Genomic DNA, 127,017 nt, shown 5'->3' on the forward strand with positions numbered 1-127,017 from the left:
CAGATTACAACACATACCACCCTGTTCATGGTAAATAGGTAAAACAAACTCCTTATACCACTGCCAATGTTTTACCCCCCAATATAAACACCCATATAATGACCTCCTCATACCACTGCCAATGTTATATGACGATTATATCAGATACGATATAATGACCTCCTCATACCATTACCAACGCTGTATCACAATTTACATGAACCACAACATAAATCAAAAGCAAATCCAACCACTCAAACACATCCACACACCTACCACAGTATACACAATCAAACAGTATCCACAACAAACCAATGTTTCCAACCAAGAAAAAATCACAGCCCAAACAGTATTTAAAATTACAATAATTCATCATCCCACAGTACTTGTAACCATTTAATTTTCAAAGGTATTTTCATGCCACACAATTTTTTCCAATATATTATATATTCAAAAACAATAGTTTCAATACCTACACGGCTCAGAAAATTATATCTAAATATGTAGAATTTATACCCAAAATTAGCCGATTTAAAAGTAATAAATGTTGTCATAAAATATTTCCCCTTAACTGCTCCTCGGGATTCCTACCTAAATCGAACAAAACGAGACCTTGTATTCCGAAAATCCCAACATTCTCAAATCTCAGAAAAATACCCATTTAATACTTCTTAGATTCCATATATCTCAAAATAATAATAAAACCTTAAATTATCTCACTTACCCTGATTTTGGGATGTTTCCCAAACTTCTCGAATTGAAATTATGCTCCACCTATGTTGCAGAGAATTTTCTCAGGAGTCTTGTCGTAGCATCCGATCATTGAACCGAGGAGAAACGGGGCTAGAAACCTAGAGAGAAGGTGAGATGGCCGTTTTTCTAGAGAGAGAGAGAGAGAGAGAGAGAGAGAGAGGATACATGTAGAAAATCCTCGCTAAAAATGAAAGGATTCTCTATTTATAGGAAGGGATTCGTCGACAAGACTCGTGGACTCATCGAGGAGTCTAAGCACAACGTTCGTCGACAAAAAAAGGAAACTCGTCGACAAATTTTAGTAATATGAAAACCTCTCTCGGTAACTCCTTGTCGATGAGACATGTGCCCTCGTTGACGAGCCAAGGCAGAACGCTCATCGACGAGACCAGTTGGTTCGTCGACGATTTCTTACTAACACCCTTTAAAATATTTCCTTCTCTTCCTTTTTCTCTTTTTTTATTATTTTTATTAATTAGTTTTTTCGAGTCGTTACTCTCTCTCTCTCTCTCTCTCTCTCTCTCTCTCTCTCTCTCCTTCCCTCCTTATTTTTTATTTGAATCTTAAACAATTGCTGGATCTATTTCCATTATTAAAAAGTTAGTTTGATTTTCTTGTTATTTAAATATTGTTAGTTAGTTTTAAATTAAATATTTCTCTCTCTTCTACTCTCTTTCTTTAGTTTATTTTTTTATTAAAAAGTTGTGGTTGAATTTTACTTTGGTTTGAATTATTCAGTTTAGATTGTTCTTTTTAGAGTCTTGCGTTAAATCTTTAATATTTGTTTGGGTCATTATTCAATTTATTTTTCTTATTTGGAGTCTTTGTTTGCATTTAAATATTTTCTTTAGGTATTTTTATTATTAAAGTTAGTGGTTTTATTTAGTTAGAGTTTATTTTTGTTTGGGTTTATGTTTAAAGTTAGAATTTTTATTTAGTTGAAAAATTGCAAGGTTATTTCTTTCGTTATTCTGGACTTGAATATGGTTTTTATTCAGTTATTTTATGCGTGTTAAATTTTTAGTTAGAGTTTAATTTCGTCACAAAAATCTCAAAAATCCAAGAAACCGAATCTGAACCATGTTCAGTAAATTTTTCTTTTCTTAATTTCTTTTGAGATTATACAAAATTTGGAAATTAAACTGCATTCTTTGAAGAGACGATCTGGCCCTTGGGCTAATTATTACACGACCAAACTCTCATACTTTCGATAGCTTCTGAGCTGCTTATTTTTAAAGGGAGTCACCATTCACAAGACAAAAGGTATTCTTGACTATGTACATTCAAATGTTTGGGGCCTAGTTAAAGTTGCATCAAAGGGTGGGCATGTGTATTATGTGAGTTTCATTGATAATTACTCATGGGAGGTATGGGTTTACTTCATGCGTCACAAATCAACTACGTTTGCTAGGTTTAAGATTTGGAAGGCTAAAGTGGAGAACCATACAGAAAGAAGAATCAAATGTTTAAGGTTGGATAATGAGACTGAGTATGCTGATTCTTGGTTTATGAAGTTTTGTGTGGAGCAGGGCATCAAGAGACATTTTACTGTTCGCCGGACACCTAAAAAAAATGGTGTGGTAGAATAGATGAATCGGACTCTTGCTGATAGGGCTCGGTGTCTTAGATTGAATGCAGGGCTACCAAAGAACTTCTGGGCTGAGGCAGTTAGTATGACTTGTTTTTTGGTAAACAGATCACCAAGAGCATCACTAGAGGGTAAAGTGGCGAAAGAGGTATGGACAAGAAATGCAGTAGACTATTCTGAATTGAAAGTATTTTGGTGTCTAACTTATGTCCACATGTCTAGTGACGAGAGCTCTAAGCTTGACCCTAAGTCTCGTCGTTGCATCTTTTTGGGGTATCCAATAGGTGTAAAGGGGTACAAGCTATGGGACCCAGTGCCAAACAAGGTGGTGATCAGTAAGGATGTAGTCTTTGATGAGAAGACTATGGTGAAGCATACTTAAGAATGTGATGAACAGAAACAGGAGCCAGAAAGCTGGGGTAGTGATGAACATATCGTGCAGGTGGAGTTGGAAGCTTAGGGCAATGGAAATGATCATGGTCTCATGTTTGTAGGGAGCTCTAACTTGGAAAGCCAACAAGTCGACGATATTCTGTTAAGAAGATCCAGATGCACTATTCGACCTCCGCCAAGGTATGGGATTGAAGAGTTAGTATCTTATGCTTTTCTTACTAGCTGCAACGATCCAACCACATTTCAAGAGGCAATGCACGACCAGGAGAAACATAGATGGATGGGAGTAATGATTGAGGAAATGGAATTACTACGTAAAAATAAAACTTGGGAGTTGGTGGAGCTTCTAGATGGGAAAAGACCGATTGAGTGCATATGGGTGTACATGAATAAGGAGGCAATATCAGAAAAGGAAGATAAGAAGTTTAAGGCATGGTTGGTGGGAAAAGGATACTCATAGAAGAAGGGAGATAGATTATGATGAGATCTTTTCTCCTATGGTCCAACATACTTCTATCAGAGTTGTATTGGGGTTAGTAGCTCATTATGATCTTCATTTGGAAAAAATGGATGTGAAGATGACGTTTCTTCATGGTGACTTGGAGGAACAAATCTATATGGCACAGTTGGAGGGATTTATTGAACCGGGAAAAGAAAATTTAGTTTTTAGGTTGAAGAAATCTCTTTATGGGCTGAAATAGTCTCCAAGGCAATGGTATAAACTGTTCGATTCGTACATGGTCAAAATTGGCTACAAAAGGTGTGAGTATGATTGTTGCATATATGTGAACAAACTTGATGATGACTCACTTATTTTCTTGCTATTGTATGTCTGTAACAACCCAAATAAAAATGGTCTTTAAACAATAAAAGAAAGGGAAATGGAAGCTGGAGACAGAAGGAAGCAGTCAACTTTGTCGACGAATACAGGGGATCAGCAGGGCTTCGTCGATGAATACAGGGGATTTGTCAACGAAGGCTTAAGAAAATTCGTCGACGAAGACTGAATTTCGTCAATGAAGAAATACCGAGAGGGGGGTATGAGCCGATTGAATTTCGTCGACGAAGGACTGAATTTTGTCGACGAAATTAATAAAGAATTCGTTGACGAAGGACGGACTCGTCGACGAAATCCCCTGTCTATATATATATATACAAAAATCCGGATTTTAAGCTTCTTTAGGCCTGGTATAGTTAGAGTTAGGCTTGGGTTGATTTGGGTGCAAGTTGACATGGGTCAAGGGAAGGGTAGGTTTGACTTGGATTTGAGTCAAGTTGACCTGTGTCCTTGGGTTGGATTGAATCGGGCCTAGATCAAGTTGACCCGGGAAATTGGAACGGAGATCTTGGGTCTTCAGACCCGGTTCATGGGTAGTTTGACCAAAGTATTCATGCCATGTTGACTCGGGTATCTGGGTCATTTTAGGGTATTCGAGTCAAGTTGACCCAACTTTCTGGGTATTTCCTTTGGGTCTGTTTGGGGATTTGCTGAGTTTCTAGAGGTGTTTTGGAACTGAACCTAGGTTATGCCTGGGGTACTGAGTATCAGTACATATTTGGGGTACTTTGGGATGATTTTTGGGTTACAAATGTAACTCTAGGTAGTATCTAAAATATTTGTGAATTAGCAAAGATTGACCACTCTATTAGATTCCAACCCTGATTTTTCAAACAAAAACTTTCACTTTAACTTCCTACACATTGATCAAGCATTTTTCAACATAATCATTCAGTAATTCAAATGAAATAGATATAGGGGACAAGATACCTACTTCCCAATTCCTTTTCTTTCTTACTTCTTCTTCACTGCCTTGGCCCGATTCCTCTCTTCTTGACCCTTGCTCTATTTCCTTCTTCTGCTTCTTCTCTGAATTTTTCAATATTTGATCTTCTGCTACTCCATTAGATTATGCTTCCTCTATCTAAATTCTCTACCTCACTACTCTGTTTCTTTCTCTTGCTTCTTTAAGTGGCTCTCTAGGGTGTTCCATTTCCAGCCTCTTCCCACTTGAGCCTCCTCCTCATTCTCACTCACTCTTCCAATTCATAGACTAGAGGGGGAGGGGGGGGGGGGGGAGGGCCTTAATTGGCTCCCTATTTTTCTAGGAGCAAGTAGGGGCAATATAGGGGAAAGGAGGCTTTGGGAATCTTGCTTAATTTTTTAGCTATGAAAGGGAGGTGGGGGGAAAGAGAGGTCTACTTGCAAGAGGGATTCCATATGGGCTAGGCTAACCTGGGCGATGAGGATGAGTGAATTGACACGAGAGACCACACTTAGGCAAAGACCTTAAATGATACTAAAATTAAATTAAAATAAGAAATATATTTTAACAAAAAACTAAGGTTTTTCTATACAATGGTCAAACAAAAATGGGGTCTCTATTGTCATTTTAAATTAACTTTGGAATGTGCTGTCCTTTTGAGGTCTTAAGACCCTGTTAGCACTTCTAATATGAGGCATCAGTTATTGATTTATTTGTGGCTAGTCATCTGTTAGATATGATCATTATTTAATAAACCATACGTATGAGAAATCAACTTAACAAGATTTTAAAATACTTAATTGAATGAGCTAGATTTTATACTTGTCCTCAAAACTATATTTCGTTGAATCAATAACAAAATTTTTTGCATATTATTCTCTCACTTGGGATCAATTTGTTACGTATGTAGTGGCAAAGACATGTATATATCATCACACAAATTAAATTATACATGTACATGACACTAATTAAATCTTTAAATTTGACCACACTTAAAATGAAAGGGCTAGAACACATGTTCAAGCAGTAGAAACTTTACAATATTTTATAACTTTTAAAACATAAAAAATAGAAGATTCAAATCACAACCCTTGCATTTTCTTTTTTTTTTCAGAGGTCTCATGTTCAAATATTCAAAAAGAGTAAGAGAAATTTGGAAAAGAGATTAGGTATTATATCTTTTGTAGTCTCGACCCAATAAACCTCTCATTAGTGGACAAACAATAATAATTGCATCCTCAAACCTTATACTCCTATAGTTTTGTTTGATAAAAAATCAAACATCTTTAGAAGTTATAATGTGACTGGTTAGATTGACAATTATTAATCATTTGCATTGTATGATAAGTGGATAACCTCCAAACGAATGAGCTATATTTGATGCAATTCCTTGGATGGTTTGGTGATGAATGTTTCGCCTCGCATTGATGACTGTGATATGTTCAAGTACACTTGTCATACATATATGCAACCCTTAGATGACGTATTATTTTAGTTCTTATAGTGATATCAAGGTTAGTGGGTCGCTTTTATTTGCCACGTGCGTAAGTGATTGGCATAATCAGACGACAACGATCATATTTCAAGAAGTGCATAAAGATGATACAAAGAAGGTCTTTGACTTTGATCATGTATCTATCTCTCTAACATTAGAATCTTCTAAGATATATATATAGCCCCTCAGAAAAAAAAAAAATTGCATCCCTTACTAATAATATGATTAAATTGATGTTAAAAATTATAGTAGTGCATAATAACAAAAATTTTTAAAATCTTAATATTATTAAAAAAAAATTAAAGCAAAAGTGATTGCCTCTACGGAAATATAAAAGATTACAAATTATATATAAATGGGGTAATTAAATTATAATGTGATCCTCCTTTGTATTACTTGCGGGGAGCAAAGGTACTATTCACAAAACAATTGGTGATTAAATAAATGATCCTTAAGTTCTTAACAGTGATTAGTTAATTAATAGCATGATTTTTTGTTACTTACGAATATATTAACGTACCAGATGGCTGTTGATCATATTTAGTGACCCTTGGGTAATAATATTATAATAAATATATAAGATGACAAAACGGTGGGACTAAGAAAACAAATATAAAAAATTTGCCCTATAGGGAAAGCAGGCAATAATTAATTGGTTAAGTAGGGGGAGTGGACTTTCCCCTTCCAGTCCAGGATCCTCCTGAGTGGGATGAGGACATTGCTTACATCCTTCTGCATGTTGATTCTCAGCCAACACACAGAGAGGGATGAGCATATATATATTTCTAGAGCACCGAAGGTCCTTGCCTGCCATTAGAGCTACTGGAAAATGGGCCTGCAGTAAGATGCTTATCATGATTGATTGGTAATCTTTGACCCAGTTGGCATATTAACCCCCTTCTCTTTATTTTATATATATGCAGATAGAATAATATGTAGTTCTCTCTCTCTCTCTCTGGCATGTTCTCATGCATCCTGATCTCATCTTCTCTCTCTCTCTCTCTCTCTCTCTCTCTCTCTCTCATCTTATATCTAATTCCTAAACGCTTTCGGCCCAAGGAGGGATAAAATAAAAGATGAGGGGTACGGGTGCATGCATGTGGTGGAGAGACAATTGACGGACGTGGGAGTTCTCTGGACTTCCAATTGGCGTCGTGGTAGCCATTTGGTGGTCGTAAGAGCCAGCCCACTCCCCATTACGTACAAATTACTTGGTTGCTTTTCTTCTTCACACTACTTCGCATGCAATTCCACGCCACTGGCTCCCTTCTATACATGTCCATCACACTGACAATGGTATCCATTACTTGCCACGCGCATGTGGCCCAATTGTGCCATGTGGCCCTCCAACCACACTTTTATTCTTTTATATATTCAAATCATATTGGGAAGATATATTTATTAAAAAAAATTTATAGGCAGAAAAAAAAAAGGTGTACATATCTCAATCTTCAAGAAAATTAGAAATAGTGAAATTCAAGCCTGGATCATTTAATTAATATAAAGTTTGTTTATCGTAAAACACGATCACTTTTCTCACCCACCAATATGATGAACGTTGAAAGGTCAATTAAACTAACTATTTTATCTTAATTAATATAATAAATACTTTTAATTAATTACAAAAGATTTAATTTAATTGAGTAATTAACAAGACTTCCAACTTATTAGTGGCATGCAATTCATCAAAGCATATTCTTAGTCCTTGAAACAAAAGATTTCTCCTTCAAAAAAGGATAAAAAATCAAGTTAATTTATCAAAAAAAATTCTTATTTTTGTTGCAGTATTTTGGAAGACATTTTCCTTTCTTTTATTTTTTTTCCCCCTTTTATGAACAATCTTAGGAAAGAGGCTCAAAACATTTCAATTAATATTGAAAAATAATAAAAAGTACTTGATCAATAAAAATTTTAATGGGACTTAAAAAACAATTAGAGCGTCAAGATTATAATTTTTTTGCTAGTTAGCTCAAAGTTGACTTTCAAAAAAAATAAGAAAACAAACAAAAACTTTTTGAAAGTCTATAAATTTAATAACGACAATTAAAGAAAAAAAAAATCAATAGCTGAAATGACAATTATGACATCCTTGAAAGTGTAAAATGTATGCATTTTTCAAGTTCCGATTAAAAATGATTAAAAGACATGAATAAGAAAACATAATCAATAAAATAATGCTTTTAAAATGGAATAGCACCATTAAGATATCATTAATTATTGATAAATTATGGGAAGTTATATAAAAGCTCGGGCTATAAATTTGAAGGGAGACGTGCACAACCTTCATCATCATCAAATTGTGAGTTAGTAAGACGCTTTGTGTAATATCCACCATGAAGGTTTCATCTCCTGTCATTGTGATCGTACTAATTCTCCTCTTCTCTTTTTCGGGTAACCAACTCTCTCGTCTCCATTTTCCTTTCCTTTTATTTTTTTCCATTATCTTTTTCATTGATTTATCATATATATTTTTATTTTCTTTGCCTATTTTTCATATTTAAAAACAGGCAAACTGATGGCCACACAAAAGTATTGTAATGGCACACCGTACCAAATGCCATGCAGTGAAGCAGAATGCAAAAAGCTCTGCACTGCCTATTCCTATTGTGGAAATTCCTTTTGTCTCGCTAAATTTACCTGTTGTTGCAATTAATTATGGTATTGTACTACTAGCTTGTTCCTTGAATAAAAGACAAGCATGAGAAATAAAATTACTTAGTTTCTTTAAAAATTCCTTGGTATTAATACCAGGGTACTTGGAGAAGCTAATTGACACGTTGAAATGAAACCTTTGATATATTCTTTATTTGAAAAAATATAGTGGAAATGGAATTGGAAAGCCCTTTACTAGTGACAAAACCTAGACAACATATTATTTTTTTTTTCTCCTTGTAGGTTGTGTCTTCTCTTGGAGTAGTATAGTAACTCATTTGTAATTTGGTCAGAATTGTTATTATTTCTTCCCATACTCTAACTACCTAATAGGGCTTTGTAGCCTTTGTACATTTCTTCCTCTAGTAAAGTTCTTCGCTTTACATTTTTAATATATATATATTATTCGAAAATCTAACTAAAGTAAAAGAAAATATTCTACTTTTAAAAAAAAAGATTATGTAGCCTACTCTGATGGAGACAGGTTACATTTTCCATTAAAAAAGTAGAAGGAAAAAAACTCATTTCGAAAGGAAAATTTCTCATCTTTTTTCCTCGTCTACTATAAAGATTAACCATATAGAGAAAGAAAAAGAAGGGCGCATTTCTTAAGTAAAGACTACATCTTCTAAAACAAAAAAATAATGAATATGCTAATACTAGGTTGAAAATTTTCTTGACGTATGTTATATACCGCAATTAAAGCAAACTTTTACTCCCTCATCCCACATAAGCTTTTTAGGGAAATCTGGATAAAAGAGGAAAATGAAGTCTTCAATGAAAAGCAGCTTCAAAACAACTAAATCTCTAATAGATTCTTCATCATTTCATCATCTTTCCAAATCCTAAAGTGTTCAGAGAGATAGTATCATTTTAACTATCATGAATTCTAATGATTCTTAATTATTATTATTAGACTCATGTTTAGGCCATCGAATTTGGCCATTATATACCTTTGCACATTCTTCCTTTCTCGCCTATGCATTTTTCTTCTATCTCTTTCAAAAGAATAGTATATATTCCACAACTTAGCAATGCATTTTGATGCAATTATTAATAGACTTTAATTTTCTTCAAATTTGGCCCTTAGGTTTAAAAGAAGTTACCTTTCAGCTTCTATTAAAGTTATTAAATAGTTAAAAGTTTAGACTTTTGGGTTGAGAGGCATTTTGTCATTGTAGGATCAAATGTTGGCTTAGATAGCTCAACTATCATTGTATTAAAATAAAAGGCCTCAAGCTCACACCATACCTAACGGTTCAAGTATTGAAACTAAAAATCCTAAGAAATGAGAAGTTTGGATATAATAATACAACTATAAATTTTACATATTTAGTATCCAACAACTTAATCAGATTTTAAATTAGTTTTACTTTGCCAACAGTTATCTCATGATCAATTTTTTTTTTTAAAAAAATCTATTTCAATCTATACATTAAAACATATTAAGGCAAAAGTAAATTTAAAAATATTAATATATAAAGTGCTCTTATGACTTACCTCTTGTTGCGAAAAAATATGAATGATTCCCACAAATAAATCAATGGTGTAATGCAAATAAATAAATAAATTGAGATAGAAGAAATTTAACGTAGTTCCCTCAAGTGTTGAGGTACGTCCATGGGACACGACGATCCAAATCCACTATCACCAAAGTTCGTACAAAAAGGCACAAGCCTTATAAATACACAAAAGTGTATAACAAATGTAACAAGATGAAAGACCTCACCAAATGTTGAGAACAAAGCTCTAAGATCCAACCAAAATAGAGCACAAATGTAAACACAAACCAAAAGCCCAATATGCTAAAAAAAAATCCCTTTTTCTTGTTGGAACAAGACTAAAAAACTAGGATACTTGCACTGGAACGACAGCTCGCCGGAGAAGCAGCATCGTGAAGCTACCAAAGTCAGAAAAGTGAGGGCAGCACGTAGGAGAAGGGTTGTAGCTGTCTGTAGGCATAAGGAGTTGGTGCAAAAATGGTGAAGGAAGTGGAGGGGTCACGGCTATTGCACGTGAGGCTTTTTAGAATACAAAAACATGCTCTAGACCTGCTTCCTAGAGAAGCCAACAAAGCAATAGAAAAATGGAACAACTTTTCAAGTCTTGGGCCCCACAGTGAGGGACACCCAACAAATCTCCCCCTCTCGACTTAAGGGGACGACTCCATCAATCCGACCAAAACTCGACACTTCACATGCTTGTCTTTAGACAATGCTTTTGTCATCATATCTGAACCATTATCATCAGTGTGAATTTTGTCAAATTGTAATAATTTCTTATCTAACACATCTTAAATCCAATGACATCTAACATCAATATGTTTTGACTTTGAATGAAAAATAGAATTCTTACTCAAATGAATTGCACTTTGACTATCACAGTAAAGATCATACTTTTCTTGTTCCATACCCAACTCTTTCAAGAATCTCTTCAACCAAAGCAATTCTTTGCAATTTTCGGTAATGACAATAAACTCAACTTCCGTAATAGATAGAACAACATATTTTTGTAATTTTGATTGTCATGCCACAGCTCCCCCCATGCAAAAGTCATCAGATAACCCAAAGTAGATTTTCTAGAATCAACATCACCAGCCATGTTCCATGGAACATAAATTTACCATTTACAAAGCACAAACACACCTTTGAAGTGCCTCTAAGGTACCGGAGAATCCATTTTACCGCTCACCAATGCTCCTTTCATAAGTTAAAGAGAAACCGACTAACAACTCCAAACGACATGAGCTAAATCTGGTCTTGTGCAAACTATTACATACACTAAAGAACCAACGGCTGAAGCATAAGGAACTTTCTTCATCTCTTTCTTTTCTTTCTCACTTCTAGGACTTTGTTTTGTACTAAGCAAGAAGTGACTAGCAAGTGGGCAACCAACGGGTTTTACTTTATCCATATTGAACCTCTCAAGCACTTTTTCCATGTACCTTTCTTAAGATAACCAAATTTGCCCATTTTCAGGATCACGAATAATTCTCATGCCAAGAATTTGCTTTGCCAGTATCAAGTCTTTCATAACAAAAGACTTGCTCAACTCCAACTTCAACTTGTCAATCTTGGAGACGTCTTGTCCTACAATGAGTATATCATCAACATACAGTAAGAGAATAATATAAGTATCATATGAAAATTTTTTCACAAACACACAATCATCCGAAGAGGTTTTTGAGTAACCATGATCAATCATGATAGAATCAAATTTCTTGTACCATCTCTGTGGTGCTTGCTTCAACCCATACAAACTTTTCTTTAATTTGCATACTAAATTCTCTTTCCCTTTTTGTTTAAAGCCTTTGTTATTCCATATAAATTTCCTTTTCCAAGTCACCATGTAAGAAATCGGTTTTAACATCTAGTTGCTCAACTTCTAAATTCAAGTTTGCTATCAGGCCAAGAACAACCTGAATAGATAACATCTTCACAATCATTGAAAATATTTCATCAAAGTCAACTTCCTTTGTCTGACTAAAGCCTTTTACCACATGCCTAGCCTTGTATCGAAGATTCTTTCCATCATTTTTCAACCTAAACGCCCATTTGTTTTTCAAAACTTTCTTTTCATGAGAAAATTTAACCAAATCATAAGTATGATTGTCAACTATAGACTTCATTTCCTCTTACATAGCCTCCATCCATTCAACTTTATTTTCATGTTTCATGGCTTCTTGATAGATTTCGGGCTCCCCTTGATCCATTAGAGTAACATAATCACTTGATGGATATTTAGTTGAAGGTCTTGGCTCTCTTGAAGACCTTCTCAATGGAGCTTGCTCTTGAACTTGCTCCCCCCCCCCCCCCTCCCCTCATTTTCATCTTCAACATCACTAGGAATTTCATCATTTCCAACATCTTCAAGATGTGGATGAACATCTGCCATATTTTCATCATGTACCAAAGGTGGAGAAGGGGATTCTAAGTCAACAAAATCATTCCCATTAGATTGTGGTTGCTCAATCGTGCCAAAATTTTCAAATGTTTGACCTTCAAAAAATGCAACATCCCAGCTTCTAACAACTTTCTTATCAACTAGATCCCACAATCTATATCCAAATTCATCATGCTTATAGCCAAGAAAAATACATTGCCTTGTCTTGTCATCAAGTTTGGATATTTCATCTTTTGGAATGTGAACAAATGCCTAACAACCAAATACTTTCAAGTGACCATAAGTGACATCCTTACCTTTTCAAAATTTTTTGAGTACTTCACCAAGTAAAGGAGTTGAAGGAAACAAATTAATCAAGTCCACTGCCGTCCTCATTGCTTCACCCCAAAATGATCTTGGCAACTTCACATGAGAGAGCATACATCTCATTCTCTCCACTATGGTGCGGTTCATCCTTTCAAAAAATTCATTTTCTTGATGGGTTTTCTTGACAGTCTTTTGATGTCTAATGCCTTTACTATAACAATATGCATCAAATGGGCCAATGTACTCTCTACCATTATCCGAGCGCACACATTTCACCTTCTTTTCGGTATCCCTTTCAAATTTGACCTGAAAATGCTTAAACACATCTAAAACTTGATCTTTAGTTTTTAAAGTGTAAGCCCAAATTTTTCTTGAACAATCATCAATAAAAGTAACAAAATAAAATGCACTACCATGAGCCTTAACTTTCAAAGGGCTATATACCTCAGAATGTATCAAATCTAGAACATTAGATTTTCTTAGTAACAAACTTTGTACGAAAATGTGCTCTATGTTGCTTACCGGCCAAACAATGAACACAAGTTTTAAAAGGGGTACCTTTCATTCCGAGTAGAAGTTTCTTTTTGAACAAAAGTTGCATTCATTTTTCATTCATGTGCCCAAGCCGCTTATGCCACAAATAGGTGGAAGAGTGAGTCTCAATTGCATTCATAATATCATTACCAATTTTACCTTGCATCATGTAAAGTGTACTAGCTCTTCTTGCCTTTAGCCACCACCAAATTACCCTTGGTGTGCTTCCATTTTTCATCACTGTTGGCCTCACAAGGTTTAGAATCTTGTTTTGATGATAACAAAGTAAAAGAACTTAACATATTTGGTTAAGTGAAGTTTTAGGACTCCAGAGTGTTGATAAAAGACCAAGGTCAAATGCTTGAAAAGTCCATTACTTAAAGCTAGAAGAACTTGATGAAGTATGCATTTAAGTCAATGAGCAATGAAGAAAGTCAAAGAAAATATATGAAGATACTTAGAGCAAAGCAAATAAATGAAGACATAGCATTTAGAAAGTTATAGTCTTTTAAGAAGTCTCATATAAATACTTTAAATTATTTCAATATGGATACATGAAACTCTTACGTTAATTACTAGGACTTAGATACCTTTTAAAAAACTTGGAAAATATTTTTATAAGGTAAAAAGTTATTTCAAAAAGGTTTAAATTATTTTTCGAATGAAAAGCACCAAAACAGGATTCTCCAAATTCCCTTTTTTTTTTTCTACATCTGCATTAATGAGCATTTTTCTCTATCAAAAACTCTTTATCTTAAAAAGTATTCAACATGAAAATTGTGAGATTTTCTCTTAGCTTTCTGTTGATACTAATAACATCCAATTTGGAATTGTATAGAAAACTTTATGACAAAAATACTGAAAGGTGGTCAAAGCTGATAGCTCGGGCGATTAACTGAGTATTCTCAGGCAACTGACTGAACACAATCAGGCGACTGACACAACACTGACTTTTGAAATACGCTGTATTTTTAAGTGACCGACGCCTGCCACTTTTTGACAGGCTACTGACCTTTTTAAAATTCAAATTTTAACAGTTAGGAAACTTTCCAAAAGTGTTTACTTGGCCCCAAAACTTTGTAAAAAACTTGGGGAATACTCAAAGAAACTTAGGCAACATGAAAAATACTTTTTAAACTCTATAAATACATGCTAAAATCAAGGATTACAAACACCAACAAAGATAAAAAAAAATAGCTATTGATCAAATTCTTTCACATTCAAAGAGTTCTTTCTGAATATTTTCTGAGAAGCTATTTGTTGAGTATTTGCTAAATTAAAGCTTGAGGTTCTTGTGCTCTAACTGAGATTTCTTCAAATGTAAAGAACTTCGATGATAAATTCTTGAACTTCATATTTCTATATTGAATTTTGATTGAAGTATATTGTACTAATCAATTGTACTAATCTGCTCTTATTGATAGTCATTCTTGTACACAAGGCTCTTATTTTTGTTATTGTTTTTGACGGTCCAGGTTGTTGAATCGTTGTACCGAGCATGGGGTATCACTTGAAGATGAGAGTTGCATCCTACTTGAAGAAGTGTGTAAAAGGTTTGTTCTACTCGATTAAGGGAGCGATATAGTAAAATCCTTAGGTAGTGTACCTAAGGCGAGGACGTAGGTGAGTATAGCCGAATCTCGTAAAAATCTCAGTGTTACTCTCTTCCCTATTCTCTTTAATTTTTTGCATATATTAACTGCATGGTTGTGCACTTAATTTGTTGAAAATTAATTTGCTTTTGGGAATTACGGAAACCGTAAGGGAGTACATTGATTGACCAATATTATATTGTGGAAACCGTAAGAGAGTACGTTGATTGATTAATACCAAAGCTCATTAATATATTGGTTGGTTACATACTTAAATTCAAGATACTTATTTGATATCAATATTTGAATTTTGGAAGCTTGGTTGAATTTTCTATTTTTATTTCATATTACGATATCAAGCTTACCTCATTAATTGGATTGATATTGAAAAGCTGGAATTTGAATATTGAAGTTTTGATCATCATCATCATTCATCAATAAATACTAAATCTTAGATTGAGTGTTGGTTATTACAAATCAATTGTACTTGTGAAGTTGTTGTGTTGTAGAGTGTGATTGCAAATTAACTAAAATTGAAAAAGGAGTTAATACTTAACTAAAAGAATTTGTAAAACAAGAATTTACAAAGAAAATTTTAAAAACCCAATTCACCCCCTCCCCCTTCTCTTGGGGGTACACTTTACTTTTTAATCACCAAAATGGCTGTCAAACCCTTCATCATGAAGCTTTTCGGTAGATATCAAATTTAGCCGAATGTCAGGTACATGTCTCACATCTTTGAGTACCAACTTGCATCCAAGATTTGTTTCCAAGCTAACATTTCTCATGCCAATAATTTTTTATAAACCTTCATTTCCCATTCGAACAACTCCATAACTTCCTTTGGAATAGGAAGAGAAAAAATTTTCCTAAGAAGTGAAATGGGATGACGCATTGAAATCAATAACCTAATTAGTCTCTTGACTTGTCAAATTAATGTAACTTTCATCACAAACAACTGTAAGATCACCATCAGATGCAACTGAAGCTGTGTCTTCATGTTTTTTCTCAAAATTTTTCTCTTTGTTTTGCTCCTTGAATTTTAATTTTCTACACTCCCTCTTCATATGCCCTTTCTTATGACAATAGTGACACTCAATATCCTTTTTTGAAACTGAACTAGACCAACCTCTTGATTTATCATTGCAGTGAGAAGATCTACTCTTGCTTCTACCTCTTCCCCAATTTTCTGTCACAAGTGCTTCTAAATGAAAAGAGTCAACTGATTTTCTTCTAATTTCTTCATTCAAAGAGCTGTTAGTTACTTGATTCATACTGAAATTAGGAATAGCTTCCCAAGAGGGGGGAGGGGGTGAATTGGCTTTTAAAATTTCTTTTAATTTTTTAGAATTCTCAAACTTATTTTATTTCTTTTAATCAATTCGTGACTGATTTGTTTAATTTGTTAAGCACTCAAGAATTTAGTTTCTTTACTTAATTTTTAACCATACAAACATCAAATCATTCAACCAAACCAATCAACTAAAATTATAAAGTAAACAAACAAGCCAATACATAATACTTATGCAATATAACAACTCAAGATGGTTGTTTGTTTATATTTGCCAAATTTGAACCAAACCCTGTAGTGAATGAGAATTTATGTTTGCTGATGTAAAGCCCTGTATAGATGAATCAAATCACTCTTTCCAAATATTTAGAACTCAAATAAACTCTTGGTAAATTTATCTTTGGGATGTTAACCAAGTAACGTACTCCCGTAAGGTTTCCGCAAGATATAGTGTAACCATCGTACTCCCTTTGAGTTTCCGCAACCCAAATCAAAATTAAACCTTAAGTTTGTTTAATTTCCAAATATTACGTAGTATATATGATTATCAAAAAAACCATCCACGCAATTTAAATATGTTGAAAATAAAGAGTAAGGGAAAGAGAGAAGGAGACGGAGATTTTTACAAGATTCGGCTTATACCCAGCCTACGTCCTCGCCCTTAGCAAACCACCAAAGGATTCACTAAACCTGTCCCGTCGATGGGTGGAACAAACCTTTACAACCTCCTTGGTTAAGGCTAGAGTCCGCCTTCTCCAAACGATATTCCCTCGTTCGGTCACTCCTTCAGGCTAGAGCCCGCCTCTCTAAGCAATATCCCCTTGCTTAGCCAACGATCCAAACAATTCTTGGAACGTCAAAGAACTACAAGAAATACAAGATAAGATCTGCGTACAAGTATACTCTCTTAAAGAGTAAGTTAGTACAATTTCAGCACTATATACTTGAATGTAAAATATCAATATGAAATACAATGAAGCTCAAGTTTAGAATTCACCAATATCCTTCTTAGATGAGGATTAGCAGTAGAAATTCAGAGGAGGAAGGATTAGCACTTCAGAATATCTTAGAAAAATAGTTTTGCAATGAGTGAACAAGAGAGCTTTGGAAGAACAAGAGTACTTTCAGCTTTACAAGCAGATTTTTCAATTCTTGGATGAATTTTGATTTGCAAAATCATGTATTTATAGGCTTTCAAACTTGTTTCCATGTTACAAAAGTTTTCTTATAGAATTTCAAAATTTTTTAGAAAGTTTGGAACTTAAACGGTTATATTTTAAAATATTAGAATTTAAAAAATTTGTCCGTTGAACAGTGTTCAGACATCTGACAGCAGTGACCCCGCTTCAGTGTGTTAGCCATAACTTTTTCTGTATAACTCCAAATTAGATGTTCTTGGTGTCAAAAGAAAGTTAAGAGAAAATCATACAACTTTCATGTTGACTACTTTCTAAAATAATGAGTTTTTGATAGAGAAAAATTCACCTCAATGCGGCTGTATAAAAACTGACAGCATTTGGGAAAACTCTTTTTGGTGCTTTTTATTCCAAAAATGATTCTAACCCTTTTTAAAATAATTTTTGACCTTATAAAAATATTTTTCAAGTATTTTAAAAGGTATCTAGGTCTAAGAAATTAACCTAAGAGTTTCAAAATATTTGAAACGATATTTTAAACATTAAAGTACTTACATGAGACTTTTAAGATATAAACATTCTAAGTTCTTGAGTTTTCATGCTTTATCCTTGGATTGAGTCCATCTTTTCTTCAAGCTTCCATATTCTTTGAGCTTTCTCACTTTACCTTTCTTTGGCTCTTTTGACTTTAATATGCCTTGACTTTCAACAACTTATTCATGTCTTCATATTCTTTAAGGTTTCATATATCATCTTTAAATCCATGCTTTGACTCTTTTAAGCTTCATTTGATCCTTGTGAGCACTTTAACCTTGCTTTCTCATATATGAGCACTGAAATATCATTACTCATACAAATATATTAAATTTCACTTGTTTGTTAGCATCAAAACAAGATAACAAGATTTTAAACCTTATAAGGCCAACACATACTAACAATTCCATAGGGAGCCAAATTATTAACTGTCATAACCAAAGTCTCCCAACTTTCTAGAAAAGAGTTAAGAAACATTAGGGTCTGCAACTCATCATCGAAAACTATTTTCATAGTAGCAAGTTGATTGATAATATTTTTCATCTCATTTAAATACTCAGTAATAAGACCACCATCTCTATATTTCAAGTTCACCAACTTTCGGAAAAGAAAAGCTTTACTTATAGCCGACTTTCTATCATAAAGACCCTCCAATCTTTTCTAAAATTCATATGCCAAAGTTTCGGTAGAAATAAGATGAAAAACACAATCATCAATCCATTGACGGATGACACTAACGACTTTTCTATTAAGCATATTCCACTCATTATTACTCATGTTTTGAGGCTTTCGGCTATCACCCTCAATAAGTCCATCCAAATCTTTGAAAAATAAAGATCTTGCATTTTTGTTTTCCAAGTTACTCAATTGTTTCCATTGAAGCTAATCATATGGCCAACATTACCATCTATGATTTACAAAATACTAATGAGTCCAAATAACACAGCTTTGATACCACATTTTTTTTTTTTTTTTTACTAAAAGAGGGCGGCACCTCCTTTCTTTATTAGAAAACCCCTCACTTATGGCGAAGGCAAATCGTGATTCCAGCAAAATAAGCTACAAACAGATAAAAACGAAACGAAATGAAACAAAGATAAAACAACACATTAGACTTTTAAATTAGGAATACTAATTTTTTCAAGTCGTATGATGCCTGTAACTAGATGCAGTAAAGAATCAAACTCCAGATATCTCATAGTGGTGCCTTCCTCTCCCTGATGTGCCAAGAAGTCCAAAACCTTATTTCCTTCTCTGAATTGGTGAGCAATGGTGAAATTAATTATGGAAAGAGCCTCAAGCAACTCTTCCCAAAAATCCCACAAATACCATACCATGCAATTTTGAGAAAGAACCCAATCGACCACTACATTAGAGTCACATTCAATCGCCAAATTTATATAATGAATATCTTTACACATCCCCACTCCCTCCATTAGGGCCCTAAGTTTGGCTTTATTATTAGTGTCATAGCCAAAGAAGCAAGAAAAAGCAGCCAGGAAAACCCCGCTGCAACCTCGAATCACACCACCCCCTCTATATGTCCCTGGATTCCCACGGCAACTACCATCTATGTTCAATTTTACAAACCCAACTCGAGGTTTCCTCCATCTAACCACACAAGGAGCCCATGCCTTCAGAGTGATAATTGGAATCTCAAGAGCACTTAGTGCTTTGTTATCCCAAGTAGAAAGGGATTCGTTTGATCTCATATTCTATGAAATCCTCCTAAGCCAAACCTTGATTGTCAACCCAACTCCTTCAGCCAATTCCTTAGCACATTTCATTCGGGCTCTACAATGATGCACCCAATGTCTCCAAGTTATTAAACTCGGCAAGATACCAATGATTACACCCCTCTGAGTCGATTTCTTAGCATAAGTAAACCATTGTTGAACAAAACAAATCTATGAAGTTGCAGTTGTACAAGAAACCCCCTAGGCTATAGCGGCAAAATCCCAAACCTTCACAGCAATCTTGCTCAAACAAAGCACATGATTCAAGGTTTCTGTTTGCCTCAACTCGCAACAGTTACACCGAGAAGCAAGAGCAATTTCCAAGGATTGAACTTTCTCATCCAACGGTAAGCTGTCAAAATGAGCTTTCCAAAAACATACGCTAACCTTCTTTGGCAAGAGATTGTGCCACAACCAATCCATATCCCTTACATGTGGCCCTTTGACTCGAATTAAATTTCATGCACTTGATGACGTGAAGCTTCCTTTATCATTGAGTTTCCAAATTAGAATATCCTCCCCTAGTCTCCCACAAGCAATATTCTGTATGACTTCTTCGGCTTTGTCATTTTGTGATTACCCACCAACTCCACTAAGTGCTGCCTATCCCAGGCACCATCTACCCACACATCTTTAATATTAAGCAAAGGGTTTTGAATATTGTTAAATTGCAAACAAAGCAGGCCACTAGCCAACCAATTGTCAAACCAAAATGAACCTTTGCCATTCTTTACCTTCAACTGCACGTGTAATGAACCTAAAAATTTTAACTAATTAAAATATTAAGAAAGATAATAAAAGGAAAAGGGGAAATAAAAGAATGGGAAAAGAAATTTTAAGAGGGTAATAAGCAGGCGTTCGTCGACGAACTTGATTTTCTCATCGATGAGTGATCTTCTGAGCCTCATCGCCAAGTATGCATGTCTCGTCGACGAGGATTTACCGAGAGAGATTCTTATATTTTTGAATTTCGTCGACAAGCTTCCGGTTTCTTCCACGAACGGTGTACTTGGACTCATCAATGAGTCCACATGTCCTGTCGACGAGGCCCTGCCTATAAATAGAGTTTGCTTTCATTTTTAGCGAGAAAACTTGGGGTTTTTCACTTTCTCTCTCTAGAAAACAGTCCCTCTGTCTTCTCTCTTCGATTTCAGGCTGGATTTGACCTAATTTGATGATCCGGAATCACCACGAGGTTCGTAGGATCGTTCTCTGCAAAGTTGCGGAGCTGGTTGTTAATTTTGGGTTTTGGGACATCATCCCAAAATAAGAGTAAGTGAGATATTTTAGAGTTTTCTTGTTAAATATAATTATATGGATCCTAGAAAGTATTAAATGAGTGTTTTTTTTATATTTGAGTAAGTTGGGATTTTTGGAATACAGGATCTCGTTTTTTTTCGATTTTAGGCAGAATCCTGAGGAGCACGTAAGGGGAAATACTTTATAACAACTTTTTATTAATTTTAAACCAGTTAAATTTGGGTATAAAATTCTATATATATATATATATATATATATATATTGGTATAATTTTCTGAATGGTGCAGGTATTGAAAATACTGTTTTAATTATATATTATATTGAGAAAAATCGTGTGGCATGAAAACAACTTTGATAATTAAATTGCTGCGAGTACTGCGGAATTATGATTTATTGTGTGATTGTGAATACTATTTGGGTTGTGAATTCTACTTGGTTGAAAATATCGATTGGTTGTGGATACTGTTTTATTGTGTAAACTATGGTAGATGCGTGGATGTGCTTGAGTGGTTGGTTTTGTTATTGATTTGTGTTGTGATTCATGTTAATTGCGATATAGCGTTGGCAATGGTATGAGGAGGTCATTATATGGACGTTTATATTTGGGAGTAAAACATTGGTAGTGGTATGAGGAGTTTGTTTTACCTATTTATCATGAACAGCGTGGTATGTGTTGTAATCTATGTGATGATTAGTTCTATGTGGACCTTGTAATCTGTGTGGTTGATAGTCCTGTGTGGACCAGTACTGTGTGGACACGTATTTTATATGGATTAGAGTCCTATGTAGACATTATATTCTATGTGGATATGAACCCTGTGTGGGTGTGAATGAAAACTATACGAATTATCCTATGTGGATTGGTTGTGGTATGCATATTTGTGTGGAATTCTGTGAAATGACGGCATTGGATATGTGTAACTTTAATTACATAAGTGTTTATAGTAAAGTTAAATTCTCCACCCGAGGGCTTGCTGAGGAAGGCAAGTGCTCTGGTAATTATTTGTGGATACTAGAGTAGAGGGAAGCCACTTGTATGGGCGGGTGACCTTCCCTATTCTCAAAGACTTTACCTGGATATATAACCCGATGGCTTATTGAGAAAGGTGAGTGTAACGACTCAAAGAATAATGGTATTTAAACAACAAAGAGAGAGGAAAATGGGAATCATAACATAAGGGTTCTTCAGGATCTCGTCGACGAGGTTCCGTCTTGTCGACGAGAAGATACCGAGAAGGATTTTTAGAAGTCTAAAATTCATTGACGAGGGTGCAGGTTCATCGACGAACTTTTTATAGGACTCGTCAACGAGGTGACGTGACTCATCGACGAATCCTGTAGTATAAATAGTTTAGTTTTACGCAGAAATTTCAGTGAAGACTCTCTCTCTCCTCTCTTTACGGTCCCTCTCTCATTTTTCTTCAATTTCGGCCCTGTGAGCCACTGGATCGATGATCTGAGGCCACCACGATGCTCCTGGGGAAGTTCTCTCCAAGTTTGCTGAAGCAGATCGTCGATGGGACGAAGTTGGAATTCATCCCAGATTTAGGGTAAGGTCTTTTATTCAAAATTAGGTTTTTCGGCAGTTCTAGGAAATGACGTAGACGTAGAAATAGTAATATTTTGTTCTGGGATTTATGATTTTCAAGGTGTTGAGTGGAGAACCCTGCGGGTGTAGGACCCGTTACATTAGGGAGATTTTAGCAGAAATCAGGTAATGAAAATATACTATGCTAGATAATTTTAGAATGATTTTCAGTATAAAATGTATATTTTTCCAGATTATGACTCACAGCATAAATTTATACAGTTAATCAATTATGTATTATATGTTTTAAATCATTGTGTGGCTTGAGAATATAGATATAGTATAGAGACATACTTTACAATATTTTTCAGAGTTATGTTTTACAGAATATATAGACAGTGAATATATTTTTCAGAAATTACAGAATACCATGATTATACAGTTTATAGTACCATGACATACAATTTTACAGTTCATTTCTGAAATACAGTTGATAAAAATACAGTTTATCACAGCGTCATGGTTTATACAGTTATTACAAAATCATGGTAAAACAAATAATTGTATATAAAAATATATTATATAGTATCAGACCCTAATGGACCATTACAGATTACAGAGCACAGTACCATTGCTACATACAGTATATAGAGTGCAACCACCTATTCAGATAATACAAGGTATAACAGTCGATCGTATAGAGCCTATGAGTGGACAGGCTTTCCATCAGATATGGGTTGAGGAGGTCTGATCAAACTAATGAAGTATAGTGGTTTATCCTGGTCGGCCAGTCAGGGTAGATCCCGCCTACGGGTCGCACAACCCTGTCATAAGAGGTTAAATCATGACATACAGTTATCCACAAGGAAGTTTTCAGTTATTACAATGTTTATACAAATTTACAGAGACAATATATATATATATAAGAAGTATTTTGAGTAGAAACCTAAAGTACAGATATGTTAAGCAACAGGGAAAAGGTGATGGTTTATATTGTTGGTATTGTATTTACATATTCAGTGATACATGATTATATAGTAATAGATTTTCACAGTATTGTAACTCAATTGCCACACACTAGCAATAGCATATTTCGTCTTACTGAGCGTTGGCTCATCCCATTACTTTAACAATTTTCAGGTGATCCAGGTAGGCGAGCAAATCAGGCTCGCAGATAGAGGGGTCTCAGTAATGCCCTGACAGTAGAGTGAGTATTTTTGGGAGTATTTTTGTATAGTCCTAGCCAATTGAGGATATTTTGGGAAACAGTCATATATATTTTGGGAAACATGTTGGCACTCTGGTATTGTATATAATTATATATGGTTATTTTTATTTGATTTCCGCTTCTCGCTGCTTAGGTTGATGGTTGGGTTTAATTCAGTTTGGTATCAGAACATTATAAATGTTATAATATTAAAAAAAAAAACTGTAGTTAAATACCAGGTCGTTACAGTGAGTGCCCTGGTATTAGCACTAGAGTAGAGAGATTCTACTTATATGGGCGGGTAGACTTCCCTATTCTCGAAAATTATCAGTAAAAATAATTATGTATATGTGAATGTGATTGGGTGACAGAAAAGTCGACAATGATGCGATTTTGAATGCATTTTCACAACTATTATTGATAGTGAAATACAATTATATGTATATTTTGTAGTTATATATTAAACACTTCAGCCATACACTGTTGTAACTTATTTCTTCCTTACTGAGAAGTGTCTCACCCTGACGAATATTTATTCTTTTCAGGTCCTCCAGGTGATTGAGCTTAGAAAGCTCTAGGGCGGGGTAGTTTTGTGAGTAAATAAAAGAAAGATATGTGTATAGACTGTGTTTAATATTTTGTTCTGGTTATGTAATATGGAACATGGATGTACCTTTTATGGGTTTTGCATGTGTAAATATTGTACTCTGATATTTTGTTTGAGGTTGTTTAATTTAGTTCTGTTGCGTGAATGGTATCAAAGACATATGGATGGTCTTGTTGGGAATTAAGAACAAATTCCCGAAACCTGTGAGAAATAAAATAGAGAAAGAATACACGCCAAATAAAAATCAATCACACGCACATGACAGTATTTATGTGGTTCAGCAATTTTACCTACGTCCACAGAGTTGCAGGGATTTTACTATTATCAGGAAGAAAATACAGAGAGTGCGGCGGTATAATGCTCTCCCTCTCACTCTCTCGCAAGTGCGACCACTTAACCCTAATCACCCGAAAATAATGATTTTATATGCTGCAAACAGGGTTCCAAATGGGCTACAAAACGGGCCCAAAAAATCTTTTATTAAAGAAAGGTCGGGTCAGCATCCAGATTTAACGTAACTAGGCTCCAAAAAAGCCCAACAAATCTCCCACTTGGAGATTTGTTCAATTACCAATATCGACTGCAATCCTTCAAATGAACAATCTCTTATCCCTGCAACTTATCCTCTTGTCCTCAAGCTAGAAGACCAACTGAAGCTGCACACAGCTTCAGCTTCTCAATAGTAACACCCTTAGTCAACATGTCTGCCGGGTTCTTAGAGCCACAGATCTTCTCAAGTATTACCAGCTTATCTTCAACAAGGTAACGAATAAAGTGGTATTTTTTCTGTATATGTTTCGACTTTGAATGAAAAGCCGAATTTTTGGCAAGAAAAATTACACTCTGACTGTCATTGTGTAGAATGCCCATCTTCTGCTTCTTACCCAATTCGTCTAAGAAACTATGTAGTCAAATCATCTTCTTTCCAACTTCAGTTGCTGCAACATACTTAGCTTCTATAGTAAACAAAGTAACAATCTTTTGTAAATTTGAAGCCCAAGACATAGTTGTACCACCCAGAGTAAATATAAGCCCAGTTGTACTCTTTCTACTATCATTATCACCAGCAAAATCAGCGTCTACATAAACCTACAGTTTCAAACTTGCACCTGTGAAGCAAAGACATGTACCTGATGAACCCCCTCAGATATCTCAGAATCCACTTGACTGCCTCCCAATGCTGCTTTCCTAGCTTACTTATGAATCTACTCACAACTCCCACTGCATGTGCAATGTTTGGCCTTGTACACACCATAGCATACATCAAGCTGCCAATAGCTTAAGCATAGGGCACCTTGCTCATATGGTCCCTTTCTTCTTCTATCTTCGGTGACTGTTCCTTGCTCAATTTGAAATGACTACCCAAGGGTGTGCTCATTGGTTTAGCTTCATTCATGTTGAACCTGCTGAGAATTTTCTTCACATACTCTGACTGTGAAAGCTTCAATGTACCATTAGCCCTGTCTCTAATGATTCCCATTCCAAGGATTTGTTTTACAGCTCCCAAATCCTTCATTGTAAACTATTTTGACAATTGCTCCTTCAGATTATTAATCTCATCAATGTTAGACCCTGCAATCAGCATATCATCTACATATAATAGTAAAATGATATAAGAATTGTCAAAGAACTTAACATAACAACAGTGATCAGCTTCACATCTCTTGAACCCAATTTTATGCATAAAACTATCAAATTTATTATACCACTGTCTAGGAACTTATTTTAGACCATACAAGTTTTTTCTTAGTTTGCAGACTAAATTCTCTTGTCCCTAGACAATGAACCCTTCTGGCTGAATCATGTAGATGTCTTCTTCCAAGTCACCATGAAGAATGTCGTCTTCAAATCTAACTGCTCAAGATGTAGATTTTCTGTAGCCACCATTTCTAGTACCAGTCTAATTGTCAACATCTTCACAACAGGAGAAAATATTTCTGTGAAGTCAATGCCCTCCTTTTGCTGAAACCCTTTGACAACTAATCTGGCTCTGTAGCGCTTGCTACCATCATATTCGTTCTTTATTCTATATACCCACTTGTTGTGCAAAGTCTTCTTCCCCACTAGCAATTCGGTTAGCTCCTATATATGATTCCCCAACAAGGAATCCATCTCATCCTTCATGGCTAGCTACCACTTGCTTGAACTTTCATCCTACAAAGCTTCATCATAACACTCTGGATCATCACCATCAGTTAGCAGGAAATAATTTAGAGCAGGTGAATAACGCTATGGAGGTCTAGTGGTCCTGGAAGATCTACAGACCGCAGCTACAGGTGTATTCTGATTTTCCAGTGATTCTACATTCTTTATATCATCTTCACCCCTTTCCTAGATAGTACTTTCAGTCAACTTATCTAAGTTAACAAACTCAGATTTTTTCTGATCTATTGCTGTGACATCTGACACTATAGTTGACCTGTCCTTGTACATGACCTGTTCGTTAAATATCACATTTCTACTTCTGATGATCTTCCTATTTTGTTCATCCCAAAATTGATACCCAAATTTCTCATCACCATAGCCAATGAACTAGCATATTTTGGACTTTGCATCAAGTTTACTACGAGCATCAGAATCAATATGAACATAAGAAACACAACCAAAAACTTTTAAGTGAGAAAACTTTACCTCTTTATCGCTTCAAACCTCTTCAAGAAGTCTGAACTCCATGGGAACTGAAGGTCCTCGGTTTATCAGATAAGCTGCAGTACTAACAGCATCAGCACAAAAAGTTTTTGGTAGTCCAGCATGCAACCTTATACTCCTAGCACACTCATTGAGAGTTCTGTTCATGCGCTCAACCACACCATTCTGCTGTGGTGTCCCAGGAATGGTATTTTCCATTCTGATTCCATGTGCAGCACAATACTCTCTGAAACCTCCATCTATGTACTCTCCTCCATTGTACGACCTCAAACATTTTACTTTCAAACCTGTCTCTGTCTCAACCATAGCCTTCCACTTCTTTAAAGTTTCAAATACATCATATTTATTTTTCAGAAAATAAATTCATACCTTTTTGATTGAGTCATCAATGAAAGTAACGTAATACCTTGAACCTCTAAAGGATGCAACGGGAGAAGGCTCCCACAAATCTGTGTGCACTAACTCCAATTTTTCAGCCGGTGTTCTGCCATTTTTCAAGAAGCTCACCATTTTTTGCTTTCCTAAGATGCAACTTTCACACAAGTCAAAATCAACGGACTTCAATTTCGGTAGTTTTCCTTTTGACAGAAGCATCTTCATCCCTTTCTCACTCATGTGACCAAGCCTACGATGCCATAAACTTGTATCAGTACTTGCTTCAGCAATTGCAATCGTGTCTCTTGGACTTGAGGTCATGTATAGAGTACCACATTTCTTTTCACGAGCCGATACTCTGGCTCCCTTTGTAACCTTCCAAGTACCACCAGCAAACAATATTGCACGCCCTTCATCATCAAGCAGTCCGACAGAAATCAAATTCTTTCTCAGGTCAGGAATGTGTCATACCTTCTCCAGTAACCAAACAGACCCATTGAGCAACGACATTCGGACGTTTCCCATACCCACAACATCCAAGGCTGTACCATCAGCCAAATACACCTTACCAAAATCTCCTGCTACATAGTTTTGTATGATTTCATGGTGTGAAGTGGTATGAAACGAAGCTCCTGAGTCTAAAACCCAATCATCAAGTGGACTGTCTATTGCAAGAAGTAGTGCATCCTGTACCTCTTCTATTACAACATTAGCAGAGTCATCCTCATTCTTCTTCTTAAGGCTTTTGCATTGTCTCCTAAAGTGACTCGTTTTCCTGCAGTTCCAGCATTGTCCCTTTTGGCCAGATACTTTTGTTTCGATTATAGTTTCTGGATTTTGATCTACCCAAATCTGAATTTCGGTCATTACCTCTGCCTCTATGTCTCAAGGTTTAGGGCAGAACCAGATCCTGAGATTTCACCCGCATCTCTTTTGCGAATCTCCTTAGCGAGAATTAAATCTCGTATATCATTATACTTCAATTTTTCTTTTCCAGTAGAGTTGCTTATTGCCATCCTCATTGCCTCCCAATTGTTTGGCAACGAAGCCAAAACGATCAATGCACGAATCTCATCATCAAAATCAATTTCTACAGACGATAATTGATTTGTGATAATATTAAACTCATTTAGATGTTGTGCTACTAATGCATTCTCTGTTATCTTCAAATTAAACAATTTCTTCATCAGATGTACATTGTTATTTGCTGACGATTTTTCATACATACCGGACAAAGTCTTCATCAGATCTATTGTAGTCTTCTCCTTCACAACGTTGTGCGCAACAAACCTAGATAGAGTTAATCTTATAACTCCTAGTACCTGTCTGTCAAGGAGAGTCCATTCCTCGTCCTTCATAGTAGCAGGTTTTTCTCTTAGAAGCGGCAAATGTAACTTCTTCCCATAGAGATAATCCTTGATCTGCATCCTCCAGAATCCAAAGTTTGTGCCATCAAACTTTTCTATTCTAGACGCCTTTCCTGCTTCCTCTGTCATTACTCCAACTCGAACCAAACCCTAGGCTCTGATACCAATTGTTGGGAATTAAGAATAAATTCCCGAAACCTGTGAGAAACAAAATAGAGAAAGAATACACATCAAAGAAAAATCAATCACACGCACAAGACAGTATTTATGTGGTTCTGTAATTTTGCCTACGTCCACGAAGTTGTAGGGATTTCACTATTATCAAGAAGAAAATACAGAGAGTGCGGCGGTACAATACTCTCTCTCTCGCTCTTTCCAAGTGCGACCACTTATCCCTAATCACCCGAAAATAATGATTTTATATGCTGTAGACAGGGTTCCGAACGGGCTACAAAACGGGAAAGGTCGGGCCAGCATCCAGATTTAACGTAACTAGGTTCCACAAAGGCCCAACAAGTCTCATAACACCCCGGGCCCCACATGGCGAGTCCGAGGCGTTACAACATGTTCTCCATCACCTGAGGTAAAACCCGCATAACTGACTTCCAAAACTGAGAACTCGAGTCTTTAGGAACCACCATAGAGATATGTCCTTGTTTCACCTATTTAGCACGAAACAATTTTGTCCAAAGATTATCTAAAGTCATGAGCCTCCATACAAATTTCATATGTAGAGATTTTTGAACTTCACCAAAATCACGAACACCTAAACCACCCTCACTAGTGGGCTTGCATAGCTTAGACCATAAGCACCACTTCATTTTCGGCTTTCCATTTATCTCACCCCAAAAGAACGTTGAGAGGATATAATTCATCTTCTTGTGGATTGCCTTCGAAATGTCTAGTACCGCCAACAAATGAGTCACCATACAAGTGAGAACATGTTTTAAAAGAATTAGAGAGAGATTCTCACAAATAAATCAATGGTGTAATGCAAGTAAATAAATAAATTGAGACACAAAATATTTAACGTGATTCCCTCAAGTATTGAGATACTTTCACGAGACACGACGATCCAAATCCACTATCACTAAGGTTCGAACAAAGTGGGTACAAAAAGGCACAAGCCTTACAAATACACAAAAGTGTATAACAAATGTAAGATGAAAGATCTCACCAAATGTTGAGAACAAAACTCCAAGATCCAACCAAAATAGAGCACAAATGTAAGCACAAACCGAAAGCCCAATATGCTGAACAAATAATCCCTTTTGCTTGCTGGAACAAGACTACAAAACCAAGATACTTGCACTGAAATGGCAGCTCGCTGGAGAAGCAGCACCATGAAGCTACCGGAGTCACAAGAGGGAGGGCAGCACACTGGAGAAGGGTCGTAACTAGCTGCAAGCGTGAGGAGCTGGTGCAAAAATGGTGAAGGAAGTGGAGGGCTCACAGCTGCTGCTCGTGAGGCTTTTTGGAATACAAAAACATGCTACAGACCTGCTCCCTAGAGAAGCCAACAAAGCAATAAAAGAATAGAACAATTTGATGCCAAAAATGACAAGTGTTTGGATGCTAGAAATTCAGTTTAGTAGTAATAATCGAAACACAAGATTTTCATTTTACTCGTTTGGATTGCAAAAATTATATCTCGAATTTAATTTCACGCTGGAATAAGATTATATCTCAAATTCAATTTTATGCAGGAATGAGATTCTCGCAATCCTTTTCTCTATTCAAACCAAACTAGTTGAAATTGAAAAAGTAATTTATGCAGAACTTGATATCTCTATTATGTTTTCTCATTTAACAGAGCCAATTTTAGTAGTTGGTATTTTATATGGACCATATTAAATTAAGTTATTTTCTATATTAATAAGATCCATGTCATGGATTTTAATGTCACTTTACCACAGGTCTTATTTTTAGTTTTTATGATGAAACAATGATGTTTTGCACTTTACAGAAATTTGATTTTGGACTCCTATTGTATTTCAAATGACCCTTTTCCTTCTTATTGATTGAGTCACTATTTTATTAGATAGTTCTTCACAGTCAGCAGAAGAAGCTCAATGCTTAAAAAAAAAAAAAAAAAAAGACATAATCACTCTTGTAAAAATCCTACATACTTTGCTTAATATTTGATTTTTAAAATAGTTATGCCCTTCAAAGGTTTTTTTTTTTTTTTTTTTTACAAAATATAAAATGAGATTTGTGTATTTTTAGCATATCTCAAGAAAGGTCTATAATTTTTTTAAAATTTAAGGAAAAATAATTTTTTTCTACACAAATCTAAGAAAGATCAGCGCCTTTTACCCTACATCTTCTCCTAAAAATTTAAATATGGATTCTAAAATGACAAACAGAACTTGAATAACAATGAACATCCACCTATCCTTTTCACCATCTCTAAAAGAAAATTAGTGTCTTAATTATTTATGCCATATTTTAGCATCAATATCAACAATTAGTTTACATTTTAGTCATCCATCATCATCATCATCATCATCATCATCACATATAAATATATAGCAGAAGATGCATGTGAGGACTGAAATATAGTTAAGTAGGAAAAGAGAGGCAGTTTACTGGAGGGCGCGCTGTGGGGGTAAGGGCCACAGACTGCATCCTCACATGCAAGCACGTGTTTATCCAAAAGTAGAGCCACGTGCTTCATCACGTGCTCCTCTGAGTTGGCACAATGTGATTGGCTTTCGGCGGAGGCGCACCCTCCTTCCCCACACCCTGATGATCCGCCGCTGAGACCCAGGCACCCCACCTCCCAAGACTGGGAAGGATAAATGATAAATGGTTCCCCCTCCTGCCTGCTGGAAACCAACACAAACATATGTATACAAATAATAAATAGATATATAGATATCTTCTACCAAATTCAAAATTTCAAACCCTAATTCATAGTTTTACATGGGCTCCATGGTGACAACAATGTCAACACGCATTGGTGACTGTTATGTTCAGAGTTTCATCAAATTTATGTTGCTTCAAGTTCCTCTTTTGGGGACTATTCAAAAATAAAATTGAAAGTTTAGATATGAAATTGTCGTTTCAAGAAGTGAGCTGCTATTTCATTAAGATTGTATTCAGAGAATATGAATTCAGAGTTTAAATTTGAATGAAACTTGAATCATATTTGGAGAGAGATTAAATTTGAATTTGTATTAAATTTAGATAAGATATAGTATAAAATTGTAATAAAATTTATCTAAATCTACTTAAATTTAAATTCAAAATTCAAAATTCATGCTCCCAAACACTACGTTAGTATAACTTTTAATTATATTTTATTGAGATTTATACAAATCCAAATGTAAAATTTAAATTTTAAGTTTTCAAACATCAGATTTGTGTAATTTACCTGATAAGATTGTACTTATGAATATGAATTCAGAGTTACGGCATGCTTAGAAAGATCTTAAATTTGAATTTTTATTGAATTTGGGTAAGACGTAGTATAAATTTGTATTAAAATTTATCCAAATCCACCCAAACTCAAATCCGAGATATGAAATCCATGCTCCCAAACACCACCTTTGTATAACTTCTAATTATATTTTATTAAAATTTATACAAATCTAAATGTAAGATTTAAATTTGAAGTTTACAAAACATCAGATTAGTGTAATTTACCTGCATATTGGTATTTCCCTCAGCAAGTTGAACTCCACCTTCCAAGGAGTGACATTTGAAGAAAGCCTGTAATTAATATTGTCATATTAATAACTTCAAAAAAATTGCCTAATAAAAAACTTCAAAAACATCTCTAATTTACCACCGAGCTGGAAGACCAGTTAACAGATAGGGATGACTGTAAATAATCATTTGTACTGTAACAGTTTAATTAGCTAAGTATGTTTTATAGGATGTTTAGTTCAAAAAATTACACTCACGAAGTCAAATATCAGGAAATAAGATGCATTTCAATGAGAATATGAGCTACTTACATGAAAATATTTGGTAGACATAATTTCTTTTTAAGAGAATCACATATACGCTTCAGATTCTCAAAATAAAAATGAACTAAAGCTTGAATTTCAGATTTTAAATTTACATTTTAGCAAATTTAGACAAAATTCAACAATTCATGCTCTCAAATGCAACTTAAAGATAATCATCAGAATTACTAATGTACATTCCCAAAATTCTCAAAATTTTCTGTTTGACTAGTTTAACGGTTTAAGGAAAAAAAAAACCAGAAAAAAGAAAGAAAGTGAAATGACATGAAAGTAAACTCAAATAGTAGGAAGATTGCTAAAGCCTAAAATATTAGAGTTGATTAACTTTATCAATTGGCGGCACTGCCCTTTAAGACGACCACAGTTCTAAATTGAGGTTTTTTCCCGCCAAAACAACTAAACATAAATAAAAGAAATTTCGAAAGAATCATGCTATACTTAATATAAAAACTGCACTTGCAAAGACTATCAAAAATTGTCATTTTGACTAAAGAGGGTCCTTACAAATTCAAGGGTATATCCCGTGCCCACGAAATTTGCAGCCTGGGGTATCCTCAACACAAAAAAGACGTTTCCCAGAATAACATCATGTGTTTCCAAACTGAAACACACCAAAAGGAAAAAAATAAATAAAATTTCTTTTTAATATATAATTTTTTTTTTAAATCAACATAATGAGCTCATCGCACTTTAGATGAATCCTGAACACACTTGCTTTTTTTACAATCTCAAATCGTGGCAGAGAAGACACCAACCTGGATCCTCCTGGGAAGTCATTAGGAAACACCCATAGATCTGGAAGCAGTTACCAATTAGTAGTTGTAACATGCACTTCAGAGTTCAGACTAGTGATACTTTCGGGAAAAGCTATAGACTACCAACCACAATATCAACGCGCAGAGTGTGAGTTAACACTGATTTCATTTAAGTGCAAGTTTTGATTCAAATGTAAACAAAACTGTCACTAGCAAAATCATTGCCATAAACAAAACATAGAATAGCTTAAACCTACTAATCTCAATACATCAATTTATACACCAAAGTTGCATAGCTGTTATTATTGTTTAGCACTTCACTGCAACAACACATGACAAGAACATAAACAATTAACAACTTTTCATCCTAGAAGAACATTCAATGAGATTAAATGCATTAAGACAAAGAATGCAGCATCTTCACTGTTAACTACAAACCATACCGCAGAAACTATGTCAAATAATTCAATGACTAGAAATAAACCTCCTCCCTGAATAAAAGAAAACAGGGCGAAAAGAGAAACCTAGTGGCTAAAAACTACCACAATCTAAAGAATGCAGTATCTTCACTGTTAACTACAAACCATTCCACAGAAACTATATCAGATAACTCAAAAGACTAGAAATAAACCTCCTCCCTGAATAATAGAAAACAGGGCGAAAAGAGAAACCTAGTGGCTAAAAACTACTACAATCTTCATAAGCATGCTTATCTTTGCATTTGTAAATAACTAAGTGTAGAGAAATCTAGATCTAGGCAAAGCTAACTCAATTCATATTTAAAATCTAATATAACGAACAACCCGAATGGCTCCAACAGCATTACCAATTTTAGCTTCCTATATTATTATTCTCACAATAGCTGTAGCTGTAACTATCTGAATTACAAACAGTGGCATCTTGATACCACCAAGAATGGGAAAAAAAAATCCAAGGAATTCTAAAAATTATGAAATTGGATCTATATCCAATAGATTACACTAACCAAGAAAAAATATTTTTTGGTTCGACCTATAGTCACATAGGAAGAAGTCACATATGAAGAAAAAATGGCAGACAGTATAAATTTAGCAACACTTTTTCCCATAGGATTTGTTGCAAGGAGGGGATAATGTGCAACTTCTCCCAAGCCATTTTGGAAGAAGATCATGAGTAAAAATCTCAGCATGATTGAATTATAATCCATGAGGAACATTGGCATAACCTCAGGTTCACTAACACCATGCCCTCACTGAGCTAGGATCAAGACATGGATCAACCCCCTTCAAGGAGCAAGCCCTTAATGGAGGGTACATGGTGCAAAATCTTGTCCATCTATCCCTTTGTAAGAGGATCCTGCAATCATTCCTACACAAGGTTGTCATGATCTAGGTCAAACCTGCCTCCCCCAAAAATAACTTCTGCAGCACAAAACCATGACCTTGCTGTCCTTACTACAATAACAAAATCACTAAACAATCATCATAGGACCTATCATAAGCATTTTATTGATCTGCTGTTATCATTAGTGTTATAAACATACCGTCAGAGTCATCACCTTGACCATCTGTGCTACTGCTACAACATGGCATCACTACAGCCAATGCAGCAGCCACACCACTGCATACTCCCAACCTAACCATGCACCACGATACTCTCTTCTTCTTCTTCTTCTTCTTCTTCAGCAGCAGCACAGACACAGAACTCTTGCTCATTACTAGAGTAATACAATTGCATATATACACCAATGCCTGAAAATAATAACAATTAACTAAAAATGCATTGGCATAAACATCACTCCATGGACACATTATTCCTAGCAATTTGCAAATTATACTCAACCAATATCTTCAAAATGTGCAAAATTGCATGGTAACAACATCCCAGCTAACCAAATGATACCACCCTCCCATCATCCATTCCCGACCATGAAAGATCCCTCATCAAATGCTTGATTTTCTCCACTACAGCTACAAGAATCTTAAACAAAGACATAAAATAAAAAGAAAAACTAGAAATACAAGGAAATAAGAGTAATCCTACCTCTTAAAGAAATAAAAGTGTGCCTCTAGAGGAAGATCTAGGTAAGCTAAAGGCCACTCCAACACTCAAAAACCAGCTAACTTCCTAAAACCACAAAATGCACAACTCCCAATTAATCCCAGCAACTGCCCACTCTTAGCTATATTGATCTTAAGCCCTCAAACCAATAACAAAGCCTCCAAACTTAGTACTAGTAGCATCTAACTCCCAAGAAAAAAAATTGTATCATCAACAAACACTAGAAAAGAAATTTCTACCCGCTCTGTTCCCACATTAAGGCCCTAAATAATCCTCATCTCCTAAGCATGCATCAGTGTTATGTTAAGCACATCAACAACCAAAGGGGATAGAAAAGAAGAAAGAGGATCACATTGCTGAAGCCCTCTACACAATAATGCATAGAAATACCCTCTATTCCATTTCCCCACTTGTCATCAAAGCCTATCCTTTCCAAAACAAAATCTAAAAAACCCCAGCTCCCTATATCTTAAGCTTTCTCAAAATCCAACTTAAAAACAATATCACAACAACTTCTTCTTACCATTATCAACCACCTCATTCACAGCTGAAGAAGGACCTAGATTTTTTTTTTTTTGGATGAAAAAGTAGCATCTAGAATCAATCTATCCTTCTTGGGAATAAGGGTTGTATAAGCAGAATTGACATCTATTCTGATGCAAGAGCAAAAGTCTGAATTTTCTTTTCAGCTACCACGTGACAAAGTAATAGGTACTGCAGCACAACACTACACACAGGATCGTTTACGTTCCTGTAGCAGAGTTATTTTTAGCAACTTTTATGTTTTTTTATTCAGTTATTTTCTTCAAGTTCATCAAAGACGGTTGAGAGTACACCTGTTTTAAGGGCTAGGGCTCATCTTTTACTGGGGTTTTATGCTGTATATGGTGTTCTAATTGATGTAATGAGGCAATCCAGATTTTTTCTTTTAATAAAAAATTCCAGAAAATTACATTCTTTCTGGTCTTCCTAGAGTTAGGCTGCATACAACCACTCTTTTACAACAAATCCTAGGTGTGATTTATTTTCCTGCTTCAATTAATGTAGGAGTAGAAGTATGAATTTTTATTAAAATTACTGAATGACACTGTAGTAGATACTGTAGAGCAATAATGTTCATATACTGTACCAGAGTTCTGTTGCAGAGTTATTTAGGGCTTTTACATCTCTCTTAGTTATTTTCTTAAAGTTATCCTTGCCTAATTTAAAGGCTACCAATTACCATTGGTGTCCTTTGATATCATGGAACCTTTTTCCACCCATGACCTTAATGCCACCTTTGTAATTTTAGAAATTGGACCAATCAACTCTCTTTGTGGAAAGCCCACCCAATTTTTGTCAAACTTCCCTTCTTCCGGACAAAGATCTCCTTGACTAAATACCCCTCCAATTACAGGAATAGCACAGAACTTATCCTTTAAGTGGAAGAATCAACCACAACCAAACTAGGTTGGTGGGGAGGTTCATCAAAAGCTTGGCGAGCATCAAGTTTCTCTACTAGTTATTTGAGTTGGCTGAAATAATAACTTTATCTCACCTACATATCTATGTTTAGAATGGACATCATACGTTGGTGGCTTGTTGGAAGATCCCAATATTCAAGAGCTTCATCAAAGTAAACATCATAGATTAGTGGGACTTCCACTATATGCAGCTGTTTTCTTCAAGCTGTTCATTCCCAAAGACTACCTTCTGGTATGTCTGAACTCTGAAGGGTCACCATTGCCTTTAGGTACCTCCATTGGGCTTCAAGAAGATCTCTACACAAGGTTCACATCATTGCATGAGTTGCTCCATCATTCTCTATTGGGCCAGAAGATATTACACACTGCAAATGGAAAATGCACAAGATAAAATGTCAAGAAATAAAAGAACATTAAACAGCCACAACACAAGAAATTTACGTGGTTCTACATACATAAGAGTTTAGTTACTATCAACACGTAAAGAAATACAACGAGACTAGAGAGTTTAACATTTGTGCATGTTGAATTTTAAAGTCACTTCCAGCATTGGTGGAATATCAACCAAAATGGGCATTCAAAGTCCAACATGGGTTGCACTATTCATATGACGGCTACACTATTCATATAGTGGTTACACTATTCATATGATGGCTGCACTATTCATATGACAGCTACCTACCATGATAAAAATTCAAAGGTTGGTGAGCTACCCAACCTACTTGTTGAAAAAGGAGGCTTACAAACCCCTATAAATAGGGAAGTGGTGGAGAAGGAAAAGATCATCCCAAGCATCTCCAACTCCAGCTTCAAAGAGAGAGAAATCAAGTACTCTCCCGCAAAGTGTCCCTCTTGTAGCCTGTTTTTCTAGTTTCTCCTATTTTTTAGAGTTTTGTATACTCCTAATTCAAGAGAGAGTTATCATTGTTCTCTTCTTGTAATTAGAGAGAAGTCGTAACATCCTTTTACATAGTGGATTCCTTCTACTTTTGCCCATGGTTTTTTTCTCGATTTATTTGGGGGTTTTACACGTAAATCTTGATGTCAATTCCTATTTTCTCATTTCTTATTTTAGTTGTGCGATACTGTTCCTACCCATTCAATTTCCTAACAATGGTATCAGAGCCTTGGGTTACAGCTTTTAGGTTGGGGGTTATTAGTCAGACGTGTCACCAAATGCTTTTATAGTATTGTGAACGTATACGAGATTTGTTCAAGAATACAATTCCATTCATTTACGATACTGTTCACGTGTACGATATTGTTCATAGTGAAAAAGTGAGAGTCGGTTTAGTGAAGGAATAGATTTTATCTACTACAATGGCAGCAAAGTTCAAAATTAAGAAGTTCAATGGGGGTAATTTCTCCCTTTGGAATTTGAAGATGAAGTCCATCGTGAGGAAGGACAATTGCTTAGCAACAATTGGAGTCAAGCCAACAAGGATAACAGACGAAAAATGGATCGAGATGGATAACAATGTTGTGGCCAATCTTTATCTAGCATTGGCAGATTCAGTGTTATCAAGCATTGCAGAGAAGAAGTCAGCAAAAGAAATTTGGAATGCGCTGACAAAACTCTATGAGATTAACTCACTTCACAATAAGATCTTCTTAAAGAGGCAACTCTACACTCTTCGAATGAGTGAATCCACATCGGTGACGGATCACATCAACAACCTTAGTATGTTGTTTTCCAAAAACAGCGTTAGGCCATAAGATTGAGTCAACCGAACGAGCGAAGGTTCTACTCCAAAGTCTACCTGATTCGTATGATCAATTCATCATCAACTTAACAAATAATATTCATTCAAATAATCTAGTCTTCAATGATGTTGCAGCAGCTGTTCTGGAAAAGGAATCCAAACGTAAAACAAGGAAGAAAGATCATCAAATTCTTAACAAGTTGAGGCACTACCGATAACGAGAGCAAGATCAACAGAATGTGGCTCTAGTGGGAGTCACAAGCATGGTAGATCAAAGTCAAGGAGTAAGAAAAATTTTAAATGCTACGACTGTGGCAAAAAGGGGCACATCTCGAAGGATTGTTGGCAAAAGAAGAAGAATGCAGGCAAAGCTCTTGAGGAGAAAACTTCTCAAGGCTGCACTATGAGTACCTCTAGTGATGGTGAAATCTTGTACAGCAAAGCTGAAACTATCTCTAAAGGTAATAAGAAACTCACTGATGTTTGGATCATGGATTCAGGAGCAACCTGGCACATGACCTCTCGACGAGACTGGTTCCATTCATATGTACTTGTTCCAAGCGGATCTGTGTTCATGGGTAATGATCATACCTTAGATATCACTAGTATCGGTACTATCAAATTAAAGATGTATGACGGTACAATCCGCATTATTTAAGGAGTACGGCATATGAAAGGCTTGAAGAAAAATTTACTGTCTCTTGGACAGTTTGATGACCTCAGCTACAAGACTCTTATTGAAAATGGGATCCTAAAGGTTGTCAAAGGTGCGCTTGTAGTGATGAAGGTAGAAAAGATCGTGGCAAATCTATACATGCTGTTGGGAAATACGATACAATAGGGAGATGCATCAGTTGCGTCAACTAGGAAAAATCAACAATAATGTGGCATCGCAAACTTGGCCACATGTCTGAACGTGGTTTGAAGATTCTTTCAAAACGTAATCTCCTTCTCGGGCTCAAATCAATAAGTCTACCTTCCTATGAGCATTGTGTTACAAGTAAGCAACATAGATTAAAATTTGAAAGATCTACTGCCAGAAGCAAACAAATTCTAGACTTGATTCATTCTTATGTGTGGGAATCACCAGTTCCATTCCAAGGAGGAGCACATTATTTTGTATCATTTATTGATGACTACTCCAGGAGATTATGGGTGTATCCAATCAAGAAGAAGTCAGATGTGTTTCTAGTGTTCAAAGAATTCAAAGCGCAGGTGGAACTTGAATTTGGAAAAAGGATCAAGTGTTTAAGGACAAATAATGGAGGAGAATATATAGACAGTAATTTTATTTCATTTTACAAACAAGAGGGTATTCAAAGGCAATTCACTATTGCACATACACCTCAGTAAAATGGCATAATAGAGCGGATGAACAGAACCCTATTGGAGAGAACCAGAGTCATGTTGAAGACTGCAGATCTAGCCAAGTCATTCTGGGCTGAAGCAGTCAAAACCGCTTATTATGTGATAAATCGGTCACCGTAAACAGCAATTGGTTTGAAGACACCGATGGAGATGTGGACCGGTAAGCCAACCCAGTATTCTTCTCTTCACATATTTGGATGTCCTGCATATGTGATGTATACCTAGGAAAGAACTAAACAGGACCCAAAGACCAAGAAATGCATATTCATGGGTTATGCTAATATAGTCAAGGGGTATAGCCTGTGGGATCCCACCATCGTCAAGGTCGTAGTAGTTAGCAGGGATGTGATATTTGCAGAAAATGAATTGCAAAATGAAGAAAACAACAGCACTTCAGAAAAACTACTACTGTTCAGATAGAAGAAAAAAAAAGATTTTTCTAAGCTACACCAAAGCATGAGGAACAAGAACCAAATGAGGCCAATGATACAGAAGTTGGACGTTCAGTACATGAGACGAAGAAACCATCATAGCACTCAGATTATGTCATGGCAAGCAATACTACATATTGTCATCTAACAGAAGATGGAGAGCCATCAACTTTCCATGAGGCTATTAGTAGCCTTGATGTTTCTCCATGGATAACAGCAATGTAGGAAGAAATTGAAGCATTGTACATAAATAAGACATGGGATCTTGTTCCATTACCACACGGACGTAAAGCCATTGGAAATAAATGGGTCTATAAGATCAAGTGAGATGGCAACGATCAGGTGGAGCGATATCGTGCAAGACTGGTGGTGAAAGGATATGCTCAGAAAGAAGGCATTGACTTTAATGAGATATTTTCTCCAATTGTTAGACTTACTACTATTAGAATTGTATTGACTATGTGTGTTGTGTTTGATTTATATCTAGAGCAGTTAGATGTGAAAACTGTTTTTCTTCATGGAGAACTTGAAGAAGAGATTTACATGATCCAATCAGAAGGTTTTGAAGAAAAAGGAAAAGAAAACTTGGTTTGCTAGTTAACCAAATCTCTGTACGGCTTAAAGCAGGCACCAAGATGTTGGTAAAAGAGATTTGATTCCTTCATAATTAGCTTTAGATACAACAGACTCAGTTCAGACCATTGTACGTACTACAAGAATGATGATTTCATTATTTTGCTATTGTATGTGGATGATATGTTGGTTGTGGGCCCCAACAAAGAAAGAGTCCAAGAATTGAAGGCACAATTGGCTAGGCAGTTTGATATGAAGGATTTGGGACTAGCAAACAAGATTTTAGGGATGCAAATTAACTGAAAATATTGCGACGCTTCAACATGCACGATTGTAAGCCAATTTCTACCTCACTTCCTGCCAATTATAAGTTATCCTCAAGTATGTATCCTAGCAATGAAGCAGAGAGGATGGAAATGTCTCGAGTACCGTATGCATCAGCAGTGGGAAGCCTAATGTACACTATGATTTGTACGAGACCAGGTATTGCTCAAGCAATCGGTACAGTCAGTCGGTTCATGGCTAATTCTGGTAGAAAGCATTGGAATGTTGTGAAGAGGGTCCCAAGTTTACTAAAGTGTTTCATGCTCCCCAGCTTTTCACGAATCTTATTTATGTTGGTAAATTAGTTGATAAAAATTGTACTGTTAATTTTTCTAGTAATGGTTGTGTTATGCAAGCCAGGTAACAGGGGAGCTGATTGCAAAAGGGCATAAAAAGGGGCGCTTGTTTCCACTATTTTTGCCTGTTCCAGCACGTTCTCCAGTTTCTTCTATTAAGTCTTTTGCTTGTAATAATGTTTCAGATCTTAGTATGGTGTGGCATCGTCATTTAGGTCATCCTAATACTCAGATCATATCTCATGTATTGAACTCTAGTTTACTTGGTAATAAAGAACGTTCTTCTTTATCTCTTGAGTGTGCCTCTTGCAAACATGGTAAAAGCAAAACTCTTCCCTTCCCTTTGCATGCTAGTAGAGCTTCTCAGTGTTTTGAGCTCATCCATAGTGATGTTTGGGGACCTTCCCTGGTTAGTTCACATGAAAAATTTAAATACTATGTGACTTTCATCGATGATCATAGCAGATTTACTTGGGTCTACTTTCTTTGCTCTAAATATGAGGTTTTTCGTACTTTCACTAAGTTTTTAGCGCATGTTGACAATCGATTTTTTGTTTCTATTAAGACATTACACACATAATCTAGTGGTGAATATGTGTCTACTGAGTTTCGGGCATTTTTAGCTTCTAAAGGAATTATTCATCAACGTTCATGTCCTGCTACTCCCTAATAGAATGGAGAAGCCAAACGGAAAAATCGTCTTCTCCTAGACGTGGTTCGCACTCTCTTGCTGGAATCCTCTATTCCATCCTTTGTTCTGGGTTGAGGCTCTGAAAACTGCTACTAACTTGATTAATCGTTTACTTTCTCAAGTCCTACTCATGGAGTCTCCCTATTTCCATGTATTTTCTAAGAACCTAGTTACGATAACCTCTGTACATTTGGTTGTGTATGTTTTGTTCATTTACCTCCTCGTGAGCGACATAAATTATCTGCTCAATCTATTCAATGTGCACTCTTGGGATACAATGTGTGTCAAAAGGGATTTGTATGCTATGATCCTATATTACATCGTACACGCATCTCTAGGAATGTTATTTTCTTTGAAAAACAACATTTCTTTCCTATGTCCTCTGTGCCCTCCTCTCCTACTATGATTCTCCCTTCCTTTGAGGAGTAGTTCTTGAATCCTCATCCAGTCAATTCTCATTTTAAACTAGGTATTGTGCATACATGGTGCAGCCGCCCAAAGTCTCTTTTGGTAGCTCTCATCCGATATCTAATCCTTCCACGCTCCAGATTCAACCAGTTGCAGCACCTCCAGAGCCTTTGGTACGTCGCTCTTCTCGAGTGTCTTACCACTAGACAGGTATAGGTTTCCCTCTTCAAGTTCTAGTAACTATGTTTCAGCTCTTACCGCTACATTGTCCAATTTAGATATTCCCACTTCCTACTCACACGCTGCCAAGCATGATTATTGGCGACTAGCTATGCAGGAAGAAATTGTCGCTCTAAAGGCCAATCACACCTGGGACATTGACCCTTGTCCTCCCACCATTGTTCCTCTGGGTTGTAAATGGGTTTACTCAATCAAGGTGCAATCTGATGGAAGTTTGGATCGTTACAAAGCTCACCTTGTTGCACTTGGGAATAATCAGGAATATGGTGTCAATTATGAAGAGACCTTTGCTCCTGTGGCTAAGATGACTACTGTTTGTATGATTCTGGCTATTGCTGCTTCCAGTGAGTGGCCACTACATCAGATGGATGTCAAGAATGCTTTTCTTCATGGGGATCTTAAAGAGTGTATTTATATGAAGCCACCCTCGGGCTTGTTTCCCTCTCCGACTTCACATGTGTGTAAGTTTCGTAGTTCTCTTTAAGGTCTCAAACAAGCCACGAGGGCCCGGTTTGATAAATTCCCCACCACTTTATTACAATTTCTATTCAAGCAAAGCAAGTATGACACTTCAATGTTTCTTCGGAAATCAAACATGGGTATTATTGTTCTTTTGGTTTATGCTGATGATATTGTGATTACTGGTTCTGATTCTGCTTTACTTGCTCAGCTCAAGACTCATCTCTCAAAGTCCTTTCATATGAAAAATCTTGGGTCTCTCACATATTTTCTTGGTCTTGAGGTGAATCGTAGTCCCTCAAGTATTTAACTCATTCAACATAAATAGGCTAGTGACTTGGTGGCAACAGCAGGCCTTTAGAAGGGTTTGATAGTCTCATGGAATTAAATGTCAAGCTTCGCAAAGAGGAGGGTGATTTACTTGCTGATCCCAGTTTATACCAGAAGCTAGTGGGTAGTCTTGTCTATCTCACGATTACTAGACCAGACATTTCTTTTGCTGTACAACAAGTCAGCCAGTTTCTTCAGACTCCTCGTCATCTTCATTTGGCTGCTGTCTGTAGGATCGTACGCTATGTTCAGCGCACTTCTACCCGTGGTTTATTCTTCCCTGCAGGCAATTCTACTCATCCTGCTGCTTATAGTGATGCTGATTGGGCTGGTTGTGCGGATACACGTCGCTCCATCACTGGTTGGTGTGTGTTCTTAGGTGATGTATTGATCTCTTGGAAGAATAAGAAGCAAGAAAGAGTTTCTAAGTAATCGACGAAATCTGAATACCGGGTGATGTCTCTTGCTTGTTCTAAAATTATTTGGGTTCGAGGTTTTCTTGCTGAGCTAGATTTTTCTTAGACCGATCCTACACCTCTACATGCTGATAATACAAGTGTTATCCAAATCACGGCCAATCCTGTTTATCATGAGCACACGAAGCATATTGAAGTCGATTGTCACTCTATCCGTGAAGCATTTGAAGCTCGTGTTATCACTCTTCCACACATTTCCACTGAATTACAAATTGCAAATATCTTCACCAAGACTCTCACTCGTCATCGACATTGCTTCATAAGTAGCAAATTGATGCTTGTTGATCAACCCGCATCAATTTGAAAAGAAGGGGGGGGGGGGGGGCTGTCAACGGAACAACCAACCGCAAAGCAAAAGATTTCTTTCCTTACTTCAGCCCACATTTATTTCCTTATAATTCAATTCATTATTTTGTACAGTTAGCATATATTTAGTCTACATGTATAGGGCTAGACAGATTATAGTTTACTTGTATAGGGCTAGAATCATGCTAGACCTTATTTACTTTCCATGTATAGCATTCTTGTAAAGTCTATATATAATATACAGAACTCAAGGCCAATTCCTTCGGCCATTCACAAAATATTTGACAATCCCATGCTTCAAAACTAGGATCGCCTGGTTTCAGGCCCATACCCATGAGCTGGCTGATTTTTCGCTTTCCCTTCAGCATGGCGCAGACAAGTTGAGACCATTTGAGGTAGTTTTTTTCTTTCAGCCCATATGCTTCCTGGATATTTTGCAATTCCCCGGGTTGTTGGGATAGAAAAATCTCCTCCGGTTGTGCTGTAGCGGTCGTCTCTGCAACCACCGACATTCTTCACGAACAATGATCTCTTGGCAATTAAGGCCAATCACTCGAAACGGAAACCACCAGCAATGAAGGCTGGCAAAGGTAGAAATAAGAATGGAAACTGCTCTAAGAAATTTCAGCAATGAAGGGTGAACAAAAAAAATGCAAAAATACTCTGTTTTTGAACTAAAAAACAGGGTAAAACAGGGTGCAAAGAAGCAGCAGTATGGTCTCAGCACTGAAGGCCTGTGTGAAGAGGTTTTTAATCCAAGAAAAGAGCTTTAGGCTCTGACACCATGACAAAAACTGAGAAACACTTCATGGAAGAATTTTATTTTTTATTTCAAATAATACACAAAACGTTAGCTATATACATCAACCCTAGCAACAGAAAAGGAAAATTAACTAGGTTATATTAGATCCCATGATTTATGGGATATTCTAACAAAATAGGAAACTAACCAAATCAGCCTAATCCTAGGAATACAGGCTGTTACAAAATTTCCTAAAATAACTAACTATACACGTATAGAATACAAGTCATTAAACACGCTTTCCCACAACCACTAAAATCTAAGAGTTTTAGTTTAGTTCCTTTACTGAAATGATTATTTTAGCCATCACACAACTCAAAAGTATGAGAGACTGCAGCTAATCCACCAGCTTTTTCAATAGGAAAATCCATGCGCCTTTTACCTAAGGCTAAAACTTTGGTTGTTAGCCTATTCAAAGCAATAGTAATATTCTCCAAGGTGTTTTCCATGTTTCATACCCTACCAGATAACAATTCAACTTTGTGAGCAATACAACATTGGTCACAATGATGCAATTATAAATCACCGAGAATTATTAAACAATTTGCTAACAATACTCAATTATTCAAGCAAACCACAAAATTCACTCTCAATTTCTTAAGAACAATCTTCAAGTAACAAACCCTCAAAACCACTTACATATGGAAGCAGTTGGTCTGATTCTTGAAGTTGGCAAACAAATTTCAAGCCTTTCAAATCAGATAATCATGCTCGCAAAATATCTTGTCCACAATTGAAGTATCTAGTTGCAAGTTAAAATATCGTGGAGAAAACCCAAAATATTGTGTCTAGAGCAATTTCTCACGTATCTGGAAGGAGGAGTAGAGTTTGGCAGATTCTCAATTGCAGTCACCAGAGCGTGGGGCGCATTTGCGGCCAGTGAGGGTCCTCCAGTGATGAAAGTTGGGGTGAAGGGAGATCAAGGGATGGGAATTGCATTGGTGTCGGTGCTATGATCAGGAAAGGGCAGGAATCTAGGGATTTTTGAGGGGCTGATGGCTGGAGATGTTTGGCCGGTTCGTGGGGGTCCTCCAGTGATCAAGCATTGAAGAAATTTTAGGGCCTCGGGTTTCGGCAGGGTTTTGTTTTTGATGGTGTGGGTGGTGATCTAAAATCTTGGGTAAAAATTAGGGTTTCGAAAGACAGGGGCATGTCTGGAATTTTCAAAGTTGTTCAGAGATAGAATGGAGGAAGAGAAGCAGAAAGAGAAGAAGTGGGAAAAGATAGAACAGAAAATAAGCAGAGTAAGGAAGGAGAGAAAAGTTACAGAACAGAGGAGAGAAGGAAGAAGAGAAGAGGGGAAGAAGGAGAGTGAAAAGGGAAGATGGGGGAATTGAAATGGAAGAATGGAGATTGTGGTCGGGCTCTAATACCAAATGATGCAGGGGCAGCATCAATGGTCGGCAGCCATGGGAGAAATAAGAAGAAATTCAAGAGGAAGAAAGGGGAAGAGAGGAGATATGAGGGGGAAAACTCACAATAAATTCCAATTCAATTCAAAAACAAACAACAAAGCATCTAAACACATGAAATTACAGATATATCCATAAAACAACATGAATTACATACCCCCAGAATACACAAATACTACAAACAAGCCCCCAACATACATAATCCTAATCCAAGTAAACTAAACACACATAATTAAACAAACTAACTAAGCACATTTGGGTTTAGGACCCAATAAACCATTGACCCAATTCTTCAACATAGCCATCCGAATTGGGTCAAAATGATCCATCCAATACCCGCTTCTTGTCCTACACCACCTATGCTAGAAAAACATTTAGACACAGCAATGAATTTAACAACAGTATGCTAAAAGTTTTAAGGGGTTTTTGAATGATTTCCCTCCAATTTGTGCACTGATTTGAGGTGCTAAATAATGAAGAAAATAGACACATATGTTGTACACAAGCCTCAGATTCCAGAAACATAAATGAGCAAGTTGCTGGAAATAATTTAAATTTTATTGCATTTAAGCACAAGGAAACCTCATGGACTTAACAAAAAATTTAAGAATACTTGGAAAGATAAAATATTACAAAGAATAAATTACAGTAAGGAGATTGCAGGCTGAGGCATAGAAACTCCATTGTCCATCGCTGCCTCCAACAGTGCAATAGATACTCAACATCCGCTCTCCAAGATTTGGCAACCTATGCTACTGGTAAGCTACACACTAAACCAGAAACTCACAAACTGAACCTAATCTAGGCATAAGCTAATACATTATCCAGAGAAAAGAAAGAATGAGAGAAGAGGACGACAATCTTGGGAGGAATGTTGGAGGATGAGGTCATTGAGGTGTATGTCAAAAAGCTTAGAACAACACCTTTTATAGGCACTGCAGAAGGGTGTTAAGAGGTGGATTAAATTCATTGTCTTAAATACCAAAAAACTAAAAATTAAACCCTGTAAATAATTTAGTCAAAAACCAGCTATTGCTGCAAATAAAAATATGAACAGCTAGCTATTGCTTTAAAACAAAACCAGAAACTATCAGCCATTTACTGCAATTCAAAACCAAAAAATCAATTAACCAAGAAACAACCCTCAAAATTTAAGCATGAAAACACAGCTAAAGCTAGAACTTTAAGACCATAAAACTGATGAATTATTGCTGGAAAAACTAGAACAATATCTTCAAAACTTACACTCCAAATTTATTTTTCAAATTAGAACTTAAACATTGATGTTTAGTATAACACCCTTTCATGTTAGCTCAAAAAGAAAAAGACTAGGGAAAATAAACTCCGTAGTGAAATAGGAGTTAAGAGCCATGAGGGCAAGGCGAGGCGGGGCAGCACGCGTGTGTTATAGGAAAGCCCAAAGACCTTATCTATATCCGTTATCCGTCACAATGAGGTGCTCGCAGAGGATATTGTCTTCAGATACAAAGCCAATGCTCTACTTCATTGTGTTGGAGAAGAGCTCGTGATTGTAGGTGTCACGGACCGAATATTTCACACCTTTGTGAATGGACCGTACGGCGCTACCTAAAGCCTTCTTGTTTAACTAGCCAACCAATCGTTTATCACAATTCACCCACAAAACACTTTCATTGTCATTCAAGGAAATATAAGCGGAAGCAGTAAGCAATTGATGAAAGCAGTGGAACTTAAGTAATAAACATTGAAGCAACATAATTCATTAACACCTCTGTTAACATTGTGTGTCTAGCGAGGGAGGCAAGTAGGCTAAACACATTGACAATAGCTAATGAGTTTTGCAAGTTGATGAACACTCACCCTCCCCTAAAGAGCTGTCTATGCTATTCTCACTCTGGCACTAGGAAACATCAAAGTAACCGAGGAGTCATACTGCATTTTTTTAGCATAGAGGAAAACTATTTATGAAAAATATTCCTACACTAGTATTTACATGATGGAAACCCATCCCAAACGCATGAGACAAGTGGCCACAAACAAGCATAATGCCCAACAAGCTCGGCTTGTGACGCTCCCTCACTTATGCGGTCAACGTCCTCGCAGACTTTGACACTAGGTACACTTCAACTTTGTCCACAAGCGATTGTATATCTTCCATAGAAACCTAGCTTATTTCTTCATCGCCAAGGCCTTTCCACTTCACTAAGAACCCCCGCCACTTCTTCCTTGAGGATGTGAACTCTCCATCTACAAGGATGTCTTCAACTTCACGTCTGTCAGGTTGCACTGTCTTCAATTTTGCTCTGGTTGACTCAATTCTGCTTGGATCTTCGGTGTCGGCATTGAACGGCTTGAGGTAGCTGACGTGAAACACAAGATGCTCTTTCATCCAAGCCAGAGGGTTGATTCCGTAAGAGGCCTTCCCGATTTTGGCCAAGACGGGGACTGGTCCATTATATTTACAAACTAGTCTCCTATCTCATCCTCGTAGTGACTTGATATGTTCAGGATTGAGCTTAACAACCACCAAGTCACCTACGTTGAAGTGTTGTGGTCTTCTCCCTTGATCTACCCACTACTTCATCCGCTTAGAAGCTTTCTCCAAGTAGGCTTGAGCAATATCTGCATTCTGTCTCCATTCTCTGGTGAAGATGTACGCCCTGGGACTGTTTCCTCTGTACGTATTAACCACTGTGTGAGGTAACAGTGGTTGCTAGCCTATAACAAGCTCAAAAGGGCACTTGTTAGTTGTTGAGCTCCTTTGGGCATTGAAATAGAACTGAGCCACATCAAGTAGTTGCACTCAATTCTTCTGGTTGTCGTTGATGAAATGGCGCAAGTACTCTTCTAGTAGCCCATTGAATCTCTTTGTCTGTCCATCTGTTTATGGATGGTAGCTTGAAGAGATGTCAAGATGTGAACCGAGGATTCTGAAAAGTTCTATCCAGAAGTTGTCGGTGAATCTTGAGTCTCGATCACTAACAATGTCTTGGAGAACACCCCAATACTTCACAATATTCTTAAAGAATAGTCGTGTCGTCTCCTCTATTGAACAGTACTTTGGTGTAGGTATAAACGTACCATACTTCGAAAACCTATCTATAACCACAAGTATAGACCCTGCGTCTCCCACTCTAGGCAGGTTGGTAATGAAGTCCACTGAGACACTTTCCCACAACATGGATGGTACTGGTAGGGACTCTAGCAGCCGTGCAATCTTCTTCCGTTCCACCTTGTCTTGTTGGCAGGTGAGACAAGTTCGGGAATAATCAACCACATCATCACACATCTGCTACCAATAATACCTCTACTTCAGTAAGGCTAAAGTGCAGTGCCATCCTGGATGTCCGGCCCACATGGTATCATGACACTCTCTCAACAATGTCATCCTCAGATCTCCAGCTCGTGGCAGAAAGAGCCCGCTACCATGGGTCATCCGCAATCCGTCTTCTATCCAGAACTGACGTGCTTTCCCCTCTTTGGTCAGCTTCATGAGGTTCTACGCAACTGGATCTTTGGCAAAATTCTCTTTTATGTGCTCCCGCATTGTTGTGGTAACAGTACTCACAATCAAGTGTGTTACCATCTGCAAGGCCGCCATCTTGGCCTTCCTACTCGGTGCATCAACAACTTGGTTCAGGCGCCCCTCCTTGTGCTCAAATGAGAAATCAAATTCTGGCAAGAATTCCTACCAGTGACCTTGCTTGGGTGTTAACTTCGGCTATGTGAAGAAGTGGCTAAAACTCGAGTTATCTGTTTTCACCACAAACCTTGACCCAAGTAAGTAAGTAATGTCGCCACACACAGAGACAATGTATCACCACTAGCATCTCCTTCTCTTGAGCTATGTACCTCCATTCCACTTCACTAAGCTTATGGCTCTCATACGCAACAGGATGTCCCTTTTGTAACAAGACTCCTCCAAGGGTGAAGTTTGATTCATCCGTTTGTACCTCGAAGGGTTTCATGACATCCGGAAGAAGAAGTACTGGATCTCTCATCATAGAATCCTTCAAGTCATCAAAGGCTCCCTGACACTTCTCTGTCCAATTCCACCCCTGACCCTTCTTCAATAGTTCTGTCATAGAAGTAGTTCTCCGCGAGTACCCCTCTACAAACTTCTTGTAATAGTTGGCAAGACCAAGAAAGGAACGCAACTCCTTCACTATCATTGGGATCTTCCATTCTTGAATGATTCTTACCTTCTCCATATCCATCCTGATATGACCTTGCTCAATCACATAACCAAGGAATTTGATACTCCGCTGGGCGAAAGAGCACTTCTCTTTCTTCACATACAGATTGTTCCCTTTCAGCCTGTTGAACACCTTCCGCAGATGCTCTTTATGTTCCTCCAAAGTGGAACTGTAGACAACAATATCATTCAGGTACACCACGACAAACTTGTCAAGGTACTCACAAAATACTTGGTTCATTAAGGTACATAATGTCGTAGGCGCATTCGTCAACTCGACTGGGATCACCAAGAATTCATATGCCCTATAACGTGTCACACAAGTTGTCTTCGACCCATCCCCATCGGCAATTCTCACCTGATGGTAGCCTGACCTCAAGTCAAGTTTAGTGAAGTACTTGTCATGACTCAGCTGATCCAACAGATCGGCAATCAATGGAATAAGATACTTGTTGCGCACTGCCACCTTGTTGAGCGCGCGGTAGTCTAGTCTACACACATCTGCATGCTCCTATTATGTTTCCTTTGAAACAACACTAGTGCTTCGAACGATGCATTGGAAGGGCAAACATATCCCGCTTCCAACAAATCATTAAGTTGTTTTCTCAACTCTACTAGCTCTAGAGGCGCCATCCGATATGGCCCCTTAGAAGGTGTTTCACTCCTGGCAACAACTCAATCTAATGCTCCACACCCCGTCGTGGAGGCAAGTTATAAGGCAGCTTATCTGGCATCACCTCCTGGTACTCATCCAACATAGCTTGGATGGTCGTAGGCACCAGCTCTTGGCCTACTTCTTCATTTACCACCACCATGGCTAAATATGTTTGCTTACCCCTTCTCAACCCCTTCTTGAGTTGCATGGCTAAAAGGAACTTCTCATCATCTCCTTTCTTTGCAACGGCTTGCACCATGCAAGGGTGATCTCCTATCAAACACAAGGAACCAGCAAAAGGCATCGGCACTGCCTTAGTCTCCCTCAAGAATTCCATTCCCAAAATGACTTGGAAGTCATCCAACGATGCTTGTGGTAAAATTCACATGACCTGCCCATTGTCCAAGCTTCACAGTCATTTTCTTGGCTACTCCCAGAGTAGGCTGGGCTATAGAATTTACCTCTTTCATGCGTCCTGAATCCTTCTCCAAGGATAAGTTGAGTTTCCTTGCTTCTGCCCATGAAACAAAATTATGGGTAGCCCTGGTATCCACCATAGCACGAGTACTCTTCCCATTGATCCTCAAGTCCACAAACATCAGTCCTTACGCTTGTGTAGCTTTCGCTGCTTTCACCTTCTTTACCAATGCGTTCACCAGCCGCATTGCACCCATCCTTGGGGTATCCTCCTCTTCCCCATCACTTTCCACCACCCGCTCCGCAGTGGAAGCTTGTAAGGCATTAAGTGCTACCTTATGAGGGCACTCAACAACTCTATAAGGGCCTCAACACAAGTGGCATGAAATTCTACTCTTTTTTAGTGGGTGTGTTGAACCCTCGAGATGATGAAGCTTCTTTTGAAGTTGATGACTTATAGTCGGCTCCCCCACTTTTGGGTTTGCCCCTTTTGAAATACTTTCTGTTGTTTCCCCCTACGCCAAACTCTTTGGACGAAGCGATATTATCACCAACGTAGTCAATCAAGCACTCCACGACAACTTGTGCGGTAGACAAGTCTTGAACTCTTTGCTTATGAAGTTCTATTCTTGCCCATGATTTCAACCCCTTAAGAAAGTAGAAGAGCTTAACCTTTTCGGACATGTCCCTGACATCCAACATCAAAGCAAAAAATTGTTTCACGTATTCCCTAATTGACCCAGTATGCTCGAGGTCTCTCAGCTTCTTCTTAGCATTGTACTCTAACATTCTCAGGAAAGAATTGGGCCTTGAGCTCTCCTCAAATCTGCCTAACAATCCATTACACAACATCCATCTTCAATTTCATTGTACTTAGTACACCATCATAGTTTGGCGTCACCAAGTACATAGTCGTAGTATCCACTTTCACATGTTCTGAGTCCATCCTCAGAGCACGAAAGTACTACTCCATATCAAACAATAAGTTCTCCAACTCCTTAGCATCACGGGCACCCCCATACGTCCTGAGTTCTGGTACCTTGGTCTTACTAAACCCCAGAGTGTTAGAGTTTTCCATAGCAAGAACCATCACATTCACCTTTGCAATCAAATCAGCTATTTGAGCTTGCAAGGTTTCCACAGTGTGGTGAAAGTCCTCTGACATTTCCACCATCGAACTTTGTTGATGCTTTTGTATCCCTCCAATTCATCAACACATTCCGTCAGTCGGGCCATCTGTATGGCCACATTGTTGGCTGTCGTCTCAGTCTGTGCTTCCAGCACACTAATTCTCTCAGCATTGGTTGGCATGGTCATTTACCAAAGCTTTACCAATCCCACAAAGAAGGCAACTAAATTCACATAGCAACTAACCGAGCTCTGATACCAAGTGCCATGGGCTGAATATTTCACACTTTTGTGAATGGACTGCGTGGCGCTAGCTAAAGTCCTCTTGTTTAACTAGTCAGCCTATTGTTTACCACAATTCACCCACAAAACACTTTCATTGTCATTCAAGTAAATATAAGCTGAAGCAGTAAGCAATTGATGAAAGTAGTGGCACTAAAGCAATAAACATTGAAGCAACGTAATTCATTAACAACACCTCTGTTAACATTGCGTGTCTGGCGAGAGAGGCAAGTAGGCTAAACAAATTGACAATGGCTAGTGAGTTTTACAAGTTGATGAACACTCACCTTCCCCTAAAGAGCTTTCTATGCTATTCTCACTCTGGCACTAGGAAACATCAAAGTGACCGAGGAGTCATACTACCTTTTTTTAGCATAGGGGAAAACTATTTATGAAATATAACCCTACATGCTACATTAATATTTACATGATGGAAACTCATCCCAAACGCACGAGACAAGCGGTCATAGGCAAGCATAATGCCCTGAACAAGCTCAGCTCGTGACGTTAGGTTATGCTTCCAGAAAATACAACTGCTGAGACGACCGACCAATGCCGTGAGGAAGGTGGTTTTGCCACTGCCGGAGGTGCCCAGCATGGCCAGCATTTCGCCAAGCTGGGTAATTCCAGTGACTCCCTTAAGGATGAACTCCTCCTTGGCATTTGAGTCCTTCCTAGGCAGGACAGGTACTCCTCCTGCCCGAGTTTTGATTTTGTAAACCACATCCTCGAACTGCATTTGTTCATTTCATCATAAATTAATGTTATTGAATATCAAACTTCTTTAGTAGAATAGTGCAGCAATTATACATTTTATAATTAATAAAAGTCCATAGAAAAATAAAAAGCGATCATGAGGCTAAGAGACAACTTGAATATCAAATGACAAATCTCTTTTTTTAGGGGGGGGGGGGGGAGCCTTTGTTGGGCACAAAACCTAGATTGTACGAGAATGTTCTTTTGTATGCAATTTTTTTAATAAAAGATTAATCAGACAAATAAAAAAATCAAAATAAAGAATAAAAAGCAAATTGGATGGAGCACGAGGCGATCAAACACCCAAAACAATCTTCAAGTAAAAACCCTAGGTAGACAAACCTCATTACGTGCTGTAGGTGTACAGGCAGTGAAAACATCTCCCTTTGGCTGCAAATGTGTTTGGTGGCTCTAGTGTCTACACCCACTCTTTTTCTCCTAAAACCATGTTGATATCAGAGATGACAGTCGCTATGACTTCTTTAGTTTCTGTTAAGTTAGCTCATGGCTTGACCAAGTTCTAGGTCTTTTAGAACCTACACTCACTAGCATGATGCCCAAGTTTACCACAAATGAAGCAATTTCCCTTTTTCTTTTTGAACTCTTAGCTGCTTGGTCCCTTGAAATAGTTTCCTCCCTTTATATTTTGGGATCATTTCCTATCTGAGGAATTTTGTTCCTTTGCCTTGAACTTGACCAAATTTTATTTGAAAGTCTCTTCCTTAGTCTTCTCAACTTGGTCTCACAAACGGTTGGTTTCTTCAATCCAGGTGTGTACGATTAAGTCTTACAAAGTCATGTCTTTGCGCTTGTTCTCTACAGCCATTTTGTAGTCCTTCCAAGATGAGGCAACTTTTAAATTAACGCCCTAGCTTGAAAACTTTTATTTGTGTTGAGCCCCTCTTTTAGGACATCATTCACTAACTTTTGGTATTCCATGATCTGTTGTGATACAAACTTGTCTTCTACCATGTTGTAGTCCAAAAAATTATTGATTGTGAACTTTTTGGACCTAGCATCCTCAATTACACATTTGTTTAATAAAGGATCTCAAATGTTTTTGGTGGTGTTGAAGGTGCAATAGATGTCAAAGAATTCATTTGTCGTGCCATTGAGGATGTAGTTCTTGCATAAGTGATTAGCTTTGTCCCACCATTGGACTAAAGCTGTATTGGTTGAATTAGCAGCAGTCATAGGCCTAAATTTTTCTAAGTACAAAATCTACTTTCATAGTTTCTAAAATAAAAAGGAGTTTAGAATTCCACCTCGTATAGTTGGTACCATCAAAGTACTCCAACTTAGTAATATCAGGGACCAAAGTAACAATTTCTCCTGAGTTCATTGTGTTTTAGACAATAATTAAGTTTTAAATTGTTGGAAATTATTTTATATAGAGCACAATGAGTACAAATTATAATTATAAATAAAAAGGAATCACAAAATAATTGAACAGAAGTTCTAGTCCCGCATTAGGTGTCAAAGGGAGTTTCCTACTACTTATATTAGATACCGAAGTATAATAGGTATCTTCTAGAGGTGGGCTAAAGCATAGGGTCATTGGGCTTTCTTATAACACATGCACTGCCCCATGCCGCCCCATCTCACCTTGCGTGCATGGGTCTTGACTCATATTCTAGTACAGAGCTTATATTCCTTAAAGTTTATTTCTTTTTGAGCTAACATGAAAAGATTTTTATGCTGAACAGCAGTGTTTATTTTCTAATCTGAAAAATAAATTTGAGTGTAAATTGTGGAGCTATTGCTTCAAATTTTCCAGCAATAATTCATCAATTTTATAGTCTGAAAGTTCCAATCTTAGCTATATTTTCAAACTTAAATTTTAAGAGTTGTTTCTTGGTTTTTACAGCAATAATTAATTTATTTTTTGGTCTTGAATTGCAGTAAATGGCTGGCACTTTCTGGTTTAATTTTAAAGCAATAGGTAGCTATTACTGATTTTAATTTGCAGCAATAGCTGGTTTTTGACTAAATTATTTACAATATTTAATTTTCAGTTTTATGGTGTTTAATACAATTAACTTAATCCACCGTGAACATCGTCCTGCACTGCCTATAGAAAGGAGGTGTTCACAACTTTTTGACATACACATCATCTTCCAACACTCCTCCTAACGTTGCTGTATCCACTTCTCTCTTTCTTTATTTTTCTCCAAATAAATTATTAGCTTATGCCTAGATCGGGTTTAGTTTGTGAGCTTCTGGTTAAGCGTGCAGCTTACCAGTAGCATAGGTTGTTGAATCCTGGAGACCAGACGATGAGTACCTACTACACTGTCGGAGGCAATGAGTTTGGTTTTAGGACAACAGAGTTTATGTGCTTCAGCATGCAATCGACTTACTATAATTTATTCTTTGTAACATTTTATCTTCCAAGCATTCTTAAACTTTTATGTTTAGCCCCAGAGGTTTTTATGTGTTAAATACAATAAAATTTAAATCATTCCAACACAAGCAACAAAACAATACAAATAAGAAACAAAAGTTAGAAAGATTAGATAAATTAACCAACTAAAATGCCAAACATATCATACATTTCTTAAATAAAATGCAACAATATAAATAAAAAATTTTGCATAATAACTAGAAAATGTTTCACTAAGACACAAAAATACTAAATAAAATTTCCTATCATCTAAAAGAAGAAAAAAAAAATATTACAATGAGCATAAATGCCTCTCAAAAAGTTCCCCTTCAACCCCATTTCATCAAAAACACCCATTAACTTCATCAAATGTGGTAAATGAAACCCCTCCATTAGAGAGCTTTTGCTCAAGAATCACATCACATACTTAAATGAATAATAAATAAATAAGTAAATCATGCATTTAAAAAAAACCTAATAAACCGTAACATCAAATAAATGGCAGTGAAAAACCAACTCACTATTCATTCAATTTGCTGCTGTACCGGCTAGAATCAAATTGTAAACCCTTGGAGCGAATCCAGCCATGACTACGACAACTACAAGAAAATTTGGGGGAAAGATGAGAAAGAGAGGACAAACTGGAATGATAGAAACATGAATCCGAATTTTGACGAGATTGAGCGATGCAAACCAATATTATTCCTGAAAAAACACTCAAATATTATTAATCCTCGAGACAACAAATAGCCGCAAGGCCATTTGTTTAGACAAGAAATCCCATTTTCGAATAAGTGGAAAATAATTTATGCGAGGAAGAGTGCTCAAATTATAAATTAGTGTTCGAAAATATGAATTTTAGGAATTGAAAGTTTAAATTTAAATAAAATAAATATAATTTTATATTTTAAAATTCAAGCTTTTAATCTTTTAAGTCTCAGTTCATTTTTAAAAATAATATTATGATTTTTTACATAATTGATATGTTATAATATGAGTAACAAAATAATATATAGTCATTAAGTTTTGTTAATGTTATAATTGAGTTTTGTTAATATTAAATTATCAATATATAATTATTGTTATTCATATCGTATAAAATTCAGCTTATTGTGCATGCTTACGCTTAAAATTATTTAAATGAGTAACATATGTTAAAAAATAAATTTATGCTAAAAATATAATTTAATATTTGCAAAAATATTTAAGCTGTTATATAATATATTTAAATTTTTATAGAACATTACCAACATTACTTATGATTATTACTTTTGACTAGGTTGAATTTTTAATCAAGTAGACTTGATTTAACATAGCAACGTCTGTGTGAAGATTTTTTTTTTATATATTTTTAAATAAGAAAAAATTAAATAAAACAAAATCGATTTGATTTGTTTGCTTGAGATTTTTTATTTCCATTTATTAGTTTTTAAAACTCTACACATGTGTATTTTATTCATTTAAGGTCATGTTCGATTAGACAAAAATTAGGAAAAGTTATTTACCTGGTGAATGCTATTTATTTTTTTAACTTTATGTAACAAAAACTAAAATTTTATTTTGGAGAAAAAAATGTTCAAAAGTAAGTAAAATCATGGGATTTTCATGTTTTTATCGTTAAATCTAGGTTATTTTTTTTTAAATATTGTAATTTGTTGGGAATGTTTTCAAACTAGTTTCATTAAAGGCTTATTTCTCATAATATTATATTTTTGGTATATTAAATAAATTATTATATTTGCCATAACATTGTAATAAAAAAAAAATTCATTGTTTCAATAATGTTTTCTTTAAATAAATTACTAGTTGCAATGCTTGTTATCCGCAGCTTTTCAGTAACAATTATAATAAAAATTAATTATTTAAAAAATAGATATATTTTAAATAATATTATTCTAGAAAAGTTATGGGTGATTAGGATTATTTTTTGAAATATTTATGGGTAATTACGGGAATATGTATAGGGACTTTTTAAAAATTTGTATGGACAATTATAGGACAATTTAATTTAAAGGTAAATCATTTTCTCAAGAATGTTTTCTTCAAAACATCCAAACAGACACTTAGAAATACGAAATATATAAGCCACTGCTCTCCGACACACCTTGATGTCAAAACCCAAAAGCGATCGATGTGCGGGAAAAACTGCGGCTTTGGCATTCGGTGAGAACAGGCGAGCATGCAGTAAAGAAGAGGAAGCTTCAATCTGTTTGCTATCAAAAGCTTGAACAGTGGAGATTATTATTATTATTATAATCCCAAACAATCGAGCATGCCGAATGGGTTGGATGTTCCTCAATCCGATGGTGCCGACCCCATCAACGCTTCCGAGCAAAAATCAGCAGAGGCAGGTCTTATTATCAGCTTAAAATCCCAGCTTGAGTTTCTTCGTCACAGAGTCGAGGTTTGTGATCTGTGGTAATTATATACTGAATCCCAAATCCCACTAGAATCTCTAGCAATTTTTCCCTTAAATTGTTACTCTACATGGGTTTCCTTTGCATTTCAAAAACAGGAATTGGAGGTTGAGAATGCGAAGTTGTCATCTCAAGTTTCAAATTGCCGTTGCCGTCGTCCTGAGGTTTGCATTTGAGTTCCCATTTATCTATTTCTGTTTGCAGCTGTTTAGTTGACCTTGTTGAGTATTTTCGAGCGCATCTCGAGTTAAACGGAAGCATTTTTGTTATTGTTTTGATCCGTTTGAAGCATGAAGTCGTGGAACTTGATATATTTATGCGGTGCAGGTGAAGGGGAATTTCAATTGTGATGTTGATGATGTTAGCTCGATTGACAAAAGTAGGCGATTTAAAGCAGGCGGTGAGAAGCACAAGAAGAAAAAAGCAGTAGAGAAAACGCCAGGTTTCTGCCCATTCTAAATGTACCAGTTACGTGTGTCAATGTAGTGTTTGAGTTGATTCTTGACAGGTTTAATTTTATACATTTGATTTTTTATGAGAACTTATGCTGCGTTCTGTAGCACCCAACCTTGGATTTTGTTAAGTATGTCTTGAATTCTTATGCCTTAGGCTCACTGAAGAGTTCCTCCAGGCAAAAGTGAAGCTGCGTAGAGGTTTCACAGGGTGCAGGGATGGAGGCCCTGCAAATATGTGCACAACTCGATACAATGACTCGTTTTCTGTCATGGAGTCGCACACCCACAGAGAGAGAGAGAGACACACACACACACATTATGTTCATAGGGTTTGACACTTTTCATTGTTTGCTCAAGGTTCGGTGTATTTGATGATGGGGTTTTGAGAATTTGTGTGTCGAGAACTTAGTACAGATGTAAAAATAAACAAAATACAAACACGATTCACTATTAGATAGAGACTTGAAAATCTCTAAATCTTTGGGGAGGTTCATGCTCTTTGCAGTTTAGGCTTAGCTTATGAAATGGTGCACTCCTCTCGACTTGTTTCCCTTGGATAGTGGATATAACAACCTAGTTGAATCATATGACTCGTTGATTCTACACAAATGGAAAGAGTCCAAAGCTCCACAAAGGAATCTCTTTCTGTGATGAGAACATATGAAGTGCCAATGCCTAAAATTCTATTTATAGGCACACTTGAACCTTTATTACTGATGAACCTAATAAATATAGGATGTGTTTAAAAAAATAAACAGATACATATGTAAGTTTTCAAAGTTTATGAAATTTATGCATCAATGACTTTCCTTTCCAAAATACATTTTCCTTTCCCAAAATACATTATTGAATATTATAAATTATACAATATTAGATGTACTTGTAATGTGATTTGATATTCATTGTACAGTTGTTTGATTCATGGTGAAAATTCTCTCCTCCTTCGCTTGTAAACATAGGCTTCAAAGTTGAGCTTCTACGTAGGCTTCAAAGTTGAACCATGTCAATCTTGGGATTTGTACTCTATTTTTTCCTATTTCATGTATCTAATTTTGCTTTGCATTTATTCTAGTGTTTGTTCATAATAAATTTTTATTTGGACAAACCAAAATACAAAACTATAATTTTTTATGGAATTTCAAATCTAAAGTACTAATTCTATAGGGAGCATATGGGCCCGTTTAGTTGTGGAAAATAGTTTTCATTTTTCATTTTAGTTTTCCAAAAAATTATTAAAAAAAAATTGGCTGACTATTTTTTTATTTATTCTTTATTTTTACCGCAATTGTATAAAATAAATGAACAATAATAAACAATTTTGGCACTATTTTCTTGTGGAAATAGTTTTATTTTTATTTTTAAATTTTTTAAAATAGTTACAAAAATGCCACCTTGTTTTCCAATTTCCCAAATATTGAATAATTGGGTAAAATGGAAGACCTAATCACAATGATAGGTCTCTCTCTATATTTATAATATATGTCAAAGTACATACTAATGACCATAATGCTTATACTAACTCTCACTTGTTAACATAATACTCGCACACAAACAATGCTAAATGACTAAGATAACCATCAACGGTCCCCCTCAAGTTGGAACATCATATGCTCCTAGCTTGTTACAAATGAATTTAACATGAGCTTCCCCCATGGATTTAGTAAATAAATCAGCAAACTACAAATCAAACTTCACATGAGTGGTGGTAATGAGCTTCTACACAAATTTCTCTCGAACAGAGTGGCAATCAACTTCAATTTGTTTTTTCTCCTCATGGAAAACCAGGTTGGACGCAATATGATTGGCAACTTGATAATCACACATTAGCTCCATAGACTGAGAGTGTGGAAACCCAATTCTTCCAATATGTTCTTCAACCAAACAAGCTCACATGTAGTGTGAGCCATGACCCTATGCTTTGACTTAGCACTTGACCTGACCACCACAATTTGTTTCTTTCTCCTCCAAGAAACCAAATTTTCACCAACAAGGATACATACCCGGTTGTGGATCTTCTATCAGAAGATGACCTGCTCAATCTCCATCAATATATCTCTGAATATAAGTGTGACCTTGATCTTGATATAAGAGACCTCTCCCAGGTGCACCTTTGAGATATCTCAAGATGCAAACTACTATATCCCAATGACTTATTCTTGGAGAATTAAGAAATTGACTCACAACATTTGTTGTGAAAGATATATCTAGCTGAGTGACCTTGGGATAATTCAGCTTTCCAACAAGTCGCCAATACGTCCTCGGTTAAGCCAACAAATCACCCCTATTTGGCACTAGCTTATTGTTAGGATCCAGAGGTGTATCAACGGGTTTGGATCCCAATAGTCTAGTCTCATCTAAAAGATTAATAACATTCTTCCTTTGTGACAAGATGGTTCTGGTAAAAGATCTTGATATTTCTATACCCAAGAAGTACTTCAAAGGATCCAAATCCTTCGTCTAAAACTTAGTCTATAGGAAATGCTTTAGACTCTAAATACCTTGATCATCATCACCAATAACCATAATATCATCCATATACACAGTAAGCAAAATCCTTGCAAATGGAGTATGATGATAAAATACAAAATGATCTACTATACACCGTTGAAGGCCAAACTCTTCTTAAGCTGACACACTAAGCCTTACTTCCCCCAAGCTACAAACCCAAGTGGTTGCTCCATATAGATCTCCTACTAAAGATCACTATGTAGGATAGCATTCTTCATGTCTATTTGGTGTAGAGGCTAGTAATTGGTGATGGCTAAGGAGATAAGCAATGTACGGAAGCAAGTTTGGCTACAAGGGAGAGCATGTCTGAATAGTCCACACCATAAACTTGAATATATCTCTTAGCAACAAGGCAGACCTGCAATCGAGCCAAGGAACCATCTGGATTAACATTCACAGTGTACACCCAACGACAACCAACCATAGACTTATCAGCAAGAAGACATACCAAGTCCTAAGTGTCACTATCCTATGGAGCATGCATCTTTTCTATCATTGCATTCCTCCACTTAGAATGGGATAAGACTTTAGAAATAGACTGACAGGGTACTAAGAAAACAGTAGTATAAGGGTGGCAAGAAATCATAAGAAACAAGGTTAGAGATTGGTTGTTGAGTACAAGTGTGATTACCTTTTTGAACAGCAATAAGAGGATCAACCACTTGGGGAAGAGGATCATCCAACAAGGGAGTTGGAGGCGTAGAAGTGGAAGTTGGAGGAGGCTCTCCTCCCTTGAGTTGTTGTGTGTACACTTGCAGATTGGGGCAATCCAAGCTATGAGAAGGACTCAAACTAGATGAGGATGCATGAAGGTTGGACAAAGGAAATAAGTTAGGATTGGGAAGGTTAGGTAGAGGAAGAGACTCATCGAGGTCAAAGAACTCAAGGAATCAGAATAGTACAGTGCAGGCTCATAAGCCCCCGCTTGGGAGCACTTAAAAAATAAGTGCATCTAGCCATGGTTTTAAATCGCAATAGTGGGTAGCGTAACGTAACGATAACAGGTGTATCGGGAAGCAGGAGTAGTGAATGTTACATAACAGGAAGCGGGTGTAACAGCTGTGAATTTTTTTGAAGCACACACAACCTTGTGCATATTAGCGTACTTGCATGTTGCAATCTTTTAGCCCTTCTTAGAAAGAGTTTGTGTATTTTGGATCCTTTAGTTCGAGTAACCAAGTTATTTGGTAAAGGCAACAAGTTTATATTTGTTTTAAATCACCATTGATAGAAAAATTACGTGTGTGTGTGTGTGTGTGTGTGTACATATTTATACTTCTCATTGTTCTTATTTGTGATATATTCTTATTTGTGCTAAATTAATTAATAAAACAAAATACATTATACACTCCATTAATCTATTAGACACATACGACATACGAATAATACAAATATAAAATAACTAGAAAAGAAAGAAGGTTAAAGTTAAAAAATATAGAACATAAATATCACATTACTAATATTGTCAAAATAAAATATTTTCCTAACAAGTTAGTGTTTTCAAATTGTTAATGAATGCATCTCTTGTGAGTATTTAAAGAAATAGTAAATTTTGTGTCATTGTTATCCTCATTATAATCCTTTCCCCCTCTCGTCATATGGTATATTGAGAATGATTTGTGAAAGAGAGGGAAAAAGTGAGAAGAAAAAATAAAAAATAAAATAAATTTTTTGATGTAACAGTCCTGTATCGGTTATGTAGCGGCCTTTACGTAACGGTTGCAGTCCGTAACGGCCGCTACAGCTGTGATTTTTCTTCCCACCAATTCTGCAGTGTGTAACGGTATTGATAACTCAAAAAACCATTGCATAACGGCATTACATAACGGTCATGGCCGTTATTTAAAGCCAGCTTCTAGCATTTATCACTTAAAATAACTACTTTTTCAAAAAAGTGGCGTTTGACTTATACTACAACAAATATTTATTGTAAAAAGTACTTTTTCAAAACCACTTTTTTGAGAAAGTGAATTTTGAGAAGCAATCAAAGATAGTTTTTTTTTGCCACTTAAAAGTGACATTGTTTAAAGGCGGGGTCAATTTTGTAAGTGTAAGAAAATTTAGTGGCTATTTTATAATTTAAAAAAATACATTAAAAGATAATCATACACTATTTTATTATATATTATAAGAAAGATTTGGCAGATATTAGAAAGAAGAAATGCTCGCTTAATTTTTAAATCACTATTTTATTCATCATTGATATTCCCAATATCAATGCACAACTTTTTTTGAATCAATAAAAAAAATTATTAATAAATATATTTACAATAATGAAGCAAATCAAGAAAGAATTGATAAAACAAACTAAACTACAATTCACTTTATTTCAACTATAAAAAAATCACTTTATAATATTAGCAATAAGAATTCACGGATTTTTTGTGACTTTTTCTCCTTGTCACAAGCATATGTATTTTACAAATTATCACAAATCCAAGTTATTAGCTTGTATAAGTTAAGATATGTCCTTCAATATCATGGAACATCTTTTTGTCTTAAGAATGAAATAAAGGATTATTTTAGAACACAAGGAATATTTCATTCCAATTCCAATCTAAGACATAAGAAACTTCGAAATTCTGAAACAAATCAAAGGAAAAACTAGTTAAGGGGTCATTATCAATACAATTTATCTCCGATTAGATAGTCTAGATTAGTACCACAAAAATGGCGAAATAAAATCAATCAACTTATTAGTGAACATATTTCAATTTTGGAATAAGAAAAAGAACCATCTATTAATTTAAATTAATATTAACAATACTAATTTAATTAATAATATCATTTTAACATAATTTAATATGATAATCATATGTTATAAATATAAATTAAGAACAAAATTATTGTTAATAAAAAAATAATATTATATTATTTTTACTTAATAAAAATATCTAAATATTAATGAAAAATAACAGTTAACATAATTATTAATTAAATTGTTAATTAAAAATTGACCATTTTTTATTTTATTATGCATTATAACTTATTAAGTATTAATGAAATATAATTAAATTTTGGAATGAATAAAAAAACCATCTATAAATTTAAACTAACATTAAATAAACTAAAATTTTTAATTTAGTTATTAATACTATTTTTAACATAAATTAATGTGATAATGATATGTTATAAATATACATTAGTAGCAAGATTATTGTTAATTAATAAATAATATTATATTATTTTAGTTTAATAGAAAATATTTAAATTTTAATTAGGAGTTAATATAATTATCACTTAAATTTCAACAACAACAATAAAACCAAGCCTTAAGTCCCACTAGGTGGGGTCGGCTATATGATTATCAAGTAATATTTTTATTCAAAATATGTTTAAAAATATCCAAACACCACTTATTTTAAGTATAACCAAACACTACTTATAGCTTTCAACACTTATCATCAACATTTATTAAATTCATCACTTTTTTTGAAAAATACTTTTGCATATGTGGTTCCAAACAATCCCTAAAAGGTGACATCAGCAGAGACAAAGAATTGATGTAAGGTGGGACTATAACATTGATTTTCTTTTTTAATATAGGAATAACCTAGAAAAATACATTTAATAGTAGGAGGATCCAATTTATCCCTTCTTGGATTTAACTAATGAGCGGAGGACACACAACCAAATATACAAATAGGAAGGGAGAACAATGGAGCCTTAAGAAAGATAATTGAATATGAGATTTTACCACCAAAACACAAGATGACTTATTGATGAAAGAGCAAGCAATGAGCACTATGTCATTCAAAAAAATTTTGGGGACATTCATTTGATAGAAAAGGGTTCGAGTGACTTCAAGAATATGTCTGCTTTTTTGCTCCGCAACTCCATTTTGTTGTGGAGTGTGGACACAGGATGACTGATGGATCATGCCAAAGTTTGTCGTATAGGTGATGAATTGAGTACTGAAGTACTCTTTAGCACTATCACTACGAAGTATCTGGACTAGCATATCATATTGAGCCCTTATTTGAGAATAGAAGGTACAAAAGATATTAAACAATTTAGGACAATATTTCATTGAATACAATCAAGTCATTCTGGTGTAGTCATTCGACAAAAGTGACAAAGTATCGAAACCTCAACTTTGATGTGACATGACTAGGACCCCAAAAATCGAAATGGACTAACATAATAGGGCTATCAACTCTTTCATTGACTTGAAAGGCAAAGGGAACATGATGATGCTTTCCTAATTGACAAGATTCACAGTCAAGCTTAGACACAAAACTCAAAGTAGGAACTAGTTGTTTTAACTTGTCCAATGATGGATGACCATGGCAACAGTGGATTTGATGTGGTGTGGTAGCAACACTATAGGCAATAGGAGAAGAGAGCGATTCAAAGTAGTAAAGCCCACCAGCCTCGCGTCTTGTGCCAATCATCTTCCGCTTTTTCAGATCTTGAATATGAACATAATCAGGAAAAAAGGATACATAGTAATTTAGTGACTTCTTAATTTTACTAACAGATATGAGAGTAGAGGGGGATTTAGGAATGTAGAGAACAAAAGAAAGAGAGATGGAGGAAGTGGGATTTACTTTTCTTGTTCCCTTAGCAGCAGTAGTGGACCCATCAACAAGGGTAACTTGAGGTAGAATTGTAGAATACTAGAGTAGAAAAGAATTTGGTGACACCTCTCATATGGTCAATAGCAGTAGAATCAATAACTTGGGGACTAGTAGGAGAGGTACTAGATGACATACAGACAGTATGATTACTTTTCTAAGCAAAAGATGCAATGTGACGACATGCTTGTTGGGATGCCTGATACTGTAGGAACTTTGAATACCCTCCCTCTGAAATAGCCATAGTACACTGTTCACTCAAACAAGTAATTGATGATGGAGACACTTTTGGGATTTGGGAACTCCATCCCAACACAAATACAACCTTAATAGAGCAGCAAATAAAAATTACACAGTGGGCAACATGTTTTTCAAATTCACCTACTTGATCCCAACAAACACAACCTTCGACAATTGATGCAAACCACAAGCCCACAGCACACAAATCAAAAACACATCAAATACCACTGTTTTGGGCTCAATAAACTCAATAAATATTGACAAACAACTTCAAGAAGCATCAAACAATCATTCCTCAGATGTCATAAATAAGCAACTAAAAAAGGTGAGATCTTTGGACCAAAAAATCATGAAAAACTTCAATAATATGTTTATAGAAGGATTTGAGCCCTGCTGGAAGAATTCAGGCCAGAAACATGCCTGAAATTGGCTTCACGCGTCGGCACATGAGGTTGTCCCTAGCAGCCTTTGACCGGTGCGTGAGGGCGCATGGTGAAGCTTCTGGAGATGAGATTTCAGTGGGGGCAGATCGGCAGTGTCTGTGGATGACTATGGTGTTTTTTTTTGCAAAATCTATTTGGATTTTGTGTTCCTGAACTGGCAATTTTGCCCAGGAATTTTCCAGCGACTGCTCTGGCTTCCAGGAGCTGCTGGCTATTTTTTTAGGGCTATAGTGTTGTTGGAAATTCTTTTATGCAGGTAGACATGCAGCAGATTTAGGGTTTTGGGCTTTGGCTTGGATGGTGGCTGTGAAAGTTTAGGTTTAGATCATGCTCCAATACCATCTTGAATAATGGGTAAAATGGAAGACCTAATCACAATGATAGATCTCTCCTTTTATTTATAATATATGTCAAAGTACATACCAATGACCATGATACCCTATCTAAGTCTCTGTAGAAATCCAGAGTATCTTGGAGTAATTTAGGGAAGTATATATGTAGAGGATTGTATATTATTGAGAAAGATTTTTTCAAGAGATTGTTTCCATATTTAGATTTTCCGATTGTATTATAAATATTGTGTATTGATTTGTATAAATTTGTTAGAGCTAGGGTTTCTAAACCTTAGTTAGCAATAGCCGATGGCGCCGTCAACAGCAGAGGGTCGAGCACCTCTAAAGCCCTTGACGGTGAGACTAATGCCACCTCCATCGTGGGTTTGAATGGGCTAGACAACTCGTCCTTTCCACTCATGATGGAGAGACTGAACGAAAAAAATTTCCGTGAATGGGCTCAGTCCATCAAACTTGTGATTGAAGGCGAAGGAAGGTTAGCATACCTTATCGGCAAGAGGAAGAAGCCCGCCTCAACTGACGTTGCAACTCTGCAAAAATGTAAGTCCGAGAATTCCATGGTGATTGTGTGGCTGATAAACTCCATGAAGCCTTCAATCGGCAAGACCAACCTATTCTTAATGACGGCGAAGGATGTCTAGGATGTTGTTCGGGAGACATACTCCGATGTCGAAACTTATTCCCAGATCTTCGAGATAAAGACTCGATTGTGGCAGATGAGGCAAGGAGAGAGAGACGTCACCGACTACTTCATGGAGATTACAAATCTCTGGCAAGAGCTTGACCTGAGCGTTGAGGAAGATTGGGAATGCCCTGGAGACAGTATGCGCTACAAGAAGAGACTCAAGAATGAACGAGTCTTTGAGTTCTTGGCCGGACTCCACCGCGACCTGGATGATGTGCGAGGAAGGATCCTCGTCCGACACCCTCTTCCTTCGACTTGAGAAGTCTTCGCAGAAGTGAGGCGTGAGGAAAGTCGTCACAATGTTATGCTGAAGGCACCGACCGATAATAATGGACTTGAGATGTCGGCCCTAATCTCGAGAACTCCTGCGGGTACAGGCCAAAAGACACATAAAGGGAGACCCTGGTGTGAGTACTACTGCAAGTCGGGCCATTCAAAAGATACTTGTTGGGAAATACGTGGGAAGCTTGCAAATTGGAAGCCAAGATAGAATCAGAAAAATCGTGGCTATCAAGCTGTATTGATAATCCAGCTGAGAAATCACAAGGTGAGAAAAATAACAATACCACTCCAAGTGGCGCATTCAGTCCAGAGTAGTTGGAGCAACTCTATTAAATGTTCTCTACCATTCAAGCATCGGGTCAGTCTTCCACCAGTATTCCCTCGGATTCTTTAGCCCACCAAGGTAATTTTTTGACAGCCTTAAATACTATATCTCATTACAAATCACCATGGATAATAGATTCTGGTGCCTCTGATCATATGACTGATTCTTATCATCTGTTCTCATCCTATTCACCATGTGCTGGAAATTTGAAAGTTAAAATTGCAGATGGATCACTCTCATCTGTTGCGGGCAAAGGGAGTATCCGAATCTCTGTTCTATAATTCTAAAATATGTCCTACATGTCCCTAAGTTGTCTTGCAATTTGTTATCCATTAGCCAGTTGACAAAAGATTCCAATTGTTCTGCTAAATTCATTTCCTCTCACTGTGTTTTCCAGGACCTATCATTGGGGAAGACGATTGACAGTGTGAGGGATTCTACTACTTTAAGGAGGCAAATACGAGTGAACAATGTAAAACTGCTATTTGTGATTCCGCATCTGTTTTTAGGGATAGTGAAATTTTGTTATGGCTTTCTAGGATGGGTCATCCAAATTTTCAATATTTAAGACATTTATTTCCTTCCATTTGTTCAAATAAAACGTCTACTAATTTTCAGTGTGAGATTTGTGAACTTGCAAAATACCAACGTAATTCCTTTCCAAAGTCCGCATACAAACCAACCAGACCGTTTACTATGATTCACAGTGATTTATGGGGGCCCTCACACTCTGTTAATCGCACTTACATGAAATGGTTTGTTACTTTTATTGATCATACTCATATTTGTTGGGTTTACTTGCTAAAAGATAAAACTGAAGTCCGTTCTATTTTCGTTAGTTTCCACTCAATGATTCAAACACAATTCCAAACTCACATTCAAATTTTACGTAATGGTACGGAATATTTCAATGATATCTTGGGACATTATCTTCAAGAAAATGAAATTGTTCATCAAAGTTCCTGTGTGGATACCCCTTAACAAAATGGGGTTGCTGAACGTAAAAATAGGCATATTCTTGTAGTAGGTCGGGCATTGACATTCACTACAAACATAAAAAAATAATTTTGGGGCGATGCCAATTTAACAGCTACACATCTCATTAATCGAATGCCTAGTCGGGTTCTTTATTTTGCCACTCCTCTCCAGAAACTCCAAGAATGATTTCTCAACTCTCGATTCCACTCTAATCTCTCTCTGAAAATTTTTGGATGTACTGCATTTGTTCATGTTCATGCTCACAACCGAGATAAATTGGAACCTCGTGCCATTAAGTGCGTTTTTATTGGTTACTCTCCTACTCAGAAAGGCTACAAATGTTATGATCCTGTCACAAAAAAAATTGTTTGTTAGCCTTGATGTCAAGTTCTTTGAAACCACTCCTTATTTCCAAAAGCCCTCTCTTCAAGGGGAGAAGTGGAATGTAGATTGGTTCTTTCATTTCTCTGTTGATGAGTCTGCCATTGCATCATTTCCTAACCTAGCATGTGCAAAATATCACTTAAACTAAGGGGGAGATGCAGAAAACCAAAATAACAAGGAAAACCAAAAACAAAGAACAAGGAGAATCTCATACCTGAGGCGCCAAGAGAGTTGGAACCGGTGATAGGTCCGAGCAACCATGAGTCCACACCCAATCTCAACCATGTAATAGATGGCCATGAGCTTCCTTCTGATAAGTCTGCACCTGATGACATCAATTTTCCCATTCCAGTCAGAAAACAAACTAGGTCATGTACTCTATATCCTTGGTCAAAATACATGTCTTATAAAAGTCTGTCTACAGGGTATCATGCTTTTACCTCTAACCTTGACAGGATAAAAATTCAAAATAATATCCAGGAAACCTTGGAAATTCCTGAATGGAGGGAAGCTGTCATAGAGGAAATGTGGGCCCTGGAAAAAAATGGAACATGGGATGTTATGAATTTTCCAAGAGAGAAGAAGCCAGTAGGCTGCAAATGGGTCTTCACAGTGAAATATAGAGTTGATGGGATAGTTGAACGGTATAAAGCCCGACTTGTTGCAAAACGGTTTACAGAGACCTATGGTATTGACTACACAGAGACATTTGCACCAGTGGCAAAATTGAATGTAGTTCGGGTCCTCCTGCCCTTAGTAGCTAACTTAGATTGGTCACTACTGCAACTCGACATTAAGAATGCATTTCTAAATGGCGAGTTAGAAAAAGAAGTCTACATGATGATACCACCAGGTTTCAATAAGAAAGGTGAAGAAAACAAAGTATGTAAACTCAAGAAGGGACTCAAGCATTCTCCCAGAGCATGGTTCGACAGATTTGCGAAGGTGATAAAGAACCAAGGATATCAACAAGGGCAATCAGATCACACTATGTTCTTCCAACAGTCTGAAAGTGGTAAGAAAACAATTTTGATAGTGTATGTTGATGATATAATCCTAACTGGAGATGATACAGTGGAGATGAAAAGATTGAAGAAAGTCCTAGCTATTGAGATTGAAGTTAAAGATCTGGGACAAATGCGGTACTTCTTGGGAATGGAAGTTTCTAGATCAAAAAAGGGTATCAGTGTCTCTCAGTGAAAGTATATCCTTGATCTCCTAATCGAAACTGACATGCTTGGATGCAAACCTAGTGAAACTCCGATTGAAGCAGTAAAGAGGGTCAAAGACTGTTGAATACTAGTTGAAAATGAGAGGTATCAGAGATTGGTTGGTAAACTAATCTATCTATCACATACCAAACCCGACATTGCATTTGCGGTAAGTGTGGTAAACCAACACATGCATTCACCGAAAAAGACTCACCTAGATGTTGTGTACAAGATCCTCAGGTACCTTAAGTGCTCTCTAGGCAAAGGACTCTGCAAGAAATGTGAAAGCAAGGAAGTAGAAATTTTCACAGATGCGAATTAGGCAAGATCAGCGGAAGATATAAGGTCTTCCACTAGATTTTGCACCTTTGTATGGGGAAATTTGGTAACTTCTAGGAGCAAAAAACAGAATGTAGTGGCTCGAAATAGTGCTGAAGCTGAATTCAGGGCAGTTGCACAAGGGATATGTGAAGGATTGTGGTTACAAAAACTCTTGGAAGAATTACAGATCCCGGTAAAATTCCCTATCAAACTCTATTGTGACAACAAAGCAACCATCAGTATCTCTCTCAATCCAATTCAACATGACAGAACTAAACATGTAGAAGTGGACCGGCATTTTATCAAAGAGAAGGTTGAAAAAGGAACCATCTGTATGACTTATGTACCTACCAAGGAACAAATTGCAGACATCTTTACCAAAGGGTTAGCTCGACTGAGCTTTGATGATTTCATCTACAAGTTGGATATGATCAATATCTATAATCCAACTTGAGGGGGAGTGTAGAAATCTCGAGCATCTTGGAGTAATTTAGGGAAGTATATATGTAGAGGATTGTATATTATTGACAAAGATTCTTTTAGGAGATTGTTTCCATATTTAGATTTTCCAATTGTATTATAAGTATTGTGTATTGATTTGTGCAAAATTATTCAAGAAATACAGAAATTCTATTCTGTTTTCAGTCTCACTTGTTAACATAACACTCAAACACTAACAATGCTAAATGCATAGGATAACCATCAACACCAGATTTATATAGAGAAGTTGGAAAATATTTTTTCATTATTTTCTAGGTTTCTAACTCTTACTTTGCATATGGGAGCATGGAATTCGGATCTTGAATTTTAATTTGTGTGGATTATGTATAGAGTTTCTTGTAAATCAACACAAATTCAAATTCAAGTCCCAAAATCCATGATTCCAAATATTACCTTCTATAAATTTTGGAAAATTGGAAAACAAGTTGTCTTTTTTGTGATTTTGAAACTAAAAGTTAAAAATGAAAAATAGTTTGCACATTTAAACAAACTCTTTTTCTACCTTTTTAATGCAAGTCTTGAAAAATTAAAAAATAAACTATAATTTTTATAATAGGAAAACCGAAATTGAAATATGGAAAATGTTTTCCAAAACTAAACGGACCCTTAGTGTGTTATAGAAGCGACATTGGTACCAAAGCACTGGTAATAGAGGATGACTTGTGGATAATTTTTAGTGATCATATTTCACTTTAAGACTTAAAGATTAGGAATTTTGTTTTAAATTAATAATTTCATAAATTTTAGAAATTTAGTTAATTTAGGGTTATTTTGTGTATTTTAAGTACTTCAGGATTATTTTGTAATTGTTTGCCATAGTTGTAATATTGGGTGTATAAGTGCTTTGTTCTTATGTATTACAGTTATCCCATTAGAATTCAGAGCTGGTTTTCTGTTTCCTTCTCTCTTGTGCAGCGTCTACCTCTTCTCTTCTTCCTTCTTCCATCATCTTTTCTTCGTCTTCTTCTTCTTGTTCTGTCCTGCATCAATTTCTCTCTTCTTCTCCCTTTTCTCTTTCTTCTTCTCTTCTTCTCTTTCTATTTCTGTCAATTGTCTCTCTTTGTTTCTGTTTCTGATGCTGTCCCACATCAACTTGTTTATATCATTCTATGTTTCTGTTCACTTGAGTAGCTCTTGGTCTGTAATATAGTGTAACCACCTGGGTGCTAGGTTTTTTTTGGCTGGGGCTTGAGCTAATTTAAGTCTTTTTTTTTTGGCCTCTTAATCGAGTAGAACTGTAGAGGGTCATAAAATCTAGTCAGATTGAGTTTTTAAAATAAACATGATAATGCTTAAATTATTATGTTCAGTTTCACTTCTTTTTGTCTTATCGACGCTGCTGATATTTTCCACTTCTATTATTATAGACTGAGAGGTTGATTTTACATTCTGTTTTGGTATGGTATGTGTTTTTGCAAATTGTACTAGTTGTATGAAGAGTTGGGTAGTTTGGTAATCCTATGAGAGAATTAGGAATGTAAGGCATGCTGGGGCTTTCCACGTCATGTTTGTTCTCCATTAAATTTAGCTGTACAAAATTTTAGTATTTGGACTTTTCAACCTATCTAGGGCCATCCTTTCGTAAATTCGTAGGCATCCATGTATTTTCTACTTGCCTTGGTTTATTTTGTTCTGGGCCTTATTGTTAGAGTTCTGTTTTCTCCTAGGATGGTACTCTAACCAAAGTGTATTCTGTATCATTAGTTGTACTGCAACTGTTACTGCTGCCATCATTGCTACTGCTAATACTATCATTTTTAATCACATTAACATTGCAGTTGGAATATCGATTTTGAGCCTTCGAATTGGAATAGTGTGCATTTTGGCAAAATTTGTCCAAAACTGTACATTTCCAATTTCCAAATCCAAGGTTCCAAATTGTGTTCCCAAACACTGCATAGGATTTGGCGTACCATTGTATTTAGTTCTCACCTCTTTCCTTTATTTATCTATGTGAACCTCAATTTTGTGAATGCTTACATCTTGTTTTACACTTGGGTTGGTTTAGTGAGTCTTGTCTTAGCAATAATATTCATGAATTCTTTTTAAAGAAGAGAACATACTAGTTTTCAAGTTTTTGCGAAACATTGACATTGGTACTGTATGGTCATGCATATTCTAGTTTTTATCCCATAAGTTGTGTTTGGCAAATTTCCATGTTTCATTTGTTCATAGCAATGACATGGCGGGATTTAAACTCACCTGGCTATCCTTCGCTCCCACTCACAAAATGCAGGAATCAGGTTCAGTCTAATCATTCACAGCTCACAAACACCACCAGTAACCAAGTTTGGCATACTTTTGTTTGACGAATATTTTATTCATCGCTGCCTTCTCAATTTTTGAATGAAAAATTGTTTCTTGTGCTTTGATCCCTCATTGATTTATGGCTCCTTTATGCTTTGGTGTCAAATCTCAGACCCAATCTCCTTTTCTTTCCATATGTTTTCTAAAGATATATATATATATTTGATAAGCTGTGAACCTGGAGCCAAACTGTATTGTCAATCTGCACTGAAAATTTTCTGCGTGCTCCAAAAATCAGCAATCCACTATCACAAAATTAAATGTTTAGGTTAGGTAGTTTAGCATGTGTTCAGTAACAGAAAATCTTTTGCAAATGAAAATTGGAAAAGCAGTTCCCCACTTTTTAACATTTATAAATACCTTGCTAAACATCTTTTTAATGTTCCATAGAATTTTTCCACCACTGCATCTTCTACCAGGGAATCAATGCCACCCACCATACCACTCACTGCTACCCTCTACCCCCACTCACTGCTGCAGCCTTTTGCTATCACCCACCACGGCCACTCATCATTGCCCATTACCACTATCTGCCACCACAACATATTACCGTCCCCTGCCTTCCGCTGTTGCCATACACCATCCGCAGTTGCTCGTGCCACCATCATTGCTTGATGCCTCCTGCAACCCATCACCATCATACTTGACTGCGACCCTTACCACCTGCCACTGCCATTGCCACACATCACTGCCACCCAAAATCATCACCTGCAACCACTGCACATTATTTCCACACACAATCCACAGTTGCACCCATCAACAAACCTTTGTATAATTTGTTTGAAAAAAAAAAAGAAACAATCTTTCATTTTAAATACTAAATGCAATTTCTTTGTTTTCTGATTTTATCCAAAAAGAGAATTTGAAAATAGAAATCAAGAGTCAAACTTCAAAAAGAAAATGGAAAATTCTTCCTCCTTAACAAACTCTATATGGTGGCTCAAGAGGTATTCTTACTGACGTTTTTAGTTTTTTAGAGAACTGATATGCAGTGTAATGCCCTCCAATCAAGGCAAACTGCAAAGTTGGATCGTTTCCTCGATTAGACTATCTAGAGATCACTATGAAGTCAAGAAATATGCTTACTTGGTGCTAATTGTGTGGAAAAAACAATCATTCATTTTAAATACTGAATGCATTTTCTATGTTTTCTGATTTTTTGGTAGAAAAGGGAAGTTTGGAAATGGAAATCAAAAGTCAAAACTTGAAAAAGAATATGGAAAATGCTTCCCACAACTAAATGCTTTTTATGCTGGCTCCAAGAGGTATTCTTATTGAATTTTTTAGTTGCTAGAGAACTATTGATATGCAGTGTAATGCCCTCCAACTGAGGCAGACTGCAAATTTGGATCATTTCATTGATTAAACCATCCAAAGAGATCACTATAAAGTCAAGAAATATGCTTGCTTGCAAAGAGACAACAATAATGTACAATTTTATTAATGCAAAGGGGTAATTTTAGGATTCCAGATTAAAAATCATAGTTGGGGGTCACAATGAAGTTCTGAAGGTGTAGCGTCCTATTGTAACTATATTGGCACTAAAAAGATCATTTTTCTTAATAATGGGGAACTTATGGAGTAACATAGCTTGTGCTTGCTTGACTTTGTTCTTGTATGAGTTTCCTCAATTTATGCACCTTATAGTTGGTGTGTATTGTTTTCTAAATTGTAGTGTTCAATTCCCTCAAATTGTGGTGTTATCGTATTATGCATGGTGGATGTTAGCAACAAAGAAGACTTGTTCTCTACATTTCTTTTATCTCTTTGAGCTAGTCATTTATCTGTTTGCAATACAACCGTCAATAATTGCAAGTGTTTACAAGACATTTTTTTCACTTGCAAGTTGCAACCTAATGTGATCTTAATAGTATTATATACCAATTTTGAGCATTTCAGAACCAGCCAACATGATGGGAATGATTAGAAAAGGAATTGGTTATGTTTGAAGTTTACTTGTTAAACAGAAGTGCTTTCTCAAATTATTGTCAAATTCCCAAGTCTGTTTTGCATTTCAAACATGTAAATGTTAATACTATGGAATCTTGAACATATTCTCACATGAACCAATGCGCCTATTTTGGATTTCTGATAATTGAATCCTCAGAAATCAAATTCCCAAGAATGTGATGTGGAGAGGCTATCCTGGATTTTGCAAAACAAACAACTTCTTAATGTGATCTGCCTCTGGTTCAATAGTGTAGCAATAATCACTGTGGTTTGTCCCTTTTTCAAGTGAATTTTCTTCAGTCAAAATATATTTATGAGTAATATGTGTGTTTCCTGTTCATGGTCATGGCTGATTTGGCACCAGAGGGATCCCAATTTGATGCTTGTCAATATGATGCGAGACTGAATGAGTTGTGAGTTTTTTTTTCCTATTTATATACTGCAGTTGCATGGACAATAACATGCATTTCTACTTCCCTCACAATTTTTTTGTTAACAATCATTCTTGCTTCAGCATTCCACTCACAATGCTTGTGCTTGCTTTGTTGAATCAGACTCACTCACAATGCTTGTGCTCGTTTTGTTGAATCAGACTCTCAGCTGGTGGACAAGAATATTTCACCACATATGATGACATTTATGACAGTTTTGATTCTATGGGATTGCAGGAGAATCTCCTGAGGGGCATATATGCATATGGTAGATCACATTATTGTCCAACTTTTAAATTTCTCATGGTGGTGATTCATGATGTGGCACTGCAGTCTGCAGCTTTCGTTTCCTTGCCTTATTTTGGGTCACACCTAGATGATCTTGATAAGCTGATGAGGAATTTTTCTAGTGCAACACCTTTATTGAGCACATTGGGGTTTTTGTGCAAGTCAATTAGGGTATTTTAGTTTGTTTTTCGATTTAGATGGGTGCTTATTACATGTGTAGAGCATTTCAAGGTGAGCTAGCTTTATGCTTTGCAGCATCATGAATCACTATCCTCTATCCTGCGAATCTATGCCACCTTGGGTGAAAATAGAGAGTTGACAATTGGGTGCAATTTTTTGAAGGTTTTGTGAAGCCTTCTGCAGTTCAGCAAAGGGGGATTGTTCCTTTCTGTAAGGGACTTGATTTAATTCAACAGGCACAATCTGGTACTGGAAAAACAGCGATATTCTGCTCCGGTATATTGCAGCAACTTGATTATGGGATGTTCGAATGCCAGGCATTAGTTCTTGCACCCACTCGAGATCTTGTACAACAAATTGAGAAAGTAATGCGAGCACTAGGTTCTTATTTTGGCGTGCAAGTTCACGCTTGTGTAGGTGGCACCAGTGTCCATGAAGATAAACGCATTCTGTCAAGTGGGATTCATGTTGTTGTTGGTACTCCTGGTCGTGTGTTTGACATGTTGCGAAGACGATCACTTAGTTCTGTGCACATTAGGATGTTTGTGTTGGATGAAGCAGATGAATTGCTTTCAAGAGGCTTCAAGCGTCAGGTACTTCTGTCCCTAGGACATATATTTTGCATGTTCTGCCCCCTAGTTATGAATGTTGCTTTGAGGGTGCAAGATGTGCTTTGTGCATTTTGTGTGCTTATATGCTGAATTTTTTGTCAGCTTAGTTTCTCTACATGGAACACATGTTTGTTTGCATAAGTGCATTTCTTGCTTTAACTCAAGCTTATTTCTATCAGGTCGATGATATTGCCCAGTTACTGCCATCAAAGGTTCAGGTTGGGGTATTCTCTGCCACAATGCCACCTGAGGCCCTTGAGTTAACAAAAAATTTTATGAACAGACCTGTGAGGATTTTGGTTAAGCATGACGAGCTCATCCTTGAGAATATAAAGCAATTTCATGTCAATGTCAAAAAAGAGGAATGCAAGTTTGAGACACTTTGTGATCTCTATGAGATTTTATCTGCTAACCATAGTATCATCTTTGCAAACACTCGGCGCAAGGTTGATTGGCTAAAAGACCAGATACGCACTCGTGATTGCACTGTCTCTGCCATCCATGAAGATATGAACCAGAACGCGAGAGATGTCATCATGCAAGAATTCAAGTCTGGTTCATCTCGTGTGCTCATTACTACTGATCTCTTGGCCCGTGGTATTGATCTTCAGCAGGTTTCTCTCGTGATAAACTATGATCTTCCAATTCGACCTGACAACTACCTTCACCGAATTGGACGTAGTGGACGGTTTGGAAGAAAGGGTGTTGCCATCAATTTTGTGACCAGTGACGATGAGAGCATGCTGATTAATATCCAGAAATTTTATAATTTTGTAATTGAGGAGTTGTCATTGAATGTTGCTGGTCTTCTTCAATGCAGTTCTCATTTGGAGAGGTAATGGTGTTTTCTTTAGGTAGTTGACTTTCACATATCATTTATGCCTGGATTCAGCTGACTTTAGTATTGGAAGACATGGGTCTTTTGCTCACTGCAGCTGCAATAGGTATCCACGGAGCGTGCCTGTTTTTTGCACTCCACGTTGTCTTTAAAAACTTTGAAAGTTTGAGACATCGGTTATTGTGATCTAGTTTGGATTGTAGCTTTAAAATGATTTGTTTAGTCTGTCAAGCTTCCTCTACTATTGGCTTCATTGATATTTTACTTTTTAACCACTGGTTTTACACAGAATGTACATGAGGTTGGGCTGTCAACTCTTCTTTCTATTTACTTACTCACGTTTCTCTCATTTTATGCCTTTTCCTTCTTGAGAAAGGAGTAGAGTAGAAGGGAAGGCAAGGCAAGTGGGGAATCCATGTTTTTGCTTTACTCGTCTTCATCTTTGTATTTCCCCTTTCCTCTGTGGGAGAAGACAAGGAAGGACAAATGAACAGGGGTGTGTTTGGGACCTTCCTTGCCTTTTTCTCCTCTTTCCTCTTTTGTTGTTTTTGCCCTTTCTCCTATTAAGGAAGGAGAATGACAAGAGGAGAAAGGAGGGAAAGAGAGCGCTGATTTCAGTTGCTACAAAGTGAATTGTCCCCGTGGAGGGACCCATTTTGGCGTGCCAATGCAATGCTTAATTTGAGTCATCCCAACTGGATTTGTCCTTTACCATTTCAATTCCCATCACATTATATTAACTTGAGTTCTCAGCTTGATGGGGCTCATGGCATTCCATTGGGTCATTGCTACCTCTTTTATTCGTTTGTTTGTTCTTGGAAGAAATGATGAGGCATGCATGTTGTGCATTTGTGGTTGCACACATCCAAACATGGACCAAAACTCCACAATCAATATGGAGCATGAAAAGGGCTACTCTGCAGGAATGTTCAAGTGCAATTCTTCTTTGGGGCACAAATAATTGAACCTTTTCACACGACATGAGTCATGTGGGTTTTTTTTTGTTTATTTTTTACATAGGATGACATTATGACAAAAATTAATAATGCATTGTGCATGGTTGAGGTTCACTTTTTATGTGAAACAAATTTCTCTACCTCTTTTCTTTGAAAATCAAAATCAAGCTTTATGTTCTTGCATTTTCTATGGTGAGGTTGCTTGTTGATTGGTTATTCTTTCTATGAATTATCACGAGTTGAATTTTTCTTGAATGTATGTTTAGTTTTGAAATGATTATTTTGAATTAATTAGGGATGATTCAAATTGATAATGACTCAGGATGAATTATTGATCAATTTGAAAATAAAAAATTTGAGACCCCAAAAATGTTGAAAAAAATGTAGAGGTCCAAACCCAATAAATTCAAGAGCTAAAGCTTTTAACATCAATATATTAAAAAGATTGACGACTCTATGGCATTGACTTTAAAAGCATAAGAAATAAAAGAATTCTTAAGTACACCGACTCAAACATGTGAATTAGCTAACTTAATTACTAACCCTTATACGATATGAGTTTGTTCACACAAACTAATCACAATAAACATAATATGCACTAAACAATAGGATTTATTACTCCATATTTTCACTAATGGAAAAAAAAAAATGCTATGCATCACTAGAAAAGTATTACAAATTTTTTTCAAGGGTAAAGTGATATTTACAATTGGTTTGATTTGGTGGAATATTCAAGATGCTACATTATAATTATTAACCCCATTATTGTGATGTGGATCGAAAAATTAAAATGCACAACGGAATAAATACAAGTAAATGAAACACAACTTGAATAAGAACAACAATAACAAGTTTTATGTGGTTTAACAAAACCTACATCCACGGAAGTAATGGCACACAAATTTCACTATGGAAATCACAAAATACACTATACACTTCTCAAATTATCACACTCATCTCAATACATGTTCAGAATGACATATATAACACTCTCTTAGAGGTTTCCCTCCGTTTATCCAACCACCCCAACATTTAAATTCAAAATTCAAAAAATTGCTCGTAGTCCAGAACTTCTCGTCGATGAGACCAAGAAGAACACTCGTTGACGAATCATTCCACTCGTCGACAATCCCATTTTTTTGCTCTCAGTATCTCAGAAATTTTGAACTTTTGGGTCTCTCGAGATCTTCTCATCGACGAGCACAGGACACTCATCGACGAGTCCTTACTATCTCCTCGTCGACTATCACAGGGTACTCGTCGATGAGCCCCTGCTGTGCTGCCCCTTCATTTTTTTTCTTTCTTCTTTATTTATGAAATCCAAAGTATAAGAGTCACACCACAAACAACACCAATATTTGGAGAGATCTTGGATTTGAAATCTACCCAAATTCAAATTCAAGATTTGAAATTCATACTTCAAAACACTACCTAAGAGAACTTATAATACATTCATACAAATAGAAGGCTCCATAAAAATTACATAAAATAAATTATACCTTTTTTTGCCAATTGAAGGTGCACATTGAATTATGAGGTAATCTATTGACCATCTCATATTCTTTTCCAACCCTTTTAATATTAGAAATTTAAAATATCCAATAATTTTCTTAACCATCGTCTATTGGAATGTTTCATAAAGGACTCAAAATTATTTTTCTTCCACTTTAGCCTTGTTTAAAACTTGAAAGACATTAAAGAAAAAATAAAAATACAAATACAAATGAACTAAAATTTGATTTTGCATATCTAATTTTCCTTAGTCTTTAATCATATTACAATAAATATTTATTTTAAGTGATATTTGATGTAAATAAAATTAAAATACAATATAAAAAAACTGATTTTTTCTTTATTTTTCCAAGAAAAGACACTTAAAAAGTTGTTTAAATAATTATATAAAGCTCAAAATAATTTAAAGAGAAAAAGAAGAAGAAGAAGAAGAAGAAGAAGAGAAGAAACTTTTACATAAGTCAATTTTGTCCGCATAATAATTACTGTTGAAATTTGGGTGCAGAGCAATGGTGATGACCTGTTAAAGGGTGATTTGCCCCGAGACCTGGCTAAGACTTTGCAGCCCAAAAAGGAAAAAAAAAAAGTGAAGTGAAGCTAAGCTATTGGATTCTCGGACCATGCAATCCTTACCTACTTTAAGTTTTCCTCTCTTGTTTTTTTTTTTTTGGAGACGAAAAAATAATTTCCCTTTGAGAAATGCGATGAATAAAAAAGTAATTTCTCTTCTTTCTTACTATTAAAACCCTATCTATTTTACACATTTAACTATTAATATGACAATTTAAAAAATATTAAAGATAAATTCAATAAATCATCGGTACAATTCGTACCGTACAAATAACTCGCACATTCAACATTTGTATAAAATGCATAAGCCATATATATTTCTATTTCCACTTTTTTTTTATACAAATATAAAAAGCTAAAAAAGAGGTGTTGTTTTTATAATTATTAGAAAAATAAAATATAAAATTATTTTTCATAGTACATTTACCCTATTTTTAGAAAGACATTAAATTTAAATAAAATAAAATATAAAATTATTCATATTTCTCGTGACGTTGAATTTCTTGACCCTTTGATAAATGGAAATATTACCTTACCAATTTCTGGAGGTAGTAGTGGGAAATTTTTTGCAATGGACGAAAGTTTGACGGAGCAATGCCGGTTCGGTCCGGTATGGAATGAACCTAGAATCAGGGTGGATTTTCTGCACCTAAACAGAAAGACCCTATAAAATTATACTGTTGCCTGACCTTTGAGATCCTGAAAAATGGACAAATTTTTTATCACCATTCTACTTTTCTTAATTCCAAATTATTTTTTATGCCAGTTCTAAAAATGTATTGATTGATAAATGAGGTAGGCCATGAGTGGCCGGCGCCCACCTCAGATTTGAATGTGCAATGACTTGACCTTGGACCGTTGATTTTTGGGTAGGCATTTTTCCTTGCATGAGCTGAGTAGGCGTTTGGCGTGCGAGAGACCACCCATTGAATCAAGTGGCTTTTAAAAAATAATAATAATAATAATAATTTTAATTTTTAATTTTTATGTATTGTTGGGATGATTATTTTTCTGCCCTAATTCTATCTACTTGCATGGAGGAAGGTCTGCCACGCAAGAGGGGAGGTAGATTTACACTTGCCCTAACAAGTATTTTATTTAATTTATTTTTAATTATATTTGAAAGTATATATTTTGGGTCTTAAATTTATATTTATATAAATTGATAAAATGTTTACCACTATCTCTTGTAATATTTTTATTCTAATTTTAAAAAATTTAAATGTAAATTTTGAAATTCAAAATTTTAAAACATTGGATTTATGTTTTTTAAGAGCATCATTTTGGTGGTCCATTTACAATTTTTTTTCACCTGACCTATATTTGTTCGTGTGGTGCACATTAATTGTGGTATTGATTGAATTAGTTTATTAAATTTTAATGCTAAAAGTTAAAAATAATGAATTTGGATTTAGAAAATTAGGATTATATAAAGGAAATTGTGTAGTTTTCTAGCTAACCATTGACGATTTCAATAAACCCATCAATTGTTTCAGACAGAAAGTTTTTCAAGAGAAAAACGTCAATGGTTTCCTCAAACCGTCGACGGATTACTGCAAACCGTCGACTATTTCAGCAAACCGTCGACAATACTGCCAGTTGCTGAATTTTCGAGAATCCTTATAGTTGAATAATGGTTTATATCCAATAGTCTGTGAATGCCTAAGATTCTTCAGTTATATTACTTGAATATTTATTTGTATTTGATAGTCTAGGATTTTCTTGATTTGATATTTAAATACTTTTGAATTTGTAACAACTATACCTTATACAAGTCTCATATAAAGGACATCTCTATATCAATGAAAGTGTTCTGCATGGGTATCAAAGCTCTTTCTCTAACGAGTTTTTTTTTTTCCTTATGGTCGTTTCCTCTGAGTCTATTATTGTCAACACTCTTGAGCTTCTTGATAGTGGCAACTCTCCTCTTATTGCCATCAATGTCAGTTCCAGCTTCCTTTGAAGTTGACCCCTCTTAACTTCCCTTCTTGGCGCGCCCAACTGACGTCATTGTTTATTGGCTATGACCTTCAGGGCTATCTTGACAGTAACCACTGTATGTCCGTCACGAACCCTTTCTACCAACACCTCCTCTGCCAATTCATCCTCTGCAAGTGTCTCCAATCCGACTTTCTGGCGTTGGCTCCGACAAGTTAAGATGATCCTTCACGCCATCCTTGCATCTATCTCCAAACCAGTTATGTCGCTCATTTCCGCTTCAACCACTGCTCATGATGTTTGGTCCAAGTTATAACGATTATATGCCAATTGTTCATGCATTCATGTTATGCAACTTTAGGATATGAGTTGACTCTCATTCAGCGAGAGTCTCGCTCGGTCTCGAAGTATCTCCACGCCATCTAGGTTTTAGTTGATGAACTTGCTACGATTAACTCTCATGTCTTAGCGGATGACATCACTATGTATGTCCTCAACAGTCTTGGTCCTAAATTCTATGAGATTGCAGCGCCAATTCGGGCACGTGAGACTTCTCTTAGTTTGAGGAGCTTCATGTCATGCTGGTTGGCCACGAAAGTTACTTGCGACGTGTTGACGGTTCCAATTCCATCCTGGTTGCCATTGCAAACACCACTCAGCACTGCACTACCGCCTCCATATTCAACCGCAACCAACATTCCAACACTAGTTCCTATGGTCAGCGTCACCCCAACTTTGGTTGCTATAATCGCAGGGAGCGGTCTGGTAAACCCTAGATTGTCAGTTATGTGACAAAATAGGATACTCGGCCAAGACTTGTTACTTGGCTTCAGGAGTGAAGTTTGTAAATTGTGATGCTACCAACGTTTCCACTGACCAAAAGTGGCTTGTGGATTTTGCTGCTTCTCACATTATTACCTCTGATCTTGTCAATCTCTATATTCACTCGGAGTATGATAGCACAGATGGTCGTCATTGGCTATGGCTCAGGTTTGCGAGTCACAAATGTTGGCTCTATGACTCTTCCCTCTTCCTCAAAACCTTTTCAATTAACTAATACTCATTGTGTTCCTAATATCCACAAGAACTTAATTTTCATTCATAATTTCACTAGTTTCAATAATGTCTTTCTTGAGTTTCACCCATGTTATTTTCTTGTGAAGGATTGGAGCACAGGGGCGACTCTTCTTCGTGGTAAATCGTCAAAACAACCGTCAAAGGGCATATTGAAACCGTCGATGATTAGTTAGAAAACTACACAATTTCCTTTATAGGTTACGTTTGATTTGTGTAATGTCTATTTTCGGGAATAGGTTAGTTGCAATTAGTTATACAAGAAATTATGTTTTTATTATAAAGCAAATAATCATGTGAAATATTTTGTGAGTCCATAATAAAGAAGAGACACAAAATAATTATTTTCAAATTTTATCATGGAAATGTTTATTTCTTTCTTATTACATGTTGAATGAAATAATTAGGAATATATTAAAGAATTAATGTTCCCTTTATCCCTAAAATTTAGATTATATTTCATCTTACCCCAATGAATAGCTATTTTATACGTAATTTAGAAGACAATAATTTGTTATAATAGATGTAAACTTTTAGAAATTATAGTAATGTGAATCATTAATTATATATTGTATCATAATAAATAAAAAGGTTCTCTTTCAAAATTTGAATAGAAAAAGGGTAAACTTGAACTTAGGAAAGTTCTTTTCAATAAACAACTATGAAAAGCTTCAAAGGATTCTTTTTAATGAGAAGAAAGAAAGAAACAAGAAAATAGGTGAAAGAAAATGTAGGCTCACAAAAATGTTATATTTGAAGAATTTGATTAAATAAACATTATAAGTTTTCGAAAAAAATAATTGCTAACTCTTTGGAGAATTTTCATAGATTAGAAATTTGAGAGTAGGGTTAGCTCGATAATTATCATTTGAAAATAAGTTTTGGTATTCTTTAACCCCATGTTTGGAGAGGTATTAAATTTGGATTTGAATTGGATTTGAATAAGATGTAATATAAAATTGTATTGAAATTTGTTCAAATTTATCTAAATCTAAATTCAAAATCCCAAATCCATGCTTCCAAACGCAGCATAAAAATTAAATTCAACTCATCTTTTTTTAGCTAAAATCCTCCTTTATTTTGACTAAAAAAAAAAGGTTCAGTTTTTCAAACTAGTAAAAGTAATTAAAAAAAAAAAAAAGACAAAAGACACTCACATTTTCTAAGCTTTGGTAAAAAGATAGGGACCTTATCTGCAATTTCAAAAATTTGATTGGCTTTTTGTGAGATTTCAAAATGTCATAGACTTTTTTAGAGGTTTGCCAAAAAGGCATAAATGTTCCTTCAAAAGATTCGTCTTTTACATAATACAAAAAAAGATTTTTATCATTTTGACAAACCTCAAGGAGAGGTCTTTGACATTCTTGAAACCATATACGACATACATGAAATTTTTGAAATCTCAGAGTAGGTCAATATTTTTTTTTGTCGACAAAATTTAAATTGAGATTAGTGTCGTTTTCCCTAAAACAAATCTCATCTTAATATCTTTTATAAACATTAAAAATTTGTTTACATAACAATATAGTTTTATTTATGTTTTACCCATTGGATGACTCTAACTATATATATTATTTGTAGTTAATCCCTTTTCAAACCCCTCAATATCCCATATTAATATTTGAACTAAAACCTTTAACGTAACAATTTTTTTTGGGTGTTAACTCATTAAATAATTTCTTTAAGAAACAAATTTGTTGAATTAGTTTAATTTTCAACAAATTTTTTTGTTCATCAAACTTATTTTTTTGTTTGTGGTAACTAATATTTTTTTTTATAGTTCTTTGAAAACCTAAAAATGGAAAAGATAAAAAAAAAAAAAAATTTCACCACAATCAAAATATTAATTTTTCTCAATTCTAAATTATATTAGAATTTAATATGTAATGACCCAAAAATGTATATACGATTAAAGTACAATAATAATAAAATAATAAAAATGGTCATTAAGTTAATATCAATACAAAAGTATTTTTCTGTAGGATCTTTGATTCCATATTTGATATCTAAGAAAGACCTTGTTTTAGCGAGTGCTCAGAGACCATTGCAGTTCGGTCGCTCCCTAGAGGTCGGCCTGGTCAAAATGAAATTTTATAAGATAAACAGGGTAGACACTGTTTATATACGTAAATAAGTACATAAAATAATGTTTTGGCTGAAATAATTTGTAAAAATATATGATAAAATAATAATAATATAAGTATCCTATGCGGGGCCCACAAGATTGTGTGGGGCCCACATGAGTTCTGAAACCGTGTGGAGTTTTACACAAGTCTCGAAACTGTGTAAGACTCATAAAATCGTATGAGGATGATTGGAGTTACGTAGGATCCATTTAGGTCTTGAAGTTGTGTGGGGCCCACATGAGTTTTTAAAATTCAAATTTAATTCTTATTCAAAAATAAATAATAAAATAAATAAATACTACAAATAGTTTAAAAATAATAACAATGATAATAATGATTAAGAAAAATAATAAATTAATTAATTAATTAATTAACTAATTGATTAATTAATTAAGTAAGTAATTAATTAAAAATTTATGGTGGCAAGCACTCCCACATGGCCTCCATCCCCATCTCATACTCAACTCATACCTTACCCATCCCTTGTCCATTCTTTAATTTTAAAAAAATTATAATTTCACCCATCTCCCCACACTTTTATAAATTCCATTTTTTTCCCAAAATTTTCCTATAAATAGGAAGCTCTCAACCTTCATTTTTCGCAACAATTTTTCCAAGAAAGAGAAGGATTAGTGAGTGAAAGAATTTGTAGTGGAGAAAGAATTTTTGAATAAGTTCTCACTCACCTACTCTTTTCGATCTCATTTCTTAGAGATAGTTACTGTGTTTGTAGCACAAGGTAAAAGAAGAAGGTAAGTAAATTTGATTATGTTAGTTTCTTTTTATTTAAAATTCATACCCAAGTTTATTTTGTAAGTAAATTTTAATTATGTTACTTAGTTCCATAAAATTTTCATGAGTTTATTTTTACGTATATTTAATTATACTAGTTCTATCTTTAATATACTTGCATTTATTTTTTTGGGTTAAGAAATGTTCTAATCCCCTCGGGTAAATTTTTAGCACTTCCTTCTATTAAAAAAAAATTATATATATTTTTAACACAAAAATTGTGTGGCATGAGTTTATTTCTACGTTGCATTATTCATGAAAATATGAGTAAAGATGAGATTTTCACGAGATTATTTTAAATTGCATAAATTATAATAAGATGGTTTTAAAATCCCTTATGACAAAGCAAGTTCAAAATTACAGATGCTTGGTACCGCAGCTTAAAGTTTATACGGATCAGAGTGCACCCACACTGTTTACAGAGTGGTTATTTATGTTAGTGAATTTCTCCTAAGTGCACACCTAGTTCCGGATCAGGACTTAATAAGGAAAATCTTACTTAATGTTTACATACGTTGATTTAGTTCGGTCGGTCAGCCAGTTAAGTCCAGTTTTCGGACCACACAACCCAGTCATGGGGGTAAACATGACTTACGGCTAACAGGCATAAGGGTGATTTTTACAATATATGTTTACACATATTTAATTACGTGTACAGAGTTATTAATGAGTTGAAGGAAAAGTACAAGTTTATATGAAAAGGGTCATTCTTGTGCCTAAATGACGATTTAAAGGAAACGTATAAGGAAAAGTATATGTATGTATATAGTTAAATATTTTTACAATTTTAAAGTTAAAAGTTTAATTTAACGGTCACAGTATATGGTTATTAAATTTTACTGCTATAGTTGATGGTAAAAGTTTTATGCAGAAATTTTTAGATTTACATTTATTTTAGAAGAAATTTTGAAGTTATAGTATTAAATATTGTTTTACAAAATTTTTAAAAGCTCATTTTGGCCACACACTAATAATAATCTTATTTACTTACTGAGCGTCGTCTCACTCCAATCATATTTTTATTTCAGATAACTCTGAAGGGCATGTCGGAAATCAGGCTTAGCAAGCATGCGGGTAGGGATAGAAAAATAAAGATTGATTAGAGATATTAGTATGATACCAGATATTTATGCTTGTGTAATTTTTTTTCTTTTAAAATAAATGATTATAATATGGATAATTAGCGCTCTGGTTTAATAATAATTGAGTTTATTTTGCTTCCGCTGTAAATCAATAGTAAAAAGTTAATATCTCAAACCCTTCGGGGTTGGGGTGTTACATAATATGCCCTAAATATATAAGCTTATAAAAGGAAGTCAAACCCCAGCAATCATTACCCAAGTCAAATGTTCTGGTAGGAGCAATTAGCTCCAACCTAATAATGAAGCGAGAGATCAATGCTGGCGCCTTAAACCTCTGAAGCGATCCACACCCCCGCCTCATAGTGATGGATCACCCCAAGGGTCAAATCTCGCCGCTATAAAGGAGGGTAATGCAAACAAGCAGAGATAACTCACTCTTAACCTAATCTTACTGTTGCATTCAACCTCTTCGAAGCGCTCCCTTACTTAGGCATCGGAGTGATCCCTCGGAGTACACCCCGGGTCCTCCAAGCCTACTCTATTTTCATCCTTTTCAGGTCATCGGAAGTTGAAGAGCAACATCGCAGGTCATCACCCTTTTTATCCTGCAACAGTTGGTGTCGTCTATGGGAACCACTTCTCAGAGGTGCTCATCTTACTTCCAACCACCAATTCTCGAATAATGACAACTACCCACGGCTCAAGCTCAAGCCCTACCGCTAGTAAAGAATCACCCTAGTCCATTCACTCTGTGCATGGAGATCATTCAGGGGTCACCAGGGAGGAATTTCTCGTCTTCTAAAGGAGAATGGAGGCCTCCTAGAAGAAGATTGAGGATATGTTCAACCTACTCTTATAGAAAAAGAGTAAGGAAGAACTTATCCCCCGCCAACAATAGGTTAGCCCCGACGCACCTAAGAAAGCAGAGAACCCGAAGGAGAGTGAGGGAAAAACTAAACTCACTAAGAAGGTGGAAGACGTGAACAGCGTAGGAGTCAACGAACAAAGATCAAATGAGTTAGAGGAGAGAATAAAAAAGATAGATCAAATAGAGAAAATGATGAAAGAGGGTCAAACCAACCCCTTTTACGGGGAAACCTCTTTAAGATCCTCAAAGGCTCCATTCACCAAAGATGTGATGGAAGTCCCGCTACCCAGCAAGTTCAAGATGCCTACTTTTGTAAGGTATGAGGGTTTGACTGGCCCGGTCAATCATGTGGACACTTTCAAGGTGTTGATGCAATTACAAGGTGCACCTCATGCCATCATGTTTCGGGCATTTGTAGCCACCCTTAAAAGTAGTGTCAGGGATTAGTACTGAACCCTGCGGCCTAGATCGATCGGCACTTTCTCTGAGATGGAGTAGCAGTTTACCAACCATTTCATCAGCAGTCGAAAAATCGTCAAAACTTCGGCTCATCTAATGAACTTGGTCTAAGGATAATCGGAGACGTTGAAAAAGTTTATGCGCCGCTTTGTCACCGCGACCGTGGAGATCCACAACCTGGACATTGGAGTGGCATTGGCAGCCCTAACCACGGCCTTTCAGCCGAGGAATTTCCTATACTCATTAGGCAAGAAACCACCAGTGAACATGAGAGAACTGATGGCCAGAGCATAGAAGTATGTTAACCTGGAGGAGATGATGGATACAAAAGGAAATTGGATCGAGTTAAAAAGGAAGGGTAACAAAGAGGTTAGCGAATCTTCTAGAGCCAAGAAGAGACAGGAGAACAGCACGTCGTAGGACAGCTCTCGGGCTATAGGGCACACCAGTAAGTCTTATACTCCCTTAAACACACCGCCAACCGATGTGTTTATGCACATAAGAAAGAAGGAGTATGTTTCGTGGCCTGAACCTCTACGAACACCCTCATACAAACAGAATATGTCAAAGTTTTGTTAGTTCCATAGGGATCACGGGCAGAATATCGAGGAGTGTATTCAACTGAAAAATGAAGTAAGACCTTGATATAAAATAAAATAAAAAGGTCATCTGTCAAGGTTCGTAAAGAAAAGGGATCATCGAGGGGAAGCTCGTGAGGAGAAAAGGCCAAACGTAGATAAGAAAGAGGAACAGATCGTTAGAGAAATCAATGTGATCTTTAGTGGAACCACCAGTAGAAGAGATAGCGGAGGCGCTCGAAAGAGGTATGCCAAGCAAGTGCTCTCGACAGAGAAAAGGGAGCCCAAGGGCAAAATAAAAAAATAGGAAGACGTTATCACCTTCAGTAGAGAAGATGAAGAAGGAGTACAACAACCCCATGATGACACCCTAGTAGTATCTCTTCTGGTGGTCAACTACAAAGTAAGGCACGTGCTGATAGACAACGGAAGCTCGGCCGACATAATATTTTGGTCAGTGCTCAAAGGAATGAAGATTGGTAAATAACACCTTAAATCAATCTCCACCCTATTGGTCAGATTTGGAGGAGACATAGTAAATCTCGTGGGAATAATTACACTCCCGATGACAATGGGGACGACATCACATAAAATCACCTCGTTGACAGATTTCCTGGTGGTGGATCGGCCATCAGTCTACAACATCATACTAGGTCGCCCATCACTCAACGTGGCCCGAGCCATAACGTCCACTTATCACCTAAAAATGAAATTGTGATATCCCATGGAAGAAAGGCTTAAAAGGATTAGATGTTATCACCCATATCAATAAGGTGCACATTTCTTTTCAAGAGCCTTCCCATAAGAACTCTACAGTTAAGCATGTTTGACTTTGAGTAATCTTGGGATAAGTGACCTTCTAGGAAGTTTTCTCAGAAAGTGTGTGAGTGAGGACAATACACACTGAGAAGGACACGTGTTGGTTTGTGAGGCTAGTCATTAGTCCGATAAGGCCCACCCCCTATTTTTTGGTCTAAGTGGAGGAGGAGAGACACAGTGCTCCCTGACAGACCCAGGTTAGGGCGTAACAAAATGGTATCAGTGCAATTACCCAACCGGAAGTGTGATGAGATTCACACCTCCTGGGTTTGGAAATGTGGGTTCGCAACAAAGACGTTGCGTTCTGTAAGTGGGGGAGAATGTAATACCCGGTGGAAGAAAAGTTTAAAAGGATTAGATGTTACTACTTATATCAACAAGGTGCACCTTTCTTTTCGTGAGCCTTCCTATAAGAACTTCACAATTAATCATGCTTGACTTGGAGTAATCTTAGGATGGGTGACATTCTGGGAAGTTTTCTCGAGAAGTGTGTGAGTGAGGACAAAACACACTGAAAATGACACATTGTTGGTGTGTAGGGCCAGTCATTAGTCCGATAAGGTCCGCCCCCTGTTGTCTGGTCCAAGTGGAGGAGGAGAGATGCAGTGCTCCTTGGCAGACCCAATTTAAGGCGTTACATAAATTCCCTACCCCACTCGGGACAGGGATGATCAAGGGAGATCAAGTAGTAGCTCGAAATTGCTACGTGATGGCGTTAAAAGGCAAGATTGAAGCAAGGGAAACCTTGACCGTTAAAGACCTGGTGTAACGTCCTGCTTAACTTATCACATAATAAATATAAATAATAATAACATCAACCTGAACCCGTGGGTAGCGGGGATAGCCTGATATACACAGCGGAAACCTAATCAGCAGTAAATATAAAATTACATCCATCAACCATTAATTACATAATACTAGAGTCTACTTCATTCTCAAAATACATAATTTATATACAACCTCCAAATTTTCTAAATAATCCTAGGATCATACAACAAAATCTACTCATCCTAGTACAAAATCTTACCCTCCTAGTAGGGTATATCACTAAGCTCAATGGCGGCCACAACCCGCCGGTCTCTCAGGGTCTCCTGAAAAATCATTTAATATTCAGGGGTGAGATACTTCTCAGTAAGGGAAAATAAACTAAATATAATTGTGTGGTAACATGAATATTTAATGATAATATAGATATACAGTACATTTCATATATCTGTGAACATTCACACTACAAAAAAATTGGTTTTTAATGACGAAATTATTAGTAACGAATTCAATTTTGTCACCAAAAGTTGGTATTAGTGACAGTTTTTAAGAACCGTCACTAATAGTCTAAGCATTAGTGATAGTTTTAGCACCCGTCACTAATACGACACTATTAGCGACGGTTTTAAAATCGTCACTAATACTTTCGTCACTAAAAACAACACAGTAAACAATTTCCGCGCGAAAATTTTTCCAGGAAAATATTAGCAACAATTCTAGGGTATTAGTGACGGTTTTGAAACCGTCACTACTTGTAAGAACCCGAACCATGATAAATGGGTTTAAATATTAAAGATAGGGACATTTTGGTAAAAGAGCAAGTCTTATCGACGAAACCAGATTTCGTCGACGAAGCCTTTGTTCTTCTCGTCGATGAAATTCAGAGACTCGTCGACGAGGAGAAGCCGAGGAGTCTCGGAAAAACTGGTGATCTCAAATTTGTCGACGAGGTCACCGATTCATCGACGAAGGTAATGAAAGATTCATCGACGAAGGCACCATTTCGTCAACGAATTGGGCCAGGTCAAAGGGCTATAAATATCATTTTCCTTTACTTCCTTATTAAGAAACTTAAATTTTATCTCTCTCTCTCTCTAAACCTCTCCCTGCTCTCTCTCTCTCTAGATTTATTCGCCGATCGTTGATGGAATCGAAAATTTGAAGTTACCACGGGGATCGTGGAAGGATTCTCTACAATTTCTACGGATCGGAATCTCGTTTCGGAGACTTTTGGGTTTTGGCGAAAAATCGAGGTAAGGCTCGGTTTTCATTTCTGATCTAGTAGTTTTGTAAGTAATGGTCTTGTGAACACATTCTGTACTGTGATTTGTAGGTTGTGGAACTTGGTTCGCTGTTTAAGGGCCTTGGAGTTCGGGATTTGTTATACAGGGAAAAGGTAAGGGGAACTATATTTATATTGGTTATTTTTGAAATCAGACTCAGTAGAACTGTGGTTCACTGTCCTGTGTGTGTTTTGGCTACTCATTTGGGGGGATCTAACAGGGGAAAACTATGGGTTTTTCATTATTACAATTTTAGGAAAAAGGGAGCGATGAGCTGCATCCTTGGTTTTGTTGAAAACCGAGTATATGTTGATTTATACTGTGATATTGGGATGGTCGTGCCTTAACTTGTTTAAACTGTATTTATTTGAAAAACCATGATTTAGATTACCAAATGGGCGTGGTTTGTTTGGTTATATGAGCATGTATATGTGTGTGATATGTTAAAATGCTAGTAGGAACTGGGTTTCGAAATTGTTCCAGGTACTGAGAGTGTCCGGCTCTATATCCGAGGGCGCGTGTTTATCGCCTGCCACGTAGTCAAGAGTGTTCGGCTCTATATCCGAGGGTGTGAGCCTATACCGACAGATCAAGTTGAAGGGTGTGGATCCACCAATTAGCGCCGGTACGATGCCATGGGAGTCGGGGACTAGCCATGTGTCGGTGGCGCCGTGCTTCACGGGTTGGCCGGGCCAACGCCGGATTGTCGCAGACCGACTTCGGGTCGAAGGGTGTGACGACACCGGGATTGCTGATCATGTGTTTTGTATGCGTGTATGCACTGCGTAAATTAGTACTAGATTGCATTCAACTGCGTGTATGTTGCATCATGATAACACTCAAATGCCACACACCAATATAACTTGTATTCTTCCTTACTGAGAGGTGTCTCACCCCTTCTGTACGTACATTTTTACAAGTCCTTCGAGTAACCAGAACTAACATCCTGATGTAGGAAGCGTAGTGACCAGTGTACTGCGTTTAGCCCTTGGGTAAGTGCTAGTACTAGTAGTGTCACGCCCCACGGGGTTAGACCTCATCCATTGTACTGTATCTTTGGATGTTTTATCAGATACAAGGACAAGTTAGTTACATTTTCACCCTTGGGTCCCATTTTGGGGTTCGGGGCGTGACACTACTAGTGTTTTTATTTAAAAAATATTTAAAAAGAAATGGTTAAGGGTATTAGTGATGGTTTGGGAGAACCGTCACTAATAAGGGGGTATTAGTGATAGTTTTGAAACCGTCACTACTAGTGTTTTTATTTAAAAAATATTTAAAAAGAAATGGTTAAGGGTATTAGTGATGGTTCGGGAGAACCGTCACTAATAAGGGGGTATTAGTGATGGTTTCGAAACCGTCACTACTTAGGTTTTTATTTAAAAAAATATTTAAAAAGAAATGGTTAAGGGTATTAGTGACGGTTTGGGAGAACCGTCACTAATAAGGGGATATTAGTGACGGTTTTGAAACCGTCACTACTAGTGTTTTTATTTAAAAAATATTTAAAAAGAAATTGTTAAGGGTATTAGTGACGATTTGGGAGAACTGTCACTAATAAGGGGGTATTAGTGACGGCTTCAAAACCGTCACTACTAGTGTTTTTATTTAAAAAATATAAAAAAAAATTAGGTAAGGGTATTAGTGACAGTTTGGAGAACCGTCACTAATAATGGGGTATTAGTGACAGTTTGAAACCATCACTAATGCTCAAAATCTGACATCCCCACCTTAATTTCTTCTTTCTTCTACTCTCGCCTCCTTCTCCCTCCTACCATATTTTCTTTACCCAAATTTCATTCTGCTCCTCCCTCTACCCCTCCCTCCTCGCTCCTCCATGCACGCAACGCCACCCACAGCGTCTCCTCCATCTCTGCATCCATGGCAGAACGATGGGCGGGCTTGCAGTGTGGTCTGGGTGGGACGACTTTCCGAAGCCTAAAACTTGCTGCTACCCCTCCATCTTCTTCTTCTTCTTCTTCTCTCATCTTCAGACCATTCTCCAGAACCCTATCCCTATCCCTAGGTTTATTTTCCAGCCATCACTCTCCTCGAAGACCCCCGCCATTTCTCACTAGAGTTATTTTCTCTTTCGCTATTCAGGCTACTCCCGTCTCTGCACCCGATGACAATGGTTGTCTCTCTTTCTCACCGATTCCATTTTCCATTTCTATTTTAATTATTAATTAGGTCTATGTGTTTCTACAATGAAGCATCAAAGTAAGGTTGCAATAGACTTCAAGTGGATAAGAGACAACAAGACCGTTGTAGCTGCCAACATAAGGAACAGGAACTCCAATGCCGATCTGGAGCTCGTGCTTCAGCTCTACCAGAAAGTCACCAATCTTCAGAAGGTTAAGGATCTACTGTCTTAATATATTGTTTGTTTGTGAGGCTTGTGTGTGATATCTGGATTTAAATGAATTACTTTCTGCTTTGCATTGAGCTCAAAAAAGTAATATTGCTTATTTTGCCAAATATTGACCCCAGATTTCCAATTTCTTGCTCTTGTGAAGTAATTTTTACATCTTACGTTTCAAAGTTTTTCAAGTAAGTCAGTCTATTTTCTGTGAGTTAAGGGATGGCGGTGATTTCCTGGATTCAGAGCTAGGTTAGCACTACTGGGCAAGTACTGAGACCGTTTCTGTTGAACTTGGTGCGTTTCTTTTTTTTTACTAGTTCAATTACTGTTGGTTTAGAGCTGGGTTTGTCAGTTTGTGATGTGAAGAGCTTGGAGCTAGGAATTAGGGATTTGGGTGCTTGAATTATTACTGTTGGGTTTGAATTTCTGGTTTTGGGGTTTATTTGGTATGGCGGTTGTTTTTAATTTGAACCATGGATGCATCGGAGTGTTGTTTCTTGACTTTTGGGGGCGAACTGAGGCTGATTAAGTGAAGTATTTAGGTTTTTGTTTAGGGGTTTTGAGCTGCGATTTGTGACAAGGTTTCACTTTCTATAATCTGTGCTGTTTTTATACATGTCTTAATCTCTTGTTAAGGTTTTTCCTTAGTTAAAACCTTGTCAAAAGAATTAGCAAAAAATTTGATTTATACAATGATTAGTTCTAAATTCTGCAGGTGTGATTCAGCTATCTTATCTGGTGTCACATTAATGCTATTCGCTTGCATTGTGTGGTTAAAATTGGTTTCTTATGCACATACAAGCTACGATATGCGAGCACTTTATTAACTCTTTACTAATAGTATGAATATTTTGTTATTAACTATGAATGTTTGATTTGCTACATATCCTGTTCTAGATGCTTCCACTTTATTCTTTGGAGTTCATAATGGACATGGAGGTAAGAATCGGGAGGTTTAGGTACTCTTATAGTGGGGTGGATGGTTATTCTTTATCTAGTTTACCCGGAGTTTCTTTTCAAAATTGATTTGAAATGCGATAAGCCTGTCCATGTAGACAAAATGAATTTTAGCCTTTCATCTGATAGGTTGTCTCTTATAGTTAAGGTATGATTTAAATATTAATTTTATTTCTATTGAATCTTGATGCCCTTCTTGCGGTCATTGCATCCACAAGAAGGGCATCAAGATTTAAAAGAAATAAAATTAATATTTAAATCATACCTTAACTATAACAGACAACCTATCTAGATAAAAGGTGAAAATTCATTTTGTCTACATGGGCAGACTTATCACATTTCAAATCAATTTTGAAAAGAAACTCCGGGTAAACTAGATAAAGAATCGTTGATGCAGCCACCACCATCCACGACCTTGTTGTCCTTCTCTGTCATCCATGACCTCATTGTCCTTCATCACCCTCCATGACCTCGTCGTCTACTCCATCACCATCAAGGTGGAGGATTTTGAAGTTGGGCCCTAGATTGCAAATTGAGCCTTATTTTTTGAGAACTTCGCCCTCGAGGATGACATTGCAGCAAGCCATAGCCGCCCATGCAACCATGGTCTCTCAGTACTGTCGAAGCTCACATCACCATCATGGTGGATCCATCCTCGACGCTAAAGTTCCATTGTCTTCTTCAATGAAATAAGATTTTTGTTCAAAAAAATTTTAAATTAAAATATATTTTATTTATTTAAAATATATTTAGGTCGATCCAGGCTGTGCTGTGGGTGTCAATGGAATCCGACTGGGCGGTGGTGATCGTGATGACCTCAATGGCTGTGATTGTCGACTTTGTGATGTTTTTGTGGCAGAGATCGAGGGGGCAAGGGAAGGATAATGTATTTGAATTTGAATTTGTATACTGTATTTGTATTTAAATTTGAATTTGTATAATATATTTGTATTTGAATTTGAATTTGTATAATATATTTGTATTTGAATTTGAATTTGTATAATATATTTGTATTTTTATTTAAATTTGAATTTTGAATAATTTATGAATTTTTCAACAATTATGTTTTAATGTTACGTATACGAAAATGTAATTTGTCACGCCCCGAACCTGTAAATAGGACCCGGGGTGATTAAAGTAACCTAACCTGTCTCTGTATCAATTTAAAACATACATGATACGATACAAAAGAGGGTCCGACCTCGTGGGGTGAACGGATGCCCACATACGTACACATAACCATCCATACTCATCCAAAGTACGCAACGGAAAACGATCTTTTACACATAAACAGTATCATACTAGAGTCTATACAAGTTAGGATATACATTCCCATAATACAAAACATACCCCCCAGGTGTCTACAAAAACCATCCCAACAACCTGGGTACAAAAACCCGTACCTAGTAAGTAGTAGCAGTAGTTAACGACATCTATGCTCCCAGATGCTAGGATGCTAATTACGGCTACAAGAAGGACCTGAAAAAAATTGTACGTACAGTCGGGGTGAGACACCTCTCAGTAAGGGAGAAAGTAGGTTATATTAGTGTGTGGCATACTAGTGTTATTTTACATACTTCAAAACACTATAAAATACGATACAGTTCGAAACATTTGCATACAATTTCATACATATACATACAATTCCATACAGTTCCAGTATTTTCACAAAAATCATTCCAGTACATACGATATCCAAAACATATGGTCAGTGTCGTCACACCAGTTCGCAACTACACAAGGTCACCTCGTCTCACAGCGATTGCATTGCTACATATGCAATTACGCTACGACAACCGAGGCCTAATAGTGATTACATTGCTATATACGCAACTACGATGCGACGACTCATGCCCAATAGTGATTACATTGCTATATATGCAACTATGATGCTGCAACTCAGGCCCAATAGTGATTACATTGCTACATAAGCAACTACACAAGGTCACCTAGTCTCACATCGATTACATTGCTACATACGGTGTAAAACACACCCTTCGGTGACCAGCTGGAACATACTGGTGATATTTCACACCCCGGATATAGAGCAGGCCACTCTCGCCCATGGTAGTTAACCAATACATGGCTGTTTTACAAATCCCTAGAATCATTTTGGAACTCACGTTCCTATGCATTTCAGTGTACGGTAATTAGCCGCCATATAGCTGTTTTACAAATACCTGGTACAATTACATACAACCATACATACCACACTTATTTGATTAACGGAAAATCATATCATTTACAAATCCAAGTATACAGTTTATGCAAATGTGGATTACGATCACCTCAATAATACAATTTTAGCATAACCAACGGTTTTCCAAACAAAGTAGAGATGATACCCGAAATCCCCAATTTTCCCAAAAATTGTAACCCAAAAATCCCGCTTTTTTACCCGATAGATTTCCCCAAATAAGTTACCAAAAAATACATACGATCGTAGCCTACAAGCTTACCGATCCTAATTTTGAAAATAAACTAATATAAATAGAATCCCCTTACCTTAACCCGAATTCCAGCTACGAACTCTACGATCCCCAAAACTATGTACCGAGACTCCAAAACCTACAAACCACAGTACATTACATACTTACAATCTGTACTACTACATATATATTGAATCAGAAATGAAAACCGAGTCTTACCTCGATTTTGGCACAAAACCTGAGATCGCTCGAAACGAGATTCCGATATGCTAGAAACGTAGAGAATCCTTCACTGATCCTCGCAGTAACTTTGGATTTGCGATTCAGGCGACAAACGACGAAGCAATCGAGGAGAGAGAGAGAGAGAGAGAGAGAGAGAGAGCTTCAAATCCTAGAGAGAGAGAGAGAGAGAGAGGAAAACCATAACAAATATCCTTATAAAGACCTTTGACCCGGGGGATTTCGTCGACGAATTGGTGTTTCTCGTCGACGAGGTCTTCAGGGATTTCGTTGACAAGACGGAAATTTCGTCGACGAATCCTAATATTTCCAACTTTCGCCTCTCAGCTTTTCCTTGTCGATGAACCTCTGAATTTCTTCGACGAGAAGCCTTCTACCTTCGTTAACAAATTATGGCCTCGTCGACGAAGTCTGCAGAATTCCATTTTTACCCCTCTTTTATATAATAAACCCACATCTCATGGTTCGGGTTCTTACATAATTACATATTTTTATAGGAATTAATAATTAGAAAAAAATTAATTTAAAATTATTAGTGACAATTTCCAATTTAAGTATTAGTGAAGGTTTCAAAACCGTCACTAATAATTACCTTTTTTTTTAAGAGTTTTAGTGAAAGTTTTCAAACTGTCACTAATAATATAGTATTAGTGACGGTTTTAAAGTATTAGTGACAGTTTGAAAATCGTCACTAATAGTTGCCTGTGAGCAATAGTGACGATTTTCAAACCATCACTAATAGTACAACATTAGTAACGAATTTACAACAATCACTAATATTATGGCTTTAGTGACGATTTTTGATCGAGCCGGTGTAGAATTTATAGTGACGGACTTAGGGTTTTTAGTGACAATTTTAATCCGTTACTAATACTCTATTATTAGTGACGGTTTGAAAAATTCGTCACTAATAAGTATTAGTAACGGCAGATATAACGACTAATTCAAAATTGTCACTAATACTCACAAAACCGTCACTAATACTATTAGTGACGGTTTTGTGAGTATTAGTGATGGTTTTAAACCGTCACTAATAACCTTATTTTTTGTTGTGTCAGCATAATATACTAAATCATCATATGCTTTCATATATTTGCTAATAAATCATATCGTTCATAAAACATCTATTATAACTGGTAATACTGAAAACATACCCAAGATGAATAGCTAGCTGATGTCATGTATTACCCCCCATGACGGGTTGTGCAGCCCGAAGGTGGGACCCGACAATGGCTAGCCAACCACTGCCGAGTCAATAATGTTTGCAAGTATGATGGGCCCGCCACACCCTGGTCCGAACTTCTAGGTGAACGTCTACAACTCTACACTGAAAATCACATTGACTATCCATCTCTCACCCCCTCATGGGGTGGTTAGCACAAGTCTGAACATAGATATATGATATATATGTATAGCTACGGTACCGTGCTCCTGAACTGAACTAAACTAGCATCCGGGTTTTGATATCATATAGTATATGATAATATAGCATATTTCATAATTTCATAAATACGGCCTCGCGCCGAACATTTCATAAAAACGACCTCGTGCCAAAATCATTTCATATATACACGGCCTCGCACCAAAATCATACATAAATACGGTCTCGAGCCGAAATCATACATACATTCATTATTCTGAAAATAATCATTTAATCATGTATTTGTCAGAATCATAATGTACCGTATACTTTCATAACTTCTCAAATCATACTGCTTTCATATCATTATCATATCAAAATATTTCTCCACGTAAAATAATATTCATGCCATGCATTTGTTGTATAAAATCATACATTGTATTCTAAAAATCATGATTTCTAGCATCTCATACACATATACACGTTTCAACATAATAGCAGAATTTTTCCCAAACGTGCATTTATTCCATAATATTCAAATATCGTAAATATTTTCAGGAAATCAATTTGCTCATAAATAACAGTAATTTGTTTGAAAAGTAACTGCTTTAATTTATTCCCTTACATGGCTACTGAGAAAGTCCCTAAAATATCCTAGTCTAACCCCCATAGGATTTCCTAATCAATACCCTAAAACTGAAAACTCCCAGTATTAAATTTCAGTATTTTCGCGTGTATATCATTTCCTATAACTACCGCAAGATCAAATTTGGCTTAAAAAGCCTTACCTTAACTCAAGGATGATTTCCAACTTGCTTTCACCAACAATCCGCTCCGGCAAATTTGGAGAGAATTTCCCCAGGAGAGTCGTGGTGGTTTCAGATTGTCGATCCGGCGTAAATTTGGCCCGAAATCGAAGAGAGAAAGAGAGAGAGAGAGAGAGAGAGAGAAAACTGAAGCGAGAAGAGAGAGGATGAGAGGTTTCTTAATTTGGAAGTTAAAATACAGAATTTTAGTACTTATAGGACTGGATTCGTTGACGAGCCATGTCATCTCGTCGACGAGTCCTTCAGTAATTTCGTCGACAAATCCCACTCCTCGTCGACGAAATTCAGTCAGCTTAAAAACCACTCTCGGTATTTTCTCGTCGATGAAATTTGGCTTCGTCAACGAGGCCCTCTTATGCCCTCGTCAACGAATCCCTGCGTTCGTCGACGAGGCCCTGGTAATTCCTCTCGGTTATTCCTTCTAAAGTGCAATGTCGTCAGCGAACACGAAGTCGAATTCTCCTTTCTGTTTCTGTTTCCATTCCCCTTCCTATTTATTTAATTTACATTATTTTATTCGGGTCGTCACACTTGGAGGTGAGGGGAGAGTACCCACAAATTAGCACGTTGGATGATGACCTTACACGCATACCCATAAATGGTAATCAGGAGAAGTGTGTACAGAATGGGAGTCGCTTGGCCGACCCTTTGAAAGTAGAACTGAGTAAACTGCTGAATGAGTTCTCTAATGTGTTTGCCTGGTCGATTGAAGATATGCCACAAATTGACCCTGCAATCACAGAACATAGGTTGCAGGTAGACCCCAACCATAAGCTCGTAAAGCATAAGAAGAGGAGTTTCGCATTGGAGCAGATCAAGGTGATAGACGAGGAAGTGACGAAACTAGTGTAGGCCAAATTTGGTAGGGAGGTCAACTATTCAGAGTGGCTAAGCAATGTGATTTTTGTAAAGAAACCAAATGGAAAGTGGCGGACATGTATCGATTTCATGGACTTGAACAAGGCGTGTCCGAAAGATAGCTTCCCTTTTCCCTGAATCGATCAACTGGTAGACTCGACGTCTGGACATGAGCTCCTAAGTTTTCTGGATGTGTATTCGGGATATAACCAAATCCCAATGCACCAAGGAGACGAGGAGAAAACATCATTCATCACAAAAAGAAGACTTTATTGCTACCAAGTGATGCCCTTCGAGCTAAAGTGTAGTGACCCGAAGAATAATATTATTTTAATAATACATAGGGAGGAAAATGGAAACGAGAACAGAAGGAGGCAGTAGACTTCGTCGACGAAGGCTCCACGTTCGTTGACGACATCGCATTTTGGAGATAATAATAATTTCAAGGAATTGCCAGGACTCGTCGATGAATACAGGGGTTTGTCGACAAGTGCATAAGGAAATTCGTCGACAAAGCTACATCTCGTCAATGAGAAAATACCGAGCGAAGGATTGGGCTACTCTAAATTTTGTCGACGAAGGGTAGGGTTCGTCGAAGAATTTACTAAAGGACTTGTCGACGAGGTGACGTGTCTCGTCGACGAATCTGGCCCTATAAGTAGTGAAAAATCGTATTTTTATCACATTTTCAGCGCCCTCTCTCTCTCCTCTCTCTCTCTCTCTCCTATGGCCCCTCTCACTTCTCTCTTCGATTTTGGCCTCACCAGTCGTTGGATCGACGATCTGAAGCTACCACGACGCTCCTGGCGAAGTTCTCTGCAAGTCTACTGGAGCGGATCGTTGATGAAATGAAGTTGGATTTCATCCCAAATTCAGGATAAGGCATTTTAGCCCATTTTTGGCCTTCTGACAATTATAGGAAATGATGTAGGCAAAGAAATAGTGATATTCTGTTCTGGAAAATGTTGTTTTCAGGGTGTTATGTAGGAGGCCCTGTGGGTGTTAGGCCAATAAACCATAGGGGCTTTCTAGTAGTCAGGTAAGAGAAATATGCTATGCTAGGTAATTTTAAAAATATTATATAATTTATTAAATTATGAATATTATGTATTAAAGTATAGTGTGGTTTGAGAATATGAATATAGTACAAAGATATGTTTTATGAATTTCAGTACCATGATTTTATGAATTTCAGTACCATGATTTTATAAATTTCAGTACCATGATTTTATGAATTTTAATACCATAATTATACAAATCTCAATACCATGATTATACGAATTCCAGTACTATGATTATACAGTTATCAGTGTTATGATTATACAGTTTTCAGTACCATGACGTATGTATTACAGTTACAGTTTATTCAGTATCATGGTTATTACGATTATTTCAGAATCATGGTAAATCAGATAGTGGTGTATAGAGATATATTATATGGTATCAGACCCTGTTGGACTATGCAGTTATAGAGTACGGTACCATTGCTACAGATATTTATGTTACGAGTGCAATCACCTATTTAGATAATACATGATAGTAGGTCGATCACCTAGGCCCTTGATGTGGACATGCTTTCCATCAGATATGGCTTGAGGTGGGCAGATCAAACTAATGAAGTATAGTGATTTATTCCTAGATGGCCAGCTAGGGTAAATCCCACCTACGGGCCACACAACCCTGTCATAAGGGGTTAAATCATGACACACAATTATCCACAGAGAAAGTTTTCAGTTGCTATTACGTATGTACAGATTTACGGAAACAGGGAACATACTTATGTATAATAGAAGTATTTTGAATAGTAACCTACGAGACTGTTATGTTAAGCAACATGGAAAGGGGGTGAATTTTATTACTTATACTGTATTTACATATTCATTTATACATGTTTATATGAAAATGGATTTTTATAAATTGTAACTCATTTGCCACACACTAGTAATAGCATATTTCATTTTACTGAGCGTTGGCTCATCCCAGTGTTGAACCATTTTTCAGGTGATCTAGGTAGGCGAGCAGACCAGACTTACAGATAGAGGGGTTTCAATGTTGCCCTGTCAGAGAGAGAGTGAGTATATTTTTAGGAGTATTTTTGTATACCCCTCACCGATTGAGGATATTGGGGGAAACAGTGATATGTGTATATTTTGGGAAACATGTTAGCACTCTGGTATTGTATTGTATATAATGGTTTATGGTTATGTTTATTTGATTTATGCTTCTTGCTGCTTAGGTTGAGGATTCAATTTGGTATCAGAGCATTTTGAAGTTATGTTATAAAAAAAAAATGAAATTAAGCAGGTCGTTACATAAAGAATGTTGGGGCTACATATAAGAGGTTTGTGAACAAGATATTCAAAAACCAGCTTAGAAAGACGATGGAAGCGTACATAGATGACATGCTAGTGAAAGGCCTGAAAGCATGGAAGCATTGCAAGGACTTGAAGGAAATATTCGAATTACTGCATAGGTATTAAATGAAATTAAATCCTTCTAAATGCGTGTTTGGCGTATCTGCAGGGAAGTTTTTAGGCTTCATGGTGACGCACAGGGGGATAGAAGCCAACCTTTACAAAATAAGGACGCTGTTGGAGATGAAAACCCCTTGAACAAAGAAGGAGATCTAGGTCTTAACAGGAAGGATCACTGAAATTAGGAATAGCTTCCCAAGAGGGGGGGTGACTTGGATTCTAAAAATTTCTTTTAATTCCTTTTAAGTTACCTTAAACTTCTTTTATTTCTTTTAACCAATTCTTGACTTGTTTGTTTAACTTAGTTCTTTTATCCAATCAATAACACAATTAAACAACCAATCAATTAAACACAATCAAACATTCAATCTTCAACCACACTTTGAAAGTAGAAACAATCAAACAATTAATCACAATTTCCAAACCAATACACCCAATTTGATTGCCAAATATAAATTCACTGCAGCACAATAAGAATGATGTAAAATTCAAGATTTAGCACTTTTGGAATACAAACACTATCCAATCAATCTCAAGGTTTATACCATTCAATCACAATATATCTTTTGTTGTCAGCCCTGTATATGAAATTGTAAGCCCTGTAGTTGAATTATAATTTATACTTTGCTGATATAGCTTTGCTTCTTCAATATGTTTTTCAACAACACATTTACACTCTTCTAAATATTTAGAATTTAGATAAACTCTTCGTTAATTTCTCCTTGGGATGTTTAACCAGGTAACGTACTCCCGTATGGTTTTCGCAAAATATGGTTTAACCAACGTACTCCCTTTTAGTTTCCGCAACCCAAATCAAAATTAAACTTTAAGTTTACTTGATTTCCAAATATGCATAGTTTATATGATTTTCAAATTTAAACCTTCCACACAATTTAAATATGTACTGAAAATAAAAAGTAGAGAAAGAGAGAGTGAGACAGATATTTTTACGAGGTTCGGCTTATACCCAGCCTACGTCCTCGCCTTTGGAAAACCACCAAAGGATTCACTAGTTCAGTTCCGTTGACGGGTGGAACAATACCGATTACAACACTCCTTGGTTAAGGCTAGAGCCCGCCTTCTCCAAACGATATCCCCTCGTTCGATCACTCCTTACATAGGCTAGAGTCTACCTCTCTAAACAATATTCCCTTACTTAGCCAATGATCCAAACAACCCTTGGAACATCAAAGAACTACAAGAAACACAAGATAAAATCTGCGTACAAGTATACTTTCTCAAAGAGCAAGTTAGTACAATTTCAGCACAATAATACTTCAAAGTAATTCAAATATAAAAGAATTTGAAGCTCAATACTCAATATAAATCACCAAGTATCTTTCAAAATTTGAAAGATTCTGACTTTGAAAGCTTTACTTTGGAGTTTGAATCAGTAGCAATTCAGTAGTTGAACATAAGAGAGTTTGAGAGCCTTTGAGAACTTTGATTGCTTGAAAAATTTCTTGGTGTCTCAAACCTTTGAAAATTGGAGCTATTTATAGATGTTTAAAAGTAATTCCTTACCCTTAAAGTTTCCTTCAAATAGTTTCCAAGTTTTTCAAAATAATAGTGTCCAAAAACTTCATTTAAAAAATATTCCCGTTGAGAGTTTTTAAGCCAACGTTCAAATGGTAGTCGTCTGTCATAGAACAAACTCACAACACAGAACACTGGCAGTCGCCTGGCATGACCACCTAGGCACCTAGCATGTTTAGGCAGTCGCTCCGAGCATGTGTTTTAGATTCTGGGAATAGCTGGACCCAGTTTATACCACTGGTAGAGTTCGCGTATAATAACAGCTACTAGTCCAGTATTGGCATGGCACCGTTTGAGGCACTATACAGTAGGATATGTCGATCTCCTTTGTATTGGAATGAGGTAGGTGAGAGGCGAGTTATGGGTCCAAAGATGGTACAACAGGTGTACGATAAGGTTCGAATTATCGGGGAGAGAATCAGTGTAGCTCAAAGCCGATAGAAGAGTTATGCCGACAATTGCCGCAAGAATTTAGAGTTTGACGTGGGTGATCACATATTTTTGAAGATAGCTCCGTTAAAAGGAATTATGAGATTTGGTCGGAAGGGTAAACTTAGCCCTAGGTTCATCGGTCCGTTTGAGATTTTAGAGAAAGTGGGACCGGTGGCCTACAAGCTAGCTTTGCCATCTTCATTATCCAGAATTCACGACGTATTCCACGTATCTATGTTGAGGAAATACGTCCCAAATCTTTCTCATATTATCAGCTATAGTGAGTTAGAGCTCAGTGACTCACTAGTCTATGAGGAGGTACTAGTGCAGATTTTGGACAAAAAGGAACAGGAACTACGTAGTAAGAAAATTCCTCTGGTAAAAGTTCTATGGAGGAATCATGTGATAGAAGAGGCTTGTTGGGAGCTTGAGGAGCAGATTAGACAGAAATATCCGCACTTATTCCAAGAAGTTTAAAGGTAATTAGAAATGTGAGTAAATATGTAGTTTTCTTTTGCAGGTACATGTAATGTTTTAGTAATAAGAGGTATTTTAGTTTGGGGGAAATTTTTTTTTGGTATATGTAATCTCTCAAGACTTGAGATGTAACCACGGTATTCCTCTGTCATAAGTGAAGGTAAGTAATAAAACGAGTAAACCATTTTGCCTAATAAGGGATGATGAACTATGTGAATAGCAAATTTCGAGGATGAAATTTTTATAAAGAGGGGAGAATGTGACAACCCGAATAAATATGAAATTTAAATAATAAAGACAAAATGAAATACCAGAGGACTCGTCGACGAACACAGGGGATTTGTCGACGAGGGCTTAAGAAAATTTGTCGACGAAGACTGAATTTCGTCGACAAAGAAATAAGAAGAGAGGTTTTTGAACCTCCTAAATTTCGTCGACGAGGAGTGGATTTCGTCGACGAAATCATTAAAGGACTTTTCAACGAATGACGTGACTCGTCGACAAATCCAGTTCTATATATATCAAAAATCCTATTTTTAACTTCATTATTAAGCAATCTTTGCCCTCTCTCTCTCCCCTTTGGCTCTCTCTCTCTCTCTCTCTCTCTCATCATTTTAGGGCCAGATTTTGGCCGGATCGACAATCCGAAGTCACCACGACGCTCCTGGGGAAATTCTCTCCAAATCTGTTAGAGCGGATCGTTGGTGAAAGTAAGTTGGAAATCATCCCTGAGTTGAGGTTAGGTTTTTTAAGTCAAATTTGATCTTATGATAGTTATAGGAAATGATGTACGTATGAAAATACTGAAGTTTGATACTGGGAATTTTCAGTTTCAGGGTATTGATCGGGAAATCTTACGGGGGTCAAGTTAGGTATTTTAGGGGCTTTCTCAGTAGTTAGGTAAGGGAATAAACTAAAGCAGTTATTTTCTATGCAAATTATTATTAATTATGAGTAAAGCTATTTTTAGAAAAACATATGTTATACTTGTTATTGTGAATGAAATGTATGAATGGGAAAATACTGCTATGATGATAAAATGAATATATATGTATGAGATGCCAGAAAATCACGATTTTAGAATATAAAGTATGACTTTTAAACAGCATATGTGTGGCATGAACATTATTTTACATGAAATGTATTATGATAAGAAAGATTTTACGAGCAAAGCATGTTTTCAAGTATTATGAAAAAATGAGTTATGTTGCGATGATTTTGACGAATAGATGATAAATGATTTATTTTCAAAATGTATATACCTAAAACGATTTTGGCGTGAGGCCGTATTTATGTTATCAGCACGAGGTCGTATGTATGTTATCGGCATGAGATCGTATTTATGTTATCGGCACGACACCATATTTATGTTATCGGCGCAAGGCCGTGTTTATTTATGATTTCAGCACGAGGCCGTACTTATGAAATTATGAAAGATGCTATATTACCATGTACTATACGTTATCAGAACCCGAATGTTAGTTTAGTTCAATTCAGGAGTTCGGTACCGTAGCTATATGTAGATCAAATATCTACGTTCAGATTAGTGCTAACCATCCCACGAGGGGATGAGAGATGGATAGTCGATGTGGCTTTTAGTAGAGTGTGGACATCTACCTGGCAATCCGGACTAGGGTGTGGCCGGCCCATCGTACTTACAGACATATTTGACTCGGTAGTGGTCGGCCAGCCATTGTTGGGTCCCGCCTTCGAGCTGCACAACCCGTCATGGGAGGTAATTCATGACACTAGCTAGCTATTCATCCTGGGTATATTTTCAGTATTACAGTTATAGCAGATGTCTTATGTACGTTTTGAGTTATTAGCAAATATGAAATGTATAATTATTCAGCATGATATGACGAATGTTTTCGATTTATGTAATGTACTGATATGTATAATTGCAGTAAATGTTCATGTTGCCACATAGCTGTATTTAGTTTATTTTCCCTTACTGAGAAGTGTCTCACCCCTAAATATTAAATGATTTTCAGGAAATCCAAAGGGACCGGCGAGTCAAGGCCGCCGCTGAGTGAGTTTAGCTTCTCTACTAGAAGGGTAAACATTGTACTAGGATCAGTAGATTTTTGTTGTATGATCCTAGGGTCATTTTGATATTTTGATGTTTTATATAAGTACAGTATTTGGAGCTGTAGTAAACTCTGGTATTATGCTTCTGATATTAAGCTTTATGGATGGATGATTTAAATTTTATGTTACTACTGCTTATGTTTCCGCTATGATTGACAGGTGTCCCCGTTACCCATGGGTTCGGGACGACTTTTCCATTCATTATATTACATAAAATGTTAAAGGAAATTAGCGTCACTACAGTTACCTTCTCCTCCTAGGCCAGAACCATAGGTGCCATCTGTAAACCACACAAGGTTAGCAGGAATTAAAAGTAGAAAATATATATAATGATAATAGGCCCTAAAGGTCTTGGTACATAGTATGTCGTATGGTCGCAGACAATTGATCCAGAAGGGAACACTGGGCCGCCACTAGGTCTTCCACATGCACCGCTCGACGCAACGCAGGACCAGGAAAGGTTGGCTCATAAAAGATGGCCCCACTTAAAATAGCCAAACCAGGTGAATTCGCCACAAGAGGGAGCTCATTCTCGGCTACATAAGCTTCCTCCCTCTGGGAAGAATCTCCTTGAAATTCCCTCTTCTTCTTCTTGCTTTTGCTCAACCTCTACTTCTTAGCATCAACCATCAGGGCCTTATACTTGTTGAAGTCCATATCTGCAAAAAGAAAAGAAGGATAAGGGTACAAATCGCTATTGAGAAATATAAGTATACACGCCATGAAATCAAGGCAAGGACAAGACTTGGGGAAATGTGGCTAAGCCCACGCTGCACAAGGACGCGCTCCTTGAGCAGTCCATCGTGAAGGACAATCCCCTGCCGACCAATAGCTCGTAGGTCTTTAAGGATAGCCTGCTTGGAGGGAGACAGCGTGGGAGATATGTGACATAGCCGGGCTAAAATAAAAGGAAGGAAGAGGTAAACAACATGCACTTACACATAGCTTATGCATACATAATAAGTAAAGGAGGAAGGAAAGAAAATCACTGTCAAGGGGAGTAGACAAACGCGAGGCCCTTGACAGTTTAACTCCTTAGATGCAAAAAAAGTACTGGGACTTCCAATTGTGAATGGAATAGCTACCAAGGGTAAAAAGCTTATAGCCAAAAACAGAGTTGAAGTAGTACAACTCCTTCTCCACAGAGTGCGTCCTCATTAGGAAGCAGCTCTGAAAGAGAGGCACTGTGGGTTGATGACCTCACTGGAGGAGGAGGATAGCAAAAGACACCAATGATAGGTAGGAGTTGGGAACAAGTTGTGAGGGTACTATGTTATAAAAACATAAAACATTAGAAAAAAAAAAAGGATTAAAAGGTAGCCTAACTCCTAAGTCGAAAAAGTCAGTATGTAAACAAATTTCATTGGGAGTAGGGTCGAGAGCGGACTCAGATCTGGCAGGTAATCTAATGTTAATGTCAGAAGGGATAGCAAAAAAACAACGAACATTTTGTGACATTTTGCATATCCGAGGGAGAAAGATCAGATCGGGCACTCCTCACAGTAATTGGAGGCTTGGCTTGAGGCACCGAGGACTCCATAAGAAAATTAAGCGTAAGACAAACAAGATAAACAACTTGTGCTACTATACAAATTGGATCAACAGGGCAAAATTTTCACAAGAACGTTGAAGAACATGAAGGACAAAGCAAAAACAAACATACAATGCCAAACACAAACAGAATAAAGAAACAAATATAAGGGCGGAAGGGGAGCGTACCTAGTAGAGGGAAGGGAACCCTTGGTTGAGACAAGGAACAAGTGAGCGAGCTCGCATCCTTTATAGAGAAGCCCACACGAATCCCTAAAAAAGTTAGCATCTCGAGAAGATAGGAACTCATCAATCTGTGCGTGCGTCTGGAGGAAAAAAGATCAAATCTCTATGTAAATGTTGACGTGGCGCCGATTTCAATAAATCTTGATTCTCCAAAGGTATGACACAATTAACAAGAGACTCTTGAATTTTGCAGGGGCAACAAACGTAATGAATAGACACCAACGTTACATCAGAGTGATCCAACTGGCGAGCACGACTCGCGAGGCCTGAAGGTTGCCTAATAAATGAGCACTGCTCATTAGGCAATGAAGAATAAGCCCAATTGATGAGCACTGCTCATGAGATCAGAAGAATGCCCAACAAATGAGCATAACTCATCAGGCAAAGAAGGCCCAACTAACAAGCACAGCTTGTGAGGCAACGCAACCGCCCAATAAATGAGCATAGCTCATTAGGCAAAGAAGACCTAACTGACAAGTACAACTCGTGAGGCTACGCAACCGCCCAACAAATGAGCACAACTCATTAGGCAAAGATGGCCCAACTGACGAGCACTGCTCGTGAGGCCACACAACCACCCAACAAATGAGCACAACTCATTAGGCAAAGAAGGCCCAACTGATGAGCACAACTCGTGAGGCCACGAAACCGCCCAACAAATGAGCACGACTCATTAGGCAAAAAAGACCCAATGACGAGAAGCTCGATAGAAGTAACTCGACAAGAAATGTCACGAAGAGCAGTTTGGTAGAAACAACTTGGCAAGAAATGCCACGATGAGCAGCTCGGTAAAAAAACTTGGCAAGAAATGTCATGACGAGTAGTTCAGCAAAAATAGCTCGACAAGAAATGTCTCGAAGAGCAGCTCGATAGAAACAGCTCAGCGAGAAATGCCACGATGAGCATCTCCACAAGAAATGCCATAACGAGTAGCTCGGCAAGAATAGCTCGGCAAGAAATGTCGCGAAGAGCAGCTCGGCAGAAATATCTCAGCAAGAAATATAGCGACAAGTAGCTCGTCAGAAACAACTCGACAAGAATTGCCACGACGAGCAGCTCGGTAGAAACAGCTCGGCAAGAAATGCCACGATGAGCAGCTCTGCAGAAACAGTTCAACAAGAAATTCCACGAAGAGCAGCTCAGTAGAAACAACTCGGCAAGAAATTCCACGAAGAGCAGCTCAGTAGAAACAACTCGGCAAGAAATGCCACGATGAGCAGCTTAGTAAAAACAGCTCGACAAGAAATGCCACGATGAGCAGCTCGTGTAAGAACTCGAACCGTGATGTATGGACTAATTTTGTAAAAGAGGGGTAAAAATGGAATTTGTATAGATTTCGTCGATGAGGCCATAATTCGTTGACGAAGGTAGAAGGCTTTTCGTCGACGAAATTCAGAGGTTCGTCGACGAAGAAAAGTCGAGAGGCGAAAATTGGAAATATCAGGATTCGTCAACGAAATCTCCGATTCAGCGACGAAATCCCTGACATTTCGTCGACAAAGGCACCATTTTGTCGATGAAATCCCCTCGGGTCAAAGGCCTATAAAGGGATATTTTGGGGTTGCTTAGCTCCTAAGTTTGGTTTTTTTTTTCTCTCTCTCTCTAGGATTTGAAGCTCTCCCTCTCTCTCTTCGATTGCTTCATCGTTTGTCGCCTGAATCGCAAATCCAAAGTTGCTGCGAGGATTAGTGAAGGATTCTCTACGTTTCTAGTGGATCGGAATCTCGTTTCGGGCTAAAATTGAGGTAAGACTCGGTTTTCATTTCTAATTCAGTATATGTGTAGTAGTATAGATTGTAAACATGTACTGTATTGTGGTTTGTAGGTTTCGGGGTCTCAGTTCGTAGTTTTGGGAACTGTAGAGTTCGTAGTTGAAATTCAGGTTAAGGTAAGGGGATTCTGTTTATATCAGTTCATTTTAAAAATCAGGATCGGCAAGCTTGTAGGCTACGATCATATGTATGTTTTGGCTACTTATTTGGGAAAATCTATCAGGTAAAAATGCGGGATTTTTGGGTTACAGTTTCGGGAAAATTAGGGATTTCGGGTATCATCTCTACTTCGTTTGGAAAACCGTTTGTCTTGTTTAAGCTATATTATTAAGGTGACTGTAATCCATATTTTCATAAACTGTATACTTGAAATTGTAAATGATATGATTTGCCATAAACCAAAACAGTTATGTGGCAGCTAATTACCGTACGCTAAAATGTATAGGAATGTGAGTTCTAAAATGATTCTAGGGATTTGTAAACTACCAAGTATCGGGTAGTTATCGTGGGCAAGAGTGGCCGGCTCTATATCCGGGGTGTGAAATATCACCAGTATGTTTCGGCTGGTCACCAAAGGTGTGCTCTACACCGTTTGTAGTAATGGATTCACTATAGGCCTAGGTCGTCACAGCGTAGTTGTGCATATGACAATGTAATCGTGGTGAGACTGGGTGACCTGGTGTAGTTGCGTATGTAGCAATGTAATCACTATTGGGCCTGAGTCATAGATCTTCGTAGTTGCATGTGTAGTAATGTAATCGCCGTAAGATTGGGTGACCTGGTGTAGTTGCGTATGTAGCAATGGATTCACTATTGGGCCTTGATCGTCGCAGCGTAGTTGCGTTGTAGTAATGTAATCGCTGTGAGACGAGGCGACCTTGTGTAGTTGCGAACTAGTGTGACGACACTGACTGTATGTATGTATGTACATATGTATTTGGGTATCGTATGAACTGGAATGGTTTTTGTGAAAATACTGGAACTGTATGGAACTGTATGGAATTATATGAAACTGTACGAATTGTTTCAAACTGTATCGTATGTATAGTGTTATGAAGTATGTAAAATAACACCGGTATGCCACACACTGATATAACATGTTTTCTCCATTACTAAGAGGTGTCTCACCCCGAATATATATAAATGTTTTTCAGGTCCTTTGGGTAACCGAAACTAGCATCCTAGCGTCCGGAAGTGAGGGGTGTTGTTTAACTACTGCTAGTACCTATTAGGTACAAGTTTTGGTATCCAGGTTGTCGGATGGTTTTTGTAGACACTTGGGGTATGTTTTGTATATGAGAAGGTATATCCTAGCTTATATAGACTTTGCTATGACACTAGTTATGTATAAAAGACCGTATTTCGCTGCATATTTTGATGAGTATGGACATATGTATGTATGTATATAGGGCATCTGTTCACCCCACGGGGTCGGACCCTCTTTGTTTGTGGTATCATGTATGTTTTAATTGATACAAAGACAGGTTAGCTTACTAAACTCATCCTTGGGTCCCGTTTCCGGGTTTGGGGCCTGACTGCTCGGCAGAAATAGCTCGACAAGAAATGCCACGATGAGTAGTTCGGCAGAAACAACTCAGCAAGAAACATTGCGACAAGAAGCTCGACAGAAACAGCTCAGCAAGAAAAGCCACGAAGAGCAGCTCGACAGAAACAACTCGGCAAGAAATGTCGTGACGAGCAACTCGGCAGAAACAGATTGGCAAGAAATACCACAGACAATAGCTCGACAGAAACGGCTCGGAAAGAAATGCCATAAAGAGCAGCTCAATAGAAATAGTTTGACAAGAAATGCCACGGTGAGCAGCTCGACAGAAATAGTTCGGCAAGAAATGTCATGATGAGTAGCTCAGCAAGAACAGCACAACAAAGACAGCCTAGGAAAGACAGCTCGACAGCTCGACAAAATGTTAGCATCGATTCGGAAAAACTAACTCAGCTAAACCCCCCTAACATTGGCTTGATAAAACCAACTCAACCGAACATCAGCTTGGCAAAACTAACTCAGCTGAATCCCCCCCTGTAGCATCTACTCGGCAAAATGCAACTTGGCACACGAATCAACTCGGCAGAGCCAAACAAGAATCCAATCGGCTTGGACCAGCCAACCAAAAAAGAAAAAAGGGAGACAGGACACCAACTCGAAATTTCAAGAATAAGAACTAGGGGGTACAACTGATATGCTCTAAATATATCAACTTATAAAAGGAAGTCAAACTCTGGCAATCATTACCCAAGTCAAATGTTCTAGTAAGAGCAATTAGCTCCAACCTAATAATGAAGGGAGAGATCTACGCTGACGCCTTAAACCTTCGAAGCGATCCACATTGGTGCCTTAAACCTTCGGAGCGATCCACGCCCCCATCATAATAATGGATCACTCCAAGGGTCAAACCTCACTGCTATAAAGAAGTATAATGCAAACAAGTAAAGATAACTCACTCTTAATCCAATCTTACCGTTGCATGCAACCTCTTCAGAGTGTTTCATTACTTAGGCATCAGAGTGATCCCCCAGAGTATATGGGTCCTTCAAACCTGCTCTGTTTTCATCATTTTCAAGTCATCGGAAGTCGGAGAGTAACATCATAGGTTATCACCCTTTTTATCCCACCACAGAATTAATAATATTTGATACAAAAATATAATAAAACTTTTTTCTTGTATTTTCCCCTTTTTTCAAGACTAAAAAACAAGATTTAAACACACATTTAACATTTTCCAAGATTTTTTTTTTTTAAAAAAAAAAGGCTAAAAATTCAACAATTCTCTCTAATCTGTCAATGCGAGAATCATAACAAGTTGCTGAACACGTTCGAATCCTTCATCCCTCTCACCACGGACAAAAGTCTACACCTTGGGCAATTAGAAAAAAAAAATAAGAAAAATACGACCAGATGATGCTCTATAAAATTCTGCAGAGCGAGTACAAAGAAACATTGGTAATAAGGGGTGGGGGAGGGGAAACATTGACAGGCAGACCCACCATCTTTCCTTCCCTTCTGCTCCCATTCTCTTTTCGCGCTTGTTAAGGTCAATCCTCAACTCTTCGATTACCTTATCTCAAATCCATGGATGATTTCAGATCCAAGTCCTATGGCGACGCGAGGATGCAGATGGAGGGCAGAGCACCCACTTCGTACCCAATTGATTTGCAGAGCTACGGCGCAAATCCCTATCCGCCGTCGCAGGTGGTGGCGGTGGGCGCCGTCAGAGACTTCAAATTGAAGAAGGGGAAGAGCGCATCCGCGTCTTCCTCAAAAGGGTGGGGCTTGGGCGACCCTGAGTTCCAGAGGAAGAAGAGGGTCGCTAGCTACAAGGTGTATGCTGTGGAGGGCAGAGTGAAGGGGTCTCTGAGGAGGAGCTTCAGGTGGCTTAAGGACAAGTACTCTCAGGTGGTCTACGGCTGGTGGTGATCCATTCTTGCTTGTTTAATTGCTTGTATGCAAGTTCAATTCTGCCTCACAGTCTCAAAATTTTGTGCCTTTTAAGGCCTGAGTTGAATCTTCTGTGGGCTGTCCGTCAAATTAATATGCTTTGGATTTGTCAAATAGTGTAATTTATTGTTCTGTAAATTGGGTTGCAGATGCTTTAATTGCTTTGAAAACCCTGTTTTGTATTTATTCCACCCATAGACTGTTTTGAAATTCTTGATGGTGGTGTATCGGTATCGGTATCGGTATTCTTGTGGTGATCCATTCTTGCTTGTTCAATTTCTTGTATGTAAGTCCATTTCTACCTCACAGTGTCCAAATTTTGTGCCATTTAAGGCCTGAGCTGAATATTCTGTGGGTTGTCTGTCAAATTAATTATACTATGAAATTGCCAAATAGTGTAAATTATTGTTCTGTAAATTGGGTTGCAGATGCTTTAATTGTTTGCTCTTTGGAGATCCTGCTTCGAATTTATTACACCTATGGACAGTTTTGAAATTCTTTATGGTGGTTTTTCAGTATTGGTATTTTTGTGGTGATCCATTCTTGCTTTTTCAATTGCTTGTATGTCAGTCCATTTCTGCCTCAGTGTCCAAATTTTGTGCCATTTAAGGTCTGAGCTGAATCTTCTGTGGGTTGTCTGTGGAATTAATTATGCTATGAAATTTCCCAATAGTGTAATTTATTGTTCTGTAAATTTGGTTGCTGATGCTTTAATTGTTTTCTCTTTGGAAACCCTGTTTCGAATTTATTCCATCCATGGATTGTCGTGAAATTCTTGATGGTGGTTTTTGTGGTTGCCTCTCTCTCTCTCTCTCTCTCTCTCTCAACTGTAGTATCACTTTGACCATTTTTGGGGACTTCCAGAAATTGGATTGAGTATTCCTGATCATAGAAATCTGTGCCGTGTTAATTTGATTTAGCAGCAAGGATTTATAATGTTTTGGCCTCTGATTTCATGTTTTGTTGTTGAGGCGCTAGGTTTGCCCTGGATCTTGAAACTGTTTCAGGGTGTTTACCTTATCATTCTTCCGTATTTCCACGAGCAACTCTTAAGTTGTGTTAGGGGGAGTAGATTTCAGGCCTTGGATTTATAGCATATTTAATATAATTTTATATTATATTTTATCTAAATTTATGTAAAGATAAAAATTTCAATCTCCCACGGTCAGCTTCTTTGTATTAACGGATCAATGATTCAGCCTCCTTATGCCATTGAGCTTAAAATGAGGCTTTTACTTCTCACTTTTGTCTTTTTGGTTTGACAGATGAAAGGACCTACACACACCCACACAGCATCATCCAAAATTGTATTCGATTTTCAGGATGCAGAATATGACCTTGAATTTATTGTATCCTATAATATATGTAGGATACAAGCATTTTTTTATTTTTTGGGTAGGCAAGGCACTATCACCCAAAATTGTGCACAAATTTAACCATGCAAAATTTCACACCCCCACTCCCATAGTCCAATCTATTTGCTTGGCTTGTTCATTAATACGCTTGTTTCCCTTTGATACTTGATTGTAACACCCTCTTTTTAGAGGCATCCTGAACTAACATGAAAGCTGATGGTGTTGCTGTTTATGATACAAACATGGGTCAGTTTACCCAAACAAACGACACTAACAGGAACATCGAACCCATGATTTTGCCCTTAATAGACTGTTGAAACTGCCATAGAAAGAAACAAGATTAGCGTGTAACAAAGACTAACCTGTGGAAATTTAGTATTAAGAGTAGGAGTGGTAGGCGAGATGCGTATGACCTCTTGTCCCTTGTAGGATATTCATAAGCTTCTCTTGGGCTACAAGTTACAACATAATATAAATAGATAAGTCCACTGTAATTCACAAAATGTTCTGTTCATACTTTTTCGAAGGACCAAACACATTTGAAAAAAACCAAAAGGCTGAAACATTAAACTTTCTAGATGGAAGAACACCTTTAAAGAAAACTCTAATTTGTCCAAAATTGACCGTGCTCTAGATGGACCAAAATTGAATCATTGTCCATGCATTAACCATGCTCTTTGAGAGTTTTGCTTATGTCAAATGTAGAACACTTCTTCCCTCTGGCACCAACCATTAAACTTTTAGTGAGCTTCCATAGTTCATTACTAAAGTCCTTTCTGCATCATGTGCCCAAGTCTTTTATGCCATAACTTCGAAATAGGATCATTCTCTACTACATTAACCATGCCTTTGGAGAGCTTCACTTGTATTAGTGTAAAACGCTCCTTCAGTTTGGCAACAATCATGGAACCTTTAATAAGCTTCCATTGCCCACTATTAAAGGTGCCACAGTACCCCCCATCATCGAACTTCCTTAATATTTAGAATGTCTCATGTCTTTGATAATTAACATGTTGTTGTTGCTAGTTCACAAGTATACATTTCCTATGTCAACAAGTGTAAAGAAGCCACCGTTTCCTATATTTATCATACCTAAATCCTCAGGTGTATACGATGAAAAGAAATTCCTTCGAGAAGTAGCATGAATGATGTCACAGTTATTTGTTACCCAACTAGTCTCCTAGCAAGTAAGATTGATTTCATCATTTATCAAAAAAAAGAAAAAAAATACGTATAAAGTGGTAGTAACCTCGCTTTGTTTTCATCTTTCATTCTTTTTTGTTTTTTTTAATGCTCATTTGTCCACTTTCAAACAATTCCTTTATATAACCTTTCTTAACTCAATCAAATTAGTCAATGTATTTTTCTAGAAGTAGCATGAATGACGACACAATTATCTATTACCCAACTTGTCTCCTATAAGGGAAGATTGATTTCATTATTTATCGCAAAAAATAAGAAAAGCATCCGACGTAGTAGCAACCTTGCCTTTATTTTCACCTTTCATCTTTCTTGTTTTTGTTTTTTGTTTTTGGATTTTTTTTTTTTTTTTATGCTCATTCGTCTACTTTCAATTATATTCCTTTATATAAACCTTTCTTAGCTCAATCAAATTATTCAATATTTTTTTCTCTAAGTAGTATGAATGATGGCATAATTATTTATTACCCAACTAGTCTCCTATTAAGTAAGATTGATTTCATCATTTATCGTGAAAAATAAGAAAAACATCCGAAGTAGTAGCAACCTTGCCTTTGTTTTCATCTTTCATCTCTTTTTTTTTTTTTTAGTACTCATTTGTTCACTTTCAACAATATTTCTTTATATAACCTTTCTTAGCATAATCAAATTATTCAATGTCTTTCCTTCAATGATATTTGATTTTAGATGTATCATAGTTTTCGAGACCTTTGCTTTTGCTTCTCCTTTATTTTTTGTGACTTGAGCTTCTGACTAAGAGGATGAAGAATCTATAGTTTTTCTCCTTGTATATTCATTTAATGAATTGCTCTTTACCAAACTTATAGACACAACTTCTTCAAGGTCAAGCTTGTAATGAAAATTCTAAAAGTCCTCCAACTATTTGATAAAGAACCAAGAAAGCATAATCTTAAAAAGAAATTTTCATATAGGCCAATCGATTTATAATTCCCTATATTTCATTCAAGTGATTAATAATCAGAATTCAAATTCATATTCGACTTTATTATATACCATTTATTTCCTCTTATTTTTCTAGCATGAAGCTTAGTTAGTATTGTCCAAAGTGAGTGTGCATCAAATTTGTCGGCCACATGGTTAAGAACATCATCATCAATCCATTGCCAAAAATGACGACATGCTTGTCTATTTAACAAGTTCCAATCATCATTAGTTTTCCATCTAGGTTTGCCTCCTTCTGAACCCGCACACATGGGAGCTTTATACACTGAGCTGCCAATCATCATTAGGCTTGGCAAATTCACCAAAAATAAAAGCATTATAATTTTTACCTTCATTTTTTCTTTTCGAGTGTGATATTTACTCTCATTCAAGCTAATCATTCTACTAATGTTCAACTCAATGGTATTCACAAAGTCACTATTGGGGAAAGAAGGTATGGAGGTGATGGCAAAATACAATAGTTCGAGATAATCCTTCTTTCTTATCAAATCAATATTAAGTAGGATAATAATTGTTAAAAAAAAAAAAAAAATCTACAACAAGAAAATTCTACCATACAATCACAAAGAGAATATCAAGATTTATGTGGAACATGCATACATCAATTACAATCATCCGAAATAATAAATTCTTGATATACAAAGTAGTATATAGGGGTGTTCGTGACTCGATAACCTGAACTGAACCTTTAGAAATTGAATTGAACCAGAAGTTTCGACTGGTTGTTTTTATGAACCAAAATTGATTTGAGCCTTTCAATTAATCGATGGTTTGGTCAACCGATAGTTCGATTCAACTATCAGATCCGAACCAATTTCCAAATCATTATCTTTTAAAAAAAAATAGATATTTTACTTGAATTTTGATTTAGTGTGTGTATTTACACTTTATTTATATAATTAATCATCCAAAAAATATTTAGTGCATACTATTTTGTTACTTTAAGATATAATATATCTATATATAAAAATTATTGTATAGTAATATATAATATAAATAATATATATTGTAAATAAATAAATAAATAAATAAATATATATATATATATATATATATATATATATATATATATATATATATATATATATATCAGCTTGGTTCATGTAACCATCGATTTGTGAATATTAAAATTGAAACTAAATTGATAACCAAAAATCGTAAAAAGTATGAACCAAAATTGAACCTAATAAATCGGTTAATTGAAGTTTTTGGTTCTATTCATATTGTAGTGATCCTGAAAAAAAAAAAATAAAATAATAATAATAATAATTAAACATTATTAAATTAGATTTATTATATAAAAAAATGTAATGGATATATAGAAATATATATATATATATATATAAAAAATATAATATTTAAAAGTAAAGTTATAATATAAAAAATATATACATAAAGTGACTTAGACTTCCTCACGAATGAAATTGGAGAATTTCATTTGAACAACGCCCATTGGAGACGTCAGTCTTCTTCTCGTCTCTCACTCTCTTCGTTATCCTTCTCTCTTTTCTCAATTTCTCGACGGATATTCGGCCGATCGGAAAACAAAAGGACAGTTGGGTTCCTAACTCTACCATCGACATTTCTATTGGAGTGGATTTATCGTGAGAGCGGTGTAAGCACTACTCTTGGGGAAAGGTATATTTCTTCTAAAACCTTAATTTTTCCTTAAATCTGCCATTAAATCAACTATCAGGCACCACCACCACAGGGTCCTAGTCGTGATCATCGTCATTTTCACGTAAGTAAATTTTCAATTGGGGTTTTGAAGGTCCCACTCCAAAATGAGAGTGGGATTTGAAAAATTAGGTAAATTGGTTATATTTAAGGGTATAATTATTTATTTGGAATTTATGGGCTTAAGAAATATTAAAATAATATTTTATTTAAGATTAATTTAATGGAATTATGATTTTTGATTCAGGGCTCGGGCGCCGCAAGTATTTTTCGAGGTCCCTATTGGCGTAGTTCAAGAAATCAGGAAAGGGAAAAAATATATATTAAAATAGAATTTTTGAATTTAATGAAAAATGAACTGTGTTATATATACGTGTATATGTTTCAGTATGGGTTTAAAATGTCAACTGTTTAAATTATGTTTTCTTAACTTAAGACTGTTTATTAAATACGTATATGCGAAAATGAACTGATGAAAGTGAAAGATATTTTCAGGATAGTTATGTAAGATAAGAAAAGTATATTTTGAGTATATGAATGTTAAATGTAGGTTGACTTATTTTACAGGAAAAATATATGAATTTTACTGTTAACTAGTGTGACATGAGTTAATAGGAATTATGTGTGGAAATATATTATATGTATGAGATATGAATTGCTATGCCACACTGCGCAATATTGCATCTGAATCGCCACCCACAGCGCCCAAAGGCCCAGCACTCTCATTACCACTAGCATGGACACTACTACCTCCAGGATCTATCATGAAAAGACAATAAACTTAACTTAGGACCCTACTACCGTAACATATCATCTAACTTACATATTATATCCTTAACTGATTCATCATCCCTGATTTTAATTTAAGGTTCAATCCTTCAACCTAGATACCTAACTTGAAAATAATTTACCATGATTTTCCTGAAATCGTCACCCCAAGAAAGATACACAAACCATCATGGAAGTCCTGCATCTAGACTACAAAATCAGACCTCAAATTCCCTTATCCTATACTTTGGTATTATTACTACTGTATTCTATAGTCTACAGAACTTAACATCCTAGGTTTTGATACTAAACTGTAACGACCTGCCTAATTTACTATATAATCAACCATATTAAATACCATTAACTTACAACATAATAAAGTCAACCTGAACCCATCGGTAATGGGGCATACCTGTTATACACCACGAAAACCTAAGTAGCAGTAATTATAAATTTCATTCGCCCAACTATAGAATATATTATACCAGAGTTACTTACATTCCACCATTCTACTGTATATATACAATCCTCAAAAACACAAAAAGAAAAAACTAGGATCTTATATCAAAACCCATTGACCATAGTTCAAAAGACTCACCCTCCTGGAGGGGAAGTAAAACTACCTCTACTAGTGTGGAGCTCGGTCCGCCTGTCTGTCTGGGTTCCCTAAAATGGTTTAAGTTGGGGTGAGACACCTCTCAGTAAGGAAAATAAACTAAATACAGTTGTGTGACAACATGAATATTTGCGTGCAATAATAAATATACAATACATGTTATATGCTTGAAAACATTGGTAACATCATAACTGAATAAATTTACCATTTCATAATTATATTAAATCATATTATATTTCACTGTTCATAAAATCATCTGATATAACTAGTAATTCTGAAATTTATCTAGGATGAATAACTAGTTAATGTCATATATTACCCCCCATGACAGGTTGTGCAATCCGAAGGCAGGACCAGACAATGGCTGGCCGATCGCTGCTGAGTCAAAAATGTTTGTAAGTACGATGAGCCCGCCACACCTTGGTCCGGATTGTCAGGTGAACGTCTACAACTCTACACTGAAAGCCACATCAACTATCCATCTTCCACCCTCTCTACTGGCAGGGGCAATTAGCACAAGTCTGAATTGAACTGTATAGCTACGGTACAGTGCTCCTGATAATTGATCTGAACTATCATCCAAGTTTTAATAATATATAGTACATGATAATATACTTGTTTAACATAAATAGATTGATAACATTTTCTGATTTCTTTCATAACATGAATAATTATAGTCTTGTGCCGAATAATATATATAACTGCGGCCTTGTGTTGACTATCAATCACGACCTTGCGCTGAACATTTCATAAATACTGAACTGAGCATATATACCATTTAGATTCTAAAATCATGATTTCCTGTATTATCATATTATTCTTGAAAATAACTATAAACATGTTTTTCCTATAAATCTAACTTAACATAATATACTATAAGTAAAATAATATTCATGCCACACAAATTGGATAAAATCATGAATTCTATTCTGAAATCACATTTCCTGATATTTCATACCAAAAATAAATATTCTTGTGTAACAACAATATTTTCTCAAACATACATTTTCTCAAATATACTCATATATAATACATGCCTTTTGAAAATAAATCTGCTATCAAATAATAATAACTTCTATGAAAAATTACTGTTTTAATTTACTCCATTACCTAACTATTGGAAAGCCCCTAAAACCACTAGTCCTACACCCGCAGGGTTCTCCGTTCAATACCCTGAAAATAACATTGTCTTGAACAAAATTTCAGTATTTCTTCAAATATTACCTTTTTTACAACTGTAATACTAAATAAAAAGTCTTACCCTGAACTTGGGATGGAGTTCAAGTTAGTCTTACCAATGATCTACTCTAGCAGACTTGAAGCGAACTTCCCCAGGAGTAGTGTGGCTACTTCAGATCGTTGATCCGGTGAAGAATGGATCCAAAATCTTAGAGAGAAGGGAGGAAAATCGAAGAGGAGTGAGAAAGAGAAGTTGTTCGTGTGATTTCTGCTGCAAAAACCGAGTTTAGGCTATTTATATACCTGCGCTCGTTGACGAGACACATCACCTTGTCGACGAACGCTTATTTCTTATCGACAAATTCAGAATTGAAAATAACCTTTCGGTAACTTCTTGTCGATGAGACGCGTGTCCCCGTCGACGATCCCATCAAGTGTGTAGCATGTTCGTCGACAAGACCCCTGTTGAATTTCAAATTCAATTTCCTTTCCTCTCCTCCTCCTATTGTTTAATTAATATAATTCACCGGATCTCTACGCGCGCACACACACACACACACGTTTTGAGAGAAGGCAAAAACAACCATAACATTAACAAAACATAACATTTCAAAATTATAACGGACATTAAATAGTAATAAATTTTTTTTGTTAATGAGATGGTTGTAACATATTAATTATTTCATAGAACAATTCAATCATAGCTTTAAAATTTATTAAATCAATCATTATATTATTTATAATTAGGGAATTTACTAATTCAACTAGTGTTAACAAAGAAATTAAGTCAAAATTATTATTTTTGGTTACAATAATTAAGTTATAAATTTATGAGAATGTTTCAAACTACTAACCATTTTGTTTATATGAGTTTTCAAAATATTAATTATTTTATAAATAGCAGTTATAAAAATTATTAATTTAATTATTATTATATAATTAATTTAATATGTAATACTAGTTAAAAATATTAAGATTTTAAATTACAAAAGAGTACTTGAATTATTAGTGGTTATCAAAGTTTTGATTCAATTATTAATGGAGAGTATGTTTAAGCATATAAACTCGTCAAATTGCAATAAAGATATAATAGTATTCTTGAAATATATATGTTTGCCAAGTAAGCAAGAAAAAATATATTCCTCAATAATCATAATTAGTTAAATTATTGCAATTTCGATATGATTTCAAGATTGAGATGAATTAAATTGCTTGATTTCTAAAGATCCCAATTATTTTGTTAGCTTGAGATTTTTTTTTGAAAAAGAAATTGTTGATTGCAATTGTAGGTTTTGAACTTTTGAATTGATGGATTTAGCTTAAATCACAATAAGTGGTCAAAAAGCTATCTCAAAATTTATTTAAATAATTTTTAAAAAAATAATTTTGAAAAAATACTTTTCATTATAAGTGTTTGTTATATATAAAACACAAAAAAAAGTTTCTACGGCACATATAGATAATAAGATAATTTATTCATGCTCATTTTCTTTATTTGGTTTACAAACACCATATATATTTTAAAGTACTCCCAAATGAAGGCTAACTCGGAGAAAGTAACTAGTGTTCCTAAATCGATTTGTGTGCAACTGTTGAAGTATAAAATATCTATGGATTTGCATTAAGGAACCAAACATGGTGTTTGTAAACCAAATAAAGAAAACGAGCATGAATAAATTATCTTATTATCTATATGTGCCGTAGAAACTTTTTTTTGTGTTTTATATATGTATTTTTTGTGCTAAGGCAATTTGTCTTGAACTTAAAATTTTAAAATGAGATGGCAAAACATGTCCCTATTAGGGCCAAAAAAAAAATAAAAAATCTATGATTGATTTCTAGGTTTTAAGTTTTCTTGTGGTTTAACTTGTTAGGGTTTCTATTTGATTAATGAAAAAATTTAAAAAATTCAAGAAGGAAAGATTTTCTTTTATGCATAAAGAGTTGATTTTGATATATTTGCTTTCTTTTTTTTTTTTCTTCTTTATTTTAATAAGATTATAATCTTGTAATTTAGAAAACTTGTGTTTTTTGACTTTATGTAGTTGTTCCTTTTATATTACGGTAATTTGCTATGGAAATTATTTTTCTTATTTTCATTATTTTAAAATCATAAAATCATACCTATTTTAATTATTTTTAAAAAAATTTAAAAATTACAAAATTATAGGAAGGTTATTTAAAATTTCTAGATTATTTTTTTTCAAGGGTTTTAGAGTTTTTAGGGCCATCTATTCTTAAAACAAGGAAAGTTTAAACAACTGGCAAGCAAAAGGACATAAGCATCATAAATAGCATGAGAAAATTGAAAGCAGTTCTTCTCAGATTTAAGGGATGACTAGGGGTGAGCAAAATTCGGTGAAAACCGAATTAACCGAATTAACCGGCCGAAATTGGTCGGTTTGGTTCGGGTAAAAATCCCGGTTCGGTCGGTTCGGTTATAATTCTACAAAATTTCGATTAATCGGTTTCAGTTCGGTTAAGGGTAAAAAAAATTTCGGTTAACCGAATTAACCGAATTACTAATTAATTAGATTTAAATATAATTTATGAATATAAATTTTTCTTGTGTAAGTGCATTAAGAAGTTTAATTAACCTATTTGGATTCTTTG

The 127,017-nt window shown here is 36.3% G+C and overlaps 3 protein-coding genes across 14 annotated transcripts; 2 read left to right on the top strand and 1 right to left on the bottom strand.

Moving 5' to 3' along the window:
* Positions 1–29,633: 29,633 nt before the first annotated feature.
* On the bottom strand, positions 29,634–57,347 carry LOC131150838 (uncharacterized). Of its 11 annotated transcripts, XR_009135617.1 has the most exons (7): positions 57,189–57,294; positions 57,016–57,093; positions 33,378–33,417; positions 33,127–33,223; positions 32,297–32,362; positions 31,238–31,476; positions 29,634–30,155 (listed from the first exon to the last, which is right to left on the bottom strand). XR_009135617.1 is itself a non-coding variant. In XM_058101835.1 (6 exons), the coding sequence occupies exons 3-6, from the start codon at positions 37,157–37,159 to the stop codon at positions 30,046–30,048; spliced, it is 465 nt and encodes a 154-aa protein (XP_057957818.1). In that variant the 5' UTR covers positions 37,160–37,245; positions 57,016–57,093; positions 57,189–57,341; the 3' UTR covers positions 29,634–30,045. The 11 variants fall into 11 exon arrangements, 7 of the variants coding, with proteins under 7 accessions (XP_057957818.1, XP_057957816.1, XP_057957817.1 ...); XR_009135618.1 differs by having other exon boundaries at positions 57,016–57,276; XM_058101835.1 differs by lacking the exons at positions 33,127–33,223; positions 33,378–33,417 and adding an exon at positions 37,107–37,245 and having other exon boundaries at positions 31,238–31,473; positions 57,189–57,341.
* A 1,168-nt stretch (positions 57,348–58,515) lies between these two features.
* LOC131150839 (eukaryotic initiation factor 4A-8-like) lies at positions 58,516–79,093 on the top strand. Of its 2 annotated transcripts, XM_058101841.1 has the most exons (7): positions 58,516–58,898; positions 59,010–59,075; positions 59,239–59,353; positions 76,796–76,844; positions 77,024–77,130; positions 77,493–77,923; positions 78,121–79,093. In XM_058101841.1, exons 1-7 carry the CDS (start codon positions 58,767–58,769, stop codon positions 78,778–78,780), a joined length of 1,560 nt encoding a protein of 519 aa, XP_057957824.1. In that variant the 5' UTR covers positions 58,516–58,766; the 3' UTR covers positions 78,781–79,093. The 2 variants fall into 2 exon arrangements, with proteins under 2 accessions (XP_057957824.1, XP_057957825.1); XM_058101842.1 differs by lacking the exons at positions 58,516–58,898; positions 59,010–59,075 and having other exon boundaries at positions 59,237–59,353; positions 76,589–76,844.
* Positions 79,094–116,280: 37,187 nt separating this feature from the next.
* On the top strand, positions 116,281–116,804 carry LOC131151521 (uncharacterized). The gene is made up of 2 exons (XM_058102762.1): positions 116,281–116,604; positions 116,796–116,804. Exons 1-2 carry the CDS (start codon positions 116,281–116,283, stop codon positions 116,802–116,804), a joined length of 333 nt encoding a protein of 110 aa, XP_057958745.1.
* The last annotated feature ends 10,213 nt before the right edge of the window (positions 116,805–127,017 follow it).

The sequence above is a fragment of the Malania oleifera genome, chromosome 3 (assembly GCF_029873635.1).
Source record: "Malania oleifera isolate guangnan ecotype guangnan chromosome 3, ASM2987363v1, whole genome shotgun sequence".
In the NCBI taxonomy this organism is placed as follows: domain Eukaryota; kingdom Viridiplantae; phylum Streptophyta; class Magnoliopsida; order Santalales; family Ximeniaceae; genus Malania; species Malania oleifera.

Bases quoted from the DNA above. Each gene is read 5' to 3' on its own strand.
- LOC131150838 (XM_058101833.1), bottom strand. From the start codon at position 37,159: ATGGAGGTACCTAAAGGCAATGGTGACCCTTCAGAGTTCAGACATACC. The intron at 32,363-37,106 runs GTAGTCTTTGGG...TATTAATTACAG, and splicing joins GAGTTCAGACATACCAGAAG to GCTTTCTTCAAATGTCACTC. The intron at 30,156-31,237 runs GTAAACTGCCTC...TGGCTTCTCTAG, and splicing joins CCCCCACAGCGCGCCCTCCA to GGAGCAGGTCTGTAGCATGT.
- LOC131150839 (XM_058101841.1), top strand. From the start codon at position 58,767: ATGCCGAATGGGTTGGATGTTCCTCAATCCGATGGTGCCGACCCCATC. The intron at 59,354-76,795 runs GTTTCTGCCCAT...ATTTGGCACCAG, and splicing joins AGCAGTAGAGAAAACGCCAG to AGGGATCCCAATTTGATGCT. The intron at 77,131-77,492 runs GTAGATCACATT...AATTTTTTGAAG, and splicing joins GAGGGGCATATATGCATATG to GTTTTGTGAAGCCTTCTGCA.
- LOC131151521 (XM_058102762.1), top strand. From the start codon at position 116,281: ATGGATGATTTCAGATCCAAGTCCTATGGCGACGCGAGGATGCAGATG.